A 133,983-nucleotide genomic window follows, 5' to 3' on the forward strand; every position below is an offset into this window, starting at 1 on the left:
CTTTAATACAGTTCCTCATGTTATGGTGACTCATAGCACAAAATTATTGTGTTGCTACTGTAATTATTTCTACTGTTATGAATTGTAATGCAAATATCTGATCTGCAGGATATGTAATATGTGACCCACAAAGGGGTTGTAACACACAGTTTGAGTACCACTATTCTATAAGAAAGTAGACTGAACAAGCCATGATGAGCAAGCCAGTAAGCAGCACACTTCCACAGCCGGTGTCAACTCCTGCTTGCAGTTTCCTGCCCTGTGTGAGTTTCTGAGCTCACTGCTTTTGATGATGAGCTTTTATATCAGTGGTTCTCAACTTTCTAATGCAGTGACCCTTTAATGCAGCATCTTGTGTTGTGGTGCCCCAAATACGAGATTATTTTCATTGCTGCTTCATAACTGTAATTTTGCTATTGTTATGAATTGTAATATAAATACCCGTGTTTTCCGATGGTCTTTGGGGGGTCTCAACCAACAACTTGAGAACTACTGGGCTAATGGAAGTACAAGCCAAATAAATCTTTTCCTCTCCAAGTTGCTTTTGGTGTTTCATCATAGCAACAGTGATGTAAACTAAGGCAGTGGGTTGACTTGTGCTGTTGTTTTCAGCTGTTTTCATATTCTGTATTCTGATAAGACCCTGCTCTAGGAGCAATCTTACACAATCAATATGTCTTCCTAGGAAATTCTTTGACGAAAGAAGCTTGGAGGTGGCATTAATTGCAAATAAGGAACATGACCTATGTCAGATTGTAATCTCAGATTTGCCTTCATTACTACAAAGTCTTTGTAGTGACATAAAAATTCTGTTAGCAACAGAAGGCACGTGTCCACCCTGAACAAAAGGACATTGAGTTCTGCAGTCCAGGGCTGATGTTGATAGATAACATTTTTGCATATCTTAAACTTTTTATGGCGATATTTAAAAGCAAAAAGTGCTTTCACAATAGTCTGCCTTGTGAATGAAATTTACATCTTTGGCATGTGTTGCCTTTTTGATCTGTCTGTCAGAAAAAAGAACCTCTTGTTTTAAAGATAGAGTCTCACTAGGTAGACTTAGCTGGCCTGGAGTTTGCTATATAGAGCAGGCTGCCTTCAGACTCACAGAGACAGGCCTGTATCTGCCTCTTGAATGCTGTAATTAAAGGTCTTACCTTTGACAGAGAAAATCAGAAACATAGCCAGAAGCTGTTTGACCCACTTATACGTTGTTTGCCATGATGGCATTTTTAGATTTATGCCACTCCACCTTAAATTATGACAGGTTTCTAGACTCTGGTTTTTTTTCTGTTGTTAAATTTTGTTTGCGTGTTTATAGGTGGTATGCCTTTATGTGCATGCATATGTATGCATGTTCCCATGTTTGAATGCATGCATGTGTACAAGCCTGTATAGACCTGGAGTCGACGTTGGGTGTCTTTCTCAGTTGCACCACACATTTATTTATAGAGGCAGAGTTTCTCCCTGAAGCTTCAGCTCGGGGACTCTGGTTAGTCTAGCTAGCCAGATGTCCAGTCTGTCCAGGGCCTAAGACCTCAGCCTCAGTGCTGGGATATCAGGAGACTGCGACTCATGCCTGACTTCTCCATGTGTTCCGGGGTCCAAGCATCAGTTTTTATACTTCTCGAGCAAGTGTGTTACTGAGCCACCCTCTGGCCCCTAGCTCATAATTTCTATAAGAATTTACAGAGCTCTACCTCTGGCAAGTACTGATGCCTGCAGCGATGAATTCAACTTCAGCATTAGGGAGAACACTAGGAAGATCCCACCAATTCCCACATATTTCCCATATTATTGTATTGTTAAAACTTTTTATAAGAATGGTATTTGTCTTTCGAAGACAAATGTAATATGTACTCACTCATAAGTGGCCTTTGGACATAAAGCAAAGGAAAATTATCAGCCTACAATTCACAATCCCAGAGAATTTAGACAACAGGGGCGGCCCTAAGGGCCTGCATGGTTCTAATCTACATGGGAAGTAGAAAAGATAAGATCTCCTGAGTAAACTGGGAGTGTGGGAATTGTGGGAGAGGGCAGAAGTGGAGGGAGGAGGAAGGGAGTGGAGCAGAAAAAAATAAATAGATCAATAAAAGCAATAAAAAAGAACATTATATTCCCTTATAAAAATGAACCATGGCTGACATCAAAATGTTTGAGAGTTTGGGTATGGGATAGATAGAAGGCTTGAGTGTTAAAGTCACAAGTTCCTATTTTGACATGGAGGACCACATGCTGGGACGTTTAGGCTGCACTGATATATGGCCATAACTGAAATAGGGAAGATTCAACTTTGACCATGTTTATATAGGATTTATTTGGGAGTGGGGGGTGGGAATACGTGGAAAACTAGGTTGGAATGAATTATTCTTCATTTTACAGTAGTATATTTGGTTACTGTTGTGATTAGAAACAGGAGGCTGATACACAGACACAAGTGTCCTAGCTGTGCAGGTGATGAAGCCTGGACTTGTGTGGGAGTTTGAGTCAGGACCCCCGACATAGCCCTGACTGACCTTGAACTCAGCCTTTCTGGCTCAGTCTCCGGAGTGCTGTGATTCTGAGTGTGTTTTTAGTTTTGTCATTGTGTGTCAGTTTGTGCCCAAAGAGGGTCTGAGGAAACACCTAATGGGAAACAGCAGTAATCTGGGGATCTCGGCAGGAGTGGAACTGGGTCACCAAGGACCAGCCTCCTACATCACGTATTTTATAATCATTGAATTTTATGATGTTTTGAAAAGCCATATATTTTGTAATAATTGGATTTTTGTATTTATTATATAATCAGAAGAGAACTAGTTTCAAAAATAACAGAAAAAAAGTTTTAAAAATATTCATTTCTTTATGTGTGTGAAGGTTTTACCTGTATGCTTATGTACCCCTTGTGTATCTGGTGTCTTTGGAGACCAGAAGAGGATATCAGGTCCCTTGGAACTGAAATTAGATAGCTGTAAGCTGCCTTGTGGGTGCTGGGAATCGAATCTCAAACCTTCTGTACGAACAGAAAGTGCTCTTGATGCCGGCACCATCTCTCCAGATCTCATTATGTTTCCTCCACCTGCACAAAACCCTTATGATAAAAACGATGCTGGTAGAGGCAATGGCTGACTGTTACACAGGCATTGAAGTAATTGCTGTTCATGTCTTTCTTCAAACAGTGCAAATCCAAGTGGAGGAGAAGGAAGACGACACAGAAGAAAGCTCAAGTAAGGAAGGGTGGGCTCCTAGGGAACAGCTTCCGGCCGATGGTAGGGCATGTGCATCTTGTCTCCTGAGCCACCGCATAAAACTACAGGAGTGTGTGGGCGTGCTTTCTGCCAGTCTCATGGACCAGTGAATAGAATCCTCACAGCCTCCATATGCACATACACATGTGCATACATGGTTACACACATCCATCACACACACACACACACACACACACCTTACAAATGGTTTGCTGGAAGAAAATAGTAATGTTTAATATTTTCCTTTCTATTTCTGTTATGTGTTTACTGGGAAAACCTTGACTGATGACAAAACAGATTGGTTTGCCCTGAACTGTAATATTTATTTCATGCTTGGCTTGGTGACACACGAGAGGTAGCACTTTGAAAGCAGAGGCAGGTTAATCTCTGTGTGTTAAAGGCTAGATGAATTTCAGGCCACTCTGTACACACACACACACACACACACACACACACACACACACAGAGGCACCTGCTTGCACACGTCCAGGTTGAATTATACACTAGGATGTTTGGGCTGACCAGATGGTTTAATTAAAACAAAAGAACATGTCTGTCTTGTGTACTCAGTTCCTAGATGGTTTGTATGAACTGCTACATTCTTCTCACCTTGGATACACTCAGCTCAAGAGTGTGAATCAGGTCCCTTTCCAGGCACCCAGGCCACTCATGGGCAGGAATGTTAGAAATATCATTATATGAGCAAACGTTTTGAAGTTTTTAAACCAAAAATGAAAGAGCAGTATCTAAGGAACTGTTCATTTTTAGGGACACTGGGCTGACAATTTAATATTCATACAGCATAAGCAGACCACCAGCGGTGCCCTAAGAGTTCCCTCCCCAATATGAAAACAGCCTAAAGCTTCTCTATGTTTTGGTTTCATTGCTTAAAAGAATTGACTTATTTTTTGGCATTTGCAATTTTGGCTATTTGTAAAATCCGGCCCTTTCTGGCTCTTCTAGCCCCTGGCAACCACAATTCTATTAACTTCTGAGCCTGAAAAATTTAGGCATCTCATCTAAGTGTAATCACTTTTTGTCTTTCTGTGTGGCTTATGTCACTGGATGTAGCATCGTCAGGGTTCACATGCATTGTCTGAAACAGTAGTGTTCCCTACATTTTACAGCTCGAATATCCTATTACATGAACATAGTACATTTCTTGTCTCTGATGATGAATGTTTCCGCTGTTCCTTCATCTTGGTTGTTGTGAAGAGTGATTCAGTGACTATGAGGTAATCAGACTTCTACAAGATCTCAGTTCAGTTATTTGGGTTAATGCCTGTGACTGGCATTGCTGAAGCACCAGATACTTTTATTTCCTATTGAAGAATTCTATGCTTTTTATGGTGGTTACCTTCCTACCAGCATTGCACATGGGCTCTAATTTCTTCATATCATTGCTATCGTTTATTCTATTTTTGATGAGTTATCCTAGTAAAAATGAACTGATGATATCTTACTTCAATTTTGGTTTCCATTTCTCTTATGATTAAAAGTATAATATATACCTTCATGTCTGTTGGCCATGTTGAATGTCATTTTTAGAAAGATCTTTATTAAAGTTCTTTAATTATTTTAAAACATAGACAGTTACTATTATTTTATCTTAAGAGTTCCTTATGTATTTTGGGCATTAGTCCCTTTTCAGATACATGGTTTTCAAATATGTATTTTATTCTGCAGAATATTTTTTAGTGAACTATTTTCATTGTTGCGTAAAAGCTTTTCCTTTGATGGGGCCCCACAGCTAAGCACAATGGTTCATTTTTGGGTGAGTACAAAGCAGATAGGCATGACCCAGTGGTAGAGGAAAGGAGACAGGAGTACTGCCTGTGCTGGAATAACTTTTGGAGTTATTCCAAAAGTCTTCTTTGCATGAAGGAAGCCTGAGGCTTGCAAACGCTGAGTTTAAGCCTTTCGAAGTAAGACAGCTCTTCAGAGGTGGTACATCTGGAGCATGCTCAGTTTATGCTATACATTCTGGAACAAGCTCTGTTTAAGGGTATAAGTCAAGGAGGAAAAAAAATAATCAACATATTCTTGAGCCTGATTAGCTCAAGGTCATGGGCATATGTATAAAAAAATTACAATGTAGACAAAAATATTTCCAGCCATGTTTAGCAAGCATCCTAAAGATGACTGGGAGAAATATTTCTTGGTATACTAAAGTACTTTTCTTCAAAATGGTTTTAGCTGAAACCATAGGAAAAGGAGCTATTGCAGTAGTTTTAATGGAGGACTTTGCCCTTGAGGGCACCTTCCTCTCTTGGCTTCTAGCTGTACTGACTACTTTTGTTTTATTGCTTGTGTTTTTGATGTCATATACTAGAAAGCATTACTAAAATCAGTTATTATAAAGTCTTTCCAGCATATATTCTTTGGAATTCTACAGTTTTATATCCTATATTCAAGTCTATTACATTTTGAATTGATATTTGTTATAGTGTAGACTAGGGGTTTAGCTCTATTTTTCACAGAGCTATCTGGTTTTGCTAGTGTCATTTGTTCATGACCTCATTTTGTATTCTTTGGCATATTTCTGAATATCACTTCACTGTACATGTTCATGTTTACTTTGGAGATCTCTGTTCCCTTCTATTGGGCTACATGGATGTGCCCTAAGTCAATAACATTTTGGATTTGTTTTTAAATGAATATTTATTTATTGTGTGAACAGTGGTCTGCCTGCATGTATGCTTGAACTCCAGAAGAGGGCACCGGATCTCATTATAGATGGTTGTGAGCCACCATGTGGTTGCTGGGAATTGAACTCAGGATCTTTTGTTAAGTGCTTTTCTACATCTATTGATGTGATCTTTGTCCTTCATTCTGCCAAGGTAGTAATGTCATATTATTTGAATTCTGCATTGAACTGTCTTTGTATCTCATTGATTAATTTTACTTGGTTACAGTATGCAGTCTTTTTACTTTGTTGTTACATTGAGTTCACTAATGTTTCACTGTGAAAATTTCATCTATATTCATCAGAAATAATACTCTCCAGTCTCTTGTGTATGACAGTAGTGTGGGTCTCATGGAATGAGTTAATATTCCTCCTCTTCAATTTCGAAGTGTTTCATAAGGACTTACACTAGTACTGAAAAACTCCCACTGGAACCATCAGACAGCATTAACTTTTACTTAAGACTGTGGAATTCACCAGCAAATCAAGTAAATATAGGTATTATATATATTTATTTTTAAAGGAGGGAAAATACAATTTCAGAAAAATACAAGAATTACTTGGAATCAACAATTCAGATGAGTTTGGTATGGTACCTGTAGTCCCAGGAGCTTGGGAGACAAAAGCAGGACAATTGATTGAACCCAGTTGTTTGTGCCAGTCTGGTAAATTAAGCAGACTCCTAAAATGAATACTAAATACCAAAACAAGGGTGGATAATTTGAACTAAGAAGACTCTCAGGATTTAATCAATTTCTTTAAAAGTATTTCGGTTTGTAGACATTCCCTTGTGAGTCCTGGTTTCTGTCTTAGGAAAACTAGTAATAAAAGCACAATGTTTTTTAATTTTACATTACATTTTACGTGGTAGCCTTCAAACTTGAGGCTGCTTTGAATGGTTTTAGAAATCATAACACAGTGCTAAACTCCAAATCATTGATTTAGCTTAATAAATTAGGACTGAAACTGTAAGGATTAATTGTAATGGAGAGACCCATATTTGCATATTTGACTAGATAAACTGTTTGTTGAAGGGAGAGCAGGCCCTTTTGTTCTATCCCACCCGGCTAGTTTACACCTGAAATAATCACAAAGAAGCTGTATTTATTTAAATACTTCCTGGCCCATTATCTCTATCCTCTTATTGGCTAACTCTCATATCTTGATTTAACCCATTTCTATTAATCTGTATATATCACCACCATGAAGTTGTGGCTTACTAGGAAAGTTTCAGCATGCCTGATTCTGGCAGCTCCATGGCGGTTCTCCCTCATTCTGTTTTCTTTCTCCCAGAAATCATCTCTGTCTTCTCCGCCTGCCTAAGTTCTGCCCTATCAAAAGGCCAAGGCAGTTCCTTTATTCAACCAATGAAAGCAGCACATAAACAGAAGGACCTCCTACACCAATGAACCACAGAGCAAATTAAGTTAGGGGTGTATGCATGTATGTGTGTGCACCCAGAGGTGCATGTGTATGTGTATGTAAGATAAAATTTCATATTATATTGTGGCACTGTTATGTGCCACGGTTATTTAAAAGTAAGAATAAACTTGTTAGTGAGAGAAAGCAGTCACTTTCTGATGCTTCTTACTGATGTGTCAACTGTCATGGTCAGGTGAAGAAGAAGACAAACTACCTAGAAGAGAGAGCTTGAGACCCAAGAGGAAACGGACTAGGGATGTCATAAACGAGGATGATCCAGAACCTGAGCCAGAGGATGAAGAAACAAGGAAGGCAAGAGAAAAAGAAAGGCGGAGGAGGATGAGGAGAGGAGCGTAAGTTATTCTTCCTGTATAGCTGGTGATATTATTATATAAAAACACATGAAAGAGGATTGCTCTATGTGGTAACTCACTGGATTTTATATCAGTCATTAAAATTATTTCTAGTAAGATAGGCTTAAAGTGATTCTGCCATTTCTCTTCACTTGAATATATTTAAGTACTAAAATATAATTTTGAAAATGAATACACACTGAGAATGCACTATGAGAAATTTCCCCCGTGAAAGACTTAAATTGTTACAGTTTGTTACAATGTTATGGTTGTTTTAAATATTTGAAAATTGTATAGAAAGATGCAGAAGAATGAGGTCTGGTCACTTTAGCTTATGGAGAATTATTTGGTAAAATATGACTAAATGCAGTATAGGAGCTATCCGCCCAAACTTTTATAGTTTTATAGTGTTATTAATAAAGAAAATGAGTATAAGACAGAGTTGTATGTAGTATCTAAAGCCTAAAATGTTGGCTGCTGGGAATTGTGTAGAAAGAAAGTATGCTGGCTTTTGTTATAGAAGGTTAGGGATAGACACACACACACACACACACACACACACACACACACACTATAATTTGCTTCTTGTTTTGAAGACAGGATCTCTCTATTGGTTGTCCTGGGATTCACTGAGTAAACCATGCTGGCCTCTGAAGTGCTAAGATTAAAGGTGTGAGTCACCACACTCAATTCATATTTATGTTAAAAAAATTCAGCATCTTTTAGCTTCAAACTTTTATTTCTGACACTGTAGAGAGTAATGTATTTAAATGCTATTTTTAAAAGATCCAAGAAGATTATTTTACGGATTACTAGAAATTTGTGGGTGGTAGGAAGGGATGGAAAGTGTGCCTGCACAAATCTAGTCTGCAAAACCGAGACTCTGTGGAAAAGTTTCAAGCAAAGAGTTAACCTGCTTTATACCTGAAGGTTACGGGCTTTGTGGACTACCAACAGGCAGTGCAACCCAGTACTCTTCTACTCATTGAGGAATGTCCTCACCTCATCCTCCCATGACAGTACCTGTCAGTGTCCAATAAGTCTATTACACTAACCCCAGAAATAATCATTATTTAATGAAACCATATGGAAAATTGTCAGGTAGGGAGTAAAGCTCTGCCTTAATAGACTGTTTCCTCCTTTTAGAAACGTTTTAGCTTATGTTTTGAGTTTCCCTTCCACTGTTATTTATTTTTCCTTCTCCTTAAATACCATGGTATCATTTGCTTTAGATTTTAAATCTGATATTTTTTATTTGCACTTTCTTTTCAACAATAATTTTTTTAAAAAAACTTAAAAATGTAATTCACTAAAATCTCATTTAATGTTTTGATGGTTAGTGCTATATAAAAGAATGTGTCCTGTTAGCAAAGATTGCTTTTTCTAGGAGGGATTTCATCATGAAAACATCACCAATGTAGACATGTGTTCCACAAATACCACAGAATTTGCTTTTCCTTCTCACTTATGCCTGGGGAAAAGAATCGAAGAAGATACAGTGGACTGGAATTTTTCTGCTTTCCTGGCCTCTTAGGGCTTTCAGATAAAATGTCCAGCCTCTGGGAAACAGGCCCATGCTCACCAATTGCGTCTCCTTTTATAAGAGTATTTCATCTCAATTGATCTTACTTCCATTTTGGTTCTGAGGATTCTATAGTTACTCCTCATCTCCCAAACCTTCCACATAGATAACTTTACTCTCCTACAAATTTTCAAATTATATTGCCAAAGCCATAGTGCTCCATATATTTAGTGTTGGCATCATAACTAATATTTTAGGGTCTATTTTTCTCCTCATTTCTCTATAGAGAAAAATCTTTTGTTAAAAAGGAAGATATACTTTTAAAACTTATTTTGAAGAAAATTAGTAGGCAAATGAGAACACATTGGTTTAAGTGAATTAATTCAGAATCTTTATTCTTTAAATATTCAAGCAAAGCCTCGGGGCGTTTCCCTTACCCTCACAAGCATTTAAAACCAAGTAAATCTGATACTGTAATGCTATCTTTGGTGATGGTTAAGACATATTGCCTTGGTAGATGCTGTAGATTATTTCTAGTGGTATAGAAATAATCTACAGCACTTTTCCTGACCCACTTTTGAAGGAGTAAGCAAAGCGTTGGTAGTGAAAATTCAATATGTTATCCTTTCTTTTTCCTCACAACTGTTGGTAAGCTCAAGATACAAAGCTTTTCTTGCACAGAGCAGCTCTAAATTTTAGAAGGTAGAACATATGTCATGTGTAATATATATCTTTCTTTGAGTGGTTCCCAGATAAGCAGTTTCCTTGTAATTTCAATGAGCATAATTTAGGTGCTTGGGTATTTGAAGGTAACTTATCTGCCAGCCACACTCTGAAGCACAACAAGATCTTCTTGGGACTTACCAACAATTAACAACAAAGTCTTAAAAATATACTAGTGTCGGGACACGTTGTGTAAGAATGGACCTCTTCCCATGTCGTGGAAACATTGCTGTTGAACATCGCTGTGTTCTAGTACACTTTAATTCAATTATTGGGTTCAGGGTACGAACTCAATGTTATTGATGAAAGTTTGATACATAAACATTTCTTCAATAAATATTTATCCAGACCCCCAAATCTATAGTCTAGTAAGAAAGAAGCTACTCAGATACAAACTATTATGAAATAAGATAGAATATACATGCTGGCGAAAAAAAATGAAAGTATTTGCAGAATGAGAGAACAGAAAGTTTCTAGAAAATCAGAGCTACCCAAAAAGTCAATTAGTGTCAGGAAGTTCTCTGTTAGAAGGTCATTTATATTTGGCATGTAAATTCACAAGCCTTGAGGCCATTAATACATTGATTACCCATGGTTCATTCTTTTATCCCTATTGAGACAATCTTATACAGTGGAACTCAGTAATGTAGTACATTATTGTACTTAATGTATACATGGGATATTTGGGAATTGGGGGCAGTTAAAGATTTGAAATAATCAGATAACTAAGTTACTAATCTTAAAGTCCTCTCATTGTAAACTGACTCCATTCTTGAGAGTTTCATGCATTTAGTTGCTTTTGCAAGCTTTTTTTATTTTCAAAGGGAACATGTTTTATGATTTGTATTTGTATCTATAGCTACATAAAAACAAGTTCAATTATTTTTGTCAAAACATTTCTAACCTTTTTAAGACTAACCACCGTAACCTATATATAGCCTGAGATTGTCACACGTATTTTATGTCATTGTTATACAGTATCACAGGGTTTTGTATAATAAATACCAAATAATTTAAAAAAACTGATGATAATCTAAATTGTATCTTAGTAAATGCCCATACGCAGTTTTCTTGAACCAAGATTTCTATTTGAAGTAAAATGTATGTACTAGTTTGCTTTCTGTTGCCGTGAGGAAACACTGACCAAAAACAGCTTGTAGAGGGAAAGGGTTTGTTAAGTCAGTGGTTCTCAACCTTCCTAATGCTAGGTCTCTTTAAACAGTTCCTCATGTTGTAGTGACTCCAGCATACAATTATTTTTATTGCTACTTTATAACTCTAATTTGATACTGTCATGAAACATAATATAAATATATGATATGCAGGATATTTGATTCACAATCCCTGTGAAAGAGTCACTTAACCACTGAAGGGAGTTGGGACCCACATGGTTTAAACATTCAGTTCACAATGTTTCACTGAGGGAAGTCAGGGAAGGAAATCAAGCAGGAACAAAGATAGGAACCATGGAGGAAAGCTGTTTACTGACTTGCTCCCCTTGGTTAGCTGGTGAAGCTACCTTTCTTGTACAGCTCAGACCAATCTGAGAGATGTCAGCTAGGCCTTTGTGTATCAACTAAGAAATAAGAAAATGACTAACACACATACCTACAAGTCAACCTGATAGAAGCAGTTCCTTAACCGAGATTCCCTGTTCTTAAGTGTGTTGAGTTGTAAAGCAAGGTTGAGATACTACCACTAGAAAGTGTCATTTTACAGGGGCAGTCTGAATTTTTGTTTGAGAAGGCATGATTAGAAACAATAAAAAATAAGTAGACAATTACAAAAATCATTTTCTAGCCTGGTCTGTAATCTGCAATTGTGTTCTCTTACATTATAATTAACCATTTAAAAATGGCTTTCCCCCCATATTCTTATTGTGTCTAGTAATAAACTTAGTGAAGTATAAAATATGTTTTTCAATAATAATGAATAGTTTACAATTTTTCAATCTGGGTCTAATGAGGAGAGAGACTTCAACAGTGAATTGAATCCTGAGAATTTTATATGAGAGTTATTAGGGGTTATACATAAAAGACTTGTTATCTAGATCTTTGGAAACTGAAATATGATGGCAATAGCTGTCAAAGGCAGACAGCATTCATAAGCTGGTGGTGTAGGAGGTCCTTCTGTCTTTGTGTTGCTTTCATTGGTTAATAAAGAAACTGCTTTGGGCCTGTTGATAGGGCAGAACTAAGGTGGCTGGAGAGATAGCCATGGGTGCTGGGAACCAAACTCTTACAATTTTGGTTGTGGGCCTAGCCTTTAGCAGTATGGACAAAACTATGCCATATTTCCAAATATTGTTCATAATTGTTTGTTTACATTTAATGGGGAATATAATCTAGATATGAATAATTTACATTGGTATGATTCTTGGTTTATTGATATACATTTAAGTTCAATTTTGTTATATGTATATGTATTTCTGATCTTGATTAAGGTATTGTGATTGTGTAGTTCACTTACAAAAATGTAATGTATAAAAGAAATATAGGTTAATAGATAATCATTTATAATAGTCAAGATTGTAGTCATGTTAGTTAGACTTTCTAGATGTATAGAGATATATTTCAGTTAGATAGGTATTCTTCAAATCTTTCAGAGACCTTCAGAATATGGCATTTAAATGCTTTAAGAACATAGAACTTTTCATGACAGTGAGACACATCTGCTCTTGGCAGTACCAATCTACTTCAAGAAAAAAATTGGGCATCAAAGAGGCTCCTTATGGAGTTGGTTAGCCATTTGGGCAAGAAACTGCTATTGCCTGGACTGTTTCATGGTATGCTGTAAAAACCAGATATGCAAAACTTACAGAGAAATGACTGCTGAACTTGCCTAAAGGTGAGACAATCCTTTGATGTTCCTGCTTCATGAAAGAGTCTGCGAGAAATTCTGAAGGATACAAAAGAAAGTGACTGAATGGTCTTTAAAATTTTCTGCTTCATGGAAAAGTATACTGGGTACTGTGGGCCTGTAGGCTGAAAATGGATGCCCCAATGGTACAGAAGAACTTTGGTGACTGTCCAGGCAGCAAGATGTCTCTGTCAATTCTAGAGTTTTGGAAGTTGCTTACAATGCACTTCCTGTTTGCTTAGGTAATATTATATCCTTCTGGAGTCTTTGATGGAGTTGAAGAATAGATAGATAGTCATAGTTATAGTTTTCCTTACTTATGATTAAAGATAAAGTAAATAGAAATACTGTAACTGTAATTCTTGCTTGATATCGGTTATATATAATTTTACTTTATTAAAGTTAAAACCTTTTTATTTAAACAGAAGAGGGGAGGGGATGTGGGAGTGCCCTCTGTGTGTTGCTTGTATTGGTTAATGAATAAAGAAACTGTGTTGACCTAATAAGGCAAAACTTAGGCAGGCAGAGAAGACAGAACTGAATTCTGGGAGGAATAAAGCAGTGTCAGGAGACGTCTGGGATCCACCAGTGGAGATAGACATGCTGAGACTTTGCTGGTTGGCCAAGACCTCGTGGTGATATACAAATTAATAGAAATGGGTTAAATTAATATGTAAGAGTTAGCCAATAAAAAGTTAGAGCTAATGGGCCAAGCAGTATTAATACAGTTTCTGTGGTTATTTCCGGGCTAAGCTAGCCTAGCAGCCAGGACAAACAAGCAGGCCCTTCAACAAGCTGGAACCCTGGAAAGGATTAAAATAAAAATGTGATGTTCAGAGGAGAGATCCAGGGAGCTGAACCCTGAAGCTCCATGGAGGGCTGATGCACAGAAGTACTGGTTCCACTGCGGGAGAGGATGAAGCTAATTCTGCTAGTACTGGAGAAATGACAGAGTAGACTCACCTCCAGCTATGGAAGGGCCATTCAGCTCCAGAAGTAAAGTGCTGCCAAGGAGGAAGTGTCAGTCTAGGTGGCAAATGGAAGTAGATAAGAAGTCAAAGAAAAGATGAAGGTACTTAGTGATTCCTACAGTCTGAATATAAAGTTGAGTCTGTTTATAAGCGAAAATATGACATATAGAGTCCCAGTCTCAGTACTATAATATTAAGTATGAAAGGGTGTATTTACAACTGATACACTAGCCTAATAATTAAAATAATCTATTGCCAACAGTTTGATTTCTATAATATAGTATTATGTTACTCCTCTAAAACCACCTGACTCGGGGTTAGATTTTGTTTTCTTTTGCTTCCAGTTTTGCAACAGTAGGATCACAGAAAAGAGAACACAGTATCTGCTTAGTGAGAAGCAAAATTCCTTTGAAGGCGCCTTCAAAGCATTTGCCTCCACCAAAAGCATTTCAAGTTGAATTTTATCAAATGAAGTTTTGGGTGTAATTAACAGATTAGGCTTCCTCTGAGAAGCAGAGTTTCATTTTTTTTTTCCCGTGTTTCAATTTTTCCCCTTTTCTCTTGAGACAGGGCTAATTTAAAATTTCTAAGGACACTTCAAAGATGTCTTCACCTTTAATTCATTATCCTTATTGAAAAATAAGGTTCTTAAATGAAACAGACTTGGGGAGGATAGCTGCCAAGGGGAACAGAGGAGAGAAGTGTGTATCTTGATGGATCTGTAGCCATCCTTTCCACAGCTCCCTTGTTCTGACAGCTGGAGGCTGAGGACATAAAAGAACAGTTCCATTTTGAGCATTAGAATGCAAATCGCATTGTTGAAGGTTATAATAATTCCCAAGCCGGATGGACGTCAGTGCAGTGTTGAGATGTGAATTCTAGAGCTGAGGAGACTCCTCATTGACTTTGGGCAGCTGAGTTTGAAAAGGGGGCTTGGGTATCTGACAGGAGGCTTTTTAGGTTTGGAAATGAAACAAAGTTTAACCTTTCATTTTCTTTTAAAGGGAAGAAGAAGAAGAAATTGATGAAGAGGAATTAGAGCGACTGAAGGCACAGCTGGATGAGAATAGACAGATGATTGCTACTGTCAAATGCAAACCTTGGAAAATGGAGAAGAAAATTGAAGTTCTCAAGTAGGTTGCTACTTTCACATGCAGAAACATAGCTCTCAGAAATCTGATTACCCGTATGATGCTATAGTCACATGTGTGCATATGCCAGAGAGCTTTGGGATTGATGACTATAAACTGAAAACAATTTTGAACGTTAGCATGTAGGCTAGTGTAACTTCTGTGGTCACCTTGAATCATCTGCTCCTGAAATTGGGCTTACTTAGTTACTATTCCCGTGCAAATGGTGTTTGAAGTTTATAGGTCTGTGTGGTCACTTGCTTTTGTTTCTCTATAGCTTCCAGATCCTAGCGAACTTTTCCATCATGGCTCTCATGAAAGCACAGGGAGGCTGCGACGCCCCTAGAACGGTAAATAGGATTCAGTTGAGGCTTATGCTACCAGTTAGTCCTTGGTCACATGTGAGTTACCTGTTTGCACTCTCATGTAGACTGCTGAGGTGGGTGCAAACACAGCCAGCACATAGCTTTCTGAACGCCGCAGGTGCAAAATCAAGTGAGCATCTCTTTCTGGGGCCGGGGTTGGGGTGGGGAGATAACATTGTTTTCCTTGCTGTGACCTTCGGAGTGGCAGGCTGTGCAAAAGAACATGACTGTGTTGATGCCTATGTCTGCATCTTTCGCAGATGCTGTTTTCACACAAGAAAGTTTTATATATGGTGGTGAGTTTCCCAAACTATCTTCTCTCCAGCCCATTTCACCAATAATGCTGTCACGTGAGAGGGTCACCTAACTGTTGATGGCAATGATTAAAGGAACTGAAGGAGCTCTCAGGACTGTTCTCTTCTAGACCTTACTTTGCTAGAGTCAACGTGTTATTTAAGGAAATTATTTTAGCTGTTAACTTTCTGAGAGCTTAGGTACTTCATTTAAAAAAATAAAACCACCTTTTGTTTTTGGATCTGGCTGTCCTTCACAGAGTTTGTTTGGCTTTACCTTATGTATTAAGGTTGTCTAAGCTCCAACAATATTGTCTCTGGTGGCAAGCACCATTCCATTCTGTGTATGTGTATGTGTGGTGTGTGTGTGTGTCTGTCTGTGTGTGTATGGTATCTGTGTATTTCTCTGTATATGGCCCACGCACCTGTTTGCATATCAAAATACTTTTAATTTAATGAAATGGTAATGCTGTTTACATAGGCTTAGAAGTGTCCTTATTGGCAACCTACAAGTCCATTCTGGCTCCTGAAATACACTTTGAGACATAAACAGTAAATGAAATTCCTAAACCTGGGACAGACAGACAGACAGACAGACAGACAGACAGACAGACACACACACACACACACACACACACACACACCCCTTTACCTGCAACTCCCACGTAGGACAGTAGAGTAGATATAGGATTCAAACTTGAGTTTGAATTTCTTGTCTTTAATTTATTGGCTGTTCAAACTTGAAGGAGATGTAGAGTCTTTCTGACTCTGTTTCTCATGAAATTCTATTTATAGCATATGCAATAGAAAACATGTGGGACAGTGTCATTACACAGCACAAATCTGGAAAACACCCCTGAGCACAGACTTCATGCCCTATGACCTGTATGTGGCATGATAAAACAGAAGGGAAGGATGAAACTTCACAGGGCTAGGTAGGAGGAAGCCTAGTTAGAGGGTGAGCCAGGAGCTGTGGAGGATGGTGACACACAGGTAGTACATGGATCAATTACCAGGTTTTAAAATTGTAACAACAGGAAATAAAGGATCTCTTGACAGTTGGTAAAATCTGAGTCAGACTATTCTAGGGTCTCCAGGAACATTCCTGTAATACTGTCTTGTAGATTTCAGAGTGTGGGACCTTGGGCTGGACTCTAGGCTCTAAAGCCTTCTTGAAAACATGGAGAAGTAGGAATCAGAAGGAAAAGACAGGCAAAATCAGCCTCAGAATCATGACGTGCACAAGGTGAATCAAGGATATAGGTATTTTCTGTTTGGCCCTTGTTTTATTTTTTCCCTTTATAAAATTATTGTTTTTATCACAGCAAAATGTGTATGCTAACAAAATTAGCCATGTTAGTCTTTTTTTCCTTTCTGTATAATAAGAGTTTTCTTTCATTGCTGCCTTTCAAATGTAGGAGATTTTGCTTTAAAATGCATATATCCAGCTTTGTATAGACAGAAAATGGCACCGCAGCAGTGCTTGAAAATAACACTGGCGTTAAGCAAGAGCTGCCCTCTGTGAGCATCGCTCCAGGTTCCCAAAGATATTCTCTCTCTCTCTCTCTCTCTCTCTCTCTCTCTCTCTCTCTCTCTCTCCCTCCCTCCCTCCCTCCCCCTTTCTGCTTGGATATATCTTCTAGGCATTCAGATTCGCTTTCTCTTACCAGGTCAGCTAGGGAATCTGCTAGGCACCTTACCAAGACAGCAATTTAAAGTGACAACGTCAAAGTCAGTGAACAGCCAGAAGAGAAGCAACTGTGGCTGCTCACCTGTGGGCAACGCCCACTGTCTTGTGATGCTCTTCCAAGGAAGAAAGACTTGACTCTAGCTTTCTGATTCTGTGGCTCTATGCACCACTGGTGCCTGAAATTGGGGCTGCCCTAATTTTCCCGTGGGATGAAGATGCTAATATTAGTGTCACATTTGTCTTCCTCTGCTGGCCTTGATCCCATGTAAGCATCTCCCGCATAGATTCCAATCACACTGTCAGAGCTCGTGCTCACTTCCTCATAGAATATGTGCAGGAAGGTTCTTCTGCCCCAGCATTGCTATGGCAAAGGAGTCAGACAGCTTTCCCTTTGCTTTTTTTTATCTCTTCCAGACTGTGCTGGCTAATTTTTTGGCAGCTTGACACAAGCCGGAGTCATCTGAGAGGAGGGAACCTCAGTTGAGGAAAATGTCTCCATAAGACTGAACTTCAGACAAACCTGTGTGGCATTTTCTTAATTAGTGATTGATGTGGGAGTCCTGGGTTCTAAAGAAAGGAAGCTGATCAAGTCATGGGGAGCAAGCCGGTAATCAGCACTCCTCCACGGTCTCCGCATCAGCTTCTGCCTCCAGGTTCCTGCCCTGTTTGAGTTCCTGTCCTGACTTTCTTCAGTGATAAACAGTGCTATGGAAGTATAAGCAAATAAACTCCTTCCTCAGGTTGTTTTTGGTCATGACATTTCATTGCATCAGTGGTAACGTTAATTAAGACGAAGAACAATCTACTTTGAAAGAGCGTTTTCAGGATTACGCTTTCCCCAGAAGCAGTCTCGACTTTTTTTTTCCTGCTAGGTCTGTGGAACCAAGACCATAGACTCACCTTTATTAGAACAATTGTTTTGCCCCAGGTTTAAGTCTGTGTGGGATTCTAAGACTTTCCTTTTTGCTCTGAACTCCAAAATGTATAAAATTTCTAAAATTAATTGTAGACAGGGTTAACAGTTTGGGACTTGTCAAAAGAAAAGTCTGAAGAATAGCTGCTTATGGTTCTGAGGGTATTGGGAGTCATTCAGTAAACATTCACAAATCTTTACTATTTATATTTTATTTTTTTGAGATTGTAATATAATTACATCATTCTCCTTTCCTTTATTTCCTCTTTTCAAATTCATGGTCTCTTCTTTTAAATGTTTCTTACGTACATTAATACAACCTGCTTAGTGGATAGAATGTTCCTTGTGTGAGTGTTTTCGGGGTTGAACATTTAAAGAACATTTCACACTAGAAATATAAACAACTTCATGGCTCCCAGTCAAAAGGTAGTAATAAAGTTAGGAGCATAACCCAGTGGTCGAGCACATGTCTTGTGTATGTGAGGTTCTTGGTTCAAATGCCAGCACTGCAAAAATGGATGGGGGGAAATATGGTTAAGCAGTTGCCATGTAGGTAGGCAGTTTTGGAAATGGTTGTGTCTCTATATGAGTGCCCCAGGAAGACCCAGGAGTGGGTGCTTGGCATGTTCACAGCAGTGAATTTGATTCTATAGAGACGAAAGGAAATCCTTCACTTCATCACCCCACCCATGCATAACTGTGCTTCTCATATGTTCTTTATGTGAATTCAGTTTAGAATATATAGTCGCTATTCAAATACACACAGGTCTCTACATAGATGGCCCAAGATAAAAGTCTTTATTTCTTACTCTAAAAACTGCTGATAGAAGAGCAGGAACGAGGGACACTAGCTCTGAGATGCAGAAGCTATCACTAAGTATATCACTCTGGATAGTTTATGAAATGAGAATATGTGTGTAGGGAGAAGAGCAAAGTATGGACCATTTTTTCATTTACCTAAAAGTCAATGATAATTTATATTACTTAGCTATAAAATTTCTATCAGTGTGAATATTAAGTATATTCCGTATTTTAGTCACAAGTTTTGCACAGAGGTTGAATGACTAGATCTTCCTGGTTGTAAAAGGCAGTCACACCCACCAGGGGTGCACTAACACACCTGGGTGGAAGATCCCTGCTGTACTTCTTACTCCCCAGAAACCAAAACCTGTGACTATAACAGCATTATAACTGAAGCTAACTGAGAAACCACCTTATTCTGGTGCTAGGATATAGCTTTAAAAAACAAAACAAAACAAACCCCAAAAACAAGGGCCTGGATTTTGATCTAAAGCTACCTCTAACGTCAGCAATTTACAAATCCAAGGGTGTGGAATATGGCCCATAGTTCACTAATGGTTGTCCTCAGAGACCAATCAGTTCAGGGCAAGGAAGGCCTGAGATAAGAAGGAGGACATCACGTGGTTGTGAGCAGCTACACCCAGGAGAGGTCTTTGTGGTGCTTATTGTGTTCCGTGTTTGCATATGAAACACTCACTGGAGAATGAATGCCTCCATGGAGTTTAAAATAAGAAATATTACAAAATGGATCCTATCTGGGTGCTTTGAAATGCTTATTTTAGAAAAGGAGCAGTTTTCATAAATCCACAAATGAGAGTGTGTAAGTTCCTCAGGTTTCCTTTTTCATGGAGTTGGCTCATGATAAAACACCAACTAAAGTGATATACTTCAGATAATAAAAAATTCGATGTCATATTGAATAATTTCTAAGCTTTGCAGAACCCTGACCCAGTGTTTTCAGAATATGTCCGTTTTGTCTGGCTGTAGCGGTGATTTATTAGTTGAGAATAAGAAGCCAAATGAAGTACCCTTAGCGTTTCATCCTAACAAGAACAGGAACTGGCCAATATAAGCCATGAACCTACCAACTTTGTTTGCTTTTTACTAAACAATTTATTTTTGCTTTAGTTTAGGGATGAGGAAGTTAACATCTTTCTAGAAAAGGGAGATCAGACTAGCTTGATTTTCTGTGCTGGGCTCTCAGCCCCACCTCCTTCCTCAGGGACTTAAGTTCATTGTGAGCAGCTGTCATGAGATACTGAGGTACACATTTTCTTTACCTGACATCGTAAAGAAATAAAAGGTTGCACAATGAGGACTTTTAAGCACACTCAAGAACACATATTTCATCACGCTGCTTTCTTTTTTAGCTAACACCTATAATGATAACAAGGCTCTGTTTTCTGTTCCTCCCGTCCTACTGCATTGATGTCATTTTTCACCTGGCCTTGAACTCAGAGATGTACCTGCCTCTGCCTCCTGAGTCCTGGGATTAAAGGTGTGTACCACCACCTCCTGGTTTTATTTATTTATTTTTTTTGGTTCAATTTTTTTAAACATAGTTACTCAGCTCTTAGAACTACCTTCATTGTGTTCCATAAATTTGGAATATGTTTGCATTCATGTTCATTCAGTTTTAGAAAGTGTCATTTTTTTTGTTAATTTCTGTCTTGATCCATTTTTCATTCAGTAGTGAATTGTTCTGTTTTTACCACTTTGTAAACTTACTATCTGTTGTTTCTGTCATTGATATCCAGTTTCAATCTGTGGTGGTCTCATAGGACTGATGGTGTTATTTCAATTTTCTTATATCTGTTGAGACTTATTTTGTGTCCAACTATGTGGTCAATTTTGGAAAAATTTCCATGAGGTGATGAAAGAGGCACTTTCTTTTGTGTTTGTGTGAAATATTCTGTAAATATCTGTTAGGTCCATTTTGTTTACAACGTCAGTTAGCACCAGCATTTCTCTGTTTAGTTTTTGTCTGGATAAGCTGTCTATTGGTGAAAACAGGGTATGGTAGTCTCCTGCTGGCAGTGTGTGAGGGTCAATATGTGATTTAAACTGTAGTAGTATTAGTGATTGGTATTCTTTACTCTTTAGGATCTTTTGGGGGATCCACTACCAACCTCTCAAATAAATATACACAGAGGTTTATTATTACTTAAAAATGCCCGACCTTAGTTTAGCTTTTTTTTTTTTTTTTAGCAGACTTTTTTTTAAAATTATCCAATCTACCTTTTGCCTCTCGGATTTTTTCTTTTCTTACCTCTGTAATCTAATTTTCATTCTTACTCTGTGGTTGGCTGTGTGACTGGGTGGCACACCCTTGCTTTTCTCACTCCTTGATCTCTCTTACTTCTTGATCTTTCCCCCAGATTTCTTCTTTCTTTATTCTCTCTACCTGTAAGCCCCGCCTTTCCTTTCTTCTTCTTTGCTATTGGCTGTAGAGCTCTTTATTAGATCAACCAGATACAGCTCTTTATTAGACCAATCAAGTGTTTTAGATAGGTAAAGAAATACAATGTCACAGAGCTAAACAAATGCAACACATCTTTGCATTATTAAACAAATGTTCCACAGCATAAACAAATGTAACACTTCTTAAATTAATATTACACAACAAGTAGAAGTAGTAGTAGCAGCAGCAGTGGTAGTTTTGTGTGTGTGAGTGCTTGCTTGTTTTTATTTTTGATTTATTTTGTTTTTAAACAAGCTTGTGTGCCCTCATGTTTGGTGCATAGATTTTTTTAATTAATTAATTCGTTTATTTAAAATTTCCACCTCCTCCCATCCTCCCTTTTCCCTCCCACTCCCCCCACTCCTCCTCCCCCTCGCTCTCCAGTCCTAAGAGAAGTCAGGGTGCCCTGCCTTGTGGGAAGTCCAAGCCTCCCCCCCATCCTAGGAAGGTGTACATCCAAACAGACTAGGCTCCCAAAAAGCCAGTACATGCAGTAGAATCAAAATCCAGTGTCATTATCATTGGCTTCTCAGTCCGCCCTCATTGTCAGCCACATTCAGAGAGTCCAGTTTGATCACATGCTTGTTCAGACCTAGTCCAGCTGGCCTTGGTGAGCTCCCACTAGATCAGTTCCACAGTCTCTGTGGGTGGATGCACCCCTCGCGGTCCTGCCTTCCTTTCTTATATTCTCCCTCCTTCTGCTCTTCATCTGGGCTTTGGGAACTCAGTCCAGTGCTGCAATGTGGGTCTCTGTCTCTATCTCCATCCCTCGCCAGATGAAGGTTCTATGGTGATATGCAAGATATTCATCAGTGTGTCTATGGGACAAGGCAAGTTCAGGCACCCTCTCCTCTGCTGCCCACGGACCTAGTTGGGGAAATCCCCTTGGACACCTGGGAACCCCTCTAGAGGCAAGACTCTAGCCAACCCTAAAATGGTTCCTTTAGCTAAGATATCTTTTTCCCTGCTCCCATAGATTTTAAGACTTGCAGTGTTCTCTTGTTGGAGTTTTCCTTTGACGTGTATGTATTGTCCTTCCTTATCTCTTCTGATTAGTTTTGTTTGGAAGTTTATTTTGTCACATATTAAAATGGCTACTACACAAGCTTGTTTCTTAAATTAATGTTCTTGGAATATCTTTTTCTATCCTTTTACCCAGAATACGTTTGTCCTTGATTTTAAAGTATATTTCTTGCAGCAGGATGGATCCTGTTTTCTCATCCATTCTGCTAGTCTGTCTTTTTTATGTTAAGAGTTGTTAATTACCAGTGTTTGTTGATTCCCGATATTTTATTGTTGTAGTGTGTATGTGTGTGTGTGTGCATGTGTTTCATCTCTTTATAGTTGCTCATCTGACATTATTTATTCCTTGTGTTTTCTTTGGTGATGCCAGCCTCTGTAGGTTCATTTAATACCCTTATAAATGCTTTCATTTTGTATCCTAGAGTTTTTCTCTCAAATTGTTTATTGTGGAAATTTGTCTTTCTCCAGTTAGCTTAACTTTCTCTTTTTTCATTCTTTATAAAATCAAAGAAAACATATTGTTGAGAGAGGAATTAGATCCAGATTAATATCGGAAATCTTTTATTATTTATATCAGAGTTCAATCGTGTCAAATGCCAGTCTCATTACTTTTACAACAGAATGTATCTTTCCAATCAGTAACAGGCATGAACCTCACAAACTACAGTTAAACAAGAAAAATGTGCTTGTAACTTCCTGTCTTAGGATTTAGCCTACTGATAGATAATCCACGTGCAAATAACTAACAATTTTCTTTTTGTACTATTGGTGCAATTGTGAGTGCCTGGCAACTTCTTATCAAAGATCTCACTTAGAGATCATTAAAAGGAGTAATAACAACAACAAAAATCTGATTCTCTTTCTCCTCCGGACTTACTTTTATAAAATTTCCTTTGCTGAGATGAGCTTTGAAATGCATGATCAATAGACTTTTGTCTGTCCTCAAGAACTCTTTCCTGCTTCAGGATTCACCTTCCATATCTTCCCTGCGCCATTTGCCCCTCAGAGTCTTACAGGTGTACTTATCCTTGCTTTGGATGGGAAGGATTCTCAGGTGGCACCAGGGCTGCTACTCCTGTTTCTTTGGGAAAATGGTGTAGGTGATTATTCTTGTGTGCCTGCTTTGAAATCTCATTCAAGTGGGCTAGTTAAACCAGCCAAAATTCTTCCCAGTGGACAATGGAAAGATATGAGTCAGGGAAAAATGACCCTAATCTATGCTAATACTCAAAGATATTTCCCAAAATTGTTGATAATAAACTTTACTCAATAATTGCCACATTTACTTATTCAAAGGTGGAAAATCTTATCATTTTATCCATAGTTAAAAAACTATGAACTTCAAAAAACAAAACAAAACAAACAAAACTATGAACTTCAAAGAAGCAGGACTTTTATGTAGCACCATTCTATGGTAATAAATAATAAGTGATACAGATAAGAAAGTCCTAAAATTTTCTTCCAGATAAATAAAGGCGTGGTTACTGTTAAGTGGTTTTACTATTGTAGATGATATCCAGGGACTCTGGATGCTAAACATATGTTCTATCACCCAACTATACCTGCAGCCGTCAGCATCACTGCAACACAGCATTGCCTATTTCCTACAGCCTTATCCATCAGTGCATCATGCACGATAAAAACCACTGAATCAGTTTTCTCAGCATTCGAGAGCTTCCTACTTTACAAGATTTGATGAAACTCAGATAACTGAACTTACATTCCTCAGCAGTTTAGCTGTAAGTAACAGCTAGTTTTTGCAACTTTTTATAAGGCGATAAATATAATGTTAATTTGAAAGGTGATAAAACAAGATGCATTAGTTAGCACTTAAGATTACCTAGGAACGACTTTGAATATATTTGACCTAATGCATTAGCAGTAGAAAGAAAGCATATGTGGTCCTGATAAACACAAATGCAAATAATTAGAAAAATGAGTTTTTGCTGTATTGGAAAATCTTATATTGATCTCAGGTAAGGCATACATTGTAGCTATAATCCAGCTTATAATATCTTTAGGACAAGAGGAAGCAATGGCAAGTGACGTACTATTTTGGGGGTCTTTAAGAATGTTGTTACTGGATGATACATTTGTTATGCTTTATTAAGATATACATGCTAAAATACATGTTTGGAGAACATTATTATAATATCATTACAAATTGAGATGAGATTGAGAAATGGCAATAATTTTATATTCCCAGTATAAAATGTTTAAGATTTCCATCCTTTAGTTACAAGAATTAGAAAATTTTAAATAAGATGAATCATTGTTTTCAAATAGCTGTATTGATAATGTCACTATATATATATGCATAGGTTTACATATATACTTTGATATATTACATATATAAATCATTCATATAGTCACTTTGACAGTCACATGAAGATTTATGACTCCTATTGATTAATTTTTAGACTTTTGCAAAAAATGTTATTGTATTTAATGGCAAGGAGTTGGTCATAGGGGTCAGGATAGTCTAGAGGGAAAGCCATGAAAGAACACAGTGAAGCAGTAATTCAAGTTAATTCATCAGAAAGCCCAGCTCATGTAGGATTCGTGTACTCTTTGGATGACCTTGTTTAAGCTTTGGTTCTACTAAAGAGGATGGCTCTCCCTTCTGAATTTGTCACATTGAGATCAATCAGATTCACCAGGCAGTCCTGATTACTTGCAAGATGGACTGGACTACAGTGATTTTGAAAATATCATTTTAAATTGCTTGCCTACTCATGAACCAAAATACAGAACACATAGTTCTAACAGATAATGGAAAGTTCTGTCGGAACATTTTAGAACCAGTAGTCCCAGACATCAGTGCACAAGTTGAAACAAGAAAACCTTAACTCTTACAAATGTTTTAAAAAAATAATCATAGGACCACATTGGTATTGTGGTGAAGTATTTATTCTGCCAATCTTTCCATGCAGAATGCTTCTTTGTCACAGGAAGCGTCCTGAGAATTGCTTCTGTTTCACAGTATTCAGAATTTATGAAAAAATGCTTAATTAGAAAGCACATGCCTGAATCAGAATAAGTAAATTCTTTTTCAAGCCATATACATGGTCTTGTAGAGAGTTGGATATTAATATAAGAATACTAATTTAAGATTATGGATGTGTGTCACTCATGGTGGAAATACGACCTTTGTTAGAGAAGTCCTGCAAACCAATGCCTAGAATGCCTTTTGCTTCCTACTCGAATTCTATCAGCCTCATACTTTCCAATTCAGTTATTATCTACAATGTCTACTGCATGGCCCACAATTTAAAGCCTCCATTGTATTTGCCCCTGAATTACTGTTGTAAACATTTTACAAGCCTATATCTCATTCTTCCTAGTATAGTTTAAATCACAGAAAGAATTCTCCAGGTTTTAAAAAGATTTTTCAAACACTTAACATGCTGAAGAAATGATGACTAAATAGAAGAGAAAATGAAACAATGATAGAAATTAAATAAAGGGCTGGAGAGATGACTCTGCTGTTAAGATCATGTGCTACTCTGCTAGAAGGTCTGAGTTCAATTCCCAGCACCCGCGTTAATGCCTTGTCACTGTGTCATTGCACTGAATGCTTCACACACACACACACTCTCTCTCTTTCTCTCTCTATGTCTCTCTCTCTCTCTCTCTCTCTCTCTCACTTACTCACTCACACACACACGAGTTAAATAAATGTCTTGACTAGAATTTGAGGGCATCTGCTTTGTGGTTATACATATGCAAGTATTGTGTTGGCTAAAGTTATAATTTAAATCTAAATTACTGTGCCTAAGAAATCTATAAAACAATCACCCTAACCTGTAAGCATCACTTGCCCAAGGACACATAACTTCCTGGAATACTGGGGGCTGTTGTTCATGTAAGATAATAAGCCACATTTACTTTTATAAACAATCTTGGTTGTCCCAACAGTATTTAATAAAGTTTGCTTCAAATTTAGCTCAAAAATTGTGGTAGTGGTCTCATTCTTGCCCAGCGGGGTGAGCAGTATCTGCCCCAGTGTGGTATGCCTGCTGCTGGGGATAATTTTCTCTCCATGAAGTGGCATGCAAACACTACCCTTTGGCAAAGTCTTGGCTGGTGAGCGCAGTTACAGTAATGTCTTAAGTTTACTGCCTTCATCTTGAGAATTTCAGATTAAGACTCATTTGTAGTATCAGGGTCACAGTCTCACAAAACCTCATTTCTGTTCAAACATCAGATTCATGATAGCTGGCTGAAGAATGTCACAGATGGTTCAGAGGTTGATCCAGTACTCCACAGCTCTATACTCCCAAACCTTTAGGATATAATGTTGCTTTCCTCATTTTCAAGGAACTCATTTAAAAAAAAGGCCTCAACAGCAGTGGGGCAAATAGACATAAAACCTTGTTATACCACTCAGTAAAAGTATATAGTGAGATGTTTATAAAATCAGCACTGTAGAGTTTTTCATACTATATGTCAATAATCTGGTTTATATTGCGCTATATATAGAGAAGAAAACAACCCACACTTTTCCTTTTCCTTCTACTGTTAGGTTGGTTAACTTGGACTCTGTAAGTGAAGCTAACCAAAAGCACATTAGCAAGAGGAACACAAAGTTTATTGCTGTGGGAATTGAGCTTGCACAGATGACCAGTGAGTGAGGAATAACTCAAGGAGTGGTTCCAGTGTGTACTTCGAATCTTAATCATAGGACACATGTCTAGAGAAGGTAAGAATAGGAGAAAAGACTTTGACTATAGAGTAGCAAACTGGAAATCAGCTACCATGATGACCCAATGGAAGATATGGTCCAGATAGTAAAATTCACAGTTGGGCCTTATGAGCTGATAAAAGGTAGGGAATGGGGGAAACATCTTTAGCTGTCTTCCCTGTTTTTAGCCAAATAAGGGCACAGAAAACTTATATTTGTTGCTTTTCATTTGCTTCAGCTCAAAATTGTCCTGTTTTAGTTCTTGCACATTTTACAATATTTTGCACATTATGGCATACACATAAGTGACATATTTTAGGGAACTGTATTCTGTTATCTTTCAGTTCCTCCTGCTGACAATAGTTTTGATAGTTATTTGGTGTTTTTCTCCAGAGGAATGCCAGACAATATTTGGAACTCAGGGTAGGCACTTAGCTCCAGGGGAAGAATGTGTGTTGTTCTGTTCCCTGCTACGGTAATACAAAGAATTCTTTAGAAGATATAAATTGAATCTTAATTAGGTACAGAATAGGGTTAGGAAAACTTAATTACAAACAGAAAGATTATCTTCTAATATTTAAAGTATTAAACACAAACCCCACCTCTGTTTTTATTGCTTCATTTCATCTCCTATTGCCCGGAGATGCTTGGCTGACTTCATGGTACAAATAAAACTTGCATTTTCTTTTGACATTTGAACCAGTCCTGAAAATCAGCACTATTGTAGAGATTCAGCATCTTAGTTTGCTTCCTCTTATTGTGATAAACACCATGATCAAAACAACCAGGGCAGGAAAGGGTTTATTTCGTCTTACAACTTTCAGGTTACATTCCATCACTGAAGGAAATCAGGGCAGGAGTTCAAGGCATCTGGAGGCAGGAACTGAAACAGAAACCATGGAGGGGTGCTGCTTACTGTCTTCTTCTCTTTGGCTTGCTCAGTCTGCTTTTTTATACAACCCAATACTACCAGTTCAAGGTTGGCATGGCCCGCAGTGGGCTAGGACCATCTCCATACCAATCTGTTGGAGGCATTTCCTCAGCTGACATTTCTTCTCTCTAGATGACCCTAAAATGTGCCAAATTGACACAGAACTAACTAGTATATCTAGGAGACAAAAACATATATCTTAAATCTGAAATATTTCCGTTACAGTAACTTCGATCCCTAACCCTAAGCTCTGTTTGTAACATATTTCCATGTGTTTTATTAGTGTCAGGGAAAAATTACTTTTAAAACTTTTTAAGTGCAGGTTTTTCTAGACTTCTTTTGTGGGGGCAGGGGTTAACATAAGCAGTATCTTCCTTTTTCCTAAGGTTCCAAAGATAAGCAGGGAGCACAGTCTCACTACATTTCACGCTGAGGGACTACTGAGTTTATTGTGTTTCCTCACAGAGCATGGATAAGGGGTTCCTTACAGGGGCACGAGTACTTCTTCCCCATATAAACCACTCCTGGAAAGCCTTACCCACCAGAGATAAAGGTTTTCCTGTGGTAGAAACCCTTGCCCATCCTATCCCCAATCCTCTCACTGCTTCCCTCAAGCCCCAAGCCTACATTCAATTAGGGCAGAATTAGATGCAACTGGTTGTGAGTGGTTGGTGGATGCCCCAGTAAGGTGACCCTCTCCACCTCTGTCCTACCTGCCAACACTCCTAGGAGGGAAGATTGACAGGTCCAGCTGTGCCAAGTCTTTGCAATGAGATCCAACAGAACTCTTGAAGATGGCCGCCTGACTAGGAGCAGAGTCCTGCACGTTGGAAGGTCACTCACATGTTGCCAGTAAAAAGTTTAAAGATCATTGGTCTACTGGGGAATAGCGGTTGTCTGTTGTCTTTGGGGCTCTTTGTCTCCTTATATAAGGATTTAAAAATGAACGAAGAAGGATGCTTGAAGGCAGTGTTATTAGAGTTTCAGAGAAAAAGTACATATCAGATGAGATGTGAAGGCCAGCAACTGTTAAAAGAGAGAGAGGAGAGGAAGAGAGTCACACCCCTTGGTTAGGGTCAGATAGAGGTGTGTTCAGCAGTAGAGAGCAGCAAGCAGCTATATGAATGAAGGAGGGGGGAAAGGACGAGGGACTTCACAGAAAGAGTGAGAATGCAAATGAAGGCTTTTGTTCAACATCCAAAAAGAGAGAAGAGGAAGAAAAAGAAAAACATGAGTAGTTATAGGCCATGGGCCCAAGTTCAGAGGGCATCAAATTCCATGTTCCTGACTCTCAGAACAAAGACTGCACCAAGAACGCAGAGTTATAAGTAGAAACAGAGATGATTTATTAAAAAGGAGAATCCCTGAGAACAGGAGTAGGCTAGTGAGCTGGGGTAAAAAGTCCTCAAGGAAAGGACAGTCTCTCACATCTCCTACTTGCATAACATGGGGTTTTGTGGTGCAGGCTCAGAGCTTTGCCTGAAGGGCAACCTGCCCCGGATGCTCCATTTCTTATCATGTCCGCATAGATTTCTCATGTTTCTCTGCCATTCTTTTTTATGCTAATCTTTTAAAATTTTGTTTTTGAAAGTGAGATAAAACAAACAAACAAAATACCAAAACCAGGCACGTGTGTGCAAGTGGTCATTGAAGCCAGAAGAGGTCATAGGATGTTTGGAACTGCAACTAAAGCTAACTTGGGAGCTGGACCCAGAAGTTCAGCAGTCTGCATGGCAGAAACCTTCTTTGGTATTGAATGCAGCCTCCAGCCCCTTGATGTTCTAGTCGCTAGTCCCAACTCTTTCATCTCGTGCCATGAAAGTCTGAAACACATATATTTAAACGTGAAATGGGATTTATCTAAAAGTATACTAAAATAAGCCAGCTATAGAAGCCTAGACGTTATACGAAAGCATATGAATTCCTGTGGTTCTTTCCAGTTTTGCTTGCTATCAGATGGTCAGTTAAATGGTTTCTCTTAAGCATTATGAGATAGTGAGCTAGGGATGTGAAAATGAATTTCTTCACATAGACTCATAGTATACAGAGTATTTCTTCCCCAAGGGCACATCAAAACAGTTAGAAATATACTGAAGCTTATCAGCACAGCTATCTGAAAATTAGTCTACCATATGAAATTCTCTTAAATGTGGTCTCAGCCAGTGATATTTGATTCAATACCAGATATTGCCTCTAAGTTGCACATATGAATTGTTTGGGACACTGGAGAGACACTGACCCACATCTCGCTTCTAGAGAACACAACTTAAGTGATCTGAGGTTGCAAAGACATAGGCCTGGAAACTGCTAAAGAACCAACAGTGATGCCAAGGTGCGGGCATCCAGAAACCATTGCTCGATCGTCATCCAGTGCTCTCACCAATGGTAATGTAGTCAGTTAGAAGTGTTGAAATTCATTTTTGTGCAATGTGTTGTATTATGTACTAGGAAACTGGAGGGAAAGTCAGCCTGTTAGTAAAGTGCTGTTAAACCAGTTACTATTTTATAGCACATATGTTGGTTGTCACGAACTAAGCTAAGCATCCTGTATTGCCGTGGGAGCTATGAGAACCTTCCAAAGTGTCCTCTTTGTCATTTCCATTTTGTAGATGAATCTATTGAGCACCTCAACTATTCTTGTTATTTTCAATAGGATCCCCTTTAAAGTAATATATGTCTTGACTCATTACTTCCAGAATCAGGATAATTTAAATTATATATAATTGTATTTATATGTAATACATATGTTATCTAGGAAGTTTATGGTCTTTATTTTTTCATCATGGTGTATGAAAGCGACTTCTCACTTCTGTAATTCTGTTTTAATTACTCATCAATATTTCATAAAAGTCTGAGTTTTATAGATAATTTGGCTAATTAGTTTTGAAATGTCAGTACTTATTATCAAAAGACCTTCCATTCTTCTGATTCCCTCCCTGGAAAGTATTTATGAACAACATTTTTGGCAGCAGTTTTGAAAGTCTCTCAGTTATCTGAGCAAGAAATTGGTTGCTTCACCAAGCTATCAAATTGTAAGCAAGAGGAAAGAAAAGTCAACTTAAGCCTAACCCAACGGCAACTTGTTTCAGGGATGAGAACGTGCCAAAGGCAGAATAGCTTGTTCTGACTCCTCTGTGTACTCAGGGCTGTATCATATGCTGTTGGTAAATTATCTGTTTTGTAAGTTAGGCCAAAGTGTGCTCTTTCAGGTAACTGTGAAAGCATTCTCGAAAGCCCATGAAACCTTATTATTCTAATTACCATCACAAGGGGTTGATAAATGAATGATGAGGCCAGGTATTATTGTCATTAAATAGACCATGCTCAATAATTCATCTCCAGGTCTGAGGTTACAGTCCAGAGTGCGGTACACACTGTACCAGGGCTCTGAGACCCAGAGACCAGATTACAGTCTTGGTAGAAAGCATTTGTTGAAAGCAGTTCAGGGGGTTGGCACATATCTTTCACTCAGACATTTGGGTGGTTTACAATCAGAAGATATCCAAGGCTTACATGTGAAGTACAATTTCATTTTATTCATATAGTAAAGATTCTTTAACTAATCTAGAAAACTACACACAGACAGGAAAGTGAATTCACTATAGGAAAAAGGATAAAGATGTTTTCTTAATTTTTGGTTTGCTAATGGCTATTTTCTCTGCATTCTGGTATCTACTCAGGCACCTTACTCTGAGGGACATTGTCTCTGTATCTGTGCATTTTCTTTTTGTACTTTGTATCTAGCTGCACAGTGCAAATGTTGTTTTTGGTTAAGAAATCTGTTATCAGGGAGGATCTGATTGGTGGGTACTTGTTTTGTTTTGTTTTTTTCCCTAAAGTTGTACCAGTTCATGCAGAAGGTCATTCTTAAACACAATGTTAAGAAACGTTGTTCCACTGTGTTCTTCATCTCTATCCTCTGATCATGTACACTCTTCTGGACCTCTAAGTAACAATGAGGCTTCTGTTACCATGCAGGCATCAGATGTGAGAAGAAGCTCTTCCTTGTAAACAGTTATTCTCAGTACACTTTGGGGCATTTGGCTCTGTTTTTAAAGTACCTCCAGAATTTCTGATAAATATATCTAGTAGTTATTTTGGCCATGAGGAGCTAGCAGGTAGTGAAGGTAGTCTGGGATCTTTTTTGTTCTTGTGGTGTGTGTGTGTGTGTGTGTGTGTGTGTGTGTGTGTGTGTGTGTTAGAGAACAGAGAAGGATCAGGACATTAGAAGAAAGAGGAACTTGTGTTAGATTATGTGATGCCCAGCAGTCTGGACTTTCTGTGAAAACCAGACAAAATATGCATATTAAGAGTTGAGTAGGATGATGTTTGTACCAGTTGCTCTTTGCTTGCTGTGATAAAATGTCCTGGTAAAAGCTACTGAAAGAGGAAAGGGTTTATTTTGACTTACGGTTTCAGAGGGACAGAGCACATCATGCCAGGGAAGCCATGGTAACAGGCAGGAAAAGTGTGACAGCAGGAACAGGAAACTGGCTGATCACAACTTCATCTACACACAGAAAGAAAAGGGAACAGGAAGGAGTTGGGTCAGGCTATAAAACCTCAAATCCTCTGCCCCTCTCCATGTCAGTCTTCCTCCACTAAGACTATACCTTCTAAAGTTTCCATAACCTCACCAAACAGCACCACCAGCTAGGCACCAAGTACTTACATGCATGATCTTCGGGGGACATTTCCCATTCAAAGTACCACAGATGGTTACTGAAAGACAAACTTAAGAATATACTTGGGGTCAAGAAAACTATTAGTAACTAATAAAGAAAGCAATTAAACAACTTTCTAATATTCAAACAAAAATGTATCTTTAATAACTAAGAAAATCTTTATTTAATGATACATAAATATGGGTTCATATTATTAAATGAATTTGAAATTAATTTTGTAATGATTATAATTTGGTTGTAATATTGCCTTCATTCTCTCAACTTTTACTGATTTCATGCTCATCAGTTCATAAAATTAGCATAACTATCTACTCACACAATTAAAAACCTTGACTCAAGTAGAGAGTAGAATAGGTTTTTTTTTTTATACTTCTAGGGCTTAGATAAAAAAATCCATTCTTTCTAATGGTCCGTTCATGTAGAAAATGTTCTAAATACAATGTAAACAAAATGCGGTTCATAATAAATATGAAGTATCTGCAGTGCTGGATAAGTGTTCTTTATAGTTTAGAGAATGATCTATGATTGCTGAACTTTTGGTTCTGAATGAGTTTTAGCATTTAGGAAGCAATGTAGATGAACAAATAGTGGCAGAGAGAAGTAGCAGACAGAGAAGCAATAACCAGTACAGAAAACTAGAGTACCTTGATCGACTGCACACCAAGGTAACTTTGTCAACTCAAGGCATTATAGACATCCAGCAGAAGTCAACCAGGGAAGCTGAAGAGATCAGGTACAGTTCCAGACTGGACTGTGGCTCCTTGGGGGGGACTCCTGGCTTCCCTTACCCACAGAAAACATTTCTGTAGTAGAGATCCACAAAATCTCTGTTAGAAAGGTAACCTGTTCATTGTTCCTGAGGATGTAGTGTTATTACTGACCCCAACTCTTGCTTTTTGTTGTTTGTTTGCTTGTTTTGTTTTTGTTTTTTGTTTTCCCCATTACAGAGCTGGGGCAACGCAGCCCTAGGACTAGGACACGGGGTTTTAGAGGAGACAAGGCAGGGTGTCTTTACTTCCAATGTTCCCTTTCAACAAGCTTAAGCAGCACAGGACAGTTTATAGATATAACTGGCTGTAAAGTATGGTTATAAAGTGGTTGTTTTCTTACATTTGAATAACAAATTATGATTTTACTACCCAGTACCTTTTGTTCTCTATATGCATTTATTATAATAAACAATGGTATGATAACTCCTAGATATATGTGCTTTTTTAGATTTGGAAATTTTTGATGTCAAATAATTGAATGATAGTTCTACAGTAGTACAAGATATCAATTAGTTTCTCAAAAAGCTCACTGAAGTAGATGAACTTGACTAATAAATACCACAAATTTTATAGGGAACTCACAGATAGAACACAATTATTCAGAAATATTTCTGGTGGCACATTAAAAGAAAATGAAAAGAAATTTGAGAAAAGTGGCATTAGTATTCAAAACAGGTTCATGGTTAAGAAATGCATGAATGCTACATTACATATGACAGGATGCTTTGAGAAGGACTTGGACCTTACTTGTGGAAGTGGTTTTTAAAAGGGTTGCTGCTTGTGAAGTATGAGGGGAGGGTCACCTTGACCCTGAGTGGGTATGACTTTTCTAGTAGTGTCAAGTGAGGCAGTGAGGTGTGCTGTGTGCATTCTGGGCATTTCCCATGCTTCTTGGCATTGATAAATATCATTTCCTATACTCAACCAGTGTTTTTCATGAATAAAATTATAAGCCAGCAAGGCTAAAATTCGTGTTTTGTTTAAGTCAGTCCGTGGAATATCAATCATGTTAGAACAAATTTCAGTGTTTGGAAGTAAACATTGTAGTAGATTGGCTTCAATACTTCCAGCATCTGTATGGCCTGTGGTTCCAGTTACCTCCTTGGGAAGGAGTGAAGGGATTGTTGAAATATTGTTGATTGAGAAATCCTGACCTGTGGGAACAGCCACAATGTGCCAGACCCTGACCAGTTAGTGGCAATCCTGAAGAGGTCCAATTATGTCTGAAAGCAGAACTCATGAACATGGATACAGACACCATCGTAAGCATGTACAAGGCTGCAGAGTCAAGTCACAGAGGCTGCTTAGGACGTAAGGAACCTCTCCTGTATTTTACAGTTTTTGGTTCAGCATTTTACACAGTGTGTGCCAGCTACTGCCCTCATTCTAGTCTTAAAATTTATGTAAGAAATAGTGATTAAACACGACGCTTTCTTTGCTGCATGGGCCTGAAAATAAGTCACGAAAGCTCAGTTTATAGTCTTTTACACTGTTTTATTAAATATTATAAGAAGTCTCAAATGCTTTAGAAATTATTTTTCAAACAACCTTCCCAACCTAGAAGGCATGCCAAATATCAGAGTTTTGATAAAGCTAGACCCAAATTTTTCTCTATTTCTAGAACATCACCAGTTAAATTTCAGAGAAGAATAATTATGAAGGGCACAATCTTAAACATGTTATTAAATGTTCTTAACATTTGTCAGCATGGAAAATGAAATCATTAAATACAATTTTGCAGCCAGCTTCATATCATTTTATCGAGTACCTTTCATGGTCAAGATCAAAACCATAGGGTGGTGGGGTGGCCTGCTCTTCAGATTCAGAAGGTGTTGGGTGTTGTTTGTTGACCAAAGAGACTTCACCATGGTGCTTGTGTTTGTGCACCAGACTGTAGGTGGGCACTTGCCTATGTGTTTATAAGGAAGGTCTATTCCTATCTCAAATTAGATAGCTGGTGTTTGGTAGTTTTGATCACATGTATTATAAGATTCTTTGCTCAACATGGATACTAAGGAACATCCTATATAGAAGTCCTTCTATAAATTTCATCTTAAAACACTTACTCTGTATGGTAAGTAAGTTCATAGTTATGTGTGAAGGGTCTTATCTGCAAAACCACAGTTTTAGGGGCCACCCAACTGACCATCGCATTACAGCTGCAGAATCACAACCTGCTTGAATTGTCCTTCTCACTCTGGTCTCTCAGAGAAGAGAAGCCGGAGCCACCTCAAATTTTAAAGTTGTTTTCATTGAACAGACAACAACAAAATGACAACAACCAGGCAGGGTTGATAGAACAAATTAGACTGGGTAACAAAAGCCTCAAACATTTATTTCTCACTGTTCTGTTGGCTGGGTATCCATAGTCAGGATTCTAACACCATTCCAGTTGCACATATCCAACTGGTTCTGTTCTTGTTAACCTCCCCCATCCTCACATGCTGGACAGAGGTTAACTAATTCTGATGGTTAAATAGCAATCCCTTTTGCCAGCTATGGGTTCCCCTTTCACAGCTCAATTAGGCATTTGCTGTGTGATAGTTAGTTGATGTCCTCAGATACCATGGTGTCCCACAGAATGACATCACCTGGTGGTGTTGTCAGCACATGCGTTTCTACATATTCACTTTATCACATTTGGACAAACACAAAATGTGTCTCTGTTAGAACACAGCCTTATTGTTCATTGATGCAGGGCTATAGCTCCTGAAGTGGCCACTCCATGTTCTGACATACTGGAATTATAACAACAGGGTGGTGTGGGGAGGAGCAAGCATTCAGTATTTAACAATAATAAAAAATACATATATTTAACATGTTCCCATTATACATTTTTTATAATTTAGTATACTTTTAAATGGACACTGATGTGAGTACTGAACATGCATTACTATCTGGGAGTAATGCTAAACTTTAATTTAAATATCTGTCTGAATTTGAGACTCAGATTCTTCCCTTCCCTCCTCTTCTTCAACCCTATCTGTTTTGGAGTGTGTCTTTTGTTCTCTTAGCCATAACTACTGTCATAAAATTAAATACCAGGTCAGTTTGTCCTCAACTATTTGTTATTTTCTTTTTCCTCCTTTCTTTAAATTTTTTTAAAAAAGGGAAAAAATTTCAAAATAAAAATTTTGGTTGACAGAACCTGACATAAACTTCAGGTTTAATTTTATATATGATGGGAATGGGAAGGAAGATTCCCCCATCTTGACGTTTGACACAAACACCCCACTTTTCAACGACTCCAGGTGATAAGTGAGACTAAATATATCTTCCAGACCAAATTTTTTTAAAAAAATTAAAAATGCATTAAGTGTCTCTGGGTGATAGATTTTTACAAAAGTGCCTAAAATCATGAATGCACACTTGACACAAATGCAGAAGTGACACCATCTAGGTGTTCAAATAGGGGTGTACAAGAGGAGAGGTGCAAACCCAGAATTGGGGGCATTGCAAAATATGTTGCATGGGCCCAACACTTGTGTTAAAAAAATTAAAAATCTCTAAGTTATAAAGTCCATTTTGGTTCAGTTGCTGAGGGCATGGAGAGTGTAGAAGAAAGAAGGTAGACCACCTAACCAAATTAAATGTCTCCTACTTGTATGTCATCATGTTTGCCCACCTCTTCCTTTCTTTTTCCAGGGAAGCAAAGAAATTTGTGAGTGAAAATGAAGGGGCTCTTGGGAAAGGAAAAGGAAAAAAGTGGTTTGCATTTAAGATGATGATGGCCAAGGTAAGCATTTTCATGACTCAGTCTGATCAGTGTCACAGTGACCCTGCAGGAGAGAGAGAGAGAGAGAGAGAGAGAGAGAGAGAGAGAGAGAGAGAGAGAGAGAGAGAGAACATTGTTTCTGTTCTGAGGGGCTAAAACCAATCTTAACTCTACACATGCACACATACAGCAAAGACTCGTACGGTATATGGTATTGTATTAAAATTTTTGGTGGGATTTAAGATTACTCTTTAAGATATACTAAAAATACTGAATAGTTACAAATACTGATTTATGCCAAGGGATTAACTTGATTTTACCACTTCCAGATGTCAAAGACTGAACACCCATTTTATTTTCATTTTCTAAAGGTTACAGGGTCTCTTTTCAAGGCTTCTTTCCCTGAATGTTTGTAAGCTAAACTGCTATAAGCAATCCTTCCCCAACCCCTTTTCTTTTTCTATCAGGAACCTCAACTAGATACTGCAAAGAAGATAACAAAAATGATAGATTTATAAAAATACAGATTTGGGAGAAATATTGTTGTTCTTAAAAAATATAATGGTGTTGGCATGCGCTGGCAGGCTCGCAGAGCAGCCGCTAGTCCGACAACGACAGCTGTGGGTCCCTGCAAGATCCCCAGGGTGGCAGGCTGATCCCGCCATGCGGCTGGGAGAGTCAGGTGGGCAGGTGCGGCGGATAAAAGACTTACAGGACATAATAAATAGACATAAGGCTAAGCATAAAGGTAAACATTTATTACTTAAAGAAGAGGGAGACAGAGAGACATGGAGACAGACATAGAGGAGACACAGAAAAGACACACGTGCACACGCCGAGAGAGAGGGACAGAAGAGAAAAGGTTAAGATGGTGACCAGGGGGTCAGAAGTGGCTGGGAGTGGGTGTGGCTTGCCCCTTAAAGGGACCAGAGACCAAAAGAATAACAAATACAGCAAGAGGCTTACTTTTAAATGCACTTGCTGTGGGCCACACACAATACTGATCCTCTCTATAAAATTCCATTTCTTACAGTGAAGTAGGTCCATAGATTTTATGCTGTAAAAATTGTAGCTAAGTGTATTTGATGGAGAAAGAGAGCTTTGCAAGGGCAGTGTGAAGATCTTCGTTTTCATTTAAATGCACATGAATAGCTAACTTTACTTGTTCTTTATCTTTTATATGCATTCAGTCATACTGTGTGTGACAGCTTTGTTTGTGCCTTCTTTGTTGCATGGTTGGGGTCACGAGATACAATTCCATTGCTGGGGATTTACAGTTCATGTTTAAAAGTAATACATTGTGCATTGTATGAAGATGCCACAATTTACATATTCACACATTCCACGGCAGATTGGCATTTGGGACATTCCTACTTTTTAAAAATCGTTTAGGCTTCAGGGTTAGATGGTTGTGTCTACTTATCTTTCAGACAGTCCTGCTATAATGAACACATATGGAAGGTTATCTGCCTCATTCCCATTCCTCCTTAGTCCTCTTGACCACAGCTCACCCAACACTATAAAGTAGAAGGCAGACCTTTGGGAAAATGAATTTGTTATAGTCTGTGATTCCCTCTCTATTTAGTTGACTATTCTCTTTTATAAAAATGAAATATCTCGTGTACGTAATAATTGTAAATAAAGACTAGAAATCTTTCTAGAAAGATAATCCATTGGTTCCTCATGCATTGAGTATTAAACAAAGAATTTATATCAATCACCCTAATGATGCGATTCCTATTCTGTTGTTGTCTGAAAGAAGAAGCAGATCTTTCTGAGTGGTTGGTATACTCTGTTTGCTTTTGACCTGTGTGTGACTGTTCCTCAGACTGTCCTTGACTTGCTATCCTTCTGTGTCAGTTTCCCAGGGACTGTAAGCATGTCTGATAACACGTTTTTCTTAAGTTATGTAGGAATGGCTAGAAATAGGAAAGGAAGTGGAGCCTGTCGTTTTTTCCTTTATACTAAACAGCACTAGTTTTGGTGCTAGAGCTCTCTTGAAGTCACTCTTGTGATCTGGGGAATAGGAGAAGAAACATCTAGAAACACAGGAGACTACCTTACTAGTGTTTGGCTTTATTTTCAGAAATGGGCAAAATTCCTTCGTGACTTTGAAAACTTCAAAGCCGCTTGTGTTCCGTGGGAGAACAAAATCAAGGCCATTGAAAGTAAGTGTTCACCAGCTGCAATGAGATGCGGGAAAGCTCCCCAAAAATAAAATCTCGTGAGCTTTTCACAGACCTTTCCCTGTTTATGGACTCTTGGGGAAATTGAAAACCAACCAAACCACCAACGCAATGAACCGGGGCAGACCTCAACTCTGTCATTGTGAAGCTTGCTGTTAGTCAGCTGGCTATTGAGAGGAGACACCTGATGTAGTGAACTCAAAGGGACAGAATGTTTATTTTGACTTACAGGTTCAGCTTTCTGCTGTACATAGCTGGCCCCGTAGTGCTAGGCCCCTCCGTGGTGGCTTGTCATGTAATCTTGCAGTTGTGTGGTAGCCACAGCCTGATCACTTCAAGGCAGGAAGGCTGTGAGTGAGAGACAAGGTGGGGCCTTGGTCCTGTATCCTTTTTGGAACTGTGTTCTCAGTGACTTAACTTCCTTACTCTGGGGCTCCACCTTCTAAAGATGCCACTACCTCCCAGGAATCCCACAGCTGACAATATAGCATGTGGGGACATTCCAGACCCGACCTGTGCACATTGTACCAGCACTTATCAAGGACAGCACTGGAGACTTGACTTCCTTGTTTTATTCTGGGCAAAAGCACTTGTCTCTTAGACAGGAAAGGAAGTATTTTATACAATGACACTGCCGCATACTGGGAAGGCAGTAGATAATATGTTACAAATATATACTGTTGGGAACTTTAGGCAATAATCAAAGCAAGAATTTTAAAGAGAAGTCTTAATAGCTCACATTCAATCTTATAAATGTTGTAAGGAGGCTGCTTGTTTGTTTCCTGGCTGCCCGGCAGCCCAGACCCGAAATAATCACACAGAAACTATATTATTTAAAACACTGCTTGGTGCATTAGCTCTAGCTTCTTATTGGCTAACTCTTATATCCTAATTTAATCCATTTCTAGTAATCTGTGTATCGCCACTTGACAGTGGCTTACTGGGTAAAGTTTCATCCAGCTCCAACGGGGGCACATGGCTTTTCTTCTCTCTACTCAGCCCTTCTTTCTCCCAGCATTCACTTTAGTTTTCTCTGTCTGTCTTTCTGTCCTGCTTTGCTATAGGCTCAAAGCAGTCCTTTATTAGCCAATGGTATTCACAGCATACAGAGGGGAATCTCACATCATATAAAGAAGAATAAACACAAAACATTTGCTACCTTGATGTTCATAATGGACCTTTACTTTCTGCGCAACGCTCAGTAAGAACAGACAGGCGAAGGCTTGTTTAATATAGTCACGTTTGCATAGAATAGAACAAGTAAAAATTTAAATATTATAAAAAGCAGTACATCAGTAAAAATATTATACATAGAGAAAAATGAATATTCGGGGGAAATCACAGTTTTGGCAGGTGTAGTTCCTAGGGTTATGGTAAGGATCTGACTTTCAACAATGCCTGCTCAGATCAGAATCCTGATGGCTAAATATGACATAGTATAATTGATATAGAGGCTCCACATGAAAATAAAGCAGCTGATAGCCAGTTCTCTGACATGATTGGGCATGTTAGGAAGTGGCTGTCTCTCAGTTTTTAGTCCCTCATTAACTGACAGTTGTTAATGACAGTGAATTAAGATACATCAACTCCTGATTTTCATGTCTCTCCACACAGTCTTCATAGTGTACTTTCTTGCCAGATTTCCGTTCAGCTCTTCTCCTTATTCAAAATGCTACCTTTTAAAGTGAATCTTTTAATTATATTCTCACTATACTTTATGCTTATTTTTCTTAATAGATATGAAAGCAGGTATTTTTGATTATATCAGAATTCCACTTAGTACTCAACAAACATGCATTGAATAAAATTACAGATGTATTTTCCAAAGGTCCATATCACACTAGATATTAAGAGAAGGGATTTCATGAACATGAGAAAAAAGGAGATATTATAGAATCCTTAGGTTTCTGGCACAGCTGAAATATCTAATGTAGCCCCTAAGTACACAGCGTGTGGAACATTAAGATCCTGATCAAAGGCCAACAAGATGCTTAAGAGGGTAAGTTTCACTGAGCCAGTGACCTGAGTCCAGTCCTCAGGACCCACAAGGAGGAGGGAAAAAACTTCGTAAGCTGTCATTTGGCCTCTATATGTGCATCATGACATGAGCACACACAAGTTAAAAGCTTAATGTAATTTAAGCATTAGAGAACACATTTAAAGAAAAACTTGGAGGTGAGGTTAGTCCTTTTTCTGCCCAGGATTGGCTGTGTACCTTTCAGCAAGTCTTTTGAGTCCTCTGGGCTTTACTGCACTTCTTGATCAGGTGTGAGATGTGTTCTGAGAAACTTGGTATTGGTATAGATGGGAAGAAAACACACATCAATAGAGTGTTTCTTTTTTAAACACACTGGAGCATGTAGGTTCCAGCCTATTTCCATAGCAAAGACATGCTAATTTGTGTTTTATCGAAAGGGTTGAATTATTTTATTGATTAAAATTGTATATAAAAATGAACTATATAAGAATTTTTTATATACGCACACACACACACACACACCAAACTCACGTGCGTGTGTGCACATCACCAGCTATCAGGAGTTTCATAGACATGACAAAAGCCACTTGTAGTCCCATCAGCTATGTTTCTTCTTCCTTTAGGAAGTTTGAAGCAGTTAGGTGGGTCAGCTAACTAAGTGAGACTATTTCCCTTTCCGTGTATAAGCTGTTGTTTGTGTGGTGCCCTGTTTATTCGCGGGGACTTAGCCTTTCCTTCAACTGTGTAGGACCGGCCTACTATCAGCCACCATCTTAACTATAACTTACCCATCGTCACCATGGGTCCAACACTCCACCAATGTCCCTTCACCTGCTCTTCCGTGTGCTTGTGAGTGTACATTTCCTTCCTCTAGAGCATAGCAGTGTTGAATGCAGCTGTAGCAGGGCTGCAAGAGAAAGTCTGCCAGGTTTCAGCATGTGTAGCTTTTCGCATTGAGCAAGATTTTAGGTGCTTCTTTCTTTTCATGCCTGACTCACACCTCTGCCAGGTCAGTGGGGGAGGAGTGCAGCAGAATCCACTGACATTTATTATTGTATTTGGGGAATTTGTTTTCATTTTTCATATGTTTACTCTGAGGAAGTTATTTTCATTACACATGTCTGTTCTGTAATATTCCAGTGTGTTAATCATGGTCACAAGCACACAACCTTTATTCAGATTATGGTCTGAGGCAGAATTTATGAAATATGAAGAAGTGTATTTTCTGAGCTGTTGAGTGGACTAACTATCTTATAGAAACTACTCTGCCAGACTGGAAAAAATTTATTTCTAAGATGGTCTTTGAAGCTGAAAGAAAGAATGGAAAAGAAAAAGCAATGTGACAGGGAACCAGTTCTCTGCCATTTGTACACTCTGGATGGTCCTTTGCAGCTCTGGTCCTCTATTGCTATATCCATGGCTTCCTAGGAATTCTTCAGGTTTGGCTAGTTGTTATACGTAGTCATTTCCAACCAAACAACACATGATGTAAACTCATACTGAGTTTTAGATGTGTAGTGGCATGTAAAATCATTTATGCTTTTGAGTAATAATTTTTGCAAAATTTAAATAGAAAACAGATTGTTACTATCTCCCTATCTAATTATCTTCTCATATTTAGAATAAAGTTGACTAAATATGTTCCCAATTTATAAAATACATTTCATTAGAAAAATAACATGAATGCCTTTCTTTGAAAGGAATGGCAGTTTAATTATACAGAAACTTCAGACACATTATTTTTATTGCTTTGAGTATTATAACCATTTTAATATATATATCATGTTATTTTCAAAGAGATCTTGGCTTTTATTAATGATTTCAAAAATGCTCAGGGAAAGTCCAATGTGTTCTAGGTATCTTTTAAAGCACCATTGATACTGACAAAGACAGGCTAAACTGCCTTTCCTGACTTGGTTCGGCATGTGTTATACATTGTGGGTGGTTGAGAGGAGGGGATGCAATAAAATGAGGCTGTAATGGAGTTCCAAGTGAGCAGCCTCCACTGAGTTTCTGCAGAGCTTGGCCAGCAATGGGCAGAATCAAGGAAAAACTCGTCAATGAGTCTGAACTTCCTGTCATTACCATCTTGATTACAGGGAAGCCTGGATGGCTTGATTCGCACGGGCCAGATACTCTCCAGTTTTCCTAATTTAAAGAACTGATCTGATAATTCTAGCCTCAGAGTATGCAGGGATGGTCTATATTCTGGGGAATACAGTAGGGTTTTACAGGATAGCCTTTTAAGGAAGTCAGTGCTTATGACTGCAGGTTCACTGTTGCTGGTTTTGCTGAAGAAACTGAATCAGATATCATCTATACCCACTAAGATGCTGGCTGACATTACTATTAAAGCTATGAATTAAAAAAAAGCTGAATATCTTTCAAGTGGAGATTATAACTTTCTCTCAGAATCAAAGTCTACTTTTATTTAATAGTAGATTAGAGCAGGGCTTGCTAAACGTTTTCTGTTTGTGATTCCATTTTGTCAATGTCCCTGGTACATATGAAATAGTTATACAAATCAAAAGTTACTGAGAATAAATCACAAAGAAAAAAATTTCTGTTTTGGGTTTTTGAGACAGGGTTTTTCTGTGTAGCCCTGACTATCTTGGAACTAGCTCTGTAGGTCAACAGGTTAGCCTCAAATTCAGAGATCTGCCTGCCTCTGCCTCCTGAGTGCTGGGATTAAAGGTGTGCATCACCATACTTGGCTTAAGAAATTATTTAAAAATATTGCTTTGTACAGATATGCTTTTACATATAAAAGGTAAAAACAAACTTTATATTACTAAGGTGGATGTGCATGTATTTATATAATTCAATCTCAGCTGAATAATTGATATTGCAGGACAGAGATTATCAACATTTTCCAGAACGGATTGATATTTTGATCTTATACTCATCAACACTGAAAATGCTGCTCTGTATAAATATGCAGTACATAATGGCAGAAGTGTATTTAGGGACATTTAAAAAATTGTCAGAAATTCTGTCCTAATCCTGAGCCAAAATTCATTCAATAATTTTTTATGAAGTTCTAGTTAGTAACTGAAATAGAAATTCTTAACATTGAGTATTCCAACAGAATCCAATATAAATATATACTAATTTACATGCTGGGCAGTGACTGTAGGAGAACGTGGAAAGCCTTTGTTGTATATAACTAAATGATTTTGTTTCTCTGAAACCAGAAGCTTTCTGTCTCACTGCTTCTCAGATCCAAAGAAGGCATCTCAGGCAACGCTCATTGGCATTGTGGGCATGATGGCACTCATGGTGCCAAGCGGGAACATGTGCTCAGAACCAAGGCTGCTATAAAGTCATACTGTGCGGCACAAGCCAGCATTGCCAGAGGCACTGCGGGATCATTGCGAGTTTGATTTTGAGTGAAATTTTGGTCACCGTGTATTCATAAGCCTTTTATTGCTGATAAGTTATTCATGGCTATACTTTGGTTGTGTGACCCTGTGGTCATGACCTTGAGTTTACAGAGTTTGGGTTGACCATAGTATCAAAAATATGCCATGGTAGCTTTGTTTCTCAGACTAGAAATATGTTCAAATAGGCAACCCAAAGCACAGAGTCTAAAAGTCATACTTTCCTGCTGGTCCATGAACTCCAGGAGACAAAAAGTAAGCATGTCACTTAATTTTCTACCCCTAGACTCATTTGAAAACACATTGCATCATATAAGAGTTGAATGATGTTCTTTACATTGTACTCATAAAACCACTCATTTATTTGGCCTTTCTTATTTAGAAACGTGTGTGTTTGTGTGTGTATATATGGGTATGTGTGTGTGTGTGTCTTATTACTCATCCGTCAAGAAAAAATTCTTTGTGATGACAGACTACAAATTACATTCCTTAATAATAAATAACCAGAGGGAGAGGTAAAGCCTTAATCTTTAATTTAAAAGAAACACAGGAAAATTCATGACAAGAATATGCATGCACTTAATTTTCACTTTGAAACACATGAAAGAATTTTGACACATTTATAATGTACTATGAAAGCAGCATTTATCAGTTGTCTTAAAAATATTAAAAGAATTAGCTATTTATGGGTGCAGACCAAATTGTGAATTTGAATAGCCTTAGCTTCAGAAATTATTTATAGATATTCTTCCAGATACACATGTTTATTCCATAATTATTTTACATATTAATAATTTAACTATAGTTCTACTTGAGGAGCCATCCCATCATGATTAAGAGAGATCTAGATTGGAGGCAAAGAATTACAGACGAGGACTGCCTTAGAAGCGAGGCTTCTTACTAATCACCCGCATTTCCAAATCCTAGGGACTGGTTGACTAAACAGGCTGGCACACTGAGATCAAATAGGGAACCAAAGCACCGATTCATTACATTTCGGTTATAATTAATCAACCCTGTTTCTCTCAGTGTCCCTATTTCAATTTTTTTGTGATCTTAACTAATAAAACTTAACACCATCAGCATCTAGTCATAGCTGAAGTGGATGTCAGTAAAGTTCTGGCTGACTGACCACTGAGGAATGCAAGTCATCAATGTCATCGCTATCCTAATGGACTACTTTTCACTTACACTCTTTCAGCTACACAGCATAAATAAGAGTTTCCTCTTTAGCACATGCCAGCAGCCTCCAGTATTACACACTTCTAGAATTATGTATATAGAGATGATTGTTTCCCTTTTTTTTTTGTATTGAGATAGGAAAAGGTATCCTGGTGCTTAGATGTCACCAATTGTCCCCTGTACCAGCTATAGTATCTCTGTCTTGTTAGTTCATTTCTCCCACTGTAGGTTGAATATGAATGGAACATGGCCTTCTGGATCCCTCAGTCCTCTGACTGTGTCTGAGTCTTTTCTAAACTCATACTAGTTTTGGTAAAGTCAGTTTTAGTGAAGTTCATTTTCTTTATACTTAGGATTTTGTAAAGAAATCACCTTCCAAAGCTACACAGAAAAACTCTGTCTTTCACAAAAACAAACAAATTCACCTTTAAATAAGAATTATGAAACTGCTTTAGAAGAACCCAAACTTTTTGTTTGGATGCTTTCATCTTAGAAATAGGTTTCATCCATAATGTAGCTATATGTATTGGAGGAAGGGATGATTTCTCAACTATGCACTTTGCTTTCTGTATTTAAGCATGTCAAAATCTATTATCAAGGAGCTTGTTTGTCCGTGGTTGTGTGTGAGAACTGAGTGAGGGCCACGGTGGCAACCAACTAAGAAAAGCTTAATAAAAACAAGCAGGTTAGGGAGGAAGGAAGGACAGAAGGAAGGACAGATGGAAGAGGGAAAAGAAAAGGAAGGAGGGAAGGGGGAAGGATGAGGGGAAAAGGGCGACTCCATGCTCAGGTGTCTACATCAGAGGTCCCTCGTGTTTGTACAGAGAACCTTACTCAGCTGTCCACAGGCTTGTTCTCTTCCAGTAAATGAAGGCTGCGTCACTAAAACACTGCTAGTGAGGCTGACTGAGCAGCCCTCAGGTAGTTGTTACCAGAGAACCGAGATAAAGCGGTGCAATGGTATGAAGTCATCGGGGGCCAGGTCTGTGTCAGATGTCCCTGGTTGGGGGGAGTTCGGGTCGCTTTAGTGCTGTGCAGGCAGGCCAGTGTACATGGTTGCAGTATCTTGGCAGGTCAGGTCATAGATAACCCTTACAAGGAGCCATGAGTCCTAGTCCTCTTATAAACAGGAACACATATTCTTGCTCATCGAAACCGATTCCTTCCTAAACACCCATGTTGTGACTGACCACTTATCAAGTTTCTAACTGCCCCCCATGAAAAAACCAAAACCAACCAACCAAACAAACAAAAAAACAAAATCAAAGACACAAAACTGAGAAACCAAAACAGCATAAGCCTGCTCTTGTCCTGTGTGAACAAACGAACTGGTAACTGACAAAAAGACTGTGTCTGAATGAGTGCTATTACGGATGTGACATTGGCCTCACCTTAGCTAGCAGAGGCTGCAGTTGCTCTGCTGGGGCCTCCCCTTACCTACTGGAAGCCTTCTCTAATGGGGAAGCTTCAAAGCAACAGGGCTAAAGAAGAGCACTGGTTCTCTATGGGGACTTTGCTCAATAAAAAGAATCAATGGTACTGATGTGGGTTTGCTGTGACTGTGCACAGATTCTCTGAGGGTGACTGACAGTGGTAATCAATAAGCCTGGGGGAACAAGAACCTACATAATATGGGCCCTCTCTCCAGCCTGGAATTCTTATTCTTATTTCACTGATAACAGCTTTAAGAAAATGTTTTCTGCTTATGTGTCTACGTTCTTCTCAGTCAGTGAGAATTAGACAGACCTCTGCTTTCCCCTAGAGCAGGTGAGAGTTGACAGAGTCTCACCCATTGCTGTCTACTGGACCCAAAGCTCATGTGGGATTGTGAAGAGGCATGCCGGTCTCACCTCCACTCCCACTACAGAACACCTGTTTATTTACTAGGTCTTACAACTTAAATCAACCCATAATTCTTCACTATGTTCAGCCACGTGACTTGGTACTTTTTTCAATAAGGCAGTCTCATCTTGCTTCCTCTGCATTTGGCTGAAGACTGACTCTCTGCCTTTCCTCTTCCCAGAATTCTCTTAGTCTGGTCACCCCACCTATGCCTGGCTACTGGCCAATCAGTGTTTTATTAAACTAATTCAAGTGACAGATCTTTACAGTGTACAAGAGTGTTATCTCACAATAATACTACTGTTGGGTTAGGGCACCCTACCCAGCATGGTTTGGCACCCCCTTCAACTGCATCTTCCACCTTTTATCTCCTCCTTTAGATTCCAGACACATAGGCTTTAGTTTTCTTTGACTGCCCAAAGCTCTTGCCTGTCTCAGGATTTTGCCGCTTGGCATATTGCTGCCTCTGATGCCTGCTCCAGTATCATCTTCTCTAACACCTTTTTGCATAAACTGATCTAAAGCAACTCCTCTCAATACTCTCCCTGTAGGACTTGTCTGGCTCCAATTCTCACTCACACACCCTTTATGTAATCCTCATATATGTTTGGATACATATAGTATATTTGCTGTTCCTGCTCCTCACTGAAACTTCACTCCTCAGAGCCACTACAGCACCTGTGATACTGGGCTCTGCCTTGAGGCAAAGCTCTGCCAGAATGTACTTAAGATGTGTGGCGTGACTTACAGCATCTGTACCATCTCTGTAACATGCCAGTAGTGATGAGAAACGGCCCCAGATGGTCTTAGACCCACCCATGAGGGTACAGTTAATGATTTTTGAGAAGGGTGTGCTTATCATGAGTCTTAGAAAAGGAGCACTGAGGTCACTGTGATTGTCCCCAGCAGGAGTCATAGAACTAGAGCTACCGTGTCCACTTGTCTCCTTGCTGAACTCAAGGACTAACGCACACACCATGTGTGGTACTTGTAGCTGCTAACCTAAAGGCTGCACTTTGCTTTTACTGCAAAGCTAGGGATTCATTCTGCTCCCGATGGAGTTCTGCCATGCCTTTGAAATGTTCTTTCCAGGAGAAAAGAGTGGAAAAATTGCCCATATGAAATGGTCCAACGCATGTCAGTTAGCAGATGTACTTCCAGTTTTTAAATTTTATTTTTATTTGTGTGTGTTGGGGATGTGTGTGCAGATGTGCATAGGTCCTTGGTTACCCAGAAGAGGGTGCCTGATTCCCTGGAGCTGGTGTAATAGACAATTGTGAGTTGTTTGATGTGGGTGCTTGGAGCTGAATTTCTCATCTGGTGGAGCAGAGTAGTGAGAGCTCTTCATTACGGAACCATCTCTATTTCTGACTAGATTTACTTTGGAGGGTCACAAAGATAATGTTACTGCTTTGTTGTTGTTGTTTTGACTTTCTTTCAGCCTTTGCACTTTCTTTGCAATAGGTCAGTTTGGCTCATCAGTGGCCTCATACTTCTTGTTCCTGAGGTGGATGTATGGCGTTAACATGGTTCTCTTCATCCTGACATTCAGCCTCATCATGTTACCAGAGGTAAGCTGTGACATCCTGCTTGTAAGATATACTGAAATTAGTTTTACGTGAGTGCTCTCCTTCTGTCCTACCCTCAAATCCCACCCCCCTTTGTAAGAGTAACATGACAGACTAGCTATGGTCATTTCATAACTGATAGGATTAACAGGCTTACCTTCAAAATAGTACCCATAGCCAAAGGTCTAATCCTTGCTACAAGAGTATATGACCCTCATAGAGTTATATATAACAAGCTGTGCTTATGCCTAAGTATGCACTTTAGGTAGGGAAAATCATGGTTTAATCAAAATCACATTGGTTTGTGGCCTAATGTTAAGCACTATTGGTCAGTGGGATGCCTACTGAGCTGTATTTACTTTTTCAAAATTTGCTTTCCAAGTTCTTCTTCTCACAACTGAATGGTCTAGCATTTCTAAACTGAAGGAACACAACACCAGTGGGATTCTTTGACAATAAAGTTTCATTTGTCTCATGCACACAGTTGATGGGGGTCAGTGACTATGGAGTGTTTTAAGATCAAAAACAGAGGGCCTAGGCTGAAGGAGAAACTGATGTGGGAGGACTGAGTTAAGGCCAAACCACCAGGGTGCTTGCTGGCACCACGGCATGAAGCCACTCAGGTGTCTTGGAGTGCTTACTCTTCCAAAGCTGGGTGCAAATTTGTTTACCCTGCACAGAACCTGTTCTGCTACCAGTATTTTAAAACCAATTTGTTCAAGACAACATTGTCAATAGTCAAAACAGGGTGTTTGAATGGCATTCTATCCACCCTGTTTAAAGTCAGTGAGTTCTCTGATGTTTGTAACAAGGCTCCTCGGGAGCAGAATAATATTATCTTACAGTCCTAAAGAGGTGCTGGCTTTCCACAGAGCAAAGTCCTTTCACATTCCGTATATGGAGCCTCACAAGGTCATGAGAAGATTATAGAGATTTTCTACCTGTGTATGAAATAGCCTCAAACACCTAGATTAGGTTTTATGCAACTTATTAATGATAGCTAAGTTATTTAGTATTTTTGGCAAATTGGCCTGCGTCTAGGACCCATGTTTCTTTTATCATCCAGATTTTCATTTTAGTCAGCTAGTTTTATAATTCCCATGACAATTCTGGGGCTTCGAAGTCTGTTTGGCTCAGGAGACAGCGGGAATAGATTCTTACCCAAGTTAAAAGTTTCAGGCAGTGGAGCCAAATGTGCGTATCTCACCCATCTCAGATGAAGCCATGCTTTATTTTTGTTCCTCTATCTAAGGAAACCTGAAACCCTGCACTCCATCTCTGCCTGCTGCTACTCTCCTTGGCTTCGGAGGCAGGTAGAGCCTGGAGTCTTTTCCTCATATGCTGGGCCAGCTCCGCACAGAGGGAATGAAATGCTGTTGTTAATCCTTTGAACTCTACAAGATTATGTAAAGCACAGTGCGCACACTGATGGAATGAGCTGGGAATTATCCTGCCTTTGGATCTCTCTCTCTCTCTCTCTCTCTCTCTGTGTGTGTGTGTGTGTGTGTGTGTGTGTGCGTGTACATGTATGTGAGATACTAAAGGACATCTTGTTTCCTGATGATTTCTAATTCCTGAATAGGAACAAAGGATAGTGAGTTCCCTGTGTGCTAACTGTGCAGAAACACCAGAGACCAGAGCTAAACATGTTCCAACCACATGGTCATATTTCATAGCTGCCTCTACCCAGCAGCCCTACCTAGAATTGTTCTGGGGCATGTGGTCTTTTGTTGCAGACTTACATGGTTCTCTACAAGCCTAACAACTCGATTATGTTTGTTCTCTGTGCCTCTTGACTTTGGAGTGAAGCCCAGTGTGGAGAAAGCACTTCCTCTTCAGTTCAGGAAGCTGTAGTGCAAGATCACGCCTTTTGTACAAAAGGAATCAGCAGGGATTAATTCCTAGCATTTGTCTGGTCAGCCTCTGAACTCAGGTTTTTACCTGCGCTTACTAACTCACTCAAAGAGAGGGAAAGTTCTTTTCACATCTGAAGCAGCTTTTGCTTGGCCGGCTGTCGGGGATGGATGATGCTCTATGGTTTTTTCATGTGACCTTGCCTCGTTCCTGATCCACTGCTCTCCCACGCTGTTCTCTATCACATGGCTTCTCTGCTAGCTCATAGCATAGATTCCGATGGAGATGGCACAGGGGCTGCTGTAGTCAGGACGTGCGCGTGTGCTCCCAGGAGACATCCTCTGATTGATCACAGGGTTGGTTTTCCTGAGGCCTTAGTCCCTTCCATTGAACCCTCCTTCCAGCTCCTCTCCTGAAACTCTCCTCTTCCATGAAACTGTGGGTCGTACCATTTTGCTGAACACTGTGGTGTCCCCCAAGACTACCTCCCCTCTTCTATGTATGGCTACTACCATGGTGGTCGTGAGCATGGGCTCCCCAGCAAGCCTCCTGGTGATTGTGGTTGGCCTGCTCTGCGCTTCATCCAGTGAACTCAGGGTGCAGGGGCTTTAGTTCCTTTGTTCTGAATTCTGGACTTTGTGGATTCCCAGAAAACGAGACCCCACATGGAGACCCACAGAGTCCAAATGAAAAGTGCTCAGAAGTGTTTTTAAATGAAACCATTTGTGATCACATGTGTAGCTCAGATTTTGTGTCCAATTGCTAACTGCTCTTTTTTTTGCTTCAACTAGTACCTCTGGGGTTTACCATACGGCAGCTTACCTAGGAAAACAGTTCCAAGAGCTGAAGAGGCATCTGCAGCCAACTTTGGCGTGTTGTACGACTTCAATGTAAGTGTTTCCACACATATTCATGGCCATTTAAAAATCATTTGGGGATATGATACAACTCTGTGATGATGCGACCGTCCATAGGGGAAACAGCTTTTCCCTGTTGCTGTTGTCCTGAAACACTGTGGCCTTTTACAGGGCTAGTAGAATGTCTTAAGAGATATGCCCCTGCCTCCTGTTTATAAAAGACTGTATTGTAGAAGTGTGTGTTTGTGTATGAATAAGGTTTACACACATTATATGATTATGTAGTTATACTGACTATGGGCTAAAGATGAGCTCAGACCCCAAATATTTCAGTCAAATATTCTTTATTCTCCCTTTGGAAAAGAACAAAGGAAGAAGAATTTGCAAATGTGCTTTTGAAAAACATCTCATGGGATTCTTTGGAGTTCATTTTTTCTAGTTGATATTAACCTCTTCACTATTCTATACAAGATTCATATACAATATAACTTAATTGTCACTGCTAAGTCAAGTTAAACATATATATGCTGAGAAATACCAAACTCTAATGCTAAAATAAGCACTACTTCACTGTAGTACTGAAGTAAATAATATTCTGTTATAGTATTGAAGTTAGTCTTATTCATCACCGTAGTCTGTTTCAGGAAAGAACCTAAAGTAAGGAATTACACCTATCAGGTTAGCCTATGAGGAAGTCTGTGGGGGGGGCATTTTCTTAATTTATGTTTGATGTGGGAGGACTCAGCTCACTGTGGTTAGTGTAACTCCTGGGTAGGTGGGCTTGGGATATTTAAGAAAGGCAGCAGGCCAAGAATACCTACAGGCATTGTTCCTCCATAAATTTCTGCTTTATTAAGTTCCTTCCTCCAGGTTCCTGCCTTAAATTCTGCCTTGGCATCCCAGGATGGTGAACTGCAGTTTGTTAGATGAGATAAATTCTTTTCTCCCCAAGCTGATTTTGGTCAGTGTTTTAGCACAGCAACAAAAAGCAAGTTAGAACTTTTCATTACTGTAGCACAGACTTATTCCTGTCAATTAAAAGATTATTTTGGGGTATGACTCAAGTCTGTGATGATGCAATTTTAAGAATTGTTTTCAGAATACTAATCAGATCAGAGATGTTTGCAAGCATGTCAGTAGGAAAGTTCTCAGGCAAAGTTTAGGAAATTGATAATTAGATTTTATTTTTGGAAAATTTCGACTGAGAATTAAATTTTGCATATTTGGCGTGCTAAAAATTTAAAAACCTGATTTCCTCTTCATTGTTAACATGTGAATTCACATTTGGTTTCTAAATTTTGAGCGTCTTAAGGCAGGAAGATGGCTGCTTCATATTCTTTCCAGCTCCTAATATGGTCCTCACCAAACTGGTGGATGGTTCTCATGAACCCTGCTTTCTCTATGGGTTGACTGTTTCTAGACCTTTCTTCTCAAATAAATGAAACAGATGACATTTAACACTGTGACTCTCATGACCAGCAATCCTGAGTGAGGTAAAGATTTTTTTAGATCTATATGATAAAAACCACAGAAATAAATTTATGTGATCAGTACCAGAGGACACAAATTTTCAGATGAAAATCCAGTCTCTAGGAGGACATGGTGAGCTACCAAGGAAGCATAAAGCACAGACTAAGAAGTAAAGGTGCCATTTTGAGTCTGTAGTCACCCTAATTGGACACTTCAAGTCAGCATTTGTTCACTGAATATAAGCATGCATCGACTTTATAAAAGTAGTGTGGATCTTAACTGATTGTACTCATGGTGATAGGAGGAAGATAGATAACTAGTATGTGGTTTGCCATCCACCATGTTTGCCCAATGGAAAAAAGAATAACAATCAGAGGGTCCTGGAGAGTCCTGGTCAGGGGTGGTGTCTTAGTTACTTTTCTCTAGCTGTGGTAAGACACTATGCCTAAGACAGCTTATAAAAGTTTAACTGGGCTTCTGGCTCCCAAGGGCTACAGTCTATGATGGTGGGGTGAAGGCATAAAAAATAGGCTGCTGGAAGAGCAGCTGAGACTGCACATCTTAATCCACAAGTAGGAGTCAGAGAGCAACCTCAAAAACTGCTCCCAGTGACACACCTCCTCCAGCAAGCTCACACCTCCTTGTCCTTCCTGAACAGTTCCACCAATGGGAAACCAAGTATTCAAATGTAAGAGCCCATGTGGCCCATTTTCTTTCAAGCCACATGTGTGATTAAGTCTGCTTGAGAAGAGCTGGGTTTTAACTGGAGATAGTCGTTGAATGGCACTTCTAAGTTTGAGACTTTAAACTTTTCAGTTTTAGCATGGTATAATGTGCATACCATTAAATTCACTCACCAATGTAAGTGTATGATTTAATAATTTGAAATGAATCTATGCAGCAGTACTCACAAATCAGCATTAAAACACTTCCCTCACCTCCCATGGAGCTGTTTTGAGCCTGTCTGTATTCTAGCCCTTACCTCCCAATCTCACACAACTATTGCATCTACTTCTTTTTTTATGGTTCTGCCTTTTCTAGAATTTTTAAAGGAATAAATGCAATCATGTGACACTTCATATTTGTAGTCTGGTATCTTTCATTTGTGATATTTTAGGTTTCCTTATATTACACATACATTGCGTTTATTGCAGAGAACACTACATTCCGTGGCTTTAATTTCCTTTGTTTGTCCATTTACTGCGTTTCCCTGATGTTTTGGTTTGAATGAGTATTTGCTTTGAATGCTGCTTGTGGACATACACTTTCATTTCTGTTGATTGGAGAAGCCTGAGTGGAGTTACTGGGTATTTATGTGTCTAATGTTTTAGGAAGTGACTGGTGTCCAGAGAAGCTTCTGCACATCAAGTGTTTCCACAACAGAGCTTAAGGAACACACTCCTCCTTATCTTTACCAGCTGACATTCTTATTCCTTTTGATTCTAGTATTCTCTATTGAAATTGTAACAGTATTTCTTTGTAAATTTAATTCACATTTTCTTATTATATATTGACAGCATAGTTGCATATTTTATGAGGTACAAAGTTTTGTTACAATGCTTTAATACAACATAAAATGATTAAATCAAGCTAATTAGCCTATCGTGGATGTCAAATATCTAATGATTTTTCTGATGAGAACATTTGAAATTAACTATCTTAATATTATTTAAGTGCTCAGGACTTGGTTATTTGTTATGTCTGTTGTGTTTTGCAATAGATAAAAAAGTCTCACACATGATCTTCCTGCCTGAGTGAGGTTTTGTGTCCTTTAATTATCATACCCAGATCCTCCCTTTCCTAGGCTCTCGAAGCTCCATTCCACTCCTTGCTTCTTTGTGTTTGGTTGATTAGGCTGCACATAAGTAAGAACATGTGGTATTTGTCTTTCTGTTTGGCTTAGAAAGCAAGCAGCAGTTAGGAAACAGAATGGCTGCACAAGGCTTATTGTATCAGACAAGGCTGGATTTGTGGTTACGGCAAGGTAATGAGAGGTCTTTTATATTATAATAACCAAATAAATAAATGCAGTCAGAATCTAATGAGGATTCACCGAAGGATCCATAGGAAATAAGATTAACAAATTGCTCATCAAATATGATTATTTCTACAGAAATATTAATATTGTTATTTTATGAGATGTTTAAGTTTTATGGGTCTTGAAGTTTGGGAACCATTTTCTGCATTGCTTTAGCCAAAGATTTTATTCTACCTTTGGCAGGGAAAGACTTTGACTAAAGTCAGGAGTATTCATTTTTTCTGTGAGTGTCAGGAGAAAGAATTCACTCACCCTAGCATAAACAGAAATGACTGGGGTGGTAACAGTTGCATATATAACCATGTAGATAATGATAACTATAGATTAATAGATTACAGAGTAGATCAAAACTAGTAGATTAACAACCAAAAGCTAATTTTATTTATAACTAATCTTTATTCTAGGAAAGGTGAACTTGATCATTCCTGCTTTACAAATGGGGAGCCTAGGGGCTCCAGGGACTTGCTATTTTGCCTCAGTTCTTCTGGTAGTAAATGACAGGGCAGGAGTCTTAGTACAACCCTGCAGTTGTCTCTGTGTGTACTGCCAGAGGTCCTAAAGGAACTAGAATTTTTATTAGGAATGCAGAATTTTATACATGGAATTACTGTAGAAATCATCCACTCCATGCCCAAGATTAGACATGGAGAAAAGTGAGCTTAGGTTGGCTGAGCAAGTCCTAATCTAATTTTCTACTCGTGTTCTGTGTGCCAGCAGCAACTTCCCTGTCCTAATTTTCAGTAGAATTCTCATGGCTGTTTCTAGAAAATTGACTGGCTTTGTCAATGCCGTGTCCATCCCAGAGGGAAGGGACCGAAGCAGTTTGATCCCCTTTCCTACCTCAATAGTAAACTTGTCCTTTACAGTTCAGTACCTCAAATGAAAAGGCAGACTTCTAATATCTTGCCTGAGTTTTGACTTGTTCATCTGTACAGCGACTTTACAAGGGGATTTTCTCTATATCATAAAGTGAGTTCAGAATTCCATCATGCTTCCTCAGAGGAGAACATAGGAAACTCTTCATTCTGGCTTCCATAGAAGTACCAGGAAGGAGAAGTGTGTTCAGGTCCAGAGCTGAGATGACCGCTGGATGGGCAGTCAGGCCATGGGTTAGATAGCTTCTTCCAGGCAAAGGAAGGAAAGCAAGCCCTTAAGTCTGCAATTACAGAACTCTAAAAGTAGATGCAAGCATGACCTCTTGTGGTAGAATAATCAACCAACTAGAAAGGGTCAGAAAAACTGGGGAAGAAGTAGGAAAGTTCTAAGGAACTTCTAATATAGTGACCTCCAGTTGGGAATCTCGGAGACTCCACTCTAGCTCAGTTGTCTCTTGAAAGCACATTCTTCAACTCATCAAGGCCTCTCATTAGTATAGACAAGTATCATGTGGCCATGTGAAAGTAACCAGTTTTATGGTTCTTCAGAGTCAGAAATGATCACTCACAGAGAAAATAGTTTTGATCCGTTTATTGAGTGCCTAATGATAGGTCATACTGTTCAGGAGGGAAATCTATTTTATGAAAATAGCAAGAAACAGAGAGACTAATATGTATGCTGTAAGCCAAATAGGCAGAAATGTTATCATTGGAATTAGTTGAATTAGAAAAAGGATTCTGAGTCTGTGTTAATCATCATTCTATCACTACAAAGAAATAACTGGGATAATCGATTTATATAGAGAAAAGGCTTTCTTTGCTTGTTTCTCTGGAGAGTCTGTCCCTAGGTCAGAGAGACTTGTGGCTTTGCTTATCTGGTGCAGGTGACAAAGGTAGAGAGTGGGTGGTGGAGCACACTGCTCATCTCAAGCCTCAAAGCAAAGGCAGAGGAAGAGGCCATCCCTGGAAGAGTTTACTTCCTGACTCTTCGCAATGAGCTCTCCTTAGAGACTGTCTCCCACTGGTCTTGGCCTGAGGACCTTTAAAACATGGGCTTTGAGGGTTGGGCAGTCCAGATGCAGACTGCAGCAGCTGGGAAGACAGAGATGCCTCTGTTGGCAGAGTACTTGGAGACACAGGGGAGATGTGGGAAAAGAGGGAGAAACCATAGTTTCAGTATCCTAGTAAGGAGAAGGAAGGTGGAACAAGGTTGAAATTTATAAGGCTTTTAAACTGACAGTGGACACTGGAATCACAGCATTGAAAGAACATGCTTAGAATAAAAGGGAATGCATTCAGATTTTTAGCTTGAAGGTGTCTTGCACTGTGTGGATGGATAAACAGTGAGTTGACTTTGCCTTCCATTCTACCAGTCATAAGGATGTTAGGGAGTTTAGAAGCCTTTAAAGGGACAGGAGAGAAGAGATAACAAAAACCATGAGCATTAAATTTTACATTTAACATTGCATTTTATCTTCACAACAAGCCTTCAGGATAGAGACTATTAATATATTTACAGTTGCCAAAGACAACACAGATAATTAATGGATGCACTGAAATTCTAACTAAAATCTGGTTGACTTCCATGTCAAGTTGTTTGTTTTATTTTGACATCTCATCTCAAGCCTGCTTCCTTCATATCCCCTCTGTGAAGCTTGTCCTCAAAGGACCTTGGTTTGCCGTGGTAGGAATGTGGAGAGATAGGGGTTTGGTTTCTTGTTTAACCAGTGTCAACAGCTCTTTCCAAAGTAACACTGTTTACTCTGGACACAGATCAGGTCAGCTTCTTCTTCTCTTACTGTGTTGACCACGCTCGGAGAGATTTTTGTGACTTCTACATAGGATAATATATTCTCTATTTCAGTAGCCCCAATGCATCTTTATTTTCAGAAAGTAAATTTAGATACAAATGATTTTAGTTTTCTCAAGAAATAGGCAACAAAACCAGGTTACATGGGAAGGTATTTCGGGGAGAAATTTTTATTTGGGGAAAGAAAAGGAAGCAGGGCCTAGACAAAGAGGACAACCACAAATCATGGCAAGTATAACCCGTGCAAAGGAAACTGAAAAGGAAAGACTGTTTCGGGAGTCTGAAGATGGAGGGAGTCTGTACTGGTCCACCATAACCTGGTTCTATCAAATATGCCCCATATGTTCAGTGATTGGCTGTGCATTATATGTGCATTGTATGTGGTCTCAATGTGAAGTGTCATGATGGATCCTAAGTATGAAAGCTGGAGACTGTCTCTGGAAGGAGCTGAGCTGCATACCTTCTCCCAAGGGGGTCTGCTGGCCTGGAACTGACTTAGCCTCCTTTGAACTTCAACAGATTTAAAACCCTGGCAGCATGGTCGCTTTGCCACATTGTTTAAGCCTACTTCCAGGGCTGGGTCAGCAGGCACCTATCTCTTACATAATTCTTCCTTGGTGCCATGACCCCAAACAGCAGGCTCAGCTTCTTGGGGCGAAAGACAAGCTTGTACATTTCCATTTCCACACAGAAATCTGGGTCTTCTCTTTGACAGTATTTGACCGGAAAGGGTGAGGAACATCTCATCTGTGGGTCTAGTGACATTCGTGTAGCCTTCACGGAACAGGGTAGAATACTGTAGAGACACATGGCCAGGGACTGGCAGTGTCTAAGACTGTCCACCCTTGGCTACCATATTTGCCTCACTTCCTCAATGTCCAGCACCATTTGCTCAATAGGCTCTCCCAGGGTCTTTAAAGGAAGAAACAACTTACTCTTTGTTTTACAACCTAGATCTTTCTCTTGGTTCTTCAATTGTTTATCATGTTACTCCAAGACCTCATTAAAACCCGTTTAACTCATTTCAATGCAGAGCTTCTTTGGTCTGCTTTTAGATTTCTTGTTTTCCTAGATTGTGGAGTTAAGATCTCATGTCCTATTGTGTCTTCTTTTGCTTTGGCAACAAATTCCAGATTCCGTCGCTGCAGTTCAAGCTGCACCTGGCCAGACAAAGATGAGGCTTCCTGTTGAAAATATCTGTGATGCCTTTGGGGGCTGGGGTTTGCTGTGCTGACCTCGTGAAAACAGCGTTCTTTCTCTGGGTGTTATAACAGAAATGAGTCATCTTTTGAGTCACTCAGCAAACATTTGATAAGCCTTTGCCAGGTGAGAGGCAAAGATGAGCAAAGCCCAACCAAGCTTCTGTCTTCGGGAATACGAACAATGAGCAGAATAGCCAAACAACACCAAAAAAACCAAACCAAACCAAACAAAACCAGAAGCAGTGGCTGCTATGGAAGAAACATAGAATTTTAGGAGACCTGTGTTGAGGAGCCTGACAGGGCCAAGGGAAAGACATCAGTGAGAGGAAGAGTTATTGTTGAGAAAATAACTTTTTGCATGCTGGAGAGTCACATGCTGTCCTGACTTGAGAAAGGCCAAGCAGGCTAGTACGTGCAGCAGCAAGTGCAAAGATCCTATGGTGGGGATGGGTTGCTTCATTATAGGGCTGAGTCAGAGCCAGTGAAAGTGGAGTTCAGAAAGACGGAAGCAGCGGCCCAGGACACTGGAGAGATTTGAAAGGGTCGAACCATGTTATAGTCTCACAAATCTAATATATACATATTTTTTCCCTTAGAGTAATTGAAAGTAACTTAAGCAGGCCATTGGTGGATAGTGACATAAGGCTTCATTTCAAGAGGTCTAGGGACCTACTGGATTGAGAGTGGACAGGTGACTAGGAGAAGAGTAGGGAAGATCTATCAGTATGTTCTGATGAGTTACTGGGACTCTGTCAAAAGCTGGACTCGCCTGGCAGGGTTTGCTGGTATTTAAAAACCAGTAAATTAGATTATAATCCCAGAACCTATTAACTTACATTCACAAGTGCAGAAGTCAACCGACCAACGAAACTCCTACATGTGATCTTTTCAGCCTCCAATTTTCAGAACAAACAAACAAAAACTTCTGTGTGTGAACATGTGTACACGTGTGTGTGTGTGTGTGTTTGTGTGTGTGTATGACTATAGATCAAACCCAGAGCCTTGTATATCATGTGTTACATAAGCAAGTATTCTGTCTTTGAGTTATTTTCCCAGCCAGTGGAAAGAAACAATTCATACTGTATCTTTGCAACACTTGAGATGGTCTCAAGTTTTTAAAATATGAGTTTTAGATGGTACAGACAAATTAGCTTTTTCTTTTTGCAATTTTAGTGTCTCTTGGATACGTTTTGATGTTTTAATTCACAAAATTGGAACATAAAATTATGCTTGTCATGGTACTGTGTAGAATGATACCTGTGATTTATTACAAGGAATAAGCAGAGAGCAGGTGTCTAGAGAGGGTGATTTAGATGACAATCTTCTGGTGCTAAATCTGAGTGAGGGCTGCTAACGATCCCCGGAAGCGATTTCTTTCTTCACTCAGCCATTGCCAAACACGCTAAATGAAAGAAACTGGGAGTACCGAGAAAACAAACCTGTCCCTGCCCATGGGGATGCTATGGTCTGATTTGTTGTTCAAACCATCGGTTGTTACGCAATGGTACATTCTCAAATGATCAGATACACCTTTGGGGCATCGTAAAGTACAGTGCTGTTTTGGTATGGGTCCAATATTCAGATTTACTGAAACTTTATTATCTAGAATTTTAAGAGAAATCTGTCAAATTCTAACTATTTCTGAGTTCTGAATGATGTGGAAAGGAGAGGCAGATAGACATAAAAATCCCATATCCATTGCTTATAGAGTCACCATTTCCAGAGCCATTTCAAGATGGTCTCACTAATATGAAACTATGAATTAGACCATTTTTACCATGAGGTTTGCTTCTTTGCTACAGGAGGGAGTTACCTTTGGGCTGAACCAGTTCAGTAAATTTCCGTTTACCAAGCAGAGAAGTCATTGGACCTTCCTAAACTGGAGTGAGAAGAGGAATAGAGGAGGGGCATTAATTGGTGGAGCCCCAGGTACCTGAAGATTCTTAGAGAATGTTTCTCTAACACCTGGCTCTTGAGAAGTCCAGCAGAAGCCCTAGCCCAGGAAGACAATTTCATTATGCTAAGAGACCGACTATATCCAACAGGAAGTAGATGGCTAGAAGGGCCTTATAGCAGGATGTGAACACATCCAGAGATTTACCTAGTGAAGACCCTTGTGATCACGGCGGTCTCTCTCTGTCTAACTTGTATGACATTAGAAACATGTATTTAATTTTGTACAAGTTTGTCTACTTCTCTGTATATGCACCTTGTGTGTACTGGTGCCCACAGAAACCAGAAAAGGCATCAGGTTACAGGGAACTGGAGTTGCAGGTGGCTGTATACTGCCAGATGTGGGTTCGGGGAACCAAAAAAAAGGTGTCTGCAAAAGCAGCAGGGGCTCCTAACCACCAAATCATTTCTTCAACCTGAGATTCAGCTCTTGCATGGATGTTGAAAGCTTTCATGCTTTCGTGGCAGACACTTGACAACTGAACTGTTTCCCAGCACCCATAATACAATGGCTTTTTAAAGTCAACTGAGAAGCCTTCCAGAGACAGCAGGGCGGAGAAGGTATCCCTGTGCAATATAAAAATGAGGCAGAAACTATAAGATTTAGCTACTGACTGGATATGGACTATAGTTGAAGGAGGGAGAACAGTGCAAATGACCAGGTTTCTAGCAGAGGTAACTTGGTTTCACTCTCTGAGAAAGGAGTGAGAAGCCTTTTTGAGAAATTGTTTGGAATGTGGTAATTCACACCTGTGCGTCCTCATGGTGGGATGCAATATGCCATAGACACTGGACTATTGGCTCAGATTCATATCCAAGTGATAGTTGTGGGCACAAAAGTATCTGGGCATGGTGGAGCAGGCCTTTAATCCAAGCTCTTGAAAGGCAGAGACAGGGCAGGGACTGGTAAATGCAAGTACTTTTTATAAAAGGCAGAAGAGTTATAATACAGTGTAGTTAGTAAAAGAAACTTCATCATGGAATTCACATGCGCCTCAGTTGGAATCTTATTGCACACTGCCTTTGAGATGCCAGACAACAACCCTGATCTTTTGATAATCACATGAAAAATATTTTACTTGTAAAATAAGCCAGGCTGGTAGAAAAACTAAATGAGATTATATCTGTTAAGTATTAGTGCAATGTCTTCCACTTGGTAGATGTGGTGGTTTGAATAGGAATGGTCCCTAATAAACTCATTTGTTTGAATCCTCAGCCCATAGGAACTGGCACTATTAGGAGGTATGTCCTTGTTGGAGTAGGTTTGACTTTGTTAGAGGAAGTGTACCTATCACTAAGGGGTGAACTTTGAGGTCTCAAATGCTCAAGCCAGGTGTAGTGTGATATTCTCTTCCTCCTGCCTGCTGATTTGGATGTAGAACTCTTAGCTGCCTCTCCAGTACCTTGTCTGCCTGCATGCCACCATGCTTCCCATCAGAATGACAATGGAATTAACCTCTGATACTATAAGCCACCCCAATTAAATGTTTTTCCTTATAAGAATTTCTGGGGTCATGCTATCTATTCACAGCAAAAGAAATTCTAAGACAGTAGGTGTTTTACAAACACCTGCTTTGAGTATCTAGCTCTGAAAATATTCTTTTGTTGGAGGTAAAAAATACACCAAAGATAAAAACCTGATATCTGCAAGCCAGAAACCAAAGAGAGCTGTGTCAGCATCTCTGGTCTCTGCAGGAGGCAGAGAGACAAAAGCATCGATCCACAGGTAGACACCAAAACAAATGGATTTTGTCACAACTTTGAGGGACGGCGTCTTTGACACGAACCTGCTGAAGAAAAAGTCTGTGGAGGTTAAACCCTGCCTTGTCTCTCTAAGATACACATTATATCAAGAACCATGTAGTAAGTCACCTGTGGTAAGGCATAGAATAGTGCCAGGAGTGGTACAAACTATGTCATACGGGAATATTATTTTGAGTTTTCAGAGAAACCTCTACTGATTTCCACAGTGGCTACAAGGGCTTATAGTTCCATTGCAGTAAATAAAGGGGCCTTTCCCCACACTCTTGGCAGTATTCATTGTTACTGTTAGCCACAGATGAATGAGTGAGGAAGATGTGATATATATACCCAATGGGGTTTTATTCCCCTGTGAAGAAAGATGGCATCACCATACTCAGAGGAAAATGAAAAGAGCTGGAAATTATTCTGTAAGCAAGAAAGATCTCTCTGTCTCTGTCTCTGTCTCTGTCACTCTCTGTCTCTGTCTCTGTCTCTCTCTCTCTCTGTCTCTCTGTCTGTCTCTCTCTCTCTCTCTCTCTCTCTGTGTGTGTGTGTGTGTGTGTGTGTGTGTGTAGTGATGGTATAGACCATAAAACCACACAAGGAATGGCTGGGAAAGAGAAAGACAAAAACAATGAAGACGTCATTTTTGAAGTCCATTACTATGTATACAATATACAAATTAAAATAGTAATAATGAAACAAACACACAAGCCATACAGTGTCTGGTCTAGGTTTCTGGATCTGCATTTCTTTAGGAAGAAAGAAAGTGTAGATATGAGCAAAACACTGGGCTGGAGACAGTGGATTTCGTTAGGAATGTGGGGGTAGCTTGGTGGCTCATAGTATGCTGTGTGTCAGGGCCAGTCTCTACTGCGACATTAACTAAGGCTCCTGTTAGGTGTTATCAGCATCCATACCCTTTGCTTTTCTTAGAAAATTGGTCCTGTCCCTCTCTTCCACTCATACTTGCAATCTCCTTAATTGGAAGATGTAAATGATCAACAGCTATTCAAAGTAGAAATGTGGGTGGACTCAGTTCCTGCAGGACCAACTTCTCCTCATGTAGTTTCTGTCCCATGCTTCGTAAATCCTACCTTCATTTTAAACCAACTTTAACTCAATGAGCTTTTTGCCCACAAAATAGTTGTCTGACAGTTACTACATATTAATGAGAGTTGCTAAAAATAATGAAATTCATTTACCATGCAGGGGGATAGACTTTTGTCTTTCAAAAGCAGTACTTATTTGGTGTTATATGAAATACGTTAGAGACAGAAATACAATTTTAGGTAACAAATACTTCTGATATGGGTATTTTGCATGCAGAGCTCTTGAGGAGTTCAGTAATCCAGTTTTCTCCTCTATCTCTGTGTTATATTTGTCAAATGCCGAGGTATCAGTAAATATTACATAAACACACAAGTTAATTCCTAGTGACAAGATAATCAAAACTCCTAGTCTTGCTCTTTCTGGTGATGTGTGGGTGGCTGTGGACCATGGCAATTGCAGCCTTCAAACAAGACATACAAGCATCGTGCCCCAGATTTGGAAAGGCATTTTCTGTGTTGATTTGAAGCTTGGCTCTGACTGTAGTTTACCTGTCACAGGTTTGGGGAGGAGAAGACAATCCTCCCACAGGGAAATCAGGGCCCACTAACATAGCAACTGAATACATCCTTGACTGGGGTAGGAGTCACTGCTATTTTGGTCACTTCCAGATGTCTGCTGCTGTAAAAGGAGAAAGACATGTGGCATGCCTACTGCATGGCAGGGGAAATCATTTCTCTTCTAGGGCTCACAACTCATATTTAACCATCACTATACTTCTTAGATGAATTTGATAAAGCTTTTGAAATTAGAATTGAATTTAGTCATGCATTTATCCACTTCCCTGTCCCGCGCTACCGTCTCGCCAGCAAGAACGACGTGGGACACTTAGGATCCTTCTGCAGAAAAGCTTTAATGCGTCTTGAGAGAGAGAGAGCATAAGCTTACAAAGCGGAGACCCAGAATGAGGGGAATCCATCCCTTATATAGGAAACAGTCCTTGCTTCGGACGTGTCACTCTTGGATTGGTCCTCTGCCCATCAACCCAGATAATGCCTCTGGAGTAGGCAGGGACAGCAGCAGTGGAAAGTTATTAAAGGCGTGTGCTACAACACCTTGAACTCACAGAGATCTGTCTCTGCCTCCCAGGCATAGGGATTAAAGGCGTGTACTACCACACCTTGAGGTCACAGAGGTCAACTACCTCTGCCTCTTAAAGTAATGGAGAATGTGGTTGCTGCCCTCCACACTTCCCTGTACATATAGCATTAGATGAATCAAAGAAAGTTGGTGAATAATCAGCATCCCTTCCTCCCCACATGAGCATCAGATAAGGGTTTCTCCTACTTTGGGATGATCTACTATTTATGAAGTGCCAGCTTTGAACACATGTTGAATGGGACAGGCACTAGATGAGCCAGCTGTCTCTAGTAACTCTTGTGCTAGCCTAGTCAGATGTTCTTCATGGTCTGCGTTCATTTCTTATGCCTTTTTCAGGGCATCTTCTTAGCTCTCATAGTAGTGATCATGAATTATAGAAGATGTTAGACTGTAATATTTACAGACATAGGGATGAAGCTCTCTGAAACCTTTAAAAAAATGTCCAGAGTCTTTTCAGAGAGTCACACCAAGCATCATCTCCTGTTCGATGTGTAGGTAGCATGTCTTGCTTTTCTTCTCTTGGGGAGATATGGTACTCACATGATTCACATCTTGGAAAACAAAGGAAGTAGAAGGAGAAGTGGATAGCTCAGTATTCAAGAGCGTGGGATTTGTGTCAAAATGGGCTCATGTTCAGATTCAGTCATAGATTTGTTGTGTGAACTTGGCCAATTCCTTAACTTCTTTAAGGTTGAGTTTGTTTACCTAAAAAATACACATCAATGTAGCAGCTACTAAATATTCATATGTGTTAACTGAGCGGCAGTGTTGTGGTAAATAACTCCTCCATTTCCTAACCAACTTGTGAGGTAGCCAGAGGAAAAAATAAGGTTAAGCCAGAAGTGAAAAATGTGGTATCTTTTCTGGAAAATTAGGTTTTGCAGTCAAACCTTGTGCCAGGACAGGTGTCCTTTCGCAGGGGCAGAAAAAGCCAGTGTATGCTCCCAGAAGGGAAGGATGACATTCCCTTTTACCACTTGGGCTCTTCCCTCAGACTCGTTTCTGGTCCTTGGGCTTCGGTGAGGAACTTGAGAATGTCTGGGAATGGTATACTTAGAAAGCTTCGACTTACGAAAGAAACATTAGGGTGAAGAAGAATGAGTGACCCAGAAGCAGCAACTTCTCAGGGCTCACTAGATGGCTCTGTGAGATAAAATAAGGTGCTCTACTACTGCTCAATTATCAACAAAATAAACTGATTGGTACTGCTGCCGGGGCATTCGGTAATACTCACCATGTTCTATGGATGGGTGCTCCATGTCGGAAACGGCAATTTGCCTTATTGAATTCATCTACACCAATGCTAGTCTCATCAGATACGCCTCCAATGACACATCCAGAAACTGTTTAATACAGGATTTCTGGGGACTTAACCATCACAGAAGGGCTTCATTTCGTAAGATAAATGATAAAGGTGCAGCCTATGTGGTACAGGGGGCTTAGCGCATCTTTGTCGACAATTGTCACATCCCGTCTTGGCCTAGTTAGATCCTCAAACCCATTTGAAATTTTGAGTGTGTGTAAAAATTTTATTTCCTGCTGGTTCTTATGGTATTAAAAGCAAAATTTGAAAGAAGTAATTTAGATCCCACCAACATTGTGTTTGAATTAGGCATGACCTTTGTTTACGTCAACTTTCTCAATTCCTTCTCATCATTCTCCTTCTAGGACTTTCTCTAGTCCCTCTGTCTCTCTCTTTGTTGCCCTACCCCCATTTCCTCTTTCTCCCCTGATAGGTCTTATAGTCCTCCCACTGGGTTGATGTAAATGATAATAAGGGTAGTTAACTGGCTTTTATTAGAGTCATGAAAGTAACTCAACTGATTTCAAGAAGATGCCCCAAACTGTCCAATTATTTAGCAAAGTAAAATGATTATTTAGGTGATTCGTGTTGAGAAGGCAGACAGGAGCTGGGGAGTGGATATATCATATGATGTTATTGAAACGATGCTTCAATATTGAGAATGATAGTGTGAGAGAGAAAGTAACATCAGACAACATTCAGTGTTGTACAAAGAGGGGGGTTATTTGGTGGCTTTGGGGGAATAGTGACTCTTACCCAGGCAGGTAATTTTTGGGTAAGATGTAGTGCACAGATTAACATGGCTGTTAGGAGGAAATGCTGCCTGTCTGCATGAAGGAATCTCATTGCTTCCAATATCATCTCATCTGCTTAGTTTTGCTCACAAGTATCTGAGACACAGTTCTATAGCTAAGGAGAACGGATCTAATCATGACTGAAGTGACAGGAAATAGACTGTCTGCAATATTTTAAGGAGGCATGTTCCAGAGATGATCTACATGTATATTATGTAAATTCTTTAAATGGCACCATGAAGTTTGTTTTGATGTTTAACGCAATGGACCCTTCACAGTAATAGCTGCACATTGGAGCAAGCCAATACTTGGTTAACATTTTGTCTATTTAGAAGTCATTGAATTTCAGACTGTTAATCAATATGACAACTGTAACATTAGCTCTATGGGACAAAACAGTAGGGCTCACGTCAGACTGTGCCCTCAGTGAAAATCAATGTCAATTCATTATTCTTTTAAAAGTCCTTCTTTTCCTTTGTGTTGCTCTCTAAAACATCTGCTAAGTAAGTGGCTTTGTTGTTGGATTTTAGGGCCTGGCACAGTACTCTGTCCTCTTTTATGGCTACTACGATAATAAGCGCACCATTGGATGGCTGAATTTCCGGCTACCTCTCTCCTACTTCCTGGTGGGAATTATGTGCATTGGATACAGCTTTCTGGTTGTCCTCAAAGCGTAAGTTTTTAATATGGTTTCTGGGATCAGTCAGAATCATTTTGAGAGCTGGCTATAATATTGATATTTCATGTATAGAGAATAGCAAACATGAAAGAGATGAATGAGCATTGATGTTAAACTCATCCATCCTGAAAGTAAAAGGTCTTAACATAAACACAGGCCTTTGGGGTCACTCCTCAGGGTTAGAAGGTGGCAACACACAGAGCTGGGAATACAGTAGGGGTAGAAACTTGCATATTATGTGCAAGGCCCTGGGTTCCTGGTGTCATGTCACCTTGCCTGTACTTCAGCATTCTTATCCCAAAATAGAGGCAAATCTCTATTTTAAATTATCTAGTTGAAAAATTAGAAAGCAAAATAGAAAGGAACTACTTTGTGCATTTCAAGTAGAAGGTCTTTGTTTTGTTAGCCAAGACTGTCTGAAAGTCATGGGAATTCCTGGCAAATGGATGCCTGGTTGCCTTAACATTAAGTCTTCGCCTCCCTTCTTTTTCAAAGCTCTGGAATCCGGACACTAAATGCAGTACCTAAGCTTTGAAGGCTTGAATAGTTGAACGCTTTAATGTTAGTGGCTGGGAAACCATCCGTTTCTTCATAGTGTTTGTAGTTAGTAATCTCAAATTCAAAGTGATTTGCTTCCCAAATGTAGCTGTTCTCATCCAAAGCAATTCCATAAACTAAAACGTCTGGATTTTTCCAGCGTATTTCACATCTATCAAACTGCTGAAAGAGCTGAATAATTCATTGAATGTATGCCTAGTGAAGAGCTTATTAATGCCAGTCTATCCCAGGGGACTTTCCCAAGACTTCCCTATTGCAAGGTTCCCCGACAGCACACATTTATCGTTTATAAGCCTGGCAATAATGCTATGATTAGAATAAACTAAAAAAAAAAATCCTTTAGTACTTTATCTTGTCATGTGTAAGCTGTAAATGATGTTGAGATTTGCCTCCATATACTGCCTTGCATGTATCATAAACTAACATATATCATAAACTGGTATAAGCATACATATACAAATACTTCTTTAAATTGGGAAAGTTGGCAATATTCATATTTCAGAATTTCTAACAAAAACTATAATTTATACTTCAAATAACAATTAATATTTGCCTAACATGTACTATGCAACATAAAAACAGTTAACTGTTCTTTCATTTTTTGTTTGATTTTTTTTTTTTTGAGATGGGGTTTCACGTACTCCAGGCTAACCTCAAATTTACTTCTTCCAGAGTGATGGGATAGCAGGTGTGTCCCACCATGCCAAGTTTATGTGGTGCCAAGGATTCAACACACAATCTCACGCATGCTAGGCAAGCACTTTATTGAGCTACATCTCCAGTGAAAACCTTTACCTTTTAACTACTGCAAAATAGTTCTAATACCAACTGAAAGGCTATGAAATGAAGACCATCTGCCCTTAGGGCCTTTGGAACCCAAATTTGTCAATGAAAAGTTTCCTGCTGCACCCTTCCCTCTCTCTGTGTTCCTCCTCAGCTTCTGTAGGACCAAGTTGTTCCTCCAGTGTGTCTTGTGTAGTCAGTGAGGATGTGCCAGTTACTGTCATGGGAGAGGTGATGATTTAAGGTTCAGTAGCTTGGTTATCAGGCCATGCTCACACAGTCAGAACAGAATTTTAAACACTGTTCTCTAACTTAGTATTTCTCAACATGTGAGTTGCAACCTCTTTGGGGGGAGGTTGTCGAATGATCCTTTCACAAGGGTTGCTCAAAACCATTGGAAAACACAGATATTTACATTATGACTCATAGCAGTAAGAAATTACAGTTATAAAAATAGCTTTATTTTAGGGGGTCACCATAAAACGTATCAAAGGGTCGCAGCATTAGAAAGGTTGAGAACCACTGCCTTCACTGCATTCTTCTGTTTGGTTTTGTTTTGTTTTGAGACAGGGCTTCTCTGTGAAACAGTCCTGACTGTCCTGGAATTCACTCTGTAGACCAGGCTGTCCACGAACTCACAGAGATCCTCCAACCTCCACCTTTCAAGTGATGGGATTAAAGGCATGTACCAACACCACCCAGCCCTAACTGCATTCTTATTTCCCTAGTCTCTGAGGAGGATTCATTCATCTCATGATGACAAAAATGCATCTCTAGCTTGTCCTGGGTGGCCTTTTACAGTTTTAAAATCCATTTTAAAAATGATTGCTTTGTTGTAAAATCCCTTTGAAGTTAAATTGCCTTGATATGACTCCTGTAGTAATTTTTTTCTTAAAAAACTAAATTGATCAAACATAAGTATATGACAAGACCCATTTATATTCCAGACCACATTAGGATCGGGACCACCTTACACATTGTATCCAAATGAGTAAAAACATTTCTATGTTCTAGTTAAGTTGTCCTTGTACACACTTCTTTCTTTTTATTTCTTTTGTATGTACTTAACCAGGATATCTATGACCCACTTCAAACCCTACCTAAATGTCTTTCATATTTCCTGACATGGAATTTTAGTATCAAAATTGTGTCGCCCTCCTTCTTTCCCCACCACTAATTACATTCCCTTTTGTTGAGAGATTCTCTCATATACATAGAGGGATAAAAACCAGAGCCCCTTATGGGCTCCATGTTGCTATTTTATTTGTCAGCAGTATTTCCACCAGAGATGATAATATCCACTGTTTCTAATGATGAAATTCAGACCCTAAAGGATGCCTTGGAAGGCTCTGTGAGGCTGACTTATGGGAACATGACCTCGCGGCAGATCCGACATAGCACATGACTGTCTCCTTCTCTTCTCTAAACTGCAGTTGGCCTTCTTTAAGGAGTGCTTGGAACAAAAGGACAGTGATGGATGAAAGGTCTAAAGTCACTGTCTTCCATTTCATGTCCTTTCTTTATGACCTAGATCTAGAATTATGAGATTCACAATGCAAAATTCTCTTCTTACAAACACTTCCCAGGATTAATGGCAAATATTTACAAAGTGAGGATGACATTGTCAAAACCTTTTATAATGTCAAGGACAGAACTGGAAAGCGATTCCATGGCAAGCATGTATGCAAAAAGCTATTCATGGTTTATCTGTTTATTGGCAAAGCTTCTCCTGGTGCTATTTCCTTCTGTCCATTTAAAAGCAATGTATGTTATCTTTACTGTGAGCTGTCTAGAGAGCTATCTAATGCCTGGAGACTCATGCTGAATAAATGAGTCTTTCATTGTCATGGTTCTCGGTAAGGGAAATTGACTGTAGGCAAAGGCATGGCCCGCGCTTCTGGCTTCTACCCTATGATTTCACCTTGTACTGTTTTCCAATCCAGTCTTTGTCTTGGTTTCTTTTGAAGAACAGAGTTCAGAGCTTTGTGTCAGCCTTAAAATAATTCCCTCTTTTTTCTGCAGGGCATTTATTCTGTCAGTCTTTATAGGTATTAAAATCATCAGCATGTATCAGTTTTTGGTTACTATAAAATGAGAGAATTAAATGAAAAATGCATAAAATTAAAAAATCAAAATAACTATTGTCTATTTACATGAATACCCTGTTTAAAAATGTTTTTCAGACATCGTATTTTCAGTGTGCCCATGACTGCCGTTTTGTCCCTCCCCTTGCCTGCCTTTCTTACTTTTTCCTGGCTACTGCTTTTTACAGGATGACCAAAAATATTGGTGATGATGGAGGTGGCGATGACAATACTTTCAATTTCAGCTGGAAGGTGTTCTGCAGCTGGGACTATCTGATTGGTAACCCTGAAACAGCTGACAACAAATTTAATTCTATCACCATGAACTTTAAGGTAAAGGCACAGACAGACCCCCAAATCTTATATTCTTTGTATTCTAAGAATATCGCTGGGAAGAGTACTGTGAGCATTGTCAAATCTCTTGACAGTTGTGAGAAGGACGCTCTCATCATCGCTGCCTGCTATAATATGGACACAAGTCTGATTATGAGGAAATATCCCGTGACCCATGACAGCTGTATTTTCTCTTCAGAACTTTTCTTCTCCAAATTTAGTAATAAGCTACTGCTATTGAACTCAAATAGGAGTTAGCAGAATCCGACAGTTCAAATTCTGTGACAATGCTCACCAGCTATTTGTGGAAACATGTAGGCTCAGGCACATAACTTGGAAGCATGACAACATAGCTTTAAGACAATACTTGGAGAGCAGGCCATGGCTGAACAGACCTGTAACCACAGCGTTTGGGAGATGAGAGGCCCAGGGATCAGGAATATAAGTAACAGCATCAGCTACAAAGTGAGTTTGAAGCCATCATAGGCGATGTGAAACTGTTTCACAAAAGCAAAGACCTACATGCCGACCCACCCCACCCCCACTGTAAAAAATAAATACTGAAAGAGGGTATCTTATAGAGTGAAGATTCTCCTGGTGTTATGATTTAAGAGTCTCATGTAGCACAGACGAGCCTCAAGCTTGCTATGTAGCAGATGCTAACCCCAAACTTATCCATCCTCCTGCCTCTACCAGTTCACTGACTGTACTGTTATGTCATTATTCAACTACTCTGTGGAATTTCAGATTTAGTTTAAATGTTGTTTCTTGTTTTTCTCAATTCACAACCTTTTTCACAGCTGTGTTTCTCTTGCGTTCTGTTTTGCCTGGCTACAGGAAGCCATCATAGAAGAAAGAGCGGCCCAGGTGGAGGAGAACGTCCACCTCATCAGATTCCTGAGGTTTCTTGCTAACTTCTTCGTGTTCCTAACACTTGGTGCAAGTGGATACCTCATCTTTTGGGCTGTGAAGCGATCCCAGGAATTTGCACAGCAAGATCCTGACACCCTTGGGTGGTGGGAAAAAAATGAAGTTCGTCTCTGCATGCTTGGAAACTCATATTTGCTATTTTGTGGGTTATGTTTCAACATGAGACAAGGCTGCTCCCTGCTTGATTCTCCATTCTACTCTTCTGCTTATCCATCACACTGCACATTCCCCACCATCTTCCTGTCCTGTTTCCAAATCCATGCTGTTGGGTTTTCAAGCTACGACAAGATGGAAAGTTAGAACGAGAAGGGAAAAGAGAATATTTTATAGCGGGAAGGGCAGATCTTAGGAGATGGTATGACAGACAAAGATAGGAAAACCAGACTGACAGCCTTGACATTTTATTTCAATTCTAAGACTCTTCCTATAACCCAATATTGCTTTTTCGGAAGATGTTACTTCTACAACAGAAAGGCCAGGTTTCCTGATTAGTTTGCTCATAGTTCCTATACCTATCTTATAAGAAGCACCCAGATTGCCTGGTTAATGTTATGTTTCCAGGCTTTTCACGCGAATCCCAGTGACACACCTCCATCTATTTATTGCCAAAGCCTGTGTTCCTCAACTATTCAAGTGAGGAAGGCCAGCCCTTGGCCAGATTTACCTGCAGAGAATCTGGTAATCAGTGTGGAGGAGAGCGGTGAATATAACATAGATTTTACACCAGGAAATCATTGATCCTGAGTTAGTGCTAGAGTCTGCGGTACCTGAGGTATTTTTGTGTACCACACGACATCAGCTTGAACTTGGGCATTTTCAAAGCACATGCAGATTTATGCTATGAGATGCTTAGGTACCAAAGATGGAAACTTCTGTAAAGCTGTGTAGATGGAGGAGTTTTGAGATGATGCTTCATAAATGTACGGTTTCTTAGAAACATCTTAGTTGTAAAGTGATTCAGTAGACATATAAAAAATACCTTTACATGAAAACAGTGTAAAAACTTCAGAAGTGATAACAGCAAAAATGAACCACACATTTAGAGATCACAGTATCACAGTTGTTCCATGGAAACCTGTCTTTTTTCTCTTAAAGGATTTTCAGAATATTCTTATAATGATGATAGTAAATATAAGAAAAATGTCCAGCTTTTCTCCATGACACAATGTTCCTATTTTAGTGTAAATGAATCATATCAAATGATGAATGGTTACTGATCATTAACTTCTTCCCATCACTCGGGGGACAGAAAGCTAACAAGTTTGAAGCCACCTGGACTTTTGACTGAATTCTAGGCCAGTCTATCTCAGTATCCCGAAAAGAATAATCCTTGTAAGAACACATTTAATATCTGTTTAAGAGGAACTCTGAGCTCTAGAGTTCCTCTTAAACATACAAATGAAGATAATAATGGAGACTCAAAAATGACCCCACACATCTACTGGTACAAAAGCTTGACTGTCTTTATATGGTGGTGTATAGAATCTGCCAAATTCTTAGTGTCAGTTGAGATATTTCATGCTGATTTTATATCATGCTGAGTTGTACATCCTCTTCATCATTCTAATAGGGTGTTTTTAGTAAAAAACCTAAAAGATAGCTATTATATTCTAACTATATTCTGGTAGTTCTAATCATTTAAAATATGGAGTATACAAGGGGAACTAAGAAAATGTGTAGTGTCGACAGTTTGAATCCTGTGTATAGAGAACAAGTTGCAGGACTGACTTCTAGTCTTTTCCTCTTCTTTACCTCATTTTCAAAATGCCTTACATTAGCATATCACAATCAGTAACCACATAGATCAGTGTGTTCTCTGGCTAGAGAGATAAATTGTGCACTCACTCTGCCGAGGAAACATGACCATGGGCACATTGCAAGTTCATGCATAGCTTTTAAATATGAGTTGAATATTGTCTTTGTTGTTTTATTGAGACCAAATGCTAAAAGGGCGTGGCATAGTCTTAGCTTTTTAAAGTATCAAAGTAACCTAGCTGAAAATTTTCTCAACTTCCGGAGGGAAGCCGTAATAACTGAAACGCCCTGATCCCTGTGTCTCCTTGTAGATGAACATGGTTATGTCCCTCCTGGGGATGTTCTGTCCCACACTGTTTGACTTATTTGCTGAATTGGAAGATTACCACCCTCTCATTGCTCTGAAGTGGCTCCTGGGGCGCATTTTTGCTCTTCTTCTAGGCAACCTGTATGTATTTATTCTTGCCTTGATGGATGAGATTAACAACAAGGTGAGTCTTGTGTCTGGATTGTCCTTGTCATCAGCATGCTAATTTCCCAGTCTAGCCTTTGAAACTCTGCTGTGTTATTTTCCTTTCCACCTTGTTGATTCCTAGATTGAAGAGGAGAAGCTCGTGAAGGCCAATATTACTCTGTGGGAAGCCAACATGATTAAGGCGTACAATGACTCCCTCTCCGGGAACACCACAGGACCACCTTATTTTGTTCATCCTGCAGATGTACCTCGAGGACCCTGCTGGGAAACAATGGTGGGACAGGTAATGTTATGAAGAAAAGTTCATGTTGTTAGGGGGCAAAGCTGGCTGAATATTTCCTCCAAACTAAGATGTTTTTGTTTATGGTTTAGTAATAAAAATAGAGAAGGTTTATTGAATATGTAGTGTTTGCTGGCTCTGTACTTCATATGTATTGACAAAGGGAGACTTCATATCTATCCCCAGAGATAGATACATTTTCTTTTTATAGTACTTTTATAGCTGTACATAAAAGAATAGCTTGCAATCATGTGAAGAGATTCATGCCACTTACTACGTGCTAACAACGCACCCTGATTTAGATACAGACTCAGACAGTGATAATGCGGAGCTCTGCCTAATGTTACTTGTTTTTATAGAAAAAAGGCTCTAATGGTTTTATAATACCAATTTTTATCTAATAATTTCCCATTAAGCCTTAAAACAAATGCTATCTAAAGTTGTTTGTTTTTATAATGGTTATGTAAATGACCCTGGTCTAAGACTAGTGATATTTACCATATAAAAGAAATAAGGCCTCATTGCTTATGTCCAATAAAGGGAAATAAAAATCAAACAAAAATAACCAGAGATGCTGTTTCAGAGTCTTCCACTTATGTACAGATTCTATTTGTGTTTTCTGAAGCTTGTAATTTTATCACAATGGAGAAAACACTATTAGTGTTCATTCAACCTTAATTTATCAAGTACAGACAAATTGAAGTATATTTTCGTGTTTCTAGAACATAGCAGTTCAGCTGTATCAGTCATGGAGTCTGTGAATTACTTAAATGGATTTTTAATTTTTTTTTTTGTTTTTTGAGACAGGATTTCTCTGTAACTTTGGAGCCTGTCCTGGAACTAGCTCTTTTAGACCAGGCTGGCCTCGAACTCACAGAGATCCACCTGCTTCTGCCTCCCAAGTGCTGGGATTAGAGACATGTGCCATCACTGCCCGGCTACGTAAACAGATTTTAAAATAACATTTTCTATAGGATGAGAATATCAATGTATTAGCACAGATCTTACTGAAGTAATGCAATGTAAGCAAATATGGCCTCAAAAGACATCTTCATTCTATGTCTGACGTTCAGGAGGTTAAGCCAATCAAGATTTCAATTATGGGAGAAATACACACACACACACACACACACACACACACACACACACAAACCCACTAGAATTATATGATTGAATATGGAATAGAGAATGCAAAGTCTAATGAAATATTTTGCTTTATTTATTTTTTAAAGCATTGATGATCAGATAAGTTTCTTTTTTAGTGCATACTGCTCTATTTTCAGGCCTTCACATGCTTCTAGAGACATACATGAAGAATAAATTGATACCTGTATGCTTTTAAAAGAGAGATTCTATGGGCTGTGGTGTGGCAGGCAGAGCAAGAACTGTCTAAGTTGTTCACTTTGTGGATTTAAACATGTAGCGGCTTAGCAAAATGAATGACCCTGAACTATGTTGAGTGAGTCTAATAAGGTTACAAGGGGTATCTCTCTAAGAGAGACACAGAGACAACATCAGAGAATTGAGATGTGACAAAGAAAGCAGAGGTTGGAGTGATGTGCTTAGACGCAGAGGAAGGGGCAAAGGCTGAAGGTGTGTGGACAACCTCTTGGAGTCAGAAGGCTAGGGAAGCAGATCTTCTGTGTCTATACTTTGATTTTAGACTTCCTACTTCCAGAACCAGGAGAAAACAGTTGTATTATTTTAATCTACAAAGCCCATGACAGTTAGTTCTGTCAGGAGCAGGCAGTCACTTTTGGGTGCATGTTGTAGTGCTCTTTGGGAAGAACATTCTCATGGGCTGTTTCTTCACGCCTAACCTGTCCCCTACATCTGCAACCCGGCATTTGAGAACAGAGACCCTTATAGTGTACAGTTTGCAAATGTGCAGCTTGATAGGCTTTCTTCTGGAATATACTAAAGCCTGTCCTTTGACAGGCTAGCACCCGATGAACAAGATCACTAAAACTAACTGTAAAGAATAAGATACAGGATGACCATTTCTGAGGCAAGGAGAGATTAATTCAACATGAAGTACCATTCTAAGAGAACTTTATATTCCTGATGTAGAAGCTTCTGTGGAAGTTCTCCATGTGTCAACCCCTAATAACACAAAAACCATGGGCTCCAGAACATGCTGTGTATCTCAGAACATGCTGTGTGTCTCAGAACATGCTGTGTGCAGTTTTCTGAATCATATCTATAGTGAGTTTCCCATTTCATTATTGTTTCTTACTGCCATTCTCTCCCTTCTTCCTTCAGTATACTGGTAAGAGACACACCCCTGCCATGACTGACTCTGCTGACTTTCCCATAAGTGTTTGACACCCCTTTGGAGGAAGAAAAGTAGAAAAGAAGGGAAATATAGCAGGCTGGCTAGGTCGGTGGAATCTGGGAGAGTAACAGTAACTTGGTGTATATATCAGCTTTGAGTGTTAGTAAGCACTGGCCCTCATTATATTAGTATTTCCATCATTGTTTCTGGAAACATTTCTATCTTTTAGTCAATTAAAAATGAAGAAATAGTAAAGGCAGTTGAATTTATATAATTATGAAAATGTACCCTAAAAACGCATGCTTCAATGAAACATTCTAGGTGTTTTCTCTTTTTTTCTTTTAATGTCTTCTATTTTGTTCTTTCCATGATACTGTGGCACTCAGAGCTCTCTTGGTTCTAAACCCATTAAATTTGCTTTTCTTTCAACTCTGAAGTGCTTTTCAAATAATAATTTATTACTTACAGTGGAAGGTAATAAGACAGACAACAGAACCTTCACTGTAAGCCAAGTAGCCATGTTCTATGACTGACACTGTGTTTTGAAGACAAATAAGGAACCAAATGCTGAGGACCACAATAAGAAAGGCTAACACTGATTCCCATGAAATGTGCCAATCATGAACTCCTTAAAATTTTAAGCTATTCATGTGAGATCCACCCAAGCATCATCACTCTGTAGAGGAGAATACTGAGAGATAGCTATGCTCCAGTGAGCATGATCCTAATTAGTCTGAACAATAGAAACCCAGAGTCAGATATTAGGGTGAAAGCTGAGAGATCAGAGAATCAGAGCAGCAATCACTAGACTTCAATCCTCTACAAATCCTCAGACTGAATCAGGGGCAGTACTGCTAACAAATCCCTTTTAAATGCTCCATAGCCAGACCTCATCAGAGTTTGCACTAGCAGCACAGCCCAGGAAGCCATCATTTCAAAATTGTGTGGCTTTTTTCTGCTACCCCTGAATCAGGAAAACTTGTCTTAAAGGAGCCATGATATTAAGCCATGCTTAACTCTGTTGTTTTGCTTTTGTTCTTGTTTTGGTTTTATGCTTAGAATTCCTTCCCAAACTCCCTCAGGTTTTAAGTGAATTTTAGTTGCCCATGTTGGGCGCAGATTTGTTATTGGGGGGAGGGTGTTTGTTTGTTCCTGGCTGCTCAGCCCTAAAATAACCTCACAGAAACTTTATTAATTAAATCACTACTTTACCCATTAGATCTAGCTTCTTATTGGCTAACTCTTACATCTTAATATAACTCATTTTTATTAATTTGTGTATCACCATGTAGCTGTGGCTTACCAGATAAAGTTCCAGTGTCTGTCTCAGGCAGAGCTACATAGCTTCTCTCTTGATTCTTCCTCCTTTCTCCCAGCATTCAGTTTAGTTTTCCCCACCTAGCTCTACTCTACCCTATTAGGCCAAGCCAGTTTCTTTATTAACCAATGGTATTCACAGCATACAGTGGGGAATCCCACATTACCATCTGATGATTGATACTTAAAATTTATACAAGTGTGTTCAGATTCTCCCTGTGGAATTGATGTAAAATGTCACACCTTGGAGGAGAATAATATTTCAGTCACTGGGTGATGACCCTTCCTTAAGGAGGCATGAGGGATTGTCTCACCACTCTGAAATTTTCCCTTCTCAGGAAATCTGAAAAACTAAAAAAATAGCCTCTTCAACCTACCTCTAGACCATGCTTGTTGTCAGGGTCTTAGTATTGACAAGGGAATAAAAAGGCGAACGTGAGAACATAGAAGAGAAAGATTTCATTCCAGAATTACCAGGAATTACTAGCGCATATAATCTTTTGTTTCATATTTACTTAATAACTGATACACACCCAGAATTTTTGGATACTAGAGATATAAAGAGATTGAAATATGGACCCATTTTGCAAAAATTACAGCCTATTTATTACACACAGAGAGGCAAGGACATTAACAACATAATTATAAAAAGATTTCAAATATACATTGGCAATGAGACAATGATAGAATGCATGGAATCTGAGTGCCATTTTGTTATAGCACTTCTCTGTATCAGTGAACAAAGGATGCTTGCCTTAGTCATGCTCTGACCATGTTTGTCAGTTGGTATAGACTGTGACAGGAGGGGAGTGAGGCAAGTTTGGTTGAGGAAGACCATGTGCAAGGCCAAGTACCCTGGAAAAGTATGGAGTCTGATGGCCTAAAGGAAGGCTAATGAGACTCAAGAGAGAAAATAATGGAGGATTAGTACAAGAATACCAGAGAGAGCTGTGTGCAGGGGCCCCTAGAAGGATGAGGAACTGCTTGCCCCAGTGACGAGAGCTTTTAAAACACCTATGAGCAAAGGCGTTTTTTTCCTTTCTGTCAGTTTTTTTCTGTTTTTCCTCTACTTTGGGGTCAAAATGTCCTGCTGCTTCCAGGCCTTTGTCATGGGTTACTTTGCAGGAAAATTAATGTTAAAATAATCCATAATATATATTTAAAATTTCAATAATCTTTTGTTTTCATTATATTTACATTGTAGTAAACTTATACCTAAGGTAATTGACTTATGTATTTTACTTTAATATATTATAAAATAAATATTAATTATTAGTGTTTCATATGTTATGCAAACATGGCAAGGAAGGTGATGGTGGCTTATGATACTGGGAGTTTAGGGGGCCCAGCTCTGAGGCATGAAACTGGAAATTCACTGATTACTCTGTCAAATGCTTACTTGCCCTATCAGGTATTGCACTTGTTATTTTAGAAAAAAAGTCCATCTAGACAAATGGAAGTCAAAAATCAAAAGACTTTTTACAGAATAGTGGTATTTCTTTTTCTTATCTTTTTGAAGACAGAGTCTCATGGACCCTAGCCTAGATGTGAATTTACTGTGTAGCTGAGGATGACCTTGAACTTCAGATCTTCCTACCTCTGTCTCTTTAGTGCTGGGGTCACTGGTTCCACCACTGCTGGTTATTATGGTGCTGGGCATTGAACCCAGTGTTTTGTACATGCTAGGTGAGCACTTTATCAACTGAGTTATATCCCCATCCTTGAGAGGTAAATAGTACCTCTCCAAAATTATGACTTTATATATTCAATCTCATTAATCTTCAGAGTACAATTTATTATTGAGAAGTAGAGAAGGAACATCAAAAATAAACTATGATGAAGAGTATTTATAGTTATTTGGCATTTTTATTAATGGTTGTTGTCATATATTTCCATGAGGTAATACTAACCTTCCTGTCCAACTAACAATGCATATAATTTGCATTTAATTTAATTTAATTTCAAACCCACACCACAGAAGTGACTTGCCTTTTCCAGAACATATATATGTGTAATACACACACACACACACACGCACACACACATATATATAAACATATACATATATTTCATGTATACTCATAGACACACACACACACATATATATATATATATATATATATATATATATATATATACACACACACACACACACACCTACATGGGTGTTTTGTTAAATATAAGTTTATTCCACATATCTTATCCTGTAGATTTTTAAAAACTTGTGTTGAAACAAGTTTTTTGAATTTTTAAAAATATCACTGTTGTAGTTTGAAAGTGAAATACACTCCACAGGGTCTTGTGTTTGAAAATGTGATTGCAAGCTGGTGGCAGTGTTTTGAAAGACGGCAGAATCTTTAGGAAATAGAGTCAAGCTGGAGAAAGCAGAGCACTGGAGGGAGGTCTGGGGTAGGGTTTGCCTGAACACCACTGATGTTCATTCTTTGCTTCCTTACTGTGTTAGTATTGTGACCAGCTACCTCATACTCATGCCACTATGCTTCCCATAGAATGGACTGTATCCGCTTCAAGTGTAAGCCAGAGGAAACTCTTCTCTCTTATGTAGCCTCCTGTCATGTATTTGGCCACACCAAAAAAAGAAACTAATACAAGCACTTTTTAAAGCAACCTCATTGAAGTTTCAGCCACATACCATATACACATTACACTTTCAAAGCATACAATTCAACACCAGATACAAACCTAAAATGCATGCATATTGAGTATTTTCCACTTGTTTTTAAACTTTGGTGTCACAAAGTTTCTCAGTAAAAAGAAGAAGCTGGTAAGGAGATTTGAGGATGGAGCTGCTTAGTTTAGAAGTAACAAAATACATGGGAGCTAGTTTTCATTTACTCCATATGCCTACTTGTCTTTTTTCTCTTTTATCATTAGCTTTAGTCTTCAAACCAGTGACTTAGAAACATCACAGTTTTGATATCAATATTAGGGTCATCTGAAGACAAAAATGTGTTCATTAATAAAGACTGTATTGTACCAGGAGTTCGTGCGACTCACCGTTTCTGATGTTCTGACCACTTATGTCACGATCCTCATCGGTGACTTCCTCAGAGCGTGCTTTGTGAGGTTTTGCAACTACTGCTGGTGCTGGGATTTGGAATACGGATATGTAAGTATGGTGTTGACTTCCCCTTTATCAGATTTCCGCTCTGTGATTCATTTACACACACTGCATGAGTGAAAGGGTGCCTCAGAGTTACACAAGTGAGGTCACCTCGTGAGATGTCAATAAAAAAATATTCATCAGTGTAGTTATCTGTTAACTAGTTTTTCTCTGTCTTGCCACTCAACCCCCAAATAATGATAGAGACTTTTTTCTCCATTTTTTTTCTCATGAGAGAGGGTTTCTTTGTGTAGCTTTGGAGCCTGTCATGGAACTCACACTCTGTAGCCCAGGCTGGCCTTGAAATCATAGAGTTTCACCTGATTCTGCCTTGCAAGTGCAGGGATTAAAGGTGTGTTCTGATGTAGTTTATAGTTTTACTTTTCCTTAATTATGATAAAAGATAAAATAGATATAAATATTGTAACATTAATTCTTGTTTGATAACTGTTTTGCTATATGTAATTTTACTATGTTAAAATGAAAGTCTTTCTTTTTTGTTTAAACAGAAAAAGGGGAAATGATGTAGGAGAGTCTTATGCATTTCTGTTGCTTTCATTGGCTAATTAATAAAGAAACTGCTTGGCCTGATAAGTCAGAACATAGGTGGGTGGAGTAGACAGAACAGAATGATGGGAAGAAGGGAAGTGAGGCAGTCACCATGACTCTCCTCTCCGAGACAGCCGCAGGTTAGAATCCTCCCAGTAAGCCACCACGAGTGCTACACAGATTATTAGAAATGGGTTAATCAAGATGTGAGAGTTAGCCAATAAGAGGCTGAAACTAATGGGCCAAGCAGTGTTTAAAAGAATACAGTTTCTGTGTAATTATTTCGGGTAAAGCTAGCCGGGCGGGTGGCAGGAAGTGGCCCGCTTCCTTCTACAGTGTTCCACCACCACCTGGCATTACAGAGATGTAGTCAGAGGCTGCTTGCTTGTTCCCCGCTGCCCAGACTTGAAATAGCCACACAGAAACTGTATTAATAAAATCACTGCTTGACCCATTAGCCCTAGCTACTTATTGGCTAGCTCTTACATATTAAATTACTCCACTTCTATTATTTTGTATTTTACCATGAGGTTTGTGGTTTACCAGCAAGGTTCCAGTACATCTGTCTCATGTGGTGGCTGCATGACGTCTCTTTGACTTTGCCTTTTTTCTCCCAGCATTCAGTTTAGTTTTTCCACCTAGCTCTATTCTGCTAAGCCATTGGCCTAAACAGTTTTATTCATTAACCAATAAAAGCAACACATGTACAGGAGGACTTCCCATACCATTTTCCCTTTTCTATTTAAATAAAAAGAAAAGTTTTAACTTTAACATAGTAAAATTACATATAACAAAGCAGGTATCAAGCAAGAATTACAGTTACAATATATCTTTTTATCTTTTTCATAACTAAGGAAAACTGTAATTATAACTATCTATTCTTCGACTCCATCAAAGACTGCAGAAGGATATAATATTACCTAAATTAACAAAAAATGCTTTGTAAGCAACTTCCAAAACTCTCGTAATGACAGAGATATCTCGCTGCCTAAACAGTCATCCAAGGTTCTTTTGTAGAATTGGAGCATCCATCTTCAGCCTTCAGACCCATAGTATCCTTCAAACTTTTCCATGAAGCAGAAAATTTCAAAGACAGTTCTGCCTATATTGGGAGTTTATCAGTCACTTTATTCTGTATCCTGCAGAATGTGTGGCAGACCTTTATGAAGCAGGAACCCTGAGGGACCATCTCACCTTTAGACAAGTTCAGCAGTCATTTCTCTGTGGGTTCTGCGTGCCAGTTCATACATCATAACATCAAGAAGTCCAGACAAATGCAGTTTATTGCCCAAATGGATAATAAACTCCATAAATAGTCTCTTCAGTGCCCATTATCCTCTTGAAGTAGATTGGTGTTACCAGGAGCAGATATGTCTCATTTTCATGAAAAGTCCTAAGTTCTTAAAACATTTTAAATGCCTTATTCTGAAGGTCTCTGAAAGATTTGGAGAATACCTATCTAACTGAAATATATCTCTATATCTAGAAAACCTAACTAACATAACTACAAACTTGATTATTATAGATGACTATCTATGAACCTCTATTTTAAATTATACATTACATTTTTAAATGAGTTGCACAAACACAATGCCTTAATGAAGAACAAAAATGGGAGGAGGGGAGGAGGTGAAAATTTTTAATAATAAATAAATAAATAAATCTAGAAAATATATATACATATAACAAAATTGACCTTAAATTTGTATCACTAGATCAAGATCCATATATCTATAAATGCAGAGTATTCATATCTACAGCATATCCCCCTTGAAATGTAAAAAAAAACATTTATAAACAATATTTGGGAATTTGGGCATAATTCTTTCCAAACTGCTTTCTGTTTATGTTGAGCAAAGTAATTTTGGGGGTTCATGGAGACCTTTTGAGTGGTCTTGGTACATCAAACTACATTAGTCTGGATGGAATCCACAGGTTCTCATCCTCTGTGGAAACAAAAGTAGATCTTCTTTTCCAAAGCAACATATCCTTAGACCCAAATTCTGAAATAATGATACTTTTAAAATATATATGCTGATTTAGCTTAGCAGCCCATACAATGAAATGTTTTTCTGTACTTAGCTCATTTACATTAAATAATTAAAGAAAACATAATAATATACATAATCCAGACTCTCTTTATTTTCCATCTTTACATGGTTTATTTTTTTTACTCTATTACTTTTTATACAAGTTTAAAATTTATTTATTATCTTTAATCCTTTAACCCATGACTATCTGTACTCTCATAACTGTCTATACTCTTTCCTCCGCCTCAAGCCTATGTACATTTATCCAACATTGTTACTCATTTAGAGGTCTTTTAATATGAATCTGTCTTTATTGTGTATCTGTAATCCTTTTCTGATCAGAACCACTTTTTAAAAATGCTAAACAGGTATAGCTAAGACCAACTCCATAGCACTGCCTGTTGGCCCTGCTCAGTCCAACATGGTTGAGACATGTTCCCAGTCTCTGAAAGCCATGCACATTGCCCCATTTTTTAGGCACACAGCACGTCTTATGTTGCCATTAAGCAAGTTATAGCACTCTGCTTACAAACCTCATTTAAATACTCCATAGCTGGATCTCTGAAAAGAGACAGAGCCATTCATGCTGGCCAACCAGGAAGCTGCTGTTTTTAAAGAAGTCATGAAATTTTTGCCACTGAAGCTGAATCAGGAAATCTCTTAAAGGAGCCATGTCTCTGCTTGCCATCAGCAAGCAGAGCAAGAAGTTGCATCAATATCCCCCCTCTCTGTGTGTGTGTCTGTGTGCATGTGTGCATGTGTGTGTGTGTGTGTGTGTGTGTGTGTATGTGTATCTAAAATTCCTTCCCAAAACTTCTAGGTTTTAAGTGGATTTAGTTGACCACCTTTGCACAAATCAATTTGGTGTTGGAGGCTGCTTGTTTGTTACCTGCTACTCAGACCCAAAATAATCACACAGAAACTACATTATTTGCAATACTCTTTTACTCTTTGGCCAATAAATCAAGCATATTTTAGCTAGCTCTTGTATCCTACACTAACCCATCTCCATTAGTCTGTGCATCACCAAGAGGTTGTGGCTTATGGCAAAATTTCAGTAGGTTCCTGCAGAGGCATCTGTCTCTTGTGTCAGCTACATGGTTTCCCTCTGACTTTACCTCCTCTCTTTCTATATTTCTTCCAGCCTGGCTATATTCTGTTAAGCTATTGGCTTAAAGCAGCTTCTTTATTAACCAATAAAAGCAATACATATACAGAAAGAATTCCCATACCACAGAGATTTCTTATTAATTTTGAAAGTTTCAGCCTATAGCTTAGGTTTGTTCCTAACTAGCTCTTAGAACTTAAATTAACCCATTTATTTTAATCTATGTTCTATCACATGCCATAACCCCTCTTCCATCTTGCATCTCCTGTTTCCTCTCCAAGTCTTCTGGTGTCTATCTTGGGGTCTGGATTCCTCTTCTTTCTCTTTCTCTGCCTAGAAGTCCCATCTGGCCTCCTGGTTTAGCTATTGGCCATTTGACTTTTTATATTAAGCCAGTCACAATGACACATCTTTATACAGTGAAATCAAAATTTCACAATAGTCATAATTCAGAAAGACCCAGATTTGAGTGTCATGGTTTCTGATACTAAAGAAAAGTCAGCTCTAGATCTTTAAAATTATGGACCTTGAACTGTCAGTTAAAATGTTGAAGGAAACCTCGGTCCCAGGGTCAATTCCTTTTCCATGACGCTAGTTGGTGTCACTACAAGATTGTCATAAACTGTATACTCTTTATATCCCTGTGAATTCTGTTGTGGGACTGGGTAACTATTGCACACCAGTTACAATGTGATACATGAAGTATGAGAGGGTGCAGTGAATGTGGGGTTTGCTTTATGTGGCTCACAGACTAACACTAGCCTGACAAGATTTCTTGAATCTTGGAGATTTCAAGAAAGACTCAGTTTGCTGTCAGGCCTTAGTTTAAATGGAGCCCAGGGGCAGGCTAGTTTTCTAAAACAATAGTACAGGTTTCTCTGAACCTCTGTGGTATTGTATTTATCACCAGCTTTTCTTCTATGTCCAAGTTAAAGTTACCTTCATACTTCAGGAAAGAGGAACAGCATACATACTTGGTTCTTGTTCTAACATGTCAGCAGGTCTCCATTGCTCTTTTGAACAAATAAAATTTGTTTCAGTTAACCCACAGAAACAGGAGTTGCAGAAATGTTAGTGTCCCTGTGTTTAATTAAGCCCTCCATGGCTTTGTGAGCACCCGAATGTGCCCCAGATATGTTTCTAGGGCTCTCAGGCTCACTCAGTTTCCTTCTTTTCTTTCTGTTTCAGCATAATTGTTGGGTTCTAATTTCCACAAATATAAACTTTTTAAATTTTCCAACACAAAAAGGTCTTTTCATTTGCACTTATTATTTCTTCCTTAAAAGGATGCTGTTGTCCACTTCCTTCTTGTCATTAAGCATCCCTTTAGTAGGTCACCTCCTCAGACTCCTCCTCTGACCACCATTCTAACTTAGCCCATCTAATGCTATGGCAACTTATAGTTTTATTTTATGAACAAGATGTACAGCTACTCGACATTTCCTTTTAAATTGCTTACTATCTGTCTTCTTTGACAGTGAGGCATACATGAAAAAACTAACGTCTGTTGTTTGAACCAGGCTAGTCACATGGCAAATCCTTTCTGTTGACTGTTGATGAACGTGTACCTCCACACCCTGATATGATCAGGGCAGTGTTGGCAGATGGAAGAACTCTTCTATTTTTGTAGGCTGGACCCACAACATTGTTCTGGTCATGTGTTCGAAGCCAGCAAAGTCCCCCCCAAGAGAAGAAATCTTCTGCACAGGTGGTTTCACTTCTGTCTCATGCTTTCTTGTATCTAGACAAAGCCTACATTCGAGTTGTGGAGTCCCATCTTTTGGCTGCCTGACTTTGAGACAGTATCTTTTATTAGATCATCTCTGTCACCCTCACTTAAGGTGCCCCCTAGAATGAGGCAAAAGCAGTTAGGTAATGTTCTCTGGTCCATAGCTGTGAGGTAATACAGCAGATCCCGGATGCCCCTGTGCAGCTCTCCTATTGCTTGCTATGAAGTATTCATGTGGTCTGGATTTGTTTCTGTTTTCCCTATCTGATTCAGCTCCTTTGAGGCAGACATAAAAAATTGCCATCTCTTTCTTAGATCATGGTTTGTCTTTTGTTTGCCTTTTATCCCTTGCTACTTTCTTCTTAAGTGGTTGAAAAGTTGACTATGAATACAAAGTCAATATAACATGACCTGGATACATAAAAGCTGTAATTAAATGCCTGTAATTTATTATTTATTGAGTGCTGACGGAGCTCTTGGGCTGGTACAAAGTACAGGAAACAAGTTTCTGTTTTTAAGTCATAAAGAAAGAGTTCTCTCTCATTCTAGCTTTGGAAGGTTCTTTGAAGGAAAGCTCAGAATCAAAACAAGTTATTAAATGTTAATGTTGGGTCATGTATCTTTGTTGTGAATTATATCATGCTGCCAATTGACTGACTTCCTTGGAAGCCTTCAGGTGCTGGTCACTATGCGCAAACCTATGCAAGGTGCCGAGGGGCTTAGAGGAGATGAGGAAGCCAGAGTCCACAGAGAAGATGCACTTTGGACCTGAAGTCTTGATTTTAGTTTACCTGCCTAGTGTTTGGATATTTTTTAATGAGCTCATCCTTTTAAAACTGGGAATTTCTACATAATACATTTCATTTGTTGACATGTTAGAAAACCTGGCCATATTAGACTCACATTCCTAATTGGGAAAACAGGCAGACCCCCCCCTTCAGGAAGTAGGACAGTCATTCTTCAATTCTACAAGCACCACTTGTAATACCTTGTGAGCTGCAAGAATCTAAAAAGGTATACAAGGTAAATAGCAAAGGACAGATCAATTGTTCTCAGACTTTGGAGTGTATGTGTGGGAAGACAGTAAACAAGAGAAGGATGAAGAGAGAGAAAGGAGAGAGAGAAAGAGAGAGAGAGAGGAGAGAGAGAGAGAGAGAGAGAGAGAGAGAGAGAGGAGAGAGAGAGAGAGAGAGAGAGAGAGAGAGAGAGAGAGAGAGGAGAGGAGAGAGGTATGTTTAGAGGAGAAACTTCGAGTTGATCTTGTAGGATGAATAGGATAATAGGATTTCAAGAGATGGAGAAAACATTCCCTAGAAGCGGCAAATGAAACAGGGCCCCAGAGAACACTGCAGTGTTTCTGAGCTCTTGCATTAGATTTGCTAATTGATAAGTTTGCTCAATAAAACATTTACCATGAAGGGAAGAAAACTTGAGATAAGGTGAGGAGAGATTCCGAAGTATCTTCAGAAATTGAAAAAAAAAAAAAGTGGTCGTTCCTGTCACAAAAATATTATTTCTTTGTTTTTCAGAATTTCAAAAATATCATGAGATTTTTGTAGATAAAAATGAATAATACATGTAGATAAATGAAAAATACAATAAAGTTAAATATAAAAATAAAAACTACAGATAATCTTACCATTAGTGATAACATTTAAATTATCTGAATCAAATAATCTTAATATTGCGTATATGTGCATAAATATTATGTTTTATATGTCCCATTATAGATTTAGCATGTGTGTTTGTGTGCTTACCTGTGTGTCTAGAGAGACAGAATCTACATGCCTATTTTGGAGCACCTCACTAGCTGTGCCACCACATCTTCATTTTACTGCTAGATTATAGCACGGTATTTATTTGTGAGTTAGGGACTGATGCCAAGGCCTTGGTCATGCTAACTTGTGCTCTACTACTAAGCCAAAATCTTAGCCCTCTATAGTGTAAATTTATTTTTATTCACATAGATTAATTGTATAAAACAATCAGATTTGCTATGATTTTTAAATATAGAATATATTTTATCATAATCACCCTTTGTTTAGTCTCCCCCCATCTTCCCCTTCAACACCCCATATTGTCTAAATTTTAATTTCATGTCCGTTTTAGCCCCCCCCCACATTGCATAACGATGAAAAACATTCAGTTCTTATTTTTATGGACCTAGTTTATTTTTATCGTGAAGATCTGTACTTTCATAAATTTTTCCACAAATGTAATATGATTTTTAACGGTTTTATAATATTCTACAACTAGGTTTAGAAAAATTTACAGAACTTTAGTTTCATCAGTCGAACTATATTTTTGTTAAAATAACTGTCATGATGACATTTAATTATATTAATGTAGGCAAACATCACCATATATACATCATAGTGCTGTCCACACATTTGTTTCTTACAACATATTTCTCTAAGGTGGTTTGCTTGGTTAGAGAAAAGGTGCCTTTTCTGTCTTTTGTTCTTTTATTTTTGTCGTTGCTCCCTAGTTCAATGAATGTCTTAAACTAACTTTTAATTTACATTGACAACAAGCTTAGTGTTTATCAACAGAAAGAGTCAAGAGTATCTGAGAAGATGTAGAATTATATGTCAGTATGTGTGAACAAGTTCATCTTCTTTATATTTGTATTTTAAAGGAGATCTTTGTTACATTAATACAAACTAAAACTATGAGAGATTTCCTTGAGATCTGATGAAGAATCTTAAGGTTATCCATAAACATGTATAATAGTCAGACCATCCCATCTGAGTGCACTCCTAACCACTTGGCCTTTTGTAACACTCTGTTTTTATTTAGTACATGCTACATATCAAAAGTGTTACAAATAATTTACAAATTAGTAAATTATTTTTTTATTCCATGTAAACAAACCAGAATGCTGTGAAGTAGTTATTATTCCCACTCCATAATAAACTAAGGGTTAAAGAATGTTAACTCAATGGCATATAGCCAGTTAGTAGTAGACTTATAACTAGAACCCCTGTCTAATTTACTTCAAAGCCATTTACATTTACCCTACATCAGACATTCACTGTAACCCAGAGTATCTAAAGACTCTGTCAAAGAATGAATGCAACATATGGCTTCTTAAATTGCTGGTGCTCCCTGGATTCAAGACATTACATTCAGTAGAATGGAGTAAACTTGAATGAGTAGAGGGAAGAAGATGGAAGATGCTCCCTAGGTCGATATGAGGATTTATGAGATTGCCTTCAGGAAGACAGCATGGTACAGAGACAGTAAGAAGACTTGGGCATACTATGATGGAGCAGGAATGAATGTGCAGAACCTACAGAACAGGGTTCATCTGATACCATACTCCAGTCTGTGGACAGAGCCAGTCTGCAGCTAACAGGATCCTACTTCTCAGCTATGTTGAAAGGCAAAGCCTCAAGGACTGAATCATCCTGGTAGATGAAGCTAAAGCTTATCCTAGATCCAAGGTTCTCAAATTTAGTCAGTCATCAGAGTCCACAGAGGGCCTAGGGGATTTAGCAGTTCTATTTGGTAGCTGTGGGGTAGGGAACTGGGAATTGTGTGAAAATGGTCAGGCAGGTCATTACAAAGGCAGAATACATTAACTCTGAGGCCTGACTACATTTCCTAACAGCTGTATGGGGGCATTCTGCTCCAGATAACTCAATTTTCAGGGGCTCAGTGGATTTCCCCAGGGTGTTTGTCCAGTGAACCCTATATCTTCCCTGGGTAGATACCTGATTCTAGCCCAGTGTAAAGTTCAAAATTAAATGAACGTAAATTAAATAGCCCAAGAATGGCTTCCATTCTTGGGCTATTATCCTCTGAGCAAAAAGAAGTGAGTCCTTCTGTTGCTAGCAGTGCAGGCCGGGTGAGTGGCCATGGGTGAGCTTCTTACATTGCTCTCATTACATGATCTCAGGTTTCAAGGAAACATGCTTATTTCCCTCTTTCTCATGCACTAGTTAACTCTAATACATTATTTTTTCCTGTTTCAGAGGCAATGTATATATATATATATATATATATTGCTATTTAATTTTTACTTGATAAAGTATTATTTTAATACTTTAAATATAATACAATCTCATTGTTTTAAAAAGTTTCCCTCTCAAAGAATGAACACTGAATCATACATATCTATGTAGTAACTTTGCCTTCTCATAAATGTGCCATTTTTAGAGTGGGGAGATACGTGTTTACTATACGACACATTAAATTCCATTTTTGAAGTGTTTACAGAGAAGCAATTGTTTAAATAACTGGGGCTTAGTTTTCAGTAAATATCAGATTTTAGGTTACAAAAGGGTGTGAGAAAATTTCTAGTCAGGAGCTGGTGATTTTCTGAAAAGGAATGGGCCATGTTGCAGACTTTGCAAATGATATTCTCTCTGCTCCAGGAAACAAGCTTTGCTTTAATCTAAATCCGTGAATGACAGCGCATGACAGAGCAGGTACAGCTTTATTCTAATAAAAAAGTTTCTGACAAAAGCAGAAGGCCATCATCTCAGCTTATTGGCTATAACGTGCTGACTCCAGGCCTATTTCATTTCATTGATTTATCTGTGCGGAAACCGGGTCCCTGCACTCGAGAAACATTGGGGCAGAGCATACTGCTCAAATGTAAATCCAAGTTAAATGTCCATATAGAAACCTACAGAGCATGGAGGACACCCTTGCAGCCTCGCTGTTTCCTGTCAGTTTAGAAAACCGACAGCTTATTCCTTCAGTTGCTTCTGCTGTGTTGGGGAGGCCAGCGGATTCCCAGTATGTCCCGTATGCTTTCCTTATAAAGATTTCTTTCTTTTTATTTTTTGTGATGTGTGAGTATCTACATATTCAAATGTATGAGACATGTGTATTAGTACCCTCACAAGCCAGAAAATGTGTTGGGGCTCTTGGAACTGCAGTTACAGGTACTTGTGAGGTTTCCCACGTGGGTGCTGGGAACTGAACTGAGGTCCATTGTCACAAGTGCTCTCGACAACTGAGCGGCCTCTCCAGCTCCTCTGTTGTGCTTTTCTAGTCAGCAAGTTAGGTTTCAAATATCTCATTCAAAATGACATTGTGGGAAAATAAAAGAGTAGGAACTTAAAGGGTTGAATTTGTTACATGCCCCATACTTGGCTAAATCATGATGCCCAAAGCGACCACAATTGAAGGTTTGATTCTTAAAAAGGCAGCAAGAAGCTGTTCCAGGCCACAGATGATGCAAACCACCTAACTAAACAGCTTTCCAATGTGCTTGTGGATCACACAGGCTATGGGCAAAAATCAAACTCCAGGCAGAAGGCTTTGACAGCATAGGACAAAGCCCTCCAGTGAACAGAGATTTGGAGAGCATATTGTCTAATTAGAGGAATTCTTGTTTCTTCCCCTGCCCTCTTTTCTCTTTCTCCCCTCCCTCACACTCCCTCTCCCTTCTTTTCTTCCTTCCTCCTTCCCTTTCTCCCTCCTTCCCTCCTCTTTCTCTTTCTTGACTCCCTTCTATCCATCTTTCTCTTTCTTTCTCTGTCTCTCTCCTCCCTCCCTCCATCCCTTTCTCCCTCTTCTTTCCTTCCTTCCTTCCTTCCTTCCTTCCTTCCTTCCTTCCTTTCTTTTTCTTTTCTATCTATACAGAAACTTCAATATAAAGAGCTGGCTTCTCACTTGCTATGTATCAAGAATGATCTTGAACTTCCTGATCCTCTTTCCTCCACCTCCCAAATGTGCAGATTACAGGCATGTGCCACTGAATCCATTTTATTCTGGGGCTAGGGTATACAGCTGGGCTTTTGTGTGTGTCAGGTAAGTCCTCTATCAGCTAAGTTAGATCTCTACTCCCATAGACTTTAGAGGTGAAGGACACTTTTTGTTGTTGATTTTAGAACATAAGCTTTAGGCTAAACCTTTTGTATTCTGTGAACATTATGATTCCAGTAAAACTTCAGACTAAATAAATAATTTACATGTATCCTTTAGCACTGTCTCGAATAAGTTTTTATTGAAATTATCCAGGTCATCTTTGAACACACAGGGCTTTTCTTCCTTTTGTCTCATCTTGCCATTTCATCTTGTTTAAGCATTATTATTCTGCCATGTTTGTTATTTATTCCCTGGATTTGTTTCAAGGTAGGCTGTTCATATTTATAAGTTGTGAAGGAGAAACAGTTTTGTTTTGGGGGGAAAGTAATATGAGGCTTGAATTCATAAGGGTCTTGAGAAGAGGCCATGATAGGGATAGTTTCGTTGGGTATTCAAGTCAGAGACTTATTCTGTCTTTTTACGTGTGCCTTCCAACATGATTTAAGTTGGTTCTTTGACCATTTCAGACATGTGTACAATGCATTCTGGTTATCCTTTCCTCCCACTCTTTTATTTCCTTACTGCCCCTTGGTTCTTGGGCATAAAAACTGAGATACTCTCTTGTCACTATGGTATGTTTATGTGTATGTGCCCATGTGTATGCATGCACATATGTATGCATGTAAGTGTATGTGCATGTGTGGATGTATGTGTATGAGTGTGCATGTATTTGTGTATCTATGTGTGCATCTTTATGTGCATGCATGTGTATATGTATGAGTGTGTTGAGGGATGGAACTGTTCTTATGGCTGAAGAAAGTAGGCTCTGCAGTATTCTTAGGAACCAAGCACTCTCATGTGATCTTCTTGGCCCTCCTAATTCCTCTGCTCAATTTGTTAGCCAGTTGTAGTAATCATGCTAATTAACAAGAAATCCATTGATGTAGAAGCTTTCCTCCTAGGATAGATAATGTCTTATGAGGAAGCCTTTGGACAAGCTGCCCTTGGACAGGCGCCAACTGCAACAGTATTGGGGGTCTTTATGCAAGAGCAACTTGGAGCTGCTGCACTGAGCTGGACAGGATTGTTTATGACATGATATCTGGACATTTCATTTAGTATTTTCTACATTTTGTTTTATTTCTTTTTCTGTATTTACTTTATTGTAAAGTTAATTAGCATTTTTTGAATAATTTTTAAATATACAAAATTCTGTGTCACTCACATTTGCTGATGATTTACTGGTCTTTTTTCCACTGACAGTTCCACATGAGATTTCTTAAAAATTTTTTCTACTAATATAGTAGGCTATTATATATTTTAGTTTATCATTAGAACACAGTTTTCACTGATTTGATAATCTTCTAAACTGGTTAGAGTTATCAGCAACAATATGTCATGGTACAAGTATATGTATGTATCTAATGTTAGCCACATAAATGGTTTCATCATTCCTCATTAAAATTTACCAGCCTTTCTGATGACATTGTGAAGACAAATTCCTACCTGTGAACTTACCAGATCAAAGAAACTGAGATTTTGAAAGCCTTTACAATGTACTGTCATCCTGTTTCTAATGATTAGATTCAGCTTTTACTTTTGTCATCAGGTAGAGGACAGTGTCCCATCATGCTTTCATTTGGGGATGTCACACACATACCATGGGGGCACATGAGTCAAGGTCAAAGAATAGCTTCAAAGATTTGTTGATGTTGTTTTTCTTTTTCCACCAAAGAAAAAGACTGTATGCACATAGTCAGACTTGGCAGCAAGCACCTTTACCCATGAAGCCATTTTGCCAACCCTATAACTGGATTTTAAAATGAGTCTTTGTGTATTGAAAAGTGTTACATCCTTCTATTTTTATGTATTCCAGTTGTTACTCTGCTACTATTGTTGAAGGGAGGTAGTGGGCTTAGGTATATTGATGGGAAGCTGCTTGCTAATTATTTTCAGTTTGAAATGCTAACACAAGTATGTGTGTTTTCTTTAGCCCTCATACACAGAATTTGACATCAGTGGCAACGTCCTTGCTCTGATCTTCAACCAAGGCATGATCTGGTATGTCAGCTGTTGGACATTTAAGCACATAGGGAAATGTCTCCCAGGTCATTGTTGTAGAAGGAATTGCAGCTGGGTATAGAGAAGACTCCATTCTGTGAATTCCAGCTCTTTATTTTCCTTGGTAGAAATGGGTGGTTGTGGATAGTTTAATTATTCCAGATATTAAATTATCAGCCTGTTTCATCAGTTCTCCTTCAATAAAAATTGAGAGTCTATGTTCTTTCTGCTGGATTGATGTAAAGATTCTTTTCTTACATCCTGTCACACCAGGATTGAACAGGAAACCATCACTCAACAATAGTCAAGCGCATTAGCTCTTGTAAGGAATGAACTATGTTGTTGTACATGGCTTTTGAGAAAAACTGGTAACATTTTCTTGTCACCTTTAAACATACTAAAAACATACCTGACAGCTATTATTTAACAAATATTATCAAACCCAGCACCATACAGATTTAGATACAACACATATTTTAGGAAGTTAAAGTTAAAAATAAGATCTTCATTTTGTAATGTGTTGAATAGGGCCATTTGCACAAGGGAATTTTTATTTTGATGTGAAAAGTCTGTCATATCTTCTATTAAGTAGAGGCATTTTCACTATCAATCCTGACAGGTTATGATAAGTTGATAGATTGAAAACCAGTTTTGAGTTTTAAAAATTGAATCACAGCATGCAATTCATCTGGTGTTGCTGTGTCTTAGAATCTGTCGCTCTCTGCTGAGCATCCCAACCCACACACAGTTACGGGGAAGCTGCTCTTTCTTCCTGGGGACATGGACTGAAGGCTAACTGTACCACCGTCCTGTCACAGGCGCCAGAATAAATTTAGCTGGTGTTTATTTTCTTCTTTTAAAAATTAGCTTCATATGTCATGCACACCTTCCAATCAGAATCACTAGACCCAGTGTATGCTGACAGAGCCTCGAGCCCTCTGCAAACACAAAAATAATTTTGTTTCAGTAACGTAACCGCCACTCCTCAGTCTCCATCATTTCATCAATGGGATCTGTTGAATTTATGCCTCCATAGGTGAACCAGTACAAATAAAAAAATTAGAATATTTTCATGATTGTCAGGTCAGACATGGTTAAGAATGTAATTCCTGTGCCCTCCCTTGCTTTCTATGTTTTGTAAATATGGATCCTGTGTCCAGAGAGTTGTTTTATTTTCTATGTAGGGAAGAATGACAAGGAGGTCTAACCTAAGCACTCACAGACCCAGGAGAGGGAGAGAGAAGCCCTTATGGAGGAGGAGCTTCTTCCATGTCTGTAGACAGCACAGCTACTGGAGTGTTGTAAAAACCATTCCCCTACCTGTGGCATCCATACAATGCCACCGATGCCACTGGACTGCTGATGCCACCGGTGTAAACTTACATTGAATGTCTATTGTGTTCTTCTCGAGCTAACACAGCAGAAATCACTGTTATTGTCCAAAAAGTCATTGTAATTACTACCCTGATTGATTTCGCATGTAATTTTGTCATGAGTCTGCTATTGTTCATACTACAATACTGAAAAGATATAATTGTCTTTTTTTTTACAGTTTGTTAATGGACAGAAAACTGCATGCTTCAAATCTCTGTATTGCCACTTAGTGTTCCTTCTTCTACACTGGTCAGGCTTCCTTCTGGTGAATTCAATTAAAATTTTCAGTTCAAGGGTATATAATTTTAAGGATGTTTAGGTTTTAAATTACATACCAAATTTTGTCTTTGAGTCAAGTAGGCTAAACATAAATGAAAGATCAGGAAGTGATTTGTGTTTTGTGAATGTAACAGAGAAACACACACTCCTGAGTTTCAGAGGCAAAATAACTCATTCTTCCCCTTACCATGAGGTCAGGACTTTGCATGTATATTCTTTGCCTAACTTCCTGGAAGTTGATGAGGGGATGAGGATGTGGTATGGTAGGAAGGTGTAGGGAGGGTAACATGTAAGATATATATATTCTTTCTGCACAGGGTCCACACACACTATGATCCTGCTGGTTTATAAACATGAGGAGCTAGTGCCTGTTAACCATTTTCTATTGATATAATCAACACATGATAGGAATTTTTATGTTCCATTCCATCAGTTTGTGACTCAAGACCTTCAGTTATTGCTTTAAAAGTTGCTGAAGATTGCAGATTACTTGCACAGATATTGCCAAAGTGAAAACATTTGTTGTGATTTAATTCATTGATACACTTAGTTTGAAACTAAATACCGTATGTTTCTGTAATATGCTGAAATGGGAAAAGCACATAATATTTTTTAAAGATCAGAATATAGAAGGGGCAGTAGACACTAAACAGTGTTGGAATAGTGGGGAGTTTTAGATCCACTAGGCATCGTCCATCCAGACCTGTCACCTTTACCCCCTCATTGTTCAGGGTTGAGCAATTTACCTGATACATGCGTGCCCCTGGAGCAACAAGGAGGGCCAAATAAAAATGCTTTCCTTTGCTTTTATCATCTTAGAAGAAAGTCATTTTATAAAGCTAAGATGGCATAATGGTTTATTTTTTTAGTGGAAAGATGATGGCATTAGGTCTGGGTAAGGGACTAAGTGGGATGAGCTGATTATAAGTCACAAACCAAGATGAGGTGACAACATTAACACTGAGGCATTATTGTGCCAGGACTTTTGTTTTTAAGTTATGCCTGTCAAGTCATGTGCATATCACATCCATGTTTATTTTAAAATTATTTTATACCTACTGTGTTAGTCAGAAGTCTCTAAGGAACAGAACTAATCGATTAAAATACAAATATATACATATGTATTTTATTATATTTATAAATTTTTTATTACATAAAATATTATAATAAATTTTACTATATTTATATTATTACAAAATACATATATGTATCTTAAAAATAATTTGAGTGGCTTCCAGGCTGTGGTCTGAGTAGTCCAGCTATAGCTGTATCCTGACAGAAAGACCAAAGATCAGCTGATAGTTCTGTCTATGAGACTGGAAATCTTAGCCGTCCCAATCTGATGATGGAGTCTCAGCAAGATCTTATACAGCTACAAGTTTTAATGAATGTTGGAATTCCCAAGAAGTAGGTTCTAACACCAGGGAAGGGATACCTCAGTATTGATGAGATTGAGAACCGGTGAGAGCGAGGGCAAGCAGACAGAAAGCACAAGCTTCCTTAATTCATGTCTTTTCATGTCACCAGAAGGTGTGGCTTAGATGTAAGATGGATCTTCCAATTTCAAATGATGAAGATTTAGGCTCAATCTCCCAGCTCAAATAATCCAACCAAGAAAAATCCTTGGCAGGTATGCCAAGGTGCTTGGATCTTGGTTACTTCCAAATGTAGTTAAGTTGACAACCAAGATTAGTCATCAGAAGTCTATTTGATATCAACTTGATACACAATCATATCTCCTTATACCATGCTTAACTTTCAAATAAAAACAATAATCAAATCAAATTATGAATAACACAACTCTCCCTCATTCAGCCACAAATAGAGTAAGTGGCTATAGCCGTTGATGAACATTCTTCTAGTCCTATAAATTACTTACATATGACGTATGTATACATGTAAACACACATGCACACACAGAGGTAGGTAGATTTAAGATATCTAGATTTTGAATTGTGTGCAAAATTTCATCTTGGTCTCAGATTGTACATAATGAAACAGAACCCCTCACATCTTCAAAATAAAATATCTTGTGTAGACTGAGGGAGAGCTCTGATACCATGCCTTATCCTTACTTTAGAAGTACTTACTGATGGAATAGCCTCTACCTGGAACATTGCTCTCAGGGCAGTTGGAAGAGAACATAAAACCACATAGGTCTGGTAAAGTTTTCTCCCAGAACTGAGATATCTTATATATAATCATCTTTTATTGCCGCAAACAAGTCACATATACAACCCTGAGATTTATAACAAGGTGGACCTGATCAGCCCAGGTGCTAAGCTTTGTAATTCTAACTAACTGGAACAATTGGTAACTTATTCTTTTTTAAATGCCAACTTCTCTCTTGCTAGTTACACAGTGATGTGTAGCAAAGGTGCACAGTGATGTTTTAAAATCTATCTTCCCATTAAAAAATAACTTCTTACAAAGTTTGCCATCAGTTCATTATGAAATCATTCAGATTTGTTGCTTGGCATCCTACAAGCAAGATAATTTCAATTGTGGCAAGATTTCACTTTTTAAAAGAAAAGATTAACTTTAGGATGGTTCAAGTGCAATAAGATACTTTCTTCTTCCTATTTAAAAATATTTTTTTAAGTATACAAAAATTTCACTGCCTTAGTTTCTATGTTTTTCTCCCTGTTGTGATTAAAATAAATTTACAAAAGCAATTTACAGGATCAATGACTTATTATTGCTCACAATTCCAGATGACAGTCCATCATATCAGGGATTTCAAGATAGCAGGAACTTGAAAAAGCTAGTCATATTCTGTCTATAATACAAAGCAGAAAACAATGAATGAATATATAAATACACATACATGCTCATATTATTTTAGTTCAGATTTCTTGCCTAGGGAATGGTGCCATCTATAGTGTGCGCGTCTTTCCAAATTAGTGTATCAAGATAATTCTCCACAGATGTACCCACAAGTCAGCGTGATCTAAATAATCCCTGATTGATATTCTTTCCCCAGCTGATACTAGCTTGTGTCGGGGTGACAATTAAAAGTAAACACACTTAGTTAAACAGTTACTATGTACACTTAAGAAGTACAAACTATTAAAACTAAAGTTCTAAAAATATAAAGATTTTATTATAAAATAGAGATTTTATTATAATTGGGACAGTTTAAAAAATAGGGTTCTGCTCTGTTTGTGAAGTAAGTATAGTGTTCTCTTTGGTTTTTATTGATATATTGAAACTCAGATTACTGTGCAAATGGACTTTCTCATCAAACTAAACTTGTTATTTTTTTTCTAAATAGGACTATTGATAGACATGGTATTTATGGTTGCGTCTAGCAACATGGTTTTTGATTTTGGTAAGAGGACGTGGGCAACTTGGCATTGGACTTGGAATTGAGCAGTGTTCTGATTCCTTTCTAGGATGGGCTCCTTCTTTGCCCCGAGCCTTCCAGGTATCAACATCCTCAGGCTCCACACATCCATGTATTTCCAGTGCTGGGCTGTGATGTGCTGCAATGTTCCCGAGGCCAGAGTCTTTAAAGCTTCCAGATCCAACAACTTCTACCTCGGCATGCTGCTGCTCATCCTCTTCCTGTCTACCATGCCCGTCCTCTACATGATCGTCTCCCTCCCGCCATCTTTCGATTGCGGGCCCTTCAGGTCTCTCAGATTTCAGATTTGACTTGAGCATAGTATTTATTTTGGGTTGAAATGGGATCGGTCATTCCCTGTACAGGCTTTTTTAAAATGTGACATTTGACATTGGTAGAAATGAGATTCTTTGGTAGTCATGCCATCATGTGACATGGACCATCTCAGACAATTCCTGGCTATTGTCTCTCTTGAGAGTCATAAAGGGGAAATATTTCGTAAGGATACAATATAGATGCAAAGTCTTGCTGTTTCCGTATTTGGGAGAGCCAAGAGCAACATTTGACTATGCTAGTGCAGACATGAGTGTTTTCCTGATGCTATAGCATCATTACATCCACACATAAATCGGCTTTGGTTAGATTTCATGGGGACCTTGAAAAGAAATAATTTCCCATTGATTAAATAAGAGGTGGGTGGAATCACTATTAAATAATGATGCACATTGAAAGAGAGTTTTATATATTGTGATCCAAAGGGACTTCATAAATTGAAAATTGGTATGCTCCTTTCACAATTTTTCTACCCACGTGTTACTCCAATCAATAATCAAGATCCAGAAAGCACTTTGACTCATTAAGGCTAGCTTTTCTATAGTTTTCTAAAATACATATCAAGAAACAGCGTCTTTGGGAGCCTGAGGATAGGATTTCATTCCCTCAGAACTACCTGTGAACCCATGAACCCCTCAGTTATCTCTACATGTTGTTTCTGATAGGCATGCATTTGATGCAATGAGGGTGTAACGGCAGGAAGTCTTGTCAATGCTAGACCCAATGCTCTACTGGTCAAATAGCATTTTCCATTTGTGTTGTCATAACCAAGGGATTTCTCAAGTCAGAATGTTTGTTGCCTAAGACTAAATTTTTATTTACTATGTTTTCACACCAATAATTCCCTCAATTATTGTTCCTAAAGTAGTTCAGAATTATCTTGTATCTATCAGACTTGGAAAACTGACTGATAAGCCTTGTACATCCTCTCTCTGTTTCTCTACGTGTTTGCTTGTACACTTGTGCATACACATGTGCAAGCATACATGTGCTCACCTATCTGTTGGTAAGTAGACTGAAATAAATAATGCAAAGAGTGACATCTGGAGGCTAAATAGGAAATTGCAGTCTTGAAGTTGCCATTAATCCGAAAGAAAAATTCAAATAACAAACCCTTGAAAAGTCTACCATTAATGAAACCTACCCATGTGAGTTTGTATCTAAGATACATTATAAAGATGTTTTTACCTTTTACTAGGAAGTTGATCTACATCCTCCCCAGCAAAACACTAGAATGAACCTTTGCTCTTTTATGCAAAGTGAGGGAAACCTAAATGCCAAGCTGGGTGGTGTCACAGACTTGAATTACGAGGCAGAAACATGCAACGATTATACAATTTTAGCTTCTTAAGTTCCATTCCCTCTGGCTTTCTGGTTTCTTGGGTTCCTCAGCAAAACCAACTTACACCGATTTTTACTAGGAATCAAGGGACGGCAAACATGGCATAGTATGTGACTTTTACCATGTATTTCTGACTGACACATTTAGGTGCAATGACTACCAATATTGTTATTTTTGAGATCAGAAAGCACCGTATGTTGGCAGTGGGCATCAGAAAGAGGTTTACTGTTTCCTGGTAGTTTTCCTGCAACTTCCTTCCTGTGGACCAAGCCAATGCTCAACTCATTCTTCCTCCACGCCAAGGGTCAGAAAAGCTACTTTGTTCGAGAATGAGACAATCACAATTTCTGTGGTTTGCTATCCTTAGGAACTAGGTGTTGTGGTGTTATCCTTCTGCTGAGCGAAGGTTCCTAGACCACATCTGGTGTGTGGGCCAGACAGCAAACCAGCAACAATGCATTTGAAAGAGGTTAATATGAAACTTGAATTTTGACCTCGGATTTGAATTTGAGGACAATAATGCTGTCTGATTGTTCTTAGGTTATTGGTGTGTCTTCAGCTAAGATGTATATAGCCCACTTAGTTACCCATGAAAACAATTTGCTGGACTTTTCCAACACATTCTGCTAAGTTTTCTAGAAAATTGTTAAAATCATTATTTAGGGGATTTAATTTAAATTGTTGGTAATTTAAAAACTATTTCTTTGATAACAATATGAGGAAAGCTTTTCTAATTGTTCAACGATGTTTCTTCCAATCCGATAGCCTTCTCCCATCTTCACCAATAGTTCTGAACAGTTTATAGTTCTTCAGTTCCCCTGACCTTCTTTTTACATTGTATCAATTTTATATTTTTCCTATAAAGCAATCATCCTATATGGCATAAAAAATTTAGACATATTTATCCATTAAATGCTGCTCATTCTCCCACAGACCTAAAACAATAACACCAAGCATGTTGGCATTTGTTCATGCTTGTTTGTGTTCATTTGTTCATGTTCAGCGGTCTCAGTCTGAGGTCATAACTAGATCTAAGCATGTGGAGCTTTAACAGTGAGCACAGTGCTTGACATTTTTGTCACCATTAGTCCCTTTCAGTTAGATTTTATGTGTCAACTCTTATCTGTCTGTTGTAAAGGAAAACACTATAATCCATAGTCTGATAACTACTTGGGATTACACCGTGTCTCTTGAAAGATAGTATTTATCCAATCTGAAGTGGGGGGGGAACTCCATCTGATCTGGGGGTTGTGGGACATATCCATTTTTCTTAAATATTAAAAGATTAAAAACCAAAAGTAAGCATATGTAATACTATACTAACGTAACTGAAAATAGGCCTATTTCACTTTTCTGTGGATTACAACATTTTATAGTAGGATCAATACACATATTCAAAGGAAGTAACTTGGCACCATGAGTAGTTCACCGATTCTAGACACTCCACACTAAGTGAAAGCTTTCTGCTCTCACTGTTGTAGTTCAGAGGAGCTGAATTTCCTAGACCCTAAACCCTTAGGAGGATCTCACTGGGAGCTGTCCAGCGTGAGGGATCTGTGTGCAAGGCTCCTCCTTCAGGAGTGCAGCTTCACTTAGATCTCTGACAAATGAAGTCGGCTGGGCGATGAGTAGAAGCCGTGGTGTGGAATGAGATGTTGGGTTATTTGCCAGTTTTATCCCTCCAGTCTATTTCTTGTATTCATTTCCAAAGACAATTAAAAACCGAGTGTACTGAATACTGAGTTCAGAGAGAGAGAGAGTCCTCCCAGAGCAGCTGTCTTGGGAGCGTTGGAATTACTACACATAAAATACCACTCAATCAAAATTTTAGAAGTACATTATTAAAAATTCTTCTGAAGCTGTAATTTTCCTAAATGCTTTGCTTCTCTGTGCGTACTAAGATGAGACTGCTCTGTTCATATTGTACCCTCTAGTTTTAACAAGATGTGGTCAGAGTGTTAGGTGGACAGCACACTATCAGATCCTTAACCCACAAGAGAACCTCTGCAGTGTTAGAGAAATAGTTTCTTTTCTCACTGTAACCATGTTTTACCTTTGTTTTAAATTCAACCACCCACTACCACCACCAGTGGTAAAAACAGGATGTTTGAAGTCATTGGTGAGACCCTGGAACATGATTTCCCGAGCTGGATGGCGAAGATCCTGCGGCAGCTTTCTAACCCCGGGCTGGTCATTGCTGTCGTTCTGGTGATGGCGTATGTGTTTATTCTCAGTCTCCATTTGAGCCCCTTCTCTTCCAAATTCTTTGCTGACTGCATGATGGTGGTCGCTGAACGACACAAGCCATCTTCTGCTCCTGCTGGATGCGATTCACAGCCATCTGCATCTGTCTCTGCCTCCCTAGGATTATAAGATTTGTTCCCAAGTAACCAAAATAATTATCAGTAAACAGCTAAAGCAAGGGAAACATAAGTGCTAAGCACTAAATCTAATCAGCATGTTGAATTCCCCTTCGCAGCACGGCTCCCACCTCTTATTCTATAAAGCAGATGGCTGTGAATACAGAAATTATGAGCCTCTGTGTTAATATTCCCCTTGAGGACCCTCTAGGCCATATTTTAGGGCTAAAGGCCAAAGGAACATTAAAATAACACCCCATTCTTTTTTTTCCTTAGCGGGCTGTCAATAACTGCATCTGCAGTAACAGAATCAGAGGAGCAGAGTGTTCCCAGTTACCCCAGGCTACCCCTGAAAAGTCAGAGTGATATTTAAAAGAAAATGTATCTGAAGGATTTTGTCCCTATTTTTCTTTCACGTTTGGCTTGAGCAGTATAAAGATTTGTCTTCTGGAAGAACTAAGAGGGATACTCCCCCTCTTTACCAGCCCCTCCTAATGAGAAAGTCTGGAATCACTGCTGCTTCGGCTCAGTGACAACAAGCACGAAGTCACTCCTAGGGATGCTGGCTCCACAAGGTTGATATGGAGGACTGAATCTAAAGGTGAAATGAGCAAAACTTGGAGCTGAAACTCCAATAAGCTTGGAATAAACAAGCTGAATGCTGACTCAGTTACCATGACTGTTCCTCATGGCCGTGTTCACGGCCATAGTCACAGAAAGGGGTGAGAACAAGGCCCATCTTCACTTTTATAAATGAACAAACATGACTGACATGCTCGTTTCTAAGTGAGCTTCATGCTAACATGTAAAGTGGGACCCAGGCAGACCCCAAGAAATCCAGTGTCCACTTCATTTCTATGGCAGCAGCGTCCAGGTGGGAGCAATAGCAACTCAGAGCTCCTGCAGCAGTAACAAATGTTACAGTCCTATGTCACAGAGCCTGATTAAGAATCAGCGCCGGTCTCTAGATTATGCTTCTTAGAAACATCATTCGCCAGGTGGCCCTTGAATTGATTTTTTTTTCTCCACAATTTCTTGAGAGTGCAGTTTCTGAGAGCATGTTAATAAGGATCCTGTAGCCTTTGGTTCAGTTTCTGTAATAGTACAAATGAGATCTTATCTGACACAGACAGACAGACAGATACGCATACAGACCCCAAAGGGCAGCTTTTGCTACTACATTCATAATTTATCATGAGATTTGCTTTTAAGCAAAGGGACACCAGTATTAGAAGGCCTGTCTCTAAAGATCTGCCGAACTTCCTCAGGATTTTATGCCACTCTCATTTCAGGGACCCCAGAGTGACTCGTTTTCCCCACAATAATCATAAGGAGTAGCTGCACTAATCACATTGTCATTAGCACACAGATGATCTGCTCCCGAATCAAGAGTTCGATCAGTGGGACAAAGACTCACCTGTCCCTCTTGCTTTGGTTCCCTCTGTTTATTTGCACCAACAAAAGTTTGGAATCAGTGGGACTGCCAGAAGGTCTAAAAGTTGCTTGTTGGGAATGGTTTAAGGGTGTTCGAAAACAGCTAACACAGCAACATGACACTGTAGACTACACAGGTGTTGAGTCTCATCTGTAGCTGTCCTAGGACACTTATGACCCAATGCTAAAAAAATGGCACTTATGGAATACTCTTAGTGACGCAGAAGTAGATAGTATAGGAGGATAGACAAAATTGGTCATGGCATATATATAGTTAAACATCTAAAGATGTAAAGAACACCCTTGATATAAGAAGTAAAGAAAGCACTCTGGGGTGCTGACTCTGACGTGTGAGCCATAGTTTCACAGTTCTTGACAGAGAGGGAACGTGGCAGCACAAGGGTTAAAAAGATTTCCTTGAAGGGGTTGAATTTTGTTTTAAGACCCTGGACTTTAAATCCAAATTGCAGTTTACTACTCATCTTTTCCCCCAAATTCCATTGCCCCACGTTCTTCTTTAAGAGACCCCAGCAATTGGCTCAGATTTTTATTACCATTAATTAGAGAATGTTGCAAGCATTTTAAATTTCCCAGTGGACTATATTAAATCCACTTGGATAGTTTTCAGTATTCACATAGCATTTGGGTTAGTTTTCTGTAGGTGCTGTCAGTGAAAATGTGAGGCACACCCAGTTAGGGGCTTAAGGAATCCCAGAACTGAGAACTTTACATTAACCTATATCCAGAAACTTTTCCAAGAAAATTCTTATTCTACACACACACACACACACACACACACACACACACACACACACACACACACACCACACACACACAATTTCATGCCAGATGCTGCCCCAGATGTTTTCCTATATGTAATTTCAGGCAAGCTCTAGCTAACCACAGAAGAGATAAACCGAACTAAACCGTGTCAATAATTCTGCTGCCAGCACCAGATGGCTCCTAAAGGATGTTCTCTGGCATGTGGGTGGGCAGAGAAAATGTGTTTAATCTCCAGTTATTTGTAGTGGGGCCAGCACCAGCTATCTTTCCTTTTTACTACAGTTCCCCTTTGCTGCTTCATTTTGCCCAAAGAGAAAATGAGGATATTTATTTTGTCAGAATCGTTGAACTGGAATTTGCTTTTTCTAGAAATGTAAATGCCATTTAAAATCCAAAATTATTCCTTGGTGAAACAGTTTCTTTTTGAGGGAGGAAGAAAGGCAAATGTTGTATTCTATGGTGGGAGGGGAATCCATGTTAATGAAGTTATGCCCTTGAGGATTTTATTCTTGGTTGTAAAGGCTAAGGGCCAAATAGCAAGTTCAGACATTCAGCCCGTTCCCTAAACTTCAGCAGACCTGCTGTTTTCGTTGCTGCTCTTGTCATTGCTCAGAAGGAGACTGCAATTATAATTTAAACTGATGATAATACACTTACAAGGAGCTAACACTGGGCCTTGTGGAACGACGGGTAGCATACTAGGTGGCATTTCCAAAACTTTTGTGTCAGCTTGCTGGCTTTGCCCTAGTCATTGTCTAATTTTAACTGTGCTTTATTTCAGTGACATTGGGGATTGAACCTATAGCTTTACTCATGTTAGATGAGTGACCTGCTGCTCTACACCCAGGGTCTCACTCTGTTTCCTTACCTGACCTTGAACTTCCAATGTAGCCTAGCCAGTGAACATGAAATCCTCTTGCTTCATCCTCTCTGCTAAGTATATGGACATCTCCAGACATGGGTTCTAAGTATACCACTTTACTTCTCTGGACCTCAGTTCTTACATTCAGAATATCACCCTTTGAGTAGAGAGTACCTTGTGTTCCATTTCATGTTATCATTAGTTAATATAGTCTTAAGGAGAATAATGGGAAACTGAGAAATGCCATCAATTTTATTTTATTCTATTTTATATTTTAATTTAGTTTGACCATCTATTATCTCAATGCTACCGCGAAGGGCCAGAAAGCAGCAAATCTGGATCTAAAAAAGAAGATGAAAATGGTATAATATAATTACATATGTATTACATATGTATGTTTTATAACGTCTTTACCAACGTCAATTAGAAGAAATCTGAATGTACTCTTTTCTCCTGTTTTATTGCATAGCAAGCTTTGGAGAACAAAATGCGAAACAAAAAAATGGCAGCTGCTCGAGCAGGTTGGTGATATGTTTTGTTTGGATGTCTAGTGTTCCTAAGAGTACACTCTTCCTTCCTCCACATGAAGCATTTGATGGTCAGTGCATTGTTGTCCCCAATAGCTCTTTCCATGGTTCCCACCATCCATCATCTCAGATCTTCCTAAGTTTCTATCCAAGGTGTTGATTTCTCTTCCGTGGGAGGTGGTTAGAAAAAGGGATGGAAAAATTCAACAATGTAAACTTAGGGGCACAGATGAAAAAGTGATCTTAACACCTGGCAGAAAATAATAAATATTTACCTCCGGTCATGTGCAAATAGCAAATGCATTAGGACTTCTTTTGACTAGTTTTATACATGAGGAAAATGAATCCCCTTCTGAACTCACCATAGTCACCATCAGAAGTTTTTTCTATCCTATCACATTTTACTTTTATTATTTTCTTAACACTGAAGCTTAACCCCAGGATCAACCTACACAAAACTGTGTCCTCAAACTTTTTATTTGCTTATTTGGGTATGGGCTATCATTCAGTTTCGAAGGCTGCCCTTGTATTGACTCTGTAGCCAAGGCTTTCCTTGAATTTGCAACCTTCTGGACGTGGCCTACCAAACAACTAGGATAGCAGTTGTATGTTAGCAGGCTAACTACACTGCTTTTTAAACCTCTTCAGTGTTTAAAATATACTTCTAACTGCTGAGTGACTGCATCTACAGATGTAAGCAGCTACGTGCTATAAATACTCAGAAAAATAAATTACAACCATACTGGGCACAAAGGCTTTTTATTTACCACCACTAATCAACAATATGACAGCTGGGATTTGTGTATCTACAGTGGTGAAGTTAGACCTAATCCCTTGAAAATAAGGCAGTGCATCATTGCTCAAATAAAGGCTACTTTTATTGGCAAAAACTAATTATGGGTCTTGATCGAACAGCACAACCTTCACCACCAACACAATGATAATAAAAAGATACTGAACAACTTGAATGAAAATCTTTCCTAACTCATAACTTTTTAATAAATTCTTTCTAGTAGTAGAACTTTAATCTCTTCTTAGAAATTTTGAAAAATAGTCAACTCAAACCGATTTAATTTGAAAAAGAGACACCTGTTAAAACACGTAAACATGGTCCTGTAAATCTACAGAGCACTTGTTGCTTGTTTTGCTGAAACTGGAGGTTGAAACTCCAAACCCTTGTAAGTTTTGAGCAAGATCTCTCATTGAGCCGAAATCCCATGCTTCCTTCCTTACAAACTGGTGTTTTTGTTCTTTGTTCATTCTTGTCTTTTTCAAGATTTTTGAGACAAGGTCTAAGTGGATCAGACTGGTCTTAAACTCACAATGTAGCCCAGGTGGCCTTGAAATTGTTATTCTCCTGCTTCATCCTCTCGAGTAGTTGGGATCACATGTCTGAATCTTCACTTAAAATCTGCACTGAGAATGTGCTCAACACTGAGTCCATTTTCAGTCGAGAGTAGGCTGCTTTCACTGCAGCTGACGTCTACCAGGATGCTATTTGATTCCCATCCTAGTTCTTGACCACATATTAACTCCCAAGAGAACTGAGTCTTGAATTTGAATAGCTTCCTGAAAATGATGAGGTAATTTCTTTCCTTGAAATTCTGTGGGATTTTGTCATTTTAGATCAAGCCCACTTGGGTCATAACCCCTAACCCCTCAGTCAGTAACTGGATCTGGGCAAGAGTTTAATAGGTGGTTGCAGCCAGTGAGGACTTGTTGCAGAAGATATGCCTGTTCAGCTTCCTGAAGTACTAAAATGCACTGAGGAGGACCCAACAGTGTAAGAAAAGGGAAAAAATGCTGGATAGTCCCAAAGAGCATGACTCAAGACATTGCTTCCTTGTCTCCTTTAAACTTAAAGTTTTAAAGCTATTTATTTTCTCCCAGTATGCAGAAGTGTAAGAGGAATCACAAGAAGCTGACATGTGTGAAGATGGTGTTGTACAGGTTGCAGACTATTCTTGTCCCAACCATTGCTACCGAGGAGCACTGAAGAGATGCACACGATTATGAACTCTTTTACAAAGTTACAAATCAGCCCCTTTTCCCTACTCTAGACAGTTGTCTCCCGATCTCAGCTTCCCAACCCAACTACACCAAGACAAACTTTTTCAGCTCTCTTACTTGGTTCTCGAGTGACTCATCTCCAAATGGCACATTTTTGTTGTTTCTTTACCTCTTCTTTTTATTGTCAATTAATTATTGATTCCAATGCAAATAAGGATTTGGCTCTTTTCACATCCATTCTCTAAGCATTCTGCTCATGTTACTTGCTTGGATTAGGATGTTATTATTTCCTATACTAATTTTCTCAAGATTAATATTTTTCTGTATTTCACCAATCCAATATCTAAATTTCTGTGCCTCATCCAATTATACTCTTCTACATTCTGCTCTGTTGTAGAAGGCCCCATCACTCTGGAAATTCAGGCACTTTGATTGCATGTAATTTTTCAATTTTCTTGTTAGTGATTTCTTTCTATCCATTTTCTACTTGTGGAATTCCTAATATTTGGCATCTTGGACCAGTTTGTAAAATTCCTATTTATTTCTTATTCTATGTCTTTTTGCTTTAGCAATTACCACTCTTCTTAGCTTTAATTTTTAAAATTTCTTCTGGTCTTTTCACTTCAGCCATTATAACTTGACTTTTGCCAAATTATTTTAGTTTCTAAATGGCATCCCATTCTTTTTGAAGACAGTAATGTCCTTTCTTCATAAAAATATTAATTCCTCCTTTTGAAGTTTCTCAGCTTTTCATAGTCTCTTTTCTCTAAGCTCTTTGTCTTCCTCTGACATTGGTTGTAACATGAGGGCCGGCTTGTTGGGGTTTCTGTCCCACCCAGTACCCCAACAAGCCAGCAAGTCCCAAGGAAAATCACACAGAGTCTACATTAGGTTATAAACTGATTGGCCCATTAGGTCAGGCTTCTTGTTAACTCTTATAACTTATATTAACTCATTATTCTCATCTATGTTAGCTATAATGGCTCCGTACCTTTCTCAGCTGGGCATGTTACATGCTGCCTCTTCGGTGGTCTGCGCAGGAGTGGCAGAGGAACTTCTCTGCTTCCCAGAATTCTCCTGTTCTCATTGCTCCACCCCTACTTCCTGTCTGGCTTTCCTGCCTATACTGCCTGCCTGGCCAATCAGCATTTTATTAAAATATGATTGACAGAATACAGATAATTCTCCCGCACCAATTGGTCACCATTACAACCTTCCCTCTGTTCGTCTGTGGCTCCTGACAGCCAAGGTATAAATCAAATTTGTATGCTCTGAGTGTATGAATGGGGCAGGGGCAAAGAACTCCATGAAACCCTGTCAGTATATTTAGGTTTTCCTGTTCCAGAAAAGTCAGCACCAAACTTCAGCCTAGCAAATGGAGGGATGAGGATGTGGGTGGGCCTCAACTTCAAGCTTATAAATCATTCATGTGTGCTTCTTGTCTTCACTGTGGAACTCCTTGTAGTTTTCTAGATATTGAACACTTGTATTTTACTTTTTCCAGGAAGAAAAAGAAAGTCCATCAATCTTCTGCCCATATGAGAAGTTCTACATTGGTGCTAAGAAAGGAAATTGATCTGAGACTCTGATTGAGTTTTGTTTTATTTATTGATTTTCTGAAACAGGGTCTCATTTTGTATCTCAGACTGGTCTCAAACTTCCTAGGTATCTCAAGGCTGGTCTTGAGTCTTGAACTCACCATCTACCAGCTTCAGCTTCTACAGTCCTGGGATTACTTGAATGTATCATCATCCTCCTCATCCATCTTCTGACTACCTCTTAGATACCTGAAACCCCATCCTTATCTTATGTTTTTATTTCTAGAAGATGCTGTTCCTGATCACTGTATCTTTGGGGATTTTTCTGTGTAAACTCCATTCCTTCTCATCTTCTTTTCCCCCCACTGGTTTAGTATTTCTGTTTGTTCTGACTGACAAGTTTCTTGTTTACCCATTAGTTTTCCTGCTCCCTGCCTCTCAGGTGCTTCTGATCTCTCCTCCATGGCAGGCATTCACATTGCTTCCCAAAGGTTCTGCTTGTTCAGTCCAGTGCACTCCCCTTCACAGTCTAGGCAAATATTATCCTATGCCAAAAGGGAAGTGAGTTCATTTGTTCTCCATAATGATTCTGCTTAATCCACACAATTACTCAGAGAGTGTTTACCTATTGGGATGCAGTTTGCCTTAGGGGATTGGTGACCATTGCCTAGTTTTATTGAAAGATGAGGGATTAGAAGCATCCTGATATAGTACTTCTATGGAATTATGTTACTAGATTATTTTTTAAAATTGTGAGTAGAAGTCTTGATTTCTGTGACATAAATTCTAGATAAGATTTATTATCATCTTTATTGCTTAAAATGATGCTATCATGAATAACATGATAGTTATCTGGTTCCCATAATGTTGATAGTTATTGAGAATGTGTACTTAGTATTTAATAACAAAAGAAACTCTTTTATCTGAAAATGAAACAAAATGGGTTTCTATATTTATTGCATAAGCAGTAATTATGGACCAAATAAGAATCACTTGTATTCTTCTTTCCCTAAAGTTTGTGAGAACTTTGTAAAATGGAATAGAGATATTTTGACTACAAAATTCCAAATATTGTTTTAAAGTGGAGCAAATTGGAAAGATAATAGATTTCAAACTACCTCATTTAGAATCATTTATGTGCACTGATAGCTGAATTTTCATTTGCCTATTTTTTATCTCTCTTTCTCTCTCTTGTTTTAAACAGCTGCAGCTGGTGGTGGCCAGTAACTTCATCAAACATCCTGGGAGGCTCCGAAGTACTCTTCACTTCTTTTTATGAATATAGTGAATGGCGATGGGAAGGACCAGTGACCTAGCATTGGGGAACCACTGCCCTGTATGCTACCACTGCTGGGTCATCAAGGCCATAGCCTCGACCATCTATGAAGGGCTCATCAGCTCTCCTTGAGCAAGAAGAATCTCATCATATTCTGTATTTCTGTGGGTTATGATACTTTTTCTCTTACTTCCCCTACATGTTCTCAAACTGAGTTTAAGTGGGGGTGTGATCTAGTGATACAAATTACTGGGTATAATTAATATTTTTAAAAGTATCAGTTTTAAAGGATAATTTTTCAAAAGTCAATATTTCCTTGTATGGACTCTTTTTTAGTTTTTTCCATTGGGAGTGGGAATATAATAGCACCATTTTCCCCTCCAAATTTGGAACTATCTGAATGAAATATTCATTGTGACCATTGGTTGGCTCACTGCTTTATGTATATTCTTTTTATTAATTCATTGACATGATAAAGTTGATGTCTTTCTCACCCATACAAATGTCATATTTGTATAATATTAATTTAAAGAGACTTGGCTCACTTTAAAAATATGACATCCTTCCTCCTTCTTTTTTTGTATTTCTACCCATCAGCCCTCAGATATGCCCAGCACCTTTGTATTTACAACTGGATTCAGTATGAAAGGAAAGATGCTTTTCAGGAGATATTTATCACATGTAATTTGATATTCCCTGCAGTGCCGACTTAACAATAGTTTATCACCATAAGGAGGCATGTGGTTCTTAGACAAGCTGGCCCTTTATGAGTTCAACAAAAGAAGATAGCATTAATGACTTGTGTCCTGTCAGAGTCTCCTCATTTAACCTCCAACATTCATTCCTGAAATTCGATTGTTGTAGTTTGTGTTTGTTCTTTGCTTTTTTTTTTTTTGTTCTTGTTGCTGTTGAGATTAGGAAATCATGCCTTCAGTCAGGGCTTTAGTTTATAGTGTCGTTTAAACATTATGTTTATCTAAAGTTTGAGTTCACTGAACGGCAGCAGGCAGAGCCCTTCTTGCCTTGTGCTGTAGCCTTGGTAGTGTCTCGTAACTCACAGCATCCTTTCCCAGAGCTGAGCTAACCTCCCATCCCTCCAGACTTTCAGACTTTTGTTGCCCTTCGACTTTACTCCTCCTCTTTAACCTCCTACTGGCCGCGAAAGGTCAGACTGTTCTCTTGCCAATTTTCGACTCACTTCCCCAAATTTCCTTGTCCAGATAGCATCTATTCCCAATCTTTTCCTATTTCATGTCACTCTCCTAATAGGGTTCCTTATACTGTTACATCTGTAGCTGCAGTGTAGCACCTGTACTGATTTTCTGTGATTTTTTTTTATGGTGGTATTGCTTCTTGCATGCATGACTAAATTGTAGCTCTTTAGGAGCAGGGATCATATCTTCTCACTCTCTTATAGGTCTCATACAGTGCTGTGCACAGTTGGGCACTGCATAAATGCTTGTTAATTAAATTGAATCAATTTGACTTATAGCAATTGTGTTATGAAAGAAAAGACTTGTGTTAGGCACATGAAAAAAAAATGGTCCTAAAATGTATGAAATGGAAGAACTCCTGCCAGGCTTTTGTTATCATTAGACTGTAATGCAGATGAATAAATAAAGACAGTGTTGATTTCTACAAGGGTTGTTTGAGTACTATGTTTGATGAATACAGAGAATCATCAAATTCAGAAGTGAATGTCACCCTTGCTCTAGATCTACTTCTTAAGGATGAAGAGAAGACAGTGTATTTGTAAGGTTGTCTCTCTCCTAAAGCCAGCATACTTTTGGAAACTATTTTAATTTTCTAAACATTCAAACTTTATTTGCCAAGTTTTAGTCTTTCCACATACTAAAAATCAACTTTGGGTTTTAAAAGCACTTACACACGCTGTCCTGTTTTAAGTTAAGAAGTTTTTAGAAACTGTAACCTTTCTGTCTTCCGAGAGCTACTGAAAGCATGTCTGAATGGCTGACCCCATAGACAAGGGTCTGGAGCAGAGAATGCTGGATTCAAAGGTGTTCTGAAGACCTTTTCACTCAGGTGCTTAGACAGATAGAGTTTACTTCTGTATTCTTACTATGTCAAAGGCAAGGAAACAAACATCTAGAATGTTGTAACATGAAGGGGCCTGCTTGTTTGTGTTTTCTGTCCTGGCCAGTTTCCACAGCTGTTCAGCCCCAAAGGAAATCACACCAAGATCTCTGTAAGTTATAAAGCTGATTGGCCCATTAGCTCAGTTACTTATTTGTTCTTGTAGCTTATATTAACCCATTATTCTTATCTATTTTTGCCATATTCCCCACCTTTTTCAGTGGGGCAGATCACATCCTGCTGCTTTGGTGGTCTGGGCAGGAGTGGTAGGAATCAGCTTCTTCCTTCCCAGAATTCTCCTGTTCTCATTGCATCACCTCTACTTCCTGTCTGGTTTTCCCACCTATACTTCCTGCCTGGTCAATCAGCGTTTATTTAAAACATGATCGACAGAATACAAACAATTCTCCTGCACCAGAATGTAAATTTTTGGTGTGGGACCATGGTCTGTATTTGGTCAATTATGTTTTAAATAAATGCTGATTGGTCAGTAGCAAGGCAGGAAGTATAGGCGGGACAACCAGACAGAAAGTAGAGATGGGTCAATGAGAACAGGAAAATTCTGGGAAGAAGGAAGCCCATTCCTCGGCAGTCCTGCTTAGACACAGAAGAAGGAAGATGTGACTGCCTCACTGAAAAAGGTACCGAGCCATGGTAAACATAGATAAGAATAATGGGCTACTATAAGTTATAAGAATTAGTTAATAAGAAGCCTGAGCTAATGGGACAAACAGTTTATAATTAATGTAGACCTCTCTGTGATTTCTTTGGGGCTAAATGGCTGTGGGACCTGGTTGGAGGACAGAAACCAGGCAGGATAGAAACCCTGGCAACAAATTTTCTTCTTTCTGAGAAGAATAAAAAAAATCTCTGATAAATATACACAAAATAACTTTATTTATCTGGAGAGGTTTACCATGCTTGAGAAAATAGACTGCACTTCAACCCACTTTTTGGATGATTTCCTTGGCTCGCAGGGGCATATAATTTAAGTTATATCTATGAATTTATATTAACAAAATGTTCAGCTGAGCTGTTTTCTTATTCTAATAGAACTATGGCCAGATACATATACCAAAATGGTAATTCATCAGGAATCAAATATGAGAGGCTTAAGAATGGGTTTGACAGGCATTCTTAGTTCTCAATGCATGGCTGCATTTACGTTTTTAGAAGACTTTGAGACTTAACCATAACTTAAAAAGTAATAGATTAAATCCCAAGGAATATCTAGCTTTATTTTGCTTCTTCTCTTAACATATCCAATACCATTGAAAGTATTTCTGAATATTTCATTGACTATCAAACTACTCAGTAATATTGTAGTTTAATTCATCCTACTATTTCAACGTTATAGGTTTAAATTTTAGTACTATAAGCAAATTTTAAGTTTGCATACTTTTAGAACAGTTCTGTGTGGAAGCACTGAGCATAGACTCTTATGTCAAGATATTCATATTTCAAGACAGTTTAAGCTTATTGTTTTATTTATATTACTTCTTATTACTTAAAATATGTTTGCTATTTCATAGCATGTGTTTTGCAGTCACTAAACCTCTCTCATGATGCTGGTTTATTTGTGGCTATGTGAAATACTTTCAAGAACTATCTTAAGTTTCTGAGAGTCTTAAGAAGAAGTGACATCATCATGGCCATCCACCAACTCTCAAGTCCTGTTGGAAATCAAGTATTATCTATATTTGCAAGCCTGCCAATGTGTTCTCTGTAGAGGCATTCTTCTCATAGTTTATTATTTAAAACATTTGGTCATAGTTACATTTCTATTTTGAGTGTAACAATATATTTATTGTTAAACATAACTGGTTCAAAATTATTTTTCCCAATAAAACAGGTAGACTTCTTAAATTTTCTTTTGCTGATGTTTTTGCATTGCTGTAACTCACAAAGGCCACATTTCTCTAGTGAATATTACCATTCAAAAGAAAACCTTAGGTGTCATGAGTATGACCACTCTCCATGTTGGCAGGTATCAGGTCATTTCCTTCCAGAACAACATTCTGTTGGCATCATGTGCAAAGCAGCAGAAATTATTTAAATTCAAATGAAGCCATAAAGTAATTTCTAGCATAACAAATTACTGTCTGGTCACTTCAAGTAAATCGCAGTGTGTCCAATGTTTTTAGTTGAATTCACATGCTGTTCAGGCTCTGGAGGTCCCCATGGGCCATCAGGAAATTTTGCCAAAAAGGGAAACAGGGGAAAATGGCATTGTAAAATCTGTTTGGAATATTCACATTCCAGGTAAAACTCTGACGCTGTAATTATACAGAGTCTTTGAGAAAAATTGACCAGATTTACCAGTTAGTTCCTCATGGCAGGTACCATTTAGAGAGAAGAATAGCATTGAATCAGAACCAGGTTTGTCTAATTGTTTTTAAAATATTAAACTTATTTTGTAAGCATGTGTGTGTGAGTGTGCGTGCATGTGTGTGTGCGTGCATGTGTGTGTCTGTGCAGGTGTGTGTGTGTCTGTGTGTCTATGCAGACACTCATTCATATGTGTCTCCACCTTTCTTTTTGAGAGAGGGTCTCTCACTTAACTTGGAGCTCACAATTTGCTGATTGGCCAGTTTCGGGGATTCTCCTGTCTCTGCTCTCCTAGTGCTGGAATTATTGGCTTGTGTCTCTACACCCACCCAAACATGTGCCTGCAGAGCAGTTGAACTCAGATGGAGGTTCAAACTGATATTGTCTGGTGTTGCAACAAGCACTCTATCCATTGACTCATCATCTCCTATACCTGTGTCTAATTTTGACAGCATAACAGGACATGTCATTGTCATCCATACAACTCACGGTCAAGAACACAAGTTACTAAAAAATGCAAAAACATTTTAAGTAAGTTTATTATGTTTTGTTTGTCACATTAATAGTTATCCTGTCTTATAGTAGCCCAGGGGCTCCTGCTGAGCATATCTGGAGAACCTCATTATCACAGTCGGTTTTCTGAGAGAATTTTCATCCATAAACTAAAATGTTCACACAGACAACACATAACATTTCAGGGAGTAGGGAGGATGTGCTGAAAAGAAAATTAGAAATTATTAATTACTTCATATAGAAAAAATACACTAGTTTTTCATAATAGTATTAGCAGTTATTTTGGAAAATTAATCTTCAAAAGTGAAGTTCTAAGGGTATGATTTTCACTGGGATTGGGTGGAAGGTGTTGCTTGCATATAGACAGCAATGTGTGGCATCATGGTGGCATATTGCCCTTATAGTTTTCTAGATGGCTCACAGATCTAGGCTCTGAATTCAAGTGTTCCAGACCTAGATACCATGCAAACTTAGCTGCCATATTTTCATTTGGTGTAGGCTTTTTCTTCCATATCTGACTGCTCCCTATGGGCTTGGGGTAAAAAATGAGCTGTTGTGCTTGCAGAAAAAACACCCTTGAGCAGTGGTGGCAGCTCTATGTTGTGGCTATTCAGTGCTACAGGCCAGATCATGACAGACAATCAATTTGTTCCCTATTACTTCTTTCTTCATTAATCAGTCATGCCTTGTTTCTTTTGTTTTCATTACATTCTTATTTTCTTGCATATTTATATGTTTGGGCATGTTCATGTCATAGCTTACATATGATGATCAGAGGACAATTATCAGAAGTTGTTGCTTCCCTTCCACCATGTGGAACCCAGGCATGGAGTTCAGGTTATTAGATTTAGCAGCAGATACCTTTATCAACTGAACTATTTCTCTGGCACAAATTTTAAATTGTATGTTAAAACTATCAAATATTCACCAATGTAGGATTGCTCATGTTAAATATTAAAGCAGGCAAGAGTAACATACAATGTGTGATTTTTAAGGAAATTATTTCAAGCTCTGTCTTAGTTAGGGTTTCATTGATGTGATGAAACACCAGGATCAAAACCAACTTGGGGAGGAAAGGGTTTATTTCACTTACACCTAAGCAACACAGTTCATCATTAAAGGGAGTTAGGGCAGGAACCTTGGATACAGGAGCTGACATGGAGACTGTGGATGTGTGCTGTTTACTGGTTTTCTCTTCATGACTTGCTCAACTTGCTTTCTTATAGTACCCAGAACCACTAGCTGAAGGTGGCACCACCCACAGTGAGCTGGGCCTGCCCACACCAATCCTCACAGTTAACAGGGTAGAGTTCAGGAGTGCTAAAATCCTACAAGCTATATTTTTTGCCTCTGGGGTTCTTTTTCCACTGGGATATTGCTTAAATTTGATAATAGAAGTCGATCATGGAAATGGAGTCAGTACAAGCTTTTAGAAATCATTTATGTGTTAAAACAGCTCAAACTGCATCAGAGTAAGACAGATTTTTCCATGGTTTCATTTTGTCAAACATGGTGAGGATAATTGAAAAACAGAGCCGAAGAATAAGGTGCTTGAGTCACTGACCTCAGGCATACAAAATTTATTGGTAATGGAATTCAATCTATATAAATGGCTACCAAATAGTAATAGAGCCACCAGCAGATGAAAATGAGCCTCCTGCTAAAGAAACCCGGAGCCTCACAAGCAATCTCAATGGAACACAGTACAAGATGACTCTATGAGACATATTCATCTCTGGTACAGCAATAGATGAGACCCACTGGAAATATTCCTCCATTAGACTGTGTCACAGTAGAGCCACCACCTGTTTCCTCTCTGTAGACTCAGGTAACTTTGTGACTGGAAGCATTGTTCCTAAGTCACTGCTAAGATTTGCCTCGAAACTTTGTTCATGACTGTTGTCTCTCATTGACCACTGATTTTTATACTATCATTAGTCTTTTGACCTGGACTCATTAACCTCATTAAATAAACGTCAATTACATCTTCTTTAAAACAAATTTTTTTAAAAAAATCATGCCCACTGTGGTTTCTGATGGAATTGCATGAGGTGACTTCTCAGATCACTGAGTACTAAGCTAAACACGTAGTTGAGTCACAGTGAGGTGGCATCACCCACGAGCTTTGTGAGTCAGATTTTTTTTTAACTTTAGAGATTTAGTAAATAATTAGTTAAAATTTAGGTCTAGGGAAATGGTTCTATGGAGGAGAGTGACTGCTGTGCAGTCATGAGTTTGAATCTCCAGTACCAAGGTTAAAAGCCCAGCCTGGTTGTTGGTGTATGCTGGGAGATGGAGACAGATGGATCTCAAGAGCTTGCTGGCCTGTCATCCTTGATGCAACAGCAAGAGTCCAATTTGCTTTTGTCTTTTCTCAAGAGGGACAGTGTCAAAGTGGTAAAATTGGAGATATATTAGAGCATATGAAAATTTAGAATTATTTTAGATAATTAATTTAAAGAATTTTAAATCAGAAGTAATTTCAAGGATGAATTTGCTCAATTGCGAAAGTCTAACTTCTTAGGTGTTTCTTAAAAATAATTTCCCAACATAATTTGTCATCACTGTTTTTGATCTTGGCCATTCTTACAGGTGTAAGATGGAATCTCAGAGTTTTTTTGATTTGCATTTCTGTGATGATGAAATATTTTGAGCATTTTCTTAAGTGTCTTTCAGTCACTTTAGATTCCTCTGTTGAGAGTTTTCTGTTTAGGTTTGTACTCCATTTTTTTTAATTAGATTATTTGTTCTTTTGATGACCAATATTTTGAGTTCCTTGTATATTTTGGAGATATCCCACATCTGTCTGATGTGGGATTAGTGATGTGGGATCTTTTCCCATTCTGTAGGTTGTTGTTTTGTCTTGTTAATTGTGTGCTTTGCTTTACAGAAGCTTTTCAGGAGGTCCCATTTATTAATTGTTTTTCTCAGTGTCTGTGCTACTGAGATTATATTTAGGAAGTGTTCTCCTATGCCAATGCGTTCAAGTGTACTTCTCACATGGCCAAGATCAAAACCACTGATGACAAATTATGCTGGAGAGGTTTTGGGGTAAAAAGAATACTCCTACATTGCTGGTGGGAACGCAAGCTGGTACAGCCCCTTTGGATGTCAGTGTGGCAATTGCTCAGAAAATTAGGAAACAACCTTCCTCAAGACCCAATAATACTACTTTTGGGTATGTATCCAAAGGATGCTCACTCATGCCACAAGGACATCTGCTCAACTATGTTCATAGCAGCATTGTTTGTCATAGCCAGGACCTGGAAACAACCTAAATGCCCCTCGACCAAAGAATGGATAAGGAAAATGTGGGGCGTTTAAACAATGGAGCATTACATAGCAGAAAAAAAAATGGTATCATGAATTTTGCAGGCAAATGAACGGAGCTAGAAAGCATCATTTTGAGTGAGGTAACCCAGACACATAAAGACAATTATCACATTACTCATTCATAAGTGGTTTTTAAACATAAAACCAAAGAAAACCAGCCCACAAAAAACAATCCCAGAGAACAAAGACAACAATGAGGGCCCTAAGAGAGACATATATAGATCTAATCTATATGGAAAGTAGAAAAAGACAAGGTTTCCTGAATAAACTGGGAGCATGGGGACCTTGGGAGAGAGTTGAAGGGGAGAAGAGAGGCAGGGAGAGGAGCAGAGAAAAATGTAGAGCTCAATAAAAATCAATAAAAAATAATTTCCCATATGTTTGATGTTTTATTTTAGATGTAGTTTTATCTTTACGGGGGATATTTTAGTAGTAGAGTCACATTATATTTAGGATGAATAACATTAATAGAATACAGACAAGATGACAAAGCATAAATGTCTCAGAGTCTAGGCTGGGCTCTGCTCTGGGTTAGTTGTCTGACCTTTGGAAATCATGTATTGTCTCTGAGTCTGAATGTTCCATATGCCAATGAGGTTATACAGCATGACTTCACTCAGCTGCACTTAGCTTAAGTCATCCAGTATGGTCTTCCTTAGATTTTTGTGATCATTGACTACTTTCAACGTGGCTAGAAATTCAGGTGCCATGAAAACAAAACATACACTATCGACCCTATTTTGAAGATCAGATCACATCTACTTTAATATATTTTTTAATCTTTTAAGCTAGGTTTCATTATAAAGAGATACTTTGAGGTTTATTTGGCTAATTCAAACACACCAGTGGAGCTAATTTCATCTTTCTCTTTTCTTTGATAATGTGACTGCTAAGAAATTTATAGAGAGCTATCACTTGTATTTGTGGTTTATAATCCTGCACATTTCTTTTGGTTACATTCCACAATGCTCTGAACTTACAGGAGAAGTTTTGATGAGAGATCTAACTAACCATTCTAAAAACTAGGATTTAGGCCTTTGGAAATCTTCTGGTACTCTGACAAATATGGTTGCTAGTTGGCATACAAAAGAGCTCCATAATAACCCAGAATGGAATATAACAAAGGTTTATTTATCTGGGGATAAAGCCACAGAAAGAGTAGTGATCCGCAGTCCCCTGTGTGCACTGGGAATTGCAACTGAATCCAGCAGCCAAGAGACCCTACATGCTTTTTATATGTATTTATAGTACGTGAGACCATGTCCAAAGCAGGCTGGTTTCTTAAAGGCTATTGGTTGAAGGAGTTCCCACAGCACCTCCCCCTTTTGTCTAAATAATAGAGTCCTAAACCTAATACAAATACAATAAGAACAAATACAATAAGAACAAATATCAAGTATTGTTCAGGCAAAGAAGAGGCAAAAGCATACATAAAAATTAGAATTACAACCAGCATGAACAATATAAAATAAGAAACATATGCTAAATGTTCCAACAGTTATCCTATTTTAAAAGTCTAAGTCTTATATGAACAATGGCTTGACTAAGACATTAGAGGAAAGTAACTATGACTATCTAATCTTCAACCCCAGCAAAGACCCGAGAAGGGAAATAATATTACTTGAGTAAACAGGAAGTGCATTCAAGCAACTAATAAAAGGTGCAAGAAAAAAAAGAAAAAGACAACTGGCGACCTGGGCAATGACCCAGTCTCATTTGCAATGTTGGGGCAACCAACTTTGGCTAAGGCCTAGAGTAACTGACAGACCATTTTCAGAGACAGGAAAAATTTCAAAACTGTTTTACCTTGTCTTGGCAAGGTTTGGCAGTCTTTTTTCTTGTATCCTGCTTGTTCAGAAGTTTCTTCCCTAGCAACAAGGATGTGTGAGAAAAAGACTGGATTTTAAATGTCTCCGAAGGGCCCATGTTGATACTTCAGGGAGGCTGGGATTATGGAGGAGCTTGTGGGTGAGTAGGGGTGAACTCACAGAGTGCATTGGTGAACTCTGGTCTCCTCTCATCTCTGTTAGAGAATATTAAATATGTGTTTATAACATCCCTCAGCTTCTTTTTCTTCTCAGACACGAGCTAAGTGGCTTAATTGCCTTGGGTATTTTGCTAGAGTGATGGAAAGCTGCTGAACTCATGTAGCAGTGGGCTAGGATAGAGTCCATAGGAGACAGGGCTTTCAGATGAAACTGATGGAGCTGTTTGGGGAGGTGATTCTGAGGTAGCAGAGCACATGGGAAGCAGTTGTGGTGGTGGTTGGGAAGCATGCCTGGCGCAGCCTCCTGGGAAGAGAGCATATACACACTGTGACAACCATCGGCTGGCTGTTTGAAAGCACAGGCAGTGATCTACTTGAAATGATCCTGCTCTCTCACGACATCAACCAATGGCAGGTACTTCCCAGGTACTGGAACTAAGTACAGGGAAAGTTACATAGGAAACCTAGCCTGCAAATCAGAAACTGTGGACTCCAGAAATAAGAAGAATATACATAGACATTGTATCCTGCCAATGTCTATGACTCAAAGCATTTGTCCTGGATCCCAACAATGGTGAAAAAGATTCAGGAAAGTGGTTTTTAATTTTTAATTTTAGGAAAACAACAATAATGACCTTTAAAAAATGCCTTGTCTAGAGAGGCCATAACCCAGTAGGTTTCCTGAACTGTCAGCAACAAAGATTGGGAAACTGATGAGTGCCAGTCCCAGTGTCCCCTAAGAGTTCAGAAGAAGACTCAGAGCAAGCGCAGGAGTGAACGGGATCTGAGAGTGAAAATGAACTCTCTGCTATGTACTTTTCTGTTTCAGTGTCTTTATTCTTCTTCTGCTATTTTCTTCTATTCTGTAAAGTTTTCCGTTTATAGACACACACAAAACAAAGGCAATTCTCTAAGCTTGAATGTCCCTTTATCTTTTAAGGTCCCAAATGTGATCTATATGAAAGACTCCTTTCCTGACTGCATGTCCTGCCAAATGGAAGTTAGTCGCAGGGAGGTGGCTTCTGATGTATCTCAGAGAACAGAGCGGAGATATGGTTGTGGGAACCAAGGTTATTTACTGTATTACTAAATTTCCCATGCAGGTTCCATAGAGTAGGGAGGGGGATGACCCATTATACCAGTATATGGTAAAGAATTGTGCCCAATAGTCCATACGCTGCTGAATCTTGCACCAAGGGAGAGTGCTTATGGCTTCACAAGAGATCTAATGTAAGAAGAGCTGATGTACAAAAGGTGGTAGGTCCAGCTCCCTGCAAATCTGGGTTCATCTCCATCAGAACACATTCATTCTGGTGGATCAGCTTTTTGCTCTATTAGTTGAAATACCACTGCATGATTCTTTCAGGCTGCAGCAAAAGATAGTGTGTCATGACGGCTTAATTATCTGGCTGAGAGTGTGGAGTGTGGGAGAAGTGCTACAGGCATGCATGGCTACCTTGGCATTTACCGCTCTGTTTCAAAATATGATCGAGTGTATTATAAGCATGCCATCTTTCTCTGGGATGCACAAATCATATTCTTTAGGCAACATCAAGGTTCAGTTCTGATGTGTACTGTTTCTCAGGCCCATGCTCCTGAAACAAAACAAAACAAAACAAAACACCTTTTTTTTTTCAAAATATTTATTTATTTATTTATTATGTATACAATATTCTGTCTGTGTGTATGCCTGCAGGCCAGAAGAGGGCTCCAGACCTCATTACAGATGGTTGTGAGCCACCATGTGGTTGCTGGGAATTGAACTCAGGACCTTTGGAAGAGCAGGCAATGCTCTTAACCTCTGAGCCATCTCTCCAGCCCCCAAGCTGTCATTGTTATTTGTATGTGGTTCAGCTACCCAAAGTAAGGGTTAGTTTTTTTTTAATTAATTAAATTTTTTTTATTTCACATTCCAACCCCAGTATCCTCTCTCTACCCTTCTCCTGCTTCCTGCTCCCCCCACCCCCGCCATCCACTCTTCAGAGGGGATAAAGCCTCCCATTGGGGAGTCACCAAAGTCTGGGATACCAAGTTGAGATAAGACCAAGCCCCTTCCCCCGAATCAGACTGGGCAAGGTATAGGATTGCACTACTAGTCCCCGTTGACCTTACTGTTTCTCCCTTTTTATCCTTCTTTATCACTAATTTGGGAAATAGTTATTTCACTCGGTAAGTTTAATATGAAAAGTGAAATGTAATTGTTATTGACACTAAAGAGCTCTTCCTTTCGCACAGTTCATTGCATCGCTTAGCTGATAAGGGTTCCTGGTCATCAAGTTTGGCATTTGCGTATACATGAGCGATTTACCTTGATTTGAGTACTTTTTTAGCTTTGTTTATCACTTGCAAATACGAACTAAGCAGATCATATGTTGTTGAAGGCAGTGAAAGTTGCTGGAAGTTATGATGGCGAAAGCAGTGAGCTCAGAAATGGACAGATGAAGGCATTTCTCTCATTAGCACGTTTCTCCGATACTCAGTACCAGAGAATTGAAAACTACATGAAATCATCAGAATTTGAAAACAAGTAAGCTCTCTTAAAAAGAGCCAAAGAAGAAGTGGGCCTTCTAAGAGAACATAAAATTCAGACTAACAGGTAATATGTCTACAAGTGGTGGTATTGTGTTCAGCTAAAGGAGAATTTTCATGAGAAATGTGACTTGAACTTGTCATCTACATTACAGTTTTGAACACACAAATTGGCTGTTTTTACAGGCTTTATCCGTAGTTACTCACACTGACAGATGTTCTTCTCTGAAGAGCTGATATCTTGGTTTAGCTCTTGGCAGAGTATGTGTTAGTTGTTCGGTTTCCTAGGTACTGAAATTAAGTAGAGAAGTCTTGCCAGCTTTGGTATTGTCAAGTTCCTTCAAGTCTGCATTGGAATAAGCAGAGAATTAACTATAAAATCCACTCTATTCTTGGGTGTATGGAAGACTTATTTGTTGCAGTTGTGACAACATTTAGTTCCTTTCACTATCCTTAGAATTTTTTTTTTCTGGTGTGACATTTGCATTTTTTTAAGTAAATTTTATTAAATTAAAGTTCCCATCTCCGCCCCCCCTCCCAACACCCTTCCACTCCCCCACCCCCCCCTCCTCCTCCCCCTCCGTCCCCCAGGGCCGTCAGGGTTTCCTGCCCCGTGGGAAGCCCCAGTTCCCTCCCCCTCCCTCCAGGTCCAGGAAGGTGACCGTCCAAACAGACTGGATCCCCAAAATCCAGCATATGCAGAGGAAACAGGTCCCAGTATCATAGTCAATGGCCCTTCAGAAAGACTTCGGGCCAGCCACAGTCAGAGAATCCGGCCAAATTCCGAGAATCTGGCCAGATCACCTCCTCGTTCAGTCCCAGTCCAACTGGCCCCAGCAAACTCTCAATAGATCCGTTCCCCCGTATCAGTGGGTGACAGCATCCCTCGCAGTACTGATTTCGTTTTTCATGTTCTTCCTCCCTCCGCTCCTCATCTGGACCTCGGGGGGCTCAGTCCGATGCTCCAATGTGGGTCTCCGACTGCATCGCCGTCCTTCGCCAGACGAAGGATCTATGGTGATAAGCAATATATTCATCAGTATGGTTATGGGCCACGGCCGATTCAGGCACCCCCTCCTCTGTCCAGAGAACAGTCTGGGGGAATCTCTCCTTGGACCTGGGATCCCATATATAATCAAGTCTCTTGTAAACCCTAAAATGACTCCCTTAGTTGAAATATATTCTTCCCTGATCCCATATTCATCCTTCCTCCCTCCCCCCCCCATCCCAGGCCACCGAGCTTTCCCCGTTCCTCCCCTACTCCCTTCTCTCCAACCCTCTCCCCCTCCACCAACCCTCCCACCCCCCCATGCACCCGAGGTTACCTGGGACTCTTGTCTATTTCCTACCTCCTGATGGATAGCTAAATAATCTTCATCAGGTTCATCTTCTTATTTAGCTTCTCTAGGATCACGAATAATAGGCTCAAAGACCTTTAATTATGGTTAGAATCCACTTATGAGTGAATACATACCGTGTTCCTCTTTTTGGGTCTGGCTTACCTCACTCAGTAAAGCGTTTTCTATTTCCATCCATTTGCATGCAAAATTCAAGATGTCATTGTTTTTTGCCGCTGAGTAAAACTCTAATGTGTATATGTTCCACACCTTTTTTAACCATTCTTCTATTGAGGGGCACCTAGGCTGTTTCCAGGTTCTGGCTATTACAAATAGTGCTGCTATGAACATAGTAGAACAAATGCTTTTGTAGTATGTTAGGGAATCTTTAGGGTATATTCCCAAGAGTGGAATTGCTGGGTCCTGAGGGAGGTTGACTCCCAGTTTCCTGAGAAACTGCCACACTGATTTCCACAGTGGCTGCACGAGTTTGCATTCCCACCAACAATGGATGAGTGTTCCCCTCATTCCACATCCTCTCCAGCATAGGCTATCGTTGGTGTTTTTGACTTTAGCTATTCTGACAGGTGTAAGATGGTATCTCAAAGTGGTTTTGATTTGCATTTCCCTGATCGCTAAGGAGGTTGAGCATGACCTTAAGTGTCTTCTGGCCATTCGAAGTTCATCTGTTGTGAATTCTCTGTTAAGTTCAGTACCCCATTTTTTAATTGGGTTAATTAGAGTTTTAGTGCCTAGTTTCTTGAGTTCTTTGTATATTTTGGAGATCAGACCTTTGTCTGATGAGGGGTTGGTGAAGATCTTCTCCCAGTCAGAAGGCAGCCTTTTTGTCCTACTGACAGTGTCCTTTGCTTTACAGAAGCTTCTCAGTTTCAGTAGATCCCATTTATTCATTGTTTCTCTTATTGTCTGTGCTGCTGGGGTCCTACTTAGGAAGAGGCCTCCTGTGCCTATATCTTGTAGACTACCTCCCACTTTCTCTTCTATCAGGTTCAAAGTGGACAGATTAATGATGATGTCTTTAATCCATTTGGACTTGATTTTTGTGCATGGTGATAGATATGGATCTACTTTCACTTTTTTACAGGTTGACATCCAGTTATGCCAGCACCATTTGTTAAAGATGCTTTCCTTCTTCCATTGTATACCTTTAGCTCCCTTGTCGAAAATTAGGTGTTCATAAGTTTGTGGGTTAATATCTGGGTCTTCTATTCGATTCCATAGGTCGACTTCTCTGTTCTTATGCCAATACCAAGCTGTTTTCAATACTGTAGCTCTATAATAGAGTTTGAAGTCAGGGATGGTAATGCCTCCAGAAGTTCTTTTATTGTATAAGATTGTTTTGGCTATCCTGGGTTTTTTGTTTGCCATATAAACTTGATTATTGTTCTCTCAAGGTCTGTGAAGAAGTTTGATGGGATTTTGATGGGGATTGCATTGAATCTATAGATTGCTTTTGGTAGAATTGCCATTTTTACTATGTTGATTCTCCCAATCCAAGAGCAGGGGAGGTCTTTCCATTTTCTGGTATCCTCCTCAATTTCTTTCTTCAAAGACTTAAAGTTCTTGTCAAATAGGTCTTTCACTTCCTTGGTTAGAGTAACCCCAAGATATTTTATGCTATTTGTGGCTATCATGAAAGGTGATGCTTCTCTGATTTCCCTCTCTGCTTCTTTATCCTTTGTGTATAGGAGGGCCACTGATTTTTTGGAGTTGATCTTGTATCCTGCCACGTTACTAAAGGTGTTTATCAGCTGTAGGAGTTCTTTGGTAGAGTTTTTGGGGTCACTTATGTAAACTATCATATCGTCAGCAAATAACGAAAGTTTAACTTCATCCTTTCCAATACGAATCCCCTTGATCTCCTTATGTTGTCTTATTGCTATTGCTAGAACTTCAAGCACTATATTGAAGAGGTATGGAGAGAGTGGACAGCCTTGTCGCGTTCCTGATTTTAGAGGAAAGGCTTTGAGTTTCTCTCCATTCAGTTTGATGTTAGCTGTCGGCTTGCTGTATATTGCTTTTATTATATTTAGGTATGATCCTTGTATCCCCAGTCTCTCCAACACCTTTATCATAAATGGGTGTTGAATTTTGTCAAATGCTTTTTCAGCATCTAGTGAGATGATCATGTGGTTTTTTTCTTTCAGTTTATTTATATGATGGATTACATTGATAGATTTGCGAATGTTGCACCAGCCCTGCATCTCTGGAATGAAGCCTACTTGATCATAATGGATAATATTTCTAATGTGCTCTTGGATTCGGGTTGCCAGTATTTTATTGAGAATTTTTGCGTCGATGTTCATGAGTGAAATTGGCCTGTAATTCTCTTTCTTGGTTGTGTCTTTGTGTGGTTTTGGTATTAGGGTAACTGTAGCTTCATAAAAGGAGTTAGGCAATGACTCTTCTGTTTCTATATTGTGGAATACGTTAAGGAGTATAGGTATTAGCTCTTCCTGGAAGTTCTGGTAGAATTCTGCATTGAAACCATCTGGTCCTGGGCTTTTTTTGGTAGGGAGATTTTTGATAACAGCTTCTAATTCTTCGCGACTAACAGGTCTATTTAGATTGTTCACCTGTTCTTGGTTAAACTTTGGTATATGGTACTTACCTAAAAAAATGTCCATTTCTTTTACATTTTCCAACTTTGTGGCATATAAACTTTCATAGTAAGATCTAATGATTCTCTGAATTTCCTCTGTGTCTGTGGTTATGTCCCCCTTTTCATTTCTGATCTTATTAATTTGCATGTTCTCTCTCTGCCATTTGATTAATTTGGATAGGGGTTTGTCAATCTTGTTGATTTTCTCCAAGAACCAGCTTTTTGATTCATTTATTCCTTGGATTGTTTTCTCTGTTTCTATTTTGTTGATTTCAGCCCTCAGTTTGATTATTTCCAGTCTTCTAGACCTCCTGGGTGAATCAGCTTCTTTTTTTTCTAGATCTTTCAAGTGTGCTGTTAAGTCTCCAATGTGTGCTTTCTCCGCTTTCTTTAATTGGGCACTTAGTGCTATGAACTTTCCTCTTAGCACTGCTTTCATAGTGTCCCATAGGTTTGAGTATGTTGTGTCCTTGTTTTCATTAAATTCAAGGAAGAGTTTAATTTCTTTCTTTATTTCTTCCTTGACCCAGGGGTGATTTAGTAGTTGACTGTTTAGTTTCCATGAGTTTGTTGGCTTCCTGGGGGGAGCATTGTTGTTGAATTCTAATTTTAGTCCATGGTGATCTGACAAGACACAGGTAGTTACTAAAATTTTTTTGTATCTGTGGAAGTTTGCTTTGTTACCAAGTATGTGGTCAATTTTCGAGAAGGTTCCATGAGCTGCAGAGAAAAAGGTGTATTCTTTCCTATTTGGGTGGAGTGTTCTATAGATGTCTGTTAAGTCCATTTGATTCAATACCTCCAATAGATATCTCAATTCTCTGTTTGGTTTCTGTCTGATTGACCTGTCCATTGGTGAGAGAGGAGTGTTGAAGTCTCCTACTATTAGTGTGTGTGGTTTGATGACCGCCTTGAATTCTAGAAGAGTTTCTTTTACATATGTGGGTGCCTTTATATTAGGAGCATAGATATTCAGGATTGAGACTTCCTCCTGATGAATTGTTCCAGTTACGAGTATGAAATGTCCATCTCCATTTCTTCTGATTGATTTTAGTTTGAAGTCGATTTTGTTAGATATTAGAATGGCCACGCCCGCTTGTTTCTTAGGTCCATTTGCTTGGAAAACCTTTTCCCAACCCTTTACTCTGAGTAGGTGTCTGTCTTTGTGGTTGAGGTGTGTTTCTTGTAAACAGCAGAATGTTGGATCCTGTTTTCATATCCAATCTCTAAGTCTGTGCCTCTTTATAGGTGAATTGAGTCCATTGATATTAAGTGATATTAATGACCAGTGGTTGTTGACTCTGGTCATTTTTTTTTTTTAGGTAGTAGAGTGTATGTGTTTTTCTTCTTTGATTTGTGCTTGTGAATGGTCGCTAGATGTTCGAGTTATTGTAGGCCGTGTTGGGAATGTTGGATTCCTTCGGTAGTGATTTTCCTTCTAATATTCTCTGTAAGGCTGGATTAGTAGCTACGTATTGTTTAAATTTGTTTTTATCCTGGAATATTTTGTTTTTTCCGTTGATAGTGAACAATAGCTTGGCTGGGTATAGTAGCCTGGGTTTGCATCCATGGTCTCTTAGTTTCTGCAGTACCTCTATCCAGGATCTTCTGGCTTTCATGGTTTCCATAGAGAAATCCGGTGTAAGCCTGATAGGTTTACCTTTATAAGTTACTTGACCTTTTTCCTTTGCAGCTCTTAAAATTTTTTCTTTAATATGTATGTTTTGTGTTTTGATTATTATATGGTGAGGGGATGTTTTTTTCTGATCCAGTCTATTCGGTGTTCTGTATGCTTCTTGAACCTTCATAGGAATATCGTTCTTTAGGTTGGGAAAGTTTTCTTCTATAATTTTGTTGAATATATTTTCTGGGCCTTTGATCTGCAGTTCTTCTCCTTCTTCAATCCCTATTATTCTTAGATTTGGTTTTTTTATTGTGTCCCAGATTTCCTGAATGTTTTGTGAAGAGAATTTGTTGGATTTGCCGTTTTCTTTGACCAGAGCATTTATTTTCTCTATGGTATCTTCAGATTCCGAGATTCGTTCTTCTATCTCTTGTATTCTATTGGTTATGCTTGCTTCTGTAGTCTCCGTTCGTTTACCTAGGTTTTCCATATCCAGCCGGTTCTCCGTTTGTGTTTTCTTCATTGCCTCCATTTCAGTTTTCAATTCTTGCACTGTTTCCTTTACTTGTTTGATTGTTTTTTCTTGGTTTCTCAGGGTCTCATTCACGGATTTACTTAGTTCTTCAAACTTTTTGTTATATTTCTCATCAATTTCTATACTCATTTCTTCAAACTTTTTGTTATATTTCTCATCCAATTCTTTAAGGGAGTTATTCATATCCTGTTTAAGGGACTCTATTGCTTTCATAATGGCACTTTTTTCCACTTCTTCTGGGTTAAGGTGTTCAAGCCCTTCTGTTGTAGGGTCCTTGGGATCTGGTGTTTTCATGTTGTTTTTCAGATTGTTGGATGAGGTCTTGCCTTGGCGTCTGCCCATCTCTTACTTCAAATGTTCTCTATTGGAACTTCTGTTACCGGGTCAGGTTCCCTTCTTGGGCAGGGACTTCACTGACAGAATGCCCACCTTTCCTCAGGCAGGCTATTGAAGCACAGGCACTCCCTCTTTCCTGGATGCGCTTACAATGCAGGCTCAGCTTGCAAGGCAGCTGAGCTGGGGAAAATATTATGGCCCCAGGGGGAAGGGAGAGATATAGGAATTCGTACCTGGATGGGAGCTGGGATGGCAGGTGGGAGGGGGTAGCCAGCACTGCAGGGCGACCTGGGCGACTGTGGGTTCAGGGAACGCCAAAGCTCTTCCTCACCAGGACCCTGTCAAGGCCCGAAGCAAACTCACACCTCCGATGGCCCTCTGCTAGAAGTCAGGGCCCCTGCTGGTCAGGAATGTGGCTGAGCTGGCACCTGGACCACCTGTCCTCAGGGAGGCCTTTAGGACCCAGGAACTGCCTGGAGCCGAGCTGCGCCTACAGCCAAGGCCCAGCTTGCAAGGCAGCTGAGCTGGGGAAATTTTATGGCCCCAGGGGGAAGGGAGAAATATAGGAATTCGTACCTGGATGGGAGCTAGGATGGCAGGCGGGAGGGGGTAGCCAGCACTGCAGGGCGACCTGGGCGTCTATGGGGTCGGGGAACACCCGAGCTCCTCCTCACCGGGACCCTGCCACGGCCCGAAGGAAACTCACCCCACCGATAACAAAACACCTTTTGACATGTACAATTTTTTTCCTAAATGTGCTTGTCCCAGGCTTCCTAAGTGTGGTCTATGCTGCTGATGGAGGAGCTGAACTGTGAAGAACTGTAACAATCCAAAGTGGCCTGGCCCTAAGACTAGAGCACATGAGCTTTCCTCCCAGTTTCCAAAAGGATATGAATTTTATTCACATTTCAGTTTTGGGTTGGGTCAGAAACAAGAAAAGCAAATTTCAAAAATCCATAAAATAATAAGTAGTACTAAGAATTCTTGGCTAAACCAGTAAGTATCTTGGAGTCATATTCATGGCCAGGTTGATATGATTCCCAATTTCCCAACTACGATTCCACAGTGAAACAGACCTAATTATCACTTCCCCCTTTTTCACATTATTTAAATACTTATTACTTATTATTTCTCTGGCGGGTGTACACGTGTGTTGTACACACAGTCAAGTGCACATGTTGATGTTGATAACAATCTTCAGAGGAGTTCATTATCTCTTTCCAACATGTGTGTTCTGTGGCATGGCTGCAAACATCTTTACTGCTGAACCCTTTTCCTCACCAATGGCAGAGAGAGATGAATGTGATTCACTGTTTCTAATCTCACTGGAGAGAGCATATGTGGATATATCCACATGTCATCATCTGGTCTTTAGGCAAGGTGAAGAACATTACCCATAGGGTCAGAAAAGTGCATGGGTGATGAATGTCAGACCCTGGATTAGTCTTTGGGTCTCAGCATCAAGCAGTAGATCTCTTTCTATAGGGAGGACACAAATCACAAACCATCACAGAAAGAAATATATTAAACAAATGCCTGTACAATTTTAAAAATTCACAACTGATAATGGCTAATGTAGGATACAATAAGTTCAATATTATAGAGTACTTGGAGAAGTGCATTTGAGGAGGCCACATTCCACTTAAGACACAGCTGCTGTGAAATGAATGATTGGAGTTCACTGCCTTAAGTGATTTTAATTGTTCAAGACCCCATGGAGAGTAAAACATATTCCCCCTGAAAGAGCTTTAATTACTACAGCCTAGTTTTGCTTACTTTAGAGAAATAAACACTACAAATGTTGTAGAAACAAATGCAGGTAAGGATAAGGTGAGTGGGCAGGAAACAATCCATGCTCTATATTGTTGGAATGTAAATTATGGAAATCACTGTGGAGATGGTTGTATGAACTTTCACTGGGGGCATATGAACAAATGCCTGTTCATTCTAGATAGGGCACTGTTAGCAGACCAA

At 39.0% G+C, this 133,983-nt stretch overlaps 1 protein-coding gene across 1 annotated transcript; it reads left to right on the top strand.

Annotated features, from left to right (window-relative positions):
* The first annotated feature begins 3,088 nt into the window (after positions 1-3,088).
* On the top strand, positions 3,089-113,079 carry Tmc1 (transmembrane channel like 1). Its single transcript, XM_048438696.3, has 19 exons — positions 3,089-3,209; positions 7,532-7,691; positions 14,771-14,899; positions 37,158-37,248; positions 39,314-39,395; positions 49,260-49,366; positions 52,009-52,107; positions 68,004-68,146; positions 71,766-71,910; positions 72,748-72,942; positions 74,907-75,086; positions 75,192-75,353; positions 81,944-82,072; positions 95,239-95,306; positions 100,355-100,594; positions 104,071-104,196; positions 107,703-107,781; positions 107,889-107,940; positions 112,699-113,079. The coding sequence occupies exons 1-19, from the start codon at positions 3,089-3,091 to the stop codon at positions 112,719-112,721; spliced, it is 2,331 nt and encodes a 776-aa protein (XP_048294653.3). The 3' UTR covers positions 112,722-113,079.
* The last annotated feature ends 20,904 nt before the right edge of the window (positions 113,080-133,983 follow it).

The sequence above is a fragment of the Myodes glareolus genome, chromosome 7, assembly GCF_982192425.1.
Source record: "Myodes glareolus chromosome 7, mMyoGla1.1, whole genome shotgun sequence".
NCBI lineage: Eukaryota > Metazoa > Chordata > Mammalia > Rodentia > Cricetidae > Myodes > Myodes glareolus.

Bases quoted from the DNA above. Each gene is read 5' to 3' on its own strand.
- Tmc1 (XM_048438696.3), top strand. From the start codon at position 3,089: ATGCTGGTAGAGGCAATGGCTGACTGTTACACAGGCATTGAAGTAATT. The intron at 37,249-39,313 runs GTAAGCATTTTC...CTTTATTTTCAG, and splicing joins TTAAGATGATGATGGCCAAG to AAATGGGCAAAATTCCTTCG. The intron at 52,108-68,003 runs GTAAGTGTTTCC...GTTGGATTTTAG, and splicing joins GCGTGTTGTACGACTTCAAT to GGCCTGGCACAGTACTCTGT.